At 39.9% G+C, this 141,634-nt stretch overlaps 10 protein-coding genes across 14 annotated transcripts in view; 3 read left to right on the top strand and 7 right to left on the bottom strand.

The window, feature by feature from the left end:
• The window catches only part of loxhd1b (lipoxygenase homology domains 1b), a 24,855-nt gene extending 2,235 nt beyond the window's left edge, over positions 1-22,620 (top strand). Inside the window, exons 4-35 of the mRNA XM_039620535.1 lie at positions 120-280; positions 384-470; positions 694-829; positions 928-1,082; positions 1,193-1,353; positions 1,642-1,718; positions 1,797-1,993; positions 2,707-2,899; positions 4,117-4,277; positions 4,392-4,710; positions 5,799-5,950; positions 8,672-8,805; positions 8,970-9,112; positions 9,214-9,318; positions 9,395-9,523; positions 9,618-9,782; positions 11,633-11,814; positions 11,899-12,015; positions 12,754-12,811; positions 13,392-13,546; positions 13,628-13,837; positions 13,937-14,063; positions 15,667-15,875; positions 16,076-16,261; positions 16,359-16,486; positions 17,013-17,130; positions 18,904-19,081; positions 19,835-20,020; positions 20,951-21,121; positions 21,256-21,388; positions 21,618-21,773; positions 21,852-22,620. Of these exons, the coding sequence (XP_039476469.1) occupies positions 120-280; positions 384-470; positions 694-829; positions 928-1,082; positions 1,193-1,353; positions 1,642-1,718; positions 1,797-1,993; positions 2,707-2,899; positions 4,117-4,277; positions 4,392-4,710; positions 5,799-5,950; positions 8,672-8,805; positions 8,970-9,112; positions 9,214-9,318; positions 9,395-9,523; positions 9,618-9,782; positions 11,633-11,814; positions 11,899-12,015; positions 12,754-12,811; positions 13,392-13,546; positions 13,628-13,837; positions 13,937-14,063; positions 15,667-15,875; positions 16,076-16,261; positions 16,359-16,486; positions 17,013-17,130; positions 18,904-19,081; positions 19,835-20,020; positions 20,951-21,121; positions 21,256-21,388; positions 21,618-21,773; positions 21,852-22,332 (5,270 nt within the window). The 3' untranslated portion in view covers positions 22,333-22,620. The remainder of the gene's footprint in view (positions 1-119; positions 281-383; positions 471-693; positions 830-927; positions 1,083-1,192; positions 1,354-1,641; positions 1,719-1,796; positions 1,994-2,706; positions 2,900-4,116; positions 4,278-4,391; positions 4,711-5,798; positions 5,951-8,671; positions 8,806-8,969; positions 9,113-9,213; positions 9,319-9,394; positions 9,524-9,617; positions 9,783-11,632; positions 11,815-11,898; positions 12,016-12,753; positions 12,812-13,391; positions 13,547-13,627; positions 13,838-13,936; positions 14,064-15,666; positions 15,876-16,075; positions 16,262-16,358; positions 16,487-17,012; positions 17,131-18,903; positions 19,082-19,834; positions 20,021-20,950; positions 21,122-21,255; positions 21,389-21,617; positions 21,774-21,851) is intronic.
• A 2,941-nt stretch (positions 22,621-25,561) lies between these two features.
• Positions 25,562-38,364, bottom strand: rnf165b (ring finger protein 165b). 3 transcript variants are annotated; one of them, XM_039620622.1, is made up of 8 exons: positions 37,835-38,364; positions 33,872-36,874; positions 33,573-33,704; positions 32,765-32,894; positions 32,477-32,581; positions 32,044-32,139; positions 31,421-31,524; positions 25,562-29,295 (listed from the first exon to the last, which is right to left on the bottom strand). In XM_039620622.1, exons 2-8 carry the CDS (start codon positions 34,300-34,302, stop codon positions 29,178-29,180), a joined length of 1,116 nt encoding a protein of 371 aa, XP_039476556.1. In that variant the 5' UTR covers positions 34,303-36,874; positions 37,835-38,364; the 3' UTR covers positions 25,562-29,177. The 3 variants fall into 3 exon arrangements, with proteins under 3 accessions (XP_039476556.1, XP_039476555.1, XP_039476557.1); XM_039620621.1 differs by having other exon boundaries at positions 33,872-36,935; positions 37,835-38,360; XM_039620623.1 differs by having other exon boundaries at positions 33,573-33,701; positions 33,872-36,935; positions 37,835-38,360.
• Positions 38,365-40,312: 1,948 nt separating this feature from the next.
• On the top strand, positions 40,313-44,630 carry LOC116310511 (ATP synthase subunit alpha, mitochondrial-like). The gene is made up of 11 exons (XM_031727331.2): positions 40,313-40,474; positions 40,946-41,021; positions 41,450-41,619; positions 41,824-41,997; positions 42,397-42,563; positions 42,667-42,967; positions 43,088-43,312; positions 43,399-43,506; positions 43,622-43,766; positions 43,849-43,999; positions 44,082-44,630. Exons 1-11 carry the CDS (start codon positions 40,415-40,417, stop codon positions 44,158-44,160), a joined length of 1,656 nt encoding a protein of 551 aa, XP_031583191.1. The 5' UTR covers positions 40,313-40,414; the 3' UTR covers positions 44,161-44,630.
• A 5,060-nt stretch (positions 44,631-49,690) lies between these two features.
• On the bottom strand, positions 49,691-55,482 carry LOC116310510 (phospholipid phosphatase 1). The gene is made up of 6 exons (XM_031727330.2): positions 55,019-55,482; positions 52,030-52,181; positions 51,650-51,930; positions 51,320-51,377; positions 51,041-51,217; positions 49,691-50,761 (listed from the first exon to the last, which is right to left on the bottom strand). The coding sequence occupies exons 1-6, from the start codon at positions 55,074-55,076 to the stop codon at positions 50,636-50,638; spliced, it is 852 nt and encodes a 283-aa protein (XP_031583190.1). The 5' UTR covers positions 55,077-55,482; the 3' UTR covers positions 49,691-50,635.
• A 4,219-nt stretch (positions 55,483-59,701) lies between these two features.
• Positions 59,702-71,217, bottom strand: csgalnact1b (chondroitin sulfate N-acetylgalactosaminyltransferase 1b). Its single transcript, XM_031727296.2, has 10 exons — positions 70,980-71,217; positions 67,834-68,422; positions 67,660-67,760; positions 67,379-67,557; positions 67,015-67,231; positions 65,940-66,041; positions 63,413-63,594; positions 60,884-60,978; positions 60,721-60,802; positions 59,702-60,099 (listed from the first exon to the last, which is right to left on the bottom strand). The coding sequence occupies exons 2-10, from the start codon at positions 68,194-68,196 to the stop codon at positions 59,819-59,821; spliced, it is 1,602 nt and encodes a 533-aa protein (XP_031583156.1). The 5' UTR covers positions 68,197-68,422; positions 70,980-71,217; the 3' UTR covers positions 59,702-59,818.
• A 1,079-nt stretch (positions 71,218-72,296) lies between these two features.
• Positions 72,297-94,109, bottom strand: rnf122 (ring finger protein 122). 2 transcript variants are annotated; one of them, XM_031727328.2, is made up of 6 exons: positions 93,679-94,109; positions 87,166-87,322; positions 76,337-76,382; positions 76,206-76,247; positions 76,008-76,090; positions 72,297-74,247 (listed from the first exon to the last, which is right to left on the bottom strand). In XM_031727328.2, the coding sequence occupies exons 1-6, from the start codon at positions 93,701-93,703 to the stop codon at positions 74,133-74,135; spliced, it is 468 nt and encodes a 155-aa protein (XP_031583188.1). In that variant the 5' UTR covers positions 93,704-94,109; the 3' UTR covers positions 72,297-74,132. The 2 variants fall into 2 exon arrangements, with proteins under 2 accessions (XP_031583188.1, XP_031583189.1); XM_031727329.2 differs by having other exon boundaries at positions 76,008-76,087.
• Positions 94,110-94,662: 553 nt separating this feature from the next.
• On the bottom strand, positions 94,663-102,702 carry LOC116310507 (gamma-glutamyl hydrolase). The gene is made up of 10 exons (XM_031727324.2): positions 102,536-102,702; positions 100,889-102,456; positions 100,631-100,745; positions 100,211-100,261; positions 100,030-100,114; positions 99,457-99,595; positions 98,125-98,231; positions 97,662-97,755; positions 97,437-97,574; positions 94,663-95,159 (listed from the first exon to the last, which is right to left on the bottom strand). The coding sequence occupies exons 2-10, from the start codon at positions 101,004-101,006 to the stop codon at positions 95,041-95,043; spliced, it is 966 nt and encodes a 321-aa protein (XP_031583184.2). The 5' UTR covers positions 101,007-102,456; positions 102,536-102,702; the 3' UTR covers positions 94,663-95,040.
• A 933-nt stretch (positions 102,703-103,635) lies between these two features.
• nmrk1 (nicotinamide riboside kinase 1) lies at positions 103,636-111,019 on the bottom strand. Of its 2 annotated transcripts, none has more exons than XM_039620681.1 (8): positions 110,822-111,019; positions 108,388-108,478; positions 108,259-108,307; positions 105,429-105,597; positions 104,921-104,992; positions 104,688-104,794; positions 104,442-104,525; positions 103,636-104,061 (listed from the first exon to the last, which is right to left on the bottom strand). In XM_039620681.1, the coding sequence occupies exons 2-8, from the start codon at positions 108,475-108,477 to the stop codon at positions 104,051-104,053; spliced, it is 582 nt and encodes a 193-aa protein (XP_039476615.1). In that variant the 5' UTR covers position 108,478; positions 110,822-111,019; the 3' UTR covers positions 103,636-104,050. The 2 variants fall into 2 exon arrangements, with proteins under 2 accessions (XP_039476615.1, XP_031583187.1); XM_031727327.2 differs by having other exon boundaries at positions 110,818-111,018.
• A 371-nt stretch (positions 111,020-111,390) lies between these two features.
• ostf1 (osteoclast stimulating factor 1) lies at positions 111,391-121,772 on the top strand. Its single transcript, XM_031727323.2, has 10 exons — positions 111,391-111,549; positions 114,898-114,944; positions 116,781-116,831; positions 117,120-117,183; positions 117,328-117,381; positions 117,624-117,731; positions 117,952-118,001; positions 118,885-118,963; positions 119,610-119,708; positions 120,709-121,772. Exons 1-10 carry the CDS (start codon positions 111,516-111,518, stop codon positions 120,765-120,767), a joined length of 645 nt encoding a protein of 214 aa, XP_031583183.1. The 5' UTR covers positions 111,391-111,515; the 3' UTR covers positions 120,768-121,772.
• A 724-nt stretch (positions 121,773-122,496) lies between these two features.
• On the bottom strand, positions 122,497-140,161 carry mapkapk5 (MAPK activated protein kinase 5). Its single transcript, XM_031727322.2, has 14 exons — positions 139,212-140,161; positions 137,347-137,420; positions 132,630-132,705; positions 131,771-131,868; positions 131,548-131,656; positions 131,249-131,338; positions 130,707-130,802; positions 130,514-130,594; positions 130,234-130,421; positions 129,271-129,391; positions 128,545-128,675; positions 128,276-128,391; positions 126,888-126,992; positions 122,497-126,595 (listed from the first exon to the last, which is right to left on the bottom strand). The coding sequence occupies exons 1-14, from the start codon at positions 139,245-139,247 to the stop codon at positions 126,501-126,503; spliced, it is 1,416 nt and encodes a 471-aa protein (XP_031583182.1). The 5' UTR covers positions 139,248-140,161; the 3' UTR covers positions 122,497-126,500.
• Positions 140,162-141,634: the final 1,473 nt, after the last annotated feature.

Below are 141,634 nucleotides of genomic sequence, written 5' to 3'. Positions count from 1 at the left end.
CTTAGTCACAGTGACAAACAAATTACGATGATGAAAATGGGACACCCGTAGTTTCTAAGATATGAAAAGCTATGGCAGTCCTAATTTAAGATGATGATTTGAGATGATGATTTCCTCAGAGCATCCGTGGTCGCTGTGGATCTGGACGTCGGACCTGCCCAGCGCAGGAACCGATGCTGATATCTCGTTCCAGGTGTACGGAGAAAAGGGCAAGTCAGACGAGATCAGGCTGGACAACAAAACAGACAATTTTGAACAAGGACAAGTTGACAGATTTATGGTAAGTATCCTATAATTCAGTGCTACACACATTAGTATCAGCATGTCAGACATTGAGGCTGCACACAGTAATAAACAACTTTTACCTTGACTTAAAATCAAAGGTTGAACTTGCTGATTTGGGAAAACTGACCAAACTCCGTATCTGGCATGAAAAGAGGAATCCTTTTGGAGGATGGCATCTAAGCAAGGTGAGAATTTCTCATATCTAGTAATCAGATAAATTATCTCAGCTGTGACATTTCCATACCTATATATTTCTGCTAGTGATTTCATAAAAATCCTAAAATCTCAAACAGACAGTTTTTAGGCATTCTAGCCTGGCAAACACAAGAATGGAGCTAATAAAAAGAATTCAGCGTCCTCAGCTCTAACAGATACAATCAAAAATCAATATCATCTTTATTCATTCAGGCAACATTAATGAAAACATTAACAAAGGAGAAGTATACATTTCCTTGTGAGCGGTGGCTGGACACTAATGAAGATGATAACGAGGTTGTGAGAGAGCTTCCCGCCACCGGAGAGCTTATTGCTGAGCCTCTGCCCTGTGTGTATATCCACATTCACCACGAACAACCCAAATCTTATTAGCTAAACAAGAAGAAGAATGTAAGCGATGATGAATTATGTTATTGTGCTCTGCAGTGATTAAATACAGAGTGACTGTCTGCACGGGGACGGTCGGTGGTAGCGGCACAGATGCTTCTGTTTTTCTAAATCTAATTGGAGACCAAGGGGACACCGGAGATAGGGAGCTGATCAACTGCAAAAACAACGTCAACAAGTTTGAGAAAGGAAGTGTATGTATATTTAGCACTGCACTGTTAAACATAGAGCTCATGAAGAAAGTTTCACTCGTTTAAAAGTCACATGACTGATCTTCATCCAATCTTATTGTGTGTTTTTCTAGTTGGATGAGTTTCTAATTGAGGCGGTGGCCATTGGGCAGATCCGCAGGGTGAGAATTGGACATGATGGCAAAGGTGGAGGCTCTGCCTGGTTTCTTGACAAAGTGATTGTAAGAGAGGAAGGACAAGCTGAGGCAAATGCCGTGGAGTTCCCCTGCAACAGGTGCTCTCATCAGTCACAGTTGTTGGGAAATAAAATCGACACTAACTAGTCACCTTGTTAGGAACACTTCTTTAAAGACAGCCTGCCTCATTTCTTTGTTTTGATGTGCACATAAACTAAAGATCCTGATCCTGAAGATTTTATTTACTGCAGTGCTGGCACATGAATGGATGATTGGATGATTACATGTTCCTAAAAACATGATTTGCAAGTATATACATGACAGTTGTTAAACTGTGTGTGTGTGATGGATGAGATAATAGTTTGTTTACTGAATGTGACGTGCAGATGGCTGGCCCGCAACGAGGATGATGGACAGATTGTCAGAGAATTAGTTCCGTTTGCAGAAGGACAACGTCTTTACAGTAAGTTAAAGGAATCTGACATTTCGGTAACATTTGAATTTCATTGTCATGCTTATATTTGTTCTCTGTGTGTGTCAGATACCAACTATCACATCGCTGTGAAGACAGGTGACATCCCCGGAGGGAGCTCTGACTCTGATGTGTTTGTGAAGCTCTATGGAGAGAAAGGTGACACCAGTAAGATGATGCTGGTGGTCTCTGCCAACGACCTGGGGAACTACTTTGAAACAGGCCGCGTTGACATCTTCACAGTGGAAACCTTTGACATTGGACAGGTTTTTCATGTTTATGCTGATGTAAAGTACTATACATAAGTCTTGAACCACCATTCAATTCTTTATATTTTGCTTCCATGGAGATTGCCTTTTTTTGTAAATTTTTTATGCACCAAAAGGTGATTCCCTTGTTTCAATTGTACAGAGTCTGTTTTTAGCTATATGTACTATATTTTCATATAGGTTTGCACATTTTTCAATGAATCTCTGCACCTATTTTCCAATTTTCCTTGCAAATTATAAAGATTATAAATGAGAGGTGGCTGGAGACTTTTACACACTACTGTAGTACTATGAAAAGCTTTACTAAAGACCTATTCTCACTTATGAAAGACACAAAGCCTTTTGTGATTCATTCTATCTATTATAGGGTAATACAATCAGTATTCTAATAAAAAAAGATCTTAACTGTAGTCTAAATGCATTTGTATCCTTACTGCTAATTACTGTTGCTTAGTTACTGTTACAAACACCTCCTAGAAACAATGTTTGTAGTGTCTGTTTGTGGTCAGTGGCTTAGCAACAATAATTGTCAGTAGTATAATGATTTTTTATTCAATTTTCTCCAAATATGAGAGTATATTTGCTAAAGTAAAATGGAAAAAACACATAACACAGATTCTATTGTTTTGTTTTTTCCTGTGAACTTTAAGAGTTTCTGTGTGAAATGTCTTTAATAAAATGTAATTGGTGTCATTTATTTATGCTTCCAGATCAACCGTCTGTTGATTGGCCACACTAACAAAGGCATGCGTGCGGGCTGGTTCTTGGACAGTGTTCAAATTTTGGTTCCACTTCATGGAAAGAATTACATGTTCCCCAGCCACCGCTGGCTGGACGAAGATGAGGCTGATGGCAAAACAACGGTGGAGCTCTACCCGAGCGAGATCCTGGATGTAGAACAATGTAGGCAACTCATTAAGCACAGGAAGAAAAACAGTAATAAACAGTATTGAAATGAGTGAGTAAGTCAAAAGTCAAAATGGGGAGTCATCTTCACATACCAAGGTTAATAATGGAGCCCTTCAGTGAGGTTACTATGCAGATGATACTAGGGTTATTGTACTCAGCCCTAAAAATATGAGAAATATGGCATCTAACCATCTAACTCACACTGGCATTACTTTGGCCTCCAGTAATATTGTGATGAATCTTGGAGTCATTTTTGACATTTTTGATACTGAAAAACTAGTTCATGAATTTATTACTTCTAGGCTGGACCAGTGCAATTCATTGGTATCAAGATGTTCTGAAATTTACTTAAAAGGTCATCAGTTGATCCAGAATGCCACAGACATATTCCTCCTGTATTATCATTTCTTTATTGGCCACTTTTCAGGTCTAGAACTGAATGTAAAATCCTTCTCCTCACATGCAAAGCCTAGAGAAATCAGGTACCATCATATCTTAAAGATTTCATAGTACCATATTATCCCAATAGAACACTTCACTCTCAGACTGCAGGCTTACTTGTGCTGTCAAGAGTTTCCTAAAGTAGACTGGGCCCAGCACCCAGTTGATATTTGGGTAATAGACACACTCTCTACTTTTAAGACTAAGCTTAAAACTTTCCTTCTCAGCAAAGCTTAGTTGGGGATGAGTGAGGTGAACCTGAACTGCTATGCTGCAGGTCTCAGGGGGCTTCTCATTATGCGCTGAGCATTTATTTTCCACTCTTTTCTCTCTTTTTGTTTTTACACAACACTAGCAGTTACTTAACTCTGCCTCTCTCTCCCAGTGTGTCTTTTGCTGTCTTTTCTTTCAACCAGTCTCATCAAATGGCTGCCCCTTCCTGAGGCTGGTTCTGCTGGAAGTTTCTTCCTGTTAAAAGGGAGTTTTTCCTTCCCACCATCACCAAGTGCGAGCTCATAGGGGGTTGTCTCTTTGTTGGGTTATTTTAAAATGTTTTTTAGACTGTAGGGTTTGGGGCCTGCAATAGAAAGCACCTTGAGATAAAAGTTATTGTGAATTTCCACTATTTAAAAACAACTACACTGAACTGAATTATTATGTAAGGAGTTTTGAATATATGAGCTTACACATCTATAGTGTATGTGTTAACACCATTGCTGCACGAAAAATACTTGTGTTCACTTTCACATTCATCGATCTGCATTTTCTAGTAATAAACTATGAGATAACAGTCGTGACCGGAGATGTGGTGTTTGCTGGCACAAATGCTGTAGTCTTCATCCAAATCTACGGAGACAAGGGGAAAACGGAGGTTATCACACTCGGAAGCAGATCCAACAACTTTGAACGGAATACCACAGAAATATTTAAGGTTTCAAATCTGGATTTTATGATTTCCAAAACTCCAAATGTATTGCAACAATTTAACCTGAATGCAGGATTAACTGTCCAAATGTTGAATCAAAACTTTTCAACTGTTTGACAGATAGAGGCCAAAGATGTCGGAAAGATCTTTAAGATACGCATCGGTCACAATGGCGCCGGCATTGGATCTGGCTGGTTCCTGGAGACAGTGGATGTGAAACATCTCATCATGGCCTTGGTGCCCAAGGAGAAGAAAAAGGAGGACAAGAAAAAGAAGAAGAAAAAGAAGAAAGAGGAAGATGAGGATGAGGAGGGTGGCGAGGAGATGCAAGAAGTGGTGCTGACATATCATTTTCCCTGTTCACGCTGGTTGGCTGGGGGAGAGGAGGACGGCGAGCTGGTGGTGGAGCTGCTGCCTGAAGATGCAGAAGAGATGGAAGGTACTAAATGAACAAGCTTTTAATAAATAAAATTGTTAACTGTTTTATTCAGCACAGTTGAACACAGTTCATGATGATGATGATATATGTGATAGTAATAATCATCATATTAGTAATTCCCGGTAGTTCAATGGCCATGGATTTGCAACATAGTACAAAACAAAACCCTTTTCTCCTTGCATACTCCACAATAAAAATGCACTAAAATCACTCTTTCAAATATACCACCTGCAGCAAAATGGAGCTGCTATTCATGCACGGATAGAGTCAGGCAAAAAGAATAATTCGCACACAGCTTTGTTCGCTGGTCCATGAACCCTCTCTTTAAATTATATCAAAAATGCAACAGCATAAAATGTATTTTTTGAAATTGCATATGTTCTTTAAACACTTCTCTGAGTTTGGAACATATTAAAGTTTCAATGCGTGAGATTTTCATTATAGTTTTTTTTATATTATTAATGACTGGCATCAACTTTTGCAGTCTCACTGACTGTGTGCACTCCTTAGTTACCTCCCTATGTGGAAATCTAGTCATGGAGGTAATCTACCATCTGCACTGAATTCAAATGCCTTTTCACATGAATAATGCATTCAGAGCAAAGGAAGCATACCAGTGCTGGGTGAAATTCATGATTACATTACACTTAATAATATTATTAAGTCAACCAAAACTAAAAGATTCAACATTATGTCTTTAAAGTTAGAGAGAAGAAAAGGTCTGTTTTATTCAAAGAGCACCTCTTCTTCCCATATGCATCCCTTCTCCTCACATAGTTAATTAATAAGACATAGGCTTAAACCAGGTGTATTTTCTATCAGTTTTCCAGTGAGCACCCACCTGTCTGTATTTATCTTTTTGAACAAGACTTCCCGGTACCACTTTATCCCATTTTTAGTCATTTAAGAAATTTCAATTAGCTACAGCTAATAAGCAATAAAGAACTGAAATGTCTTTTTTATTTACGACATCTTTAATGTGTCTTCAGTGTTGTGTTTTAGCCATAATTGGTTCACACATTTACTTGGAGGGCATGTATGACAGGTTAACAAGGTGTTAGTAATTGAACCCTTGTTTTGTCTGGCAGTCAACACCTATGAAGTGTGTGTCTTCACTGGTGACATGATGGGAGCCGGGTCCGACGCCAATGTCTACATTAATATTTATGGAGAGAACGGAGACACGGGAGAGCGCTGCCTGAAGAATTCTGACAACATCAATAAATTTGAGAGAGGGCAGGTAACAAAGGAAATACACAATCACTTCTAAATTTGTGCGATTATAAAAAGAAACAATCTGATAATTTAGATTTAAAGACGTCGCTTGATTATATTTGTGGTTATGCTCTATTGTGGCAAGTTTTACGACTTGATATTCTTAAAAAATTTATCTTAGTAGCTTTCATCACACCTGAACATCTTTATACATTTGCTCAAAAATGTGTAATGCTGAAAATTAACCAGCAGTTAGTTAAAGATTCAACCATGTTCGCGCAACACGAGTCTCCCACTGAGGTGTGGGTGGGAGTATATTCTGGTAGGATTACAAACACTCCTGCAGGCAAGCCGGCTTGGACTCACAGGAGTCCTCTGCGTCATTGAACCCGTCCTACTTTAACTCCATACTTTATCCACACCTGTTAATTAATTATCACAGCTGGCCCTGTAAGAACATAGAGCTCACTTCAGTGGGAAATGGGTCTGTTTCTAAGACACAAGAAAAAAGCCCATTGCCATTCAGTGAGTGGGAATGTTTGGTCTGTGGCTGACAGACATCTACACCTTTTCTCTGTTTAGTTCTGCCTAAAATTGTCTTTTTCGTTAAAGATACTTTAAGAGGCATATATATCATAACAAAATTTAAGAAAGAGAGTTTATTTATGACCAATTAAAGCACCTGAATAAACAGTGTCCCCCTCAGTTCTGCGAGAGAATTGTTCTTCTTTTTTAAAAATAATACTTTTATGTGATACAATGAAAAACAAATACTATATTTTACTCATGAGTGAGTGCCTTAACAGTGAAATAAACTGAATATTTCCTTAACAACCCCACCTCTCTTTCTCTCCCTCCTTCTCACCTTTTCTTCCTTCCTTTTTTGCTTTCTTTTACTTTTTCTTGTCACACTTGGTTTGTTTCGTTTATTGCTAGTACCTTTTTTTTCTTGAGCTATGCCATCACTGGACATGTTGCTTGGGAGACTTCTGCTCTGTTTTCTCGACCCCTTATTACCATTTTTATTAAACGTGCTGCCGTTGCATGACGACCGGAATAACAACAACAGACATCCCTGCAGAAATCAGAGGATAACAAGCAGGGGATGTGGAAGTAGAAGGAAGCTACAAGGGAAAAGAAACAGGCCCAGAAAACAGACACTGTCATGTCTGTGAGATGGCCGGACCACGGAGAGGCTAACAGCTTTTGTGAGAAATGAGGGGCCCTTTGTGAGTGTATTATACTGAGCGTCACAGAGACACATCTTCAGGAATTATTCAAGATCCCGTCACTAACATCAACTGTTTTCAGATGGTTCGGGCAGACAGAAATAAATCCAGGAGTGGCAAGTGGAAGGGACAAGGGAACAAACGAATGGTGCCATCCTTGTAACATTATCATGAAGAAATTTAACTGTAGCTCATATATTCATTCAACTGTTTGCTGTGGAGTATGACCAGCCGTCTTCTCCTTTTTCAACATAATTGGAAAGGTGAAAAAAATGAATTGACTTGCAAATCACTTAGTGTATTTAATTAAAAATGATACAAAAGAAAAGCATAAAAAAGTGTTACTGAATTTTGAAAGCTATAGTATATGCTTGTTGTGAAATTTGAATTGCATTTCAAACAATTGCAAATAGGGGATTCGGGGGAATTTTATCTTCAGTGGATAATATTTTAAAATTTTAAGAATACACAGTATTGGAAATCACTGTATGGACACCGAAGCACTTCTGAAAATTGTTGTCAGTGAACAGCATCCACCAAAGTGGATATTACACTTTGCAACATCTATAAAATATGATCCAGAAACACTGCTGCCTTCTTTAGCCTCAAGCATATTTAAGACGGGGGAAAAAACATCCAGTGTTTGAATTTACCGAAATGTTTAATTCTTTTTGGAAAATATATCTTCCTCCTCTGTAAAAAGGTGAGGGACTGTCTGATTTAATATTAGAGTGCATCTTAAAAGCATGAGTAACTTGCACATGTAGCACTGTTAAGACTGAACAGTACATACAAGTTAGGGAGAAACATATGAAACCCACCAGATGATTCCAAATCATATGCAGCCATACAGATGATGATTTCTCAGGACAATGTCAAATACACACACAGGTACTGCTGTGACGTGAACAACATAACTCCACTGTAAAAACAAAAGTAAAGGAGTCTGTTTGCTAAACTAGCCTGCCTACTTTCAAGACTTTGGGAACATTATAATACATAATGTCCAAACAAAGAGGCCCTCAATTTAAAACCTTTAAGAAGGAGAAAAAGATGCAAGACAGTAGGAAAATATGAATGGAAATGTAACTGACATTTTTTAAACCTGCTGGAATCAAATTCAATTAAAGATAGGGGGTTTAAATGATTTGCAAATCATTGCATTCTTTTCTTCTCTACATTTTACACAGCATCCCAGAAACAGGGACTTTTCATATTATCTTGGTTTTTGCTTACATGCTTCTTCTAATAATGTATTTGTGATTAATGTGATCAAACATACTGCAGCAAATCTGGAGGCATTGCATTCCATTTACATATGTGCCTTTTCTGTCTTTCCCTTGTAAAGTTTCAAAGCTTTCATATATTTCAGTACTGTTTCAAACCAACTTCCCTTCTATCAGTTAACACTCTTGTGAGTCCTGACTCACTTCTGCTCTGGTGTCACTTTGGACTATCAAATAAAAACAGTTAAATTAAAAGTGATTTGTAAAACATCTAGTTGCTGTATTTTGCAGGAGGATGTTTTCATCGTGACAGCCGTTGATTTGGGCCCTTTGAAGAAGCTACGAATCCGTCATGACAACTCTGAGTCTTACTCCTCTTGGTACCTGGATCGTGTTGAAATTGTGGACACAAAAGAGGATACAACGTAGGTGCCACAAACATACAGCCATGTGGGTTTTGCTCAGTTATTCAGCCGGATTCCAGAAAAATCCGACAGCAAACAACGATTAAAGATTTTGTGTGATTAGGAGAGTAAATTAACAACATTTTATCTTGGAGTGTTGAACAGAGGTGTTTCTTCTTCTGTAGATACTACTTCCCTTGTAACCGCTGGCTTGCAGTTGATGAAGACGACGGGCAGATAGCGAGAGAGCTGGTTCCCGTGGATGAGGCCTTCATGAGGAAGGATGATGATGAGGGCACGAGTGGCACTCTGGGCCTCGAGCAGAAATGTAATGAAGCTCCAAAGCTTGTTTACGCCTCAGTGGGATAAGATTAGTGGAAGACCAATATGACAAGTTTCATATACTTATATAATAAATTTATCCTGCAGCTATGTCTACTACATATACTCTTAAGATAAAAACTGGAGAAAAGAAGTATGCTGGAACTGATGCCAACGTCTTCGCTATCCTCTTTGGTGAAAATGATGACACAGGTGCGATAATTCAGCATCATCCCTGCAGGATGGAGGCATCCCTGTTACTGGCTAAATATCTGCATGTCACCCACAGGGATCATCAATCTAAAGGCTTGTAAAAACTACAAGAATAAGTTTGAACAGGGGATGATCAATGAGTTCACTGTGGAGGCCGTGGATCTGGGCGACCTGGTAAAAGTTCGAATTGGGCACGACAACTCAGGTGGGGAAAGAACGTACTGTCCAAAAACAAACAAAGCAGTCATATACATAAGCACTGCACTGTACAAGAAAACGAAACTTTTTTTCTGAATCAGGGGGTTCACCTGGTTGGTTCTTGGACTGGATCGACATTGAAGCCCCTTCACAGGGTCAGAGGATGCGCTTCCCATGTGGCCGTTGGCTGGATAAAGGGGAGGATGATGGTGCAACTGTGAGGGACCTTTATCCTGCTGACTTACAGACTGAATTCTACACACCATGTGAGTGGACAGCAGTGATATAAGGACTCAAATCCATTAGTAAACGTAGAGTAGGCTTATTGAGAAATCGTCCTCTAAAAGTGCTTTATGCAAAATTTCACTCTGATAAAAGAGCGGAAGCATTAGCAGTAAAATGTATTTTAAAGCAGTCTGCCTGAAGAATGGTGCTTGTCAGACCATTAACTCCAACCTGTAATGAATGTTATAAAGCTGCAGTGGTGTCCTGTCTTTTTATTATCGTTCCTCCAATATGAAGGCTTGTTTCTGCCCTTGAAAAAAACATTTTCGACTGGCAGAGCTAAGTCGAAATTTCAGGATATTTTCCCAAAAAAGATTATGACTTCCTCACTCAAACTTTAGACATAATTACTCAGAATTTAAGTTATTTTTCAATTTCAAGTTATTTTCTCATTAGTTTGAGTTAATAAATGCAGATTTTGAGATATCTAACTTTAAATTTTGAGACAACGGCCCGAATATTGACTTATAGAGTATAGTTTGTTTTTATCAATATGTATGCAAACTCAACTTATACATTATGATAGATCCATGTCAGTTAGTTTATACAAATAAGAAGAAAGAAAATAAATAATAGTGGAGTTTATAAAGCGGGCTCAAAGACTATTATTATTTAATCAATGACGATAATTTAATGCCCTTCAATACAAGGGCATTTTTATAAAGCAGGCTCTAAAAGTTAAACCAATTTCAGGATATTATAGTAGCAATTATCTATAGATATAATTTCTATAAATATCTATATCACATTACTTTGTATTTTCATTCAATATCTTACCATTTAGATGTTAACTATTTAGGACAGCAAACGTATGGAAAAATCAAATGATTCCTTCAAGTTTCTACAACAAATTAACACTAAAACAGAAAAATGTCATCAGTGACAATAAACAAATTTTAAGCCAGCAATTATGACTACCAGCTATTACAACTTTGATCACTCTTCACAGATAAATAACCACATATACTGCAGGACTTTCTTCCTAAACTTCTTGCTTTTAATTGCTTATCAATGCTTGTAGTAAGAATGATGGACGTTTATTCCAGTTAGATAAGTTTAGTCTGATATGTTTTCTGTAAGGCATGAAAGCACGTCTGGTATCATAACTGTAAACGTTAGCTGTGAATACTAATATAGCCTTTCTCAAAATGCAAATGTTTCTTATATAAAAGACCAGATTATATGCCAGCCTGTCATCCACCTTCATCCATGACAGCCTGGCATGTTTCCCACCCACACTGTCCTTCAGTGAAGAGCAAAAGGGGTAGCTCTATTTTGAGCGAGGGTCTTACTTCTGAAGCACTAAAACTGAATAACCAACAAGAAATCAAGGTGGGATAGAAACAAAGACTATTATACTCGTTTAATTGTGGTCTCTGAAATTCAAAACGCAAGCTTTTGAATATTAAGTTGAAATATACCCACTCCTACATCATCAGTGTGAGTTAACCATGATAGTGTTTGCTCATCAATAAGTGGTGAAACCGCCAAAGCACCAGAGTTTCAGTCTTTGAGACAATGACATTTTTTTGTAGTGTGTCTAATACATCCACAACAAGATTGCAACACCTTGTTTTCTCTTTTTCATGCAGCTTTTGTGTTTTACAAGTCTGAAAATAGTTGTTTTCTTTGCTGACTCTTGGTTAAAAAAGCAAGGAAATCTGAACACAAGTGGTCAGCTGTACATGGCAAATGTGTAAACGGTGATGGGACTCAGCTGTCTACTTGTCATCTTATGGGTCCAGATGTGTGTTAACACTAGTGTGTGCACGGCTCAAAAAGGGTTCTTCCACCTTACCTGCCAACAAAAAAGCTTTTCCATTTTTTTCAGTTGTGCCTTATGAGATAAAGATATACACCACCGATGTATTTGGAGCGGGAACAGATGCTGACGTGTTTATAGTCTTGTATGGCCGTAAGGGGCTGTGCACTCAGCAGAAGCACCTGTGTGTCAACAAGAGAGAGCGACGCTTGTGCTTTGAGAGGGGAGCTGAGGACATGTTTATTGTGGAGGTAAGTGTAATGTGTGGCTACTGACTGATAGAGCTTTTCAAAAAGTGGCGGCCGGTTTGCGAATGATAAGTTGTCTTTAAACAGCTGGAGGACATTGGTGATGTTATAGAGAAAATCAGGATAGGGCATGACAACAGCGGCACCAATCCTGGATGGCATCTTGACAGAGTGGAGATCAGGCGACAGCTCAGGAAAGGAAAGGTAAGCAAAATCCACATGAGATGACACCTTAATAGCTACAATATATTGCCAAAAGTATTCACTCACTCATCCAAATCATGGATAAGGTGTTCCAATCACTTCCATGGCCACAGGTGTATAAAATCAAGCACCTTGGCTTCTACAAACATTTGTGACACAATGGGTTGCTCTCAGCCGCTCTGTGAAGTCCGGCACTACTAAATATTCCACATTAAACTTTTACTGTTGTTATAACAAAGTGGAAGCGATTGGGAATGACAGCAGCTCAGCCACAAAGTGGTAGGTCACATAAAATCACAGAGCACATACTGAGGCACATAAGGTTCATAAAGACATGGCTGAGCGAGTCTGGTGTGAAAGAATTTGATTGTCCTGTACAGAGTCCTGACAGCACCCTTCTCATCCAACATCACAAATGCTCTTCTGGAAGAGTAGTCAAATATTCTCATAAACACACTCTTAAACCTTGTGGAACGCCTTCCCAGAAGACTTGAAGCTATTATGGATCTTACCCTATGGATTAAGAATGGGATGTCACTCAAATTCATCTGCGTTTGAGCGCAAATGAGTGAATACTTTGGGCAATGCACTGTAAGTGCATCGTTAAGAGATTTCTTGTCTGTGGCCTCATTAAATTATTAACAAATTAATAATTTAACATCTTCTGCAGTTCATTGAGTCTCAGCTAGACAAACATAGCTGGTGCCAAACTGAAGAGTTGTCTGTGCTTAATGGCAGGGTTCGGAGACGACTATATTCCCTTGCGAGCGCTGGCTAGCCAAGTCTGAAGATGATGGTGAGACGGTGAGGGAGCTTGTCCCCTCAGACATCATCACTCAGAAACTCCTCAGGGATGGGACACTGAAAACGACTGAAACTGAGGTGGAAGATGCTTTGGAAAGTAGGTTGAAAGTTATGTCACCGGGGGAATGTAACTACACTTGCTTTCAAGTGCTCTGCTTAAGGAAACATTAGAGGTGCTTATTTTTATTTCAGCTGTTGCAAGGTGAAGATGATGAACTAGCATGGAGCAATATAAACCTTGGTAGATTTTGCTTTTCAGCATCCTAATATGCTCTTCTAGCATGCACTTTTTCAAAGCTGAAGTCAGTTTTGAAAGGGTTAGTAGGGAGAACGGTTTAAAGTCCAATTTTGAGACATTCTTCTTCGTTCAGCTGCTCTCTTTAGGGGTTACCACAGCCGATCTCACACTATCCAAAGCATCCTCTTCTGTCACGCCAACCCTCTGCATGTTGTACAAATTTTTGAGACATTTTGCTGTATAAATAGACACGCTGTGAGACTGGAAACAACAGAGTTGGGAAAAAAAATCTAGGTCTGCATTTACCGACTTCAAAATTTTTCCTCCCTCACAGCTCACACATACACGGTGTCTGTGCGGACAGGCGATATGTACGGAGCAGGGACCGATGCCAACGTTTTCCTCACCATTTATGGAGATTTGGGAGACACAGGAGAGCGGAAACTCGCCAAATCTGAGAATAACAAGAACAAGTTTGAGAGAGGAGAGGTATTAGGGGAGAAGTGTGAATCGTTATGTGATGTTATACAAAAATAAATCTAAATCTGTTCAATTCTTTTTGCCTTTTAGGTGGATAAGTTCAATATTGAGGCCGTGGATTTGGGCCAGGTGTTTAAGATTCGTCTTCGTCACGACAACTCTATGATTGGGGCTGATTGGTACCTGGACCAGGTGGAGGTGCTGGATGTGGAAACAGAAGAGGTATACATGTTCCTGTGTGAGCGCTGGCTATCAACGAAGAAAGAGGACAAACGAATAGACAGGACCTTCTACGTCAAGGTTGTGTTTAAAGAGAGTGTTTTATTATTTTCTTCTTTGTATGTCAGAGTTATTCCAGAAAAGAAAATTGAGAGCTGTGTTTATTTTGTGCCGTTTCAGGGGTATGAGGGTGAAAGAAGCTCCGATCCATATTCCAAGATGATTGCTCAGGCCAAACTGGGAGTGGACAAGAATGCCAACAAGAAGAAAAAGAAGAAAAAGGCAGCAGTGGTCGAAGAGGGTCCAAGTAAGGTCACAAATCTATTTATTGTGTCTCTTTGTGAAGTGAAGTTTCTGGAAGTGGACACAAATATCAGGAAAAAGTACTGAAATTCAACATGATAAAAAACCACAATATCAACAGGAAGAATCAATGCAAACTTATAGAAATTTCATAAATATAGGTAATATCAATCAGGTCATAGTTCACCCTAATATTTACACCAAATTAACCAAATTAAAGAAATAGGTAAACACAGTGGGGGCGTTTGTGCTTGGTGCTGTTGGAGAAGATTAACAGCAGACTGGGAATGAGGGGAAACTGTTTATCTGGCTGCTGGTAAAATATTCACACTAATAAGATTTCATTTTAAAGTGCTTAACTTATCAAAGTTACGCGTCGTACCTGAACTACCACAGCACTCCTAAAACGGAGACTTTTGGAAGTCCTGCTAATGCAGTTCTGACAGGAAAGCAGAGACATTCCCAAAATTGTAATACGCAGACCTCCAATTGCTTCAAAAAATAAGAAAAAAGACAAAAAAGACATCTTGGCTCAGACACCTTTTGTAACCTCATCCTCTATAATCCTCTTTGTACCTCTCTACCAGGGATGGTAAATGAACTGGTACTTATGTAGTGCTTTTCTAGTCTAAGTGAGCACTCAAAGCACTTGATTATTACAACCCACATTCATACACACATTTGAGCTATATTTTGTGCCTCTAAGGACTTTCAAACACACACACACACTCACTTTTAGAAGGATGCATCGGGAGGCGGATTTGAGGTTCAGTATCTTTCCCAAGGACACTTCAACGTGCAGACTGAAGGAGGAGGAGGGATTGAACAACTGACCTTCTGATTAGTAGTGGAACTGCTCTACCTCAGGCAAAATAAATCTCTGGTCTGAAACGTTGCTGTTTCTGTTCTTCTGAACGATACAAGACACAAAACAAGCATCCCTCTGCTCTCTTTTTTTAGCTGCACATGATAGTATGTGTGTGCTAAAGCACTAGAATAACACTGATGTAGCCTTAATAAAAGAAAAGCGTCTACAAACACCTTAAAGGCTCATTAATTAACACAACATGTTTCGTCTAAGAAGAACAGCTGTGTGCTTTTACAGTGTATAGTGATGAAGGATTATTTCTTGGCTATAAGTAATGACTTTGTGACATTTCTGCTCTTTTGCTATCTAATGAGGACACTTGTAACAGATGAAACAAAGCAGATGTAATTTATATTAGCGAGTTTTAAGGTGGTGATGGGGAAATGTGTTACTCTCAGACAAAGACAGATGCCGTTTTGCCCTTTTTTTCCCCAGTCTTCGTGCTATGCTAAGGTAAATGGCTGCTGGCTACAGTTTTAAAAGAGTGCTAACAATCTTCCACCTTAATCTGACTTTCTGTAAGAATACACCTTTCCCAAAATGTCAAACTACTCCTTTAAGATAAACTTTAATATTGTCTCCATCCATATTTGAAAAAGATCAAAAGGTCACACTCAGCCTGGAGCTAGATGATAGTACTAATATTAAAGAAGTAGGAATGGTCTCTGAAGTGGCTGAGACTTCAGACTGAATTTTATATATGAAAAAAAACTTAAAGCAGTTCATCTCTCTCACCCAGTCATCCCTTATCACTTCACCCTGTCCACGGGGATCGAACGTGATGCCAGCACCACAGCGAGGGTTTATGTCATCATCATTGGCCCCAATGACGTCGAGACAGACCGGCTGTGGCTGGACCTGCCAGAGGGAAAGAAATCCTTCACAGCTGGCTCCATGGAGCACTTTGTGTGCTATGGAACTGACGTAGGAGAGATCAAGAGGGTGGAAGTGAGAATCTGGGACTCTTTCTGTAGCTAAATCTGTGAAACTGTCTCCTCTCTGCTGCCTCTTCAGATGCACTGCTGTTAAAATTTTAATAAAACCATTCTAGCTCAGCAATAATTAATTCTAGATGTGCCTAGATCAAACAAAAATCAAGTGATACACTAATTCCCTCTCCATCTCCTCTCCCTTCTCTTCCCTCTCAGCTTGGCCATAACGGTGTCACACCAGAGAGCTGCTGGTTGGTGGATGAGCTGTCGGTTGCCGTGCCAACCAAAGGTATCAAGTACATCTTTCCATGTAAGTGCTGGCTGGCTAAAGACAGGGGAGATGGTCTGACTGCCAGACTGTTCAATGTGCTGGACTCCAGCACGATCAACATTATCCGCAAAGTGAGTCACCGCACCTAAAATACGAAGTGTTGGAAAACATTCAGTTAATGTGTTACATAAAAACTGTGTCTGTATCTCTGTGTACTGTATTTTTTAGGTTGTTTATTCAGTCACGGTTGCCACAGGTGACATTCAGTATGCAGGAACTGATACCAACATTTTCCTGACTGTGTTCGGAGCCAATGGGAGCACAGAGGAAATGCTTCTGCCCAAAAATGAGGATAGGTCAGTTCACAGTGATTACTTATTAATAAAGAAACAGTTGATACTTTCAGTGGAAATACTGGAAATGTAGGATGCCTGAGTTTAAACAAACAAAATGAGCTCCTCAGCACCTTTAAAGCTCAATAATATATGTGTTGCATCTCATTAATGTGACCTAACTATAAAGAAAATTCACTTATTGTGTGGCATTTTGGATCAAAGTAGTGATTTCCTTTATTGGCACTAAGATCGTAATAACAAAGAGTCTGCCATATAAATGCAATAAGCGCCACATGTTTCTGAATAAACACAATATTTTATGTTAATCAATGCTGTTGCCTATGGACAAAATTGGACAGGCTGTTTCACTGTTTATGCCGTTTAACCTAAGATGATCTAACCAGCTGCTGTTTACACCTACAAAGGCATGAAAGTTAAAATGCAATTAAATGTATCTCCAGAAAGGTTAAACTATTTAATTAGCACAGTCATTCCATATCCTGATGTCTTTAAATGCAGCTTAATCCATATATATTGGTTCATTCAGGTTTGAAAGAGGGCAAGAAGACACATTTACCCTGGAGATAGATGACATCGCTCCTCTGAAGAAGATCAGAGTTCGAATAGATGGCACCGGAAGCCGCCCAGACTGGTTTCTTGACAGGGTAATGCAAAGAGTGCCAGATGCAACACGTCTGGTATTAGAATACAAAATGTAAGAAAGAAAGAATGATAAGAAATAATTTGCAATTACGGGAAAGCAGATGCACATTTTGAGGTAGCACAAAACTTTAACATCAGTTTATCATAAATATTATGTTTTACACTCATGTGCTACTTTATAAGGTACAGCTTGCTAGACCACCTTTTACATTCAGAACTGGCTTAATTCTTCATGGCATAGGTTCAACAAGGTGGTGTATACATTCCTCTGAGATGTTGCCCCTTACTGACACGATACCGTCAAACAGTTGCTGCAGATTTGTTGGCCCCACAACCATGATACAAATCCCCCGTTGAGGCAAATCCCAAAGGTGCTCTGTTTTATTGAGATCTGGTGACTGTAGAGGCCATTCGAGAACAGTGAGCTCATTTTCATATTCAAGCAATCAGTTTGAGATTACTTGAGCTTTGTGATATGGTGTGTCATCCTTTTGAAAGCATCAGAAGATGGGTACACCGTGGTCATAAAGGGATGGAAATGATCAATTCTCAGGTAGGCTGTGGCATTTCAATAATGCTCAGTTGGTACTAAGGGGCCCAAAGCATGCCAAGAAAATATCCCTCACATCATTAAACCACCACTAGCAGCCTGAACTGTTGATACAAGCCAGATGGATCCATGTTTTCATGTTGTTTGCAACAAATTCAGACACTACTATTTGAATGTTGCAGCAGAAATCAAGACTCATCAGACCAGACAACATTTTCCAATCTTCTGTTCTGGTCCCATGTGTATTCTAGCCTCAGCTTCCTGCTCTTAGCAAACAGGAGTGGCACTCCTGTGATCTACTGCAGCATTTGACATTTTGTGCTTTCAGAGATGTTTTCTGCATACCTTGGTTGTAAGGTGTGGTTTTTTGAGTTACTGTTGGCTTCCTATCACCTCAAAGCAGTCTTTCTCTGGCATCAAAAGGCATTTTCACTGCACAGAGAACGATCAGATCACTGGATATTTTATCTTTTTCTGACCATCCTCTATAAACCCTAAAGATGGTTATGTGGGAAAATCAACCGTTTCTGAAATACTCAGACCAGCTCATCTGGCACCAACAACCATGCCACATTCAAAGTCACTTAAATAACTTTTCTTCCACATTCTGATGCTCAGTTTCAACTTTAGGAGGTCATCTGGACTATGTCTACACACTTAAAGGCATTGAGTTGCAGCCGTTTGACTTACTAATTAAATATTTGCATTATTAACCGGTTGAACAGATGTACCTAATGAAGTAAGCATGCTTGTACAGTATCTGTGAAATTACATAAACGTTCCTATTCAGGTAATGAAATCAGGTGGAACACTGAACAGTTTTCATAAGTTAGTAAATTTCACTTGCGTGTTTGGTATATCATTGCAGTGGATGGCGCTGTCTCTAAGCTGTAATTAAAACAATAACTCTTGTGATTTTTAAACCACACTCTTTTAATTTGCTAATTTAATAATGAAGCAATTTCTTTTTTCAGCCTTCGCAAATACCATTAATTAATCAGATTCTTTTCCAGTGGAAACAGATGAATGCTAGGTTAACTTTAGTGTATTTGTGGATTGTTTAACATTTTTCAAGCCACAAATATAAATTAATGCATTTATTCCAAAATCACAGTCAATTTCACAGTCAATTTCCTCCTCCTCTGCTGCAATTAAATAGTAGATTTCACATGTGGACATTTGTATAATGTGAATTGTGAGGTCATCATCTGGTTTAAAATGTTAGATCCTGATGAGAAACCTGACCACAGAGGAAGAGTACCTGTTCACCTACGAGAACTGGCTGTCCAAGACCAAAGGGCCCAAGAGGACAAAGGTGTGTGAGCTGGCGGCTGTGGTGGATGACGAGGAGATGGTAGAAAAAACAACTTACATCATCCAAGTCCAGACCAGTGATGTTGCAGGTGGGTCACACAAGGTTTCTAAAGTATAGTCAAGTAATGTCTGGAACTATCAAGAATGTGTGTTTAGTGATTCTAAAAACAGAAAAAAATCACATATATTGAGAAAGTTGACCAGGTTAAAGAAACTGTATCAGTCAATTTTAACTGAATTTGTCTGCTTGGAATAAAGTTTTAAAAAATAAATAAATAATTGGAGATTATGTATCGGAATTTCAGGTTCGGGACCACGCCTCCAAACACGCTCCTTCCGGTTGTCATCTATATAGGTTCCCCCAGTTCTGCAAGCTGTTCATTCTCATTTACGTGCCCCACCCTCCCTACCTCCTTGTTCTCAATTCTTTAACTTCTTCACTCCTCTTTAGTACATCTGCCAGGCCCGGGAGCCATCGCCAGACCCCTTCGAGGCCTTCCCCAAACCGCAGCTCAATTTATCTCCAAGCATTCACCTTTACCTACTAAAATGCTTTCAAACTTAAAATGAGGACGTGGGCCCAGCTAGTGAAATATAAATATTCAAAGTTGGGTTTTTTTGCTAATCTTCCCACAGCCCTCAGTAACTGCGCAAATTTCTTCCCCAAATGAATCAAAATAGTTTACATTTGTTGAGCTTCTGTGAGTATTTTACATATTTTTTAAGTGTTAAATCAGACACTGAGTGCTTAACTTTTACAAGCATGTTTACAATTACTGATGGATTTTCTCATAAGTTAAAGTTTAGTGGAGTTCTGTTCTCTGATCTTTGTAATATTCTAGGTGCTGGCACTGATGCCAACGTGTTTCTGATTGTGTTTGGGGAGTATGGAGACACAGGGACGCTGCCTCTGAAAGAGAGCACCAACAGAAACAAGTTTGAGCGAAAAATGAAGGACGTGTTCAGATTTCCTGACATGCTCAGTCTGGGCGAACTGTCAAAAGTCAGAGTGTGGCATGACAACAAAGGTAAGGAGACAAGGAGAACTACAGTAATAAATAAGCACATAAGAAAGGAAGGAAAGTTTTAGAATTTTGGAGTAATCTGGAGCATTGAGTTTTTGTGTTATCATCACACTACTAGACTGAACAAGTTGTTTGGAAGGGTTGCCAGGAAAAGTTTCTTCCCTCTAAAAAGAAAATAACACCACAACTTAGATTTCAAAAGTTGCATCTGAACATACCACAAGACTTCCGGAACAATGTCCTTTGGGTAGATGTCATCAAAGTGGAGATATTTGGCGATAATGCTTGATGCCACATTTGGTGAAAATCAGATACAACATATCAGCACAAACACCTCATGCCAACTGCCAAGCACGGTGGAGGAGGGGTAATGATTTGGGCTTCATTTGCAGCCACAGGACCTGGCCACCATATACAAGTCAAATGTGACTCTAGAATACTTCTGTCTCACAGCTAAAGCCTGGCCAAAATTAGGTCACACAGCAATGTCGGGCTGCAAATCTCAACAGAATGATTTGCACTGCCCCAGTTAAAAGCTAGGTATATCAACACAATTGAAATGCCACAGCAGGGCCTTAAAAGAGCTGTGCATAAGCAATGAATTGAAGCAAAGTTCTTTTTTTTTGTATTTTCAACTTTTTGACTCAAAAAGCTGACAAGATGTCTTACAAGGATACTTGGAAGATGGAATACCAGAATCTTGCATGGATATTGCAAGAGTGGATGTACAGCACAGTGTTAATGTTAGCTTGTTTACTTCAAATCTATTTTATTTGTAAAGTACCTGTTCACAAAAGTAGTCATCTCAAGGAACTTTATACTATATATACTTTACCTTTTTTTGTTAAACAATGGAACAGGGAAATTTAGATCAGTGGTTGAGATAACAGATGGAATAAATTCACCATTGACTGTTGCTCTTACTGTAAACAGGCCCTGCTCCTGGATGGCACCTGGAGTACATTGATGTGAAAGATGAGGCACTGGACAACACCTTCAGGTTCCCCTGTGACCGCTGGTTGGCAAAAAACGAAGATGATGGGCAGATTATGAGGGAACTGGCTTGTGCCAACAATGATTTTGTAGACCTCAGTGACAAAACAAGTTAGTAATCCTGAGAGTCTGTAGGCATAATCATGGGTTGTGTAATTATCTGAGATGAATCAGTTGCAGTAAATTACAACCATTTGTCACTTGTAAAATAATGCAGCAATTTGTGTCTCTGTGCATGGCCACAGAATATGAAATTGCCACAACAACTGCTAACACAGATGACGCCTCCACAACGGAAAACGTCTGGATCCTGTTGGAAGGAAGGAAAGCCCGTTCCAAGGAGTTTGTTCTGGAGAATAAGAAAAAGAAGTTCTTAAGGTAGGTCTTCAGAGAGTCCAGGGTTCGCGACTCATGGTAAAACCCTCTAATGTGGTCTTACATAATCGCCCTCTTTTACACATTTTTTTCTAACCCCTTTTATCTGGTAGCTTAATTTTCTCTTTACTCTCAGGAGAGATAATCCCATGAGGTGAAACAGAACCTCTCAGGCAGACCACAAAATTTAACAGTTTAATCAGACACAAACTTCTCTTGCACCCTTCCACAGCGGTGCCACTGACACGTTTGAGTTCTCGTCCAAGCACGTGGGGGAAATCGCTAGCATCTGCGTTGGCCACATCACAAAAGACGGCAAGAAGGTGAAGAATGAGGCTTTCTGGCATGTTATGGAGGTGGTGGTGACAGAAAAGGAGCTGGGAAACAAGTGAGTAGACTCTCACACAACATGCATTATGTTATATAAAACTGACGGTGCTGAATCAATGCATCCTCTTCTGGTTAGGTATTTCTTCCACTGTGATGCACAAATCCCCCTGGCAGCCAAAAAAGACCAGTTCCAGACATTCGAGTGCTATAAATCCATCGAGAGCTTTGCGAGCAAAGTCCGCAACCTGGTCCCTGTCAAGTATGAAATCATCGTCATCACCGGGGACGTCAAAGCGGCCGGCACAGACGCAAATGTTTTTATCACCATGTATGGCGTCAATGGTGACTCAGGCAAGCGTCACCTACGGCAGAAGTTTCGCAACCTTTTCGAGCGAGGGCGGACAGACCGCTTCGTTCTGGAGATGCTGGACCTCGGGGAATTGCTGAGGGTCAAAGTGGAGCACGACGGCACCAGCCCCAACAGTGGGTGGTATTTAGAGTGTATTGAGGTGACCAACACAGCCAATTCAGTCACAACAATCTTCCACTGTGGAAAGTGGTTGCACACTGCTAAAGCTGATGGACAAATTCAGCGAGTGCTCTATCCCAGATATTAGAAGAATGCTAGAAAGAAAGAGTGGGTGAGCATTTGCTTCTTTCTGTTTGACTCATTTGTTTTGTTGGGGTTTTTTTACCAATTGTAAGAGAAACATTGCACGGAAAAGTTAGAGTTAATCCATCTGAATATAAATGTATTTCAACTTTTTCAGGATAAAGCCAGTTTTTTGTTTTTGTTTGTTTGTTTGTTTTTGTAAGTTTGTGCCAACTGTTTAGGCTGTCACTCTTCCGAAAAAGCCATTTGCTTCCATCTCGCACAAATAAACAGAACTGAATATTACCCAGCTCACCACAACAAATATTTACCTTCATTTTACTTTTCCTCACGTCTCACTGAAAGATTTCACACCAGTGCCAATCACTTGAGGGATAAAGGCAAAGCTGGAAAATAGTTCAGCAAAAACAAATTCATTTGCTTAAGCATAATACATGGGCACCAACAGGGGTTAAAATATTCAGTATGCATAAATTTAAAAACTATTTTGTAAAATGATGGGTAGTATTACACGGGGATCAGGGAATCAGGGAATCAGGGAAGGCGAATAGCCAATCGTAGCAGCAAAAACAAAGACAACTCAAAAAAACCTCGGAATTCTGTTTAACATGTAAATAAAAAACCGAATGCAATCACATCCAAATCTCATAAACCCATATTTTTTTCACAACACAACATAGAGAATATATCAGATGTTTCAACCGAGACATTTTACTTCATTTTACTTCACGACCATCTGCGCCCCCCAGTCTATGGATCACCTGGAACTTAAAAGGCTGTAAGGCCAGACACCAACAGGTTATTCGGGCGTTGGCATCTTGCATGTGATGGAGCCACTGTAGCGGAGCGTGATCTGAACAGAGGGTGAAAGGGCGGCTCAGGAGGTAAAAATGAAGAGAGTCAACCGCCCACCAGATTACCAAGCACTTCTTTTCAACTGTGCTGTAGCAAGCATGTGATGGCTGCTGTTTTTCACACCTGAGGGTGCACCAGCCCGTCTCCCAAGTGGTACCCCAAATACTGTACCTCCCTCCAACCAACCGCACACTTCTTCTAGCCGTGAGCCCCACCTGCCTCAGGGACTCCAGGACCGCGGCCACCCGCTGCACATGCTCCGTCCAGGTGTCACTGTGGATGATGCCAGTCACAGTGACATCCAGGAAGGCGGCAGCATATGCAGCCTGCGGATGCAGCACCCAGTCCATGAGGCACTGGAAAATGGCTGGAGCTCCAAAGAAGGAAGTGTGACAAATTGGTACAACCCGTAAGGAGTGGAGAAGGCTGCTTTTTCCAGTAGCCCTTGGTTAAATCCAGTGTTGTGAAAAACTGAGCAATGCCTAACCAGTTCAGGAGCTCGTCGACCAGGGACATGGGGTAGGCATCAAACTGTGACACCTCATTCACCTTGCGGTAGTCAGTGCAGAACTGTATAGACCTATCTTTCTTCACCACAAGAACCATGGGGCTATACCACCCACTGTGTGACTCTTCTATTACTCCCAGCTTTAGCATTTCAGCCAATTCCCTCTGAACAATTAGCCTTTTATGTTCAGGAAACCTGCAGGGCCATGAATGCACCATCACGCCCGGGCATATTTCAAAAAGGTGCTCTATGATATTGGTATGGTCGGGCGGATGTTGCAGTGCAGCAACATCCGCTCCCTGAGCCTGTGTGAGATGGTTATCACAATGGATGGAGGCTGGAATGGTGGAATTTGGCGTCTCCAGTCCTAACTCATCTGTCTCCTTCACCAGAGTCACAAGAAAAGCAGTCTGAAGGTGGTAGGTGCCAAATAATTCATACAGCTCTTTTTAGTGTGCAAGACATGAGCAATGTGCCCTGGTCAGTCAGTATCTCTTTCGGGATGCCGAATCAGGAGACGACCTGAAACAGCGCCTGCGCTGCACTCTTAGAAATGGTGCACAGTGCCACTGCTTTGGGATATCGGGTTGCATAATCCACCAGAACTAATACACAGTGATGCTTCATTACATCACAGATCAAATTTTGTTGACCATTAAGTATGGACGAGATACATTGAACGTGACACATGAAACAAAGACAAAAGAAGAACATACAACATTTGCACGGGGATGATGAAATGAACATAATATAGACCAAATTCAAAAGAATGTATTCATAATTTACAATAAATATTTATATAATAAAAACTTTTTTTTAACATACAGATGTTAATAATAGCTGTATGCGTCATGATGTTTGTGCTGTCTTGTTTGGATTGGCCCACCTGTTAAGGAGTAGATAAAGACATAGACACACATAATGTGATCATTAGAGTAACATTTGACAGTGTCCCAGTTATTTCTTTATATGTTGATTGTTTTTTAAAATATGTGCATCACCACATGGGCAATATCTATGATTTTCAGATTTCAGGCAATCTTGGATTGCAAAAGAAATACAAAAAAACAGAACTTCATAAGTCATAAGTAGCTCATCTGGCTTACTGTGACTATTGTCTATAACAATTTACAAGGTATTGTAATCCATGAAATACAGAAAGAATTCGATATAGCAGGTTTCCTTGTCATTCTGGCTATATTGCTAATCGGGATGAAGATCCAGTGAGAACAATAAATGTGACCTTGACCTTGACCGTGAGCGCAATATGGATGAAAACCTACTAGGTGATCAAATCTGACCAATACTCCAGGAGGATTAGTGAATCTTGTCAGCTGGATGGATGGACAGATGACGGACACCTCGCCAAGGCATGACTTTATCGGTCATGCTTGTCTTATTAGTGAAGATACTTTAACAAGTGGGCAATATATTTGTCAAGTAAAAAAAAACCTCCACTTTAATATCGTCCTGATTTTTCTTTTTCTTTTAGCTGCTCCCTTTGGGGGTCGCCACAGCAGCTCGTCTGCCTCCATCTCACCCTATCCCTAGCATCCTCCTTTGTCAAGCCAGACCTCGGCATGTCCTCCTTCACTACATCCACTAGCACACAAAGCCTGTCTGAGGTACTCCCTCTCCTCTGCATTCCTGATTCTACACCTTCCACTGTTTAATAACATCTTGATTGCTTAATTTAAAATCCAATACAGTGGTGTACAGAGGCAAGCTTGGAAAGATTGTGCCATTTTCCAGAATGTGTGGACCCACCATTACAGATCTATCTGCGATATGTTGTCCAACACATGTAACAGCTTACAGTTTTAAATGTAATGTTTTTTCTAAATTCAAATGACTCCAAATGACACACGGATCCGATTAGTTCTCAGCATTTTAGGCAGTTTATTTGAAAAACACATACAAAAAGATCATATACAAGACAATAAATAAAAAAGAGACAGAACAGTTTGGGTTAAGCTATGCAACTTTTTGCATCATCATTAGTAATAAATACAGTACAAAATCCACCCAGAGTGAATCTAAAGATTTTCCACAATATTCACTGATCATGTTATTCTTCATTATGATTTAGCTATTGCTTTCATATTATTGATACATACTTCTACTTTTCTATAAAATACTCAAGATCATAAAACATTGCGCGGTTACAGCAAAACAGCAGTGTGTTGTACAAAGATGGCCACTTCCCTTTTTCACTGGCAGGTTAATAATCAACATTTTTTCAGCAGCAAAGAAACATCTGAAATATTCAAGAAGGTACAGCATCATATTAAACACATCTACAGAGCTACTCCCACATACACATAGGAAAACCTGAGAAGGACATGCATTAAAAAGCTTGTGCTTTAAGTTCTACTGTTCATTCCGGTTCATCAGCTTGAGTTAATACTATGGCTACTGTCCAGTTCGCTCTGGAGTTATGGGGTACACTGTGGAGGGCACGGGGTAAGGCCAGTGAGAGCACGAAATGAAATCATAATAGTAAGACCAGCCAGCTTCATTCCAATCCAATATATGTTATAATAATTTGCAGGATTAGTAGAGTATTAATAAGAAATGCACACCGAAAACGTAGTTAGCTTATTATACCCAGGTGTAAAACATCTATATTGTATAACCACAGTACACCAGAAGTTTGCTCAATAAGATCAATGGCTCAAGTTAGCATGTTAGATATACGTCCCATAATCCCACACAAAGCAACTGCCAGCAACAAATAATACAGCTTGTAATGTGGGTCGTAAAGAGAAGCACTAAATTGAGACCCAGATATGATTTATATTGTGGTCAACTTAAAACGTGAAAAAACTAAAATAAATGTGACTGATTATGACAACAGAAGTGAGCTAAGACAAAAAAAAAAAAAAGGGCTGCACCCCGACATCTGCTTTGCATCAAAGCAGGGATGATGTCTAGAAAGTAAAACATTTATTAAAAAAGAAAAATCGAGAGATGATATGAATGGAATGTAATCCAGATCAACAGCACCATGCTGGCTAGAAAAAATGTGTCGGGGGAAACAACCCCAGTCGATTTTTCAACAAGTTTCTTTTTTTTTCTCTCCTCTGAAAAAAGAAAACACAGACGGCATGCAAAAGCATCCCCACCGACCAATGCATAATGAGGTATTCTTTTTTTAATATTTTGTGTTATTTTAAATAAATATATTGATTAAATTGCAAAGTTATGAGATAGAGACATTAAATATTCCACCACAATAGCTAGCTAGCTACAGTTAGTAATAAATAATGATTGTTAAATACTTAAGGCATCTTTAATCACAGCATTCTATGTGAACTAGCAAACCTCCATTTTCATCCATCTGTAGTTTTTTGGATGGAGGTTTCATACGAAAAGAAAGAAAAAAAAAAACAAACGAAAAAAACAAACGCAACACAAACAGTCAAGTTACCCTCCAATAATACACAAGGAAGCATGAAAATATTTAACTGAACTGGAACACAAACTCTAGGACAAGAAGAACCCACACCACCAAAACAAAAAAGAAAAAAAATCAGGCAACTCCATATTATAGTGCATTTACAAAACACAAGCTACATTAGAACAGCAATAAATATGTTTTTGCAGCATTGCAGCTTTTTCTTCACTATGGTTAAAGTGGACAAGGACTCGGCATATTAGTACCATGTCCAGATTGGCATGTGAGCAAAAGAAAAAGAAGGAAGAAAGAAAAGAGTACAGGTAATAAAAAAGAAAGAACGAAATGGCAGGGAAAAAAAGACAATTAAAACAAAATTAATGTTAAGAACAATTGTTTGGTATTTTTCAAATGGATGGCTTTTTCTCCCTTTCACCCTCCTTCAAGTGAACTACGCCAACATGGTTCATGCATGATATAGAAAAACAGCTTCTATCACTGAACGTATCACAGTTGTTCTAGCAATACCATACACTACGACCATGGGGGGAGAGGGGGTGGGGACAGTCATACACATTCTAGCACATATCACAGGCAAACTAGTTTGTATTGTCCCTGTAACACCAGACACAGTCTTTTTTTTCTTCTTTTTTTGTTTTTAAATCAAACAGTGGGAGCAACTCAGATTGAAATGAAAGGAGCCGATACACAACAGAGGCCATTCACTGGATATAGAAATCACATGTGCTTGTTCGATAGGCAATAAGGTTCTGGTGATAGGTAATACAAATGTCAGGTACTCTGATGGCAAGACTCAGGCACTGCATCCTCAAGCCCATGCCGGCCTCTCATGATCACGAGCGTGACCATAACCATGAGCGAGGCCACAGAGAGGAGTTGCTGTTAGACACGGATCCACCGGCAGCTCTTTGAGTGCTGTTAGGAGCGCAATGCTTAGCTGGGCGATGATCAGTGTCTAACGGCAACTTTGGTCTACTCGGGATGAGTGGGGAAGGGTGCGGGGGAAGGAGTGGGGAAGGGGGTATCAGGTGCATTCTTGTCCTCCTCTATGAATGAGTGGGATCATCAGAGTCATAATATACGGTTCACATGCACAGACACAGTCCCTGTTTCTACTGCTCCACAATATTAACGACACAGCCCAAGCCTGCCATACAGCATGCACATCAGAGGCCTCTGCTCTAGATTATAGAGGCCCGACTACGACACTACACAGATCACTGGAAGCCATGCCTGCAGTTAGCGTTTTTAGCATCAACTCTGATGGCATCTACTAACTGTAAATCCAAAACCATGTTAGACAAGAAAGAGGGATTTTTGGCCTTTTTACATGACTAGCTCTTTCTCTGGTTGCCTACGATTAAACACACTGAATATTCTTACTGTTAGAGCTGTATTCACCCTCTCTGTAGGTTTATTTTTCACAAACATATTTCTCAAAAGGCTTTTGCTTGCTACACAACACTGTTACTCTGTAAATACTTATTCAGTACTATACTCCATTACACCACAAGCGTTCAGCTACAAGAGTTCACACCAAACAACCTCATGCTAATCATTTGATAATGTTCTGTACAGATGTGCTGAGGGCTTGGGCAGAGTGCAGCTTCAAGGATTTTTCACAGGCCTGGGGAGAGGGATGGGGCAAAGGGTTTGGTTATAGTGGCAGAGAAATGGCCTTGATACACCACACTGAGCTGGGGAGGTTGGTCGTCAGAGTACCCTTTCTCTTGGCGGCTGTATGGAGAAATGTACACAATCTGACAGAACTGTGTGAAGCCTCAGCACATCTGTCCATACACGTCCACTCCTACCTTCAACATCCAGCCAAGTCCATTAAACCGAACCTCAGTCCAGGCGCCTATCTGTGCATCAACCCCCCCGTCCCTCGTTGCGTTGTAGGTGAGTGTGCTTTGTTGATCCCTCTGTCACAGCTGTCTCAGAAGGCAGGCTCGTTGAGTGATGCAGAGGGGAAGAGGGGTGTTTGGCAGAGCCTCTCCCCCTGGAGGGAGGGCAATGGAAAATTAACAAGACCAAGATCCAAAGCTGCAGAAGTCAACAGGAGCTATCAACTGTCGGGGGTCAGCTGAGTCTCAATGTCCACTCTGCAGATGGGGCATTTCCTGCTGGTGGCCAACCACTGGTCCACACACGCCTGGTGGAAGAGATGCATGCAGGGTAATCTCCTGAGGAAACAGGAGAGACAAGGTCAGGAGTTTAAAACAAGCATAAAAGCGTCCTTCCAAAATGTCAAGCTGTGTAATAATCCCAGAGGTTTACGGTATAAGTGGCTGATTGATCACCAAATCTAGACAAAAGTCATTTTTCCTGGAAAAAAGAACATTCACAGAAATGTTGATTGCACACCACTGCTTTCTATTTTACAACTACAACATAATTTGACACGTCTTGAGAAGATGTTAAGAGCAATTTCCCTGCAGTGAAAGTTTTTTCACAGTGTGCCAATTACCTGCTTTAAAAGTACAACCTAATCACTGCGAGATTATTTACATACAAAATCTGAATTTCCTAATATTTTCTAATGCATTTTCTTATGCAGCTGAATTAAGTTGTTTTTTTCATGTGTCTACAACAGCTGGAATCAAAGTTCAATTTAATATTTCACTAATTGTTAAAGAAAAAATACCAAAAAACACAGAGCTGCTGCTTCGTCAAGGTGAGAATTTGCTGTTTTTCTTCCCCAATGAGAGAAAGTAACTAAAGCTTTTTGTCAATACAAGCACACCATTTTCTCAAATAACAAAAACCAAACTATAAATGGACATTTGTATGATTTTTTTTTCTCTTTACACCTTTTTTCACACTCTTAGCTTGAATAATATTTAATATTTAACATTTAAAGATGGTTTCCTGCTTGATGTGAACCCAGAAGTGACAACAAGCTTCATCCTTCAGCTCAACTAACAGCTGGATAAAACAACTGTTGTTGCTCTGCTTTGTTACACAAACTTCACGGTCTTTAAGTCTTCCACATGCGTATGATTCATAGGTCTGTCATATCCAGGAATCCATTTGTATCCAGAATAAATCCAGCCATTGGACTATGATTCACGTTTGACATCTGAAAGCAGCTCACATTTGACTTTCATATGTGGGGGGGAAAAGCTTAAAATGAACGTTGTACGTCATAAGGAGGATTTCTGTGTTTGAGGTACAATAATGATATATTTACTGTGGGTGTTCCCTCATATCAAATCACCCGAAATGTATTTTAGGACCACGTGTGCCAAGATTTGCTTGTGTCATAAATAATGGAGGATTTTCAACATAAACCAGAGCAAACGTAACACAATCAAGCTGAGATGTTGGGTGTACGCTTTGTTTGAATAGAATTAAAGTCTGCTACCAAATCACAGCTCCATCCCTCCCTTAAATGCAGAAGATTCTGTTTATTCTTCCCTCCTTTCCGCCTATTCAGTGGGTAAAATAATTTGCTCTGTCACTTCTCTGGCTGAACGCATCACAACACCGGACACACATCAAAAGATTCTGCGAGAAGCTAATGCTGCCCGCGGGGAGGGTTTTTAAGATGAGGTGCTGGGAGAAATCCAGTGATGGGATTTTAAGACATGAAGCTTTTTAACTTAGGTGGCAGAACCAGTTTAGGGTTTAGAAATGCTTAGATCCTGTGTCTTTATATCCAGTTTATGGGAAAGAATTGTGGCTAAGGATAAATTAATAAATTAATCTCTAAGGACTAATCATCAGCAAAAGCATTTACCCTGACAGGCTTGGGAGAAATTGTGGTCACAGGTGGAAAAGCACATATTATGGACAAATGAGACATGTTGCAAGCATTTTCTATCCAATGTAGCCAAGCAAGAAGAAGACCAGCACAGGAGCAGTTTGATATAAATTCTAATTAGAGGGCATGTTGATTAAACAGGCCTCATTTTTTTAGAGGGGTAACTAAACCCAGTTGTCTGTGAAGGTAATGCAATTAGTTTTGTAGGTATTAATATAGTCATGAACCCAAGTTAAGGGACGCATTTAGGTTTAGTTAGGAGAGGAGCAAAGTAATTCCAGTTCCTCCTGAGGGGGACATGAATGTCTAAATTGAAATTCAATGCAATGCATCCAAATCCACAAATCAACCTCAACCTGCTGTTACAGGCAAAGTCACTAATCATCTAACTGAACCACAGTGGTACATTCACTGAATGACAAACAGACTGATAATGCGATACTATTTCAGGATGTGAGAAACAAATACATCCTTCTAGGAAAAAAAGAGCTTTCATGCGCAGCCTACATCAACATCTGCATAACCAACCAAAGAAAAAGCAGTACCTGACATCCTCGCCATCCTCCAGCATCGACAGACATATGGTGCATTTTTCATCGGTGTCAAGCTCCTCATCATCCAGACACATCTTCAGGTCCTGTGGTATTCTCTGCACAGATAACCACACAAGAGCAAACACACTTTAATTACTGAAGTGTGCAGTGTTTATGCCACAGGGGTCTCTGAGTCAGCTCAGGCAGAATAAAAAAACAAAGTCTTTGAATTATACTTCCCAGAAAAAAATAGACATCAAGATGGAAATGACTCAATTACTCCTGCTCACTCAAAATGTACCAAATAATCTTGCATTCTGAGTATTTGGGTCATATTTGGCATAGACGTTTCTTTAAATTCATTCCACGTACATATCTGCAGACAGCTGGATGAGTCATGCAGCGGCTTGAACTGTGAACACTGCAGCCCTGTCTCGCTAATCTGGCAACGGAAATTAGTTTGACCTTTGAACTACAGTGACAGACGTGACCTTCATTCCACATCTTTGATCCTTTCAACCTGCTGCTGCCTTTCGCTATCCCTTTCTTTCGCATCTTCAGTTCTTCCCCTTTACCGTACCACATCAGAAAGGTATATTTAATCCAGCTAGGAGCTAAAGAGTCTCCAGACCTACCTTTTTGTACTTGTGGGGGAAAGTGAATCTCTCAATGGTGGTTTGGACCGCTCCACGATTTACGCTGCCCAGTCTGTCCTCCAGCTGCAGAAGCTCCTATGAAAGAAATCCCAGTTGCCTTTAAAGGAAGGACCTTTCTGTATTTTGCCACTAAAATAACAGAAATAAATATGCACAATAAAAAGATATTAAAGTGTGTAATGTAATCAAATCGGTGCCTTAAGGAACAGAACACCTTGCTCGAAATGAAAACAAATGGCATGAGATTAAAGGCAGCTGGACCATTTAAAGCATCTGGAGCCCTGGGTAATTGGAAATAAGAAAATCAGCTACACGCTCAAGCCTATCCAGAGATTGGTCACAGAGAAAACAATGATAAATTAGTGTAGACTGGTGCGTCTGCTGAGGAGAGCGAGGAAATAGGCGCACAAACCTCATAGCTCTCTCTAACTGCAGATGCGTGGCGGGAGGGGTTGAGACTCTGCAGAGCCAGCAAGTGCAACTGGGGATATGGGTAGTTTCTGATCTCATGGACAACCTAGGAGATGACAGATAAAAGAAGCTAGCGTCAGCTTTGCAGCAGAAATCAGAAAGAACAATAGAGACACGGGTCATCCCCGGTTGCTGGGTGTTGAGATTAATCTCAGAAACCAGGAGAAGAGTCGCCGTGAGTTCATCGAGATGAACATGATTGATCGTATGGAGGCAGAGGGGAGCTCACCACTTGCGTTGAGGCATTGTTTCTAGGGAAGTGGTGCATCCTAGGAGAGGTCAAGTAGTGCTGATAGTGCTGCGGCAGCGGGTGGATGTGATACTGGTGGGGGGGAAGCCCAGCGTCCACACTTAGATCCCTGGACAGAAACGGAAAAAACAAATCAGCCAGTGGAACACTGCGAGGTCTCTGGAACACTGAGTTTCGATAACAGCAGACTTGTGTACTTCTGTAGCTGCTCGATGGGTAAATCTTTTAAACGGTGAGATTGCAATATGATTTTCAAAAAATATCTATATCCCCATACCAGGTCAGATACAACAGATATGATTACATGAAAATTGGTTATAATGCAAGCAAATGTGTGAGAGTTGATATTATAAAAGTAATCAATACACATGGACCAGCAGAAGGTAACTAGACAAATGGCTGTAGCACACATAGCTAAAATTAAGCGATGAGCTACTTAAATAAATACATTAAGAAGAAGTTTGGGAACTTCTTGATTCTTTGGGTCATTATTTTGTGTGTTTTTTTGTCTTTGTAATTTGTACTCTGTGATTTCACTCAAGACTCCCGTTGACAAGAGTGCTACAACAGCAATTTATTTGCTTTCAACTCTTCATTTTGAACTCATTCATTCAGATCTAAAATGTGTATGTAACTGACATTTATCTTAAATGGTCAAAGATGAGCTGGTAAAAAATTTTTTCACATTATGAAATAAGGTGTCTGTTGATGTTTCTTCTTAAAAAAAAAAAAAAGCTTTTTGCATCTGTGGCGCTGCATGTGTCATTGAGAGAGATGCACTGCTTACCAGTCTGTGCCCTCAGCCAGGTAGCGGGGCTGCTGAACCACAGGCTGCGGAGGGACATGGAGGGGGGGAGCAAACTCATAGCCGGGTCGCAGCCTGTGGGGTTGGTGAGGAACTCTCTCTGGGGTCCGTCTACTAAGACAAATAACTAAGCATTTGAAAACATCCTGGAAAATAAGAGTTTATCATTTAAATTTAAAATGTCACTGCACAACTCCAGTAGTTACCAACGAGGTGCTTAGAACCAAATATTTTGTCTTTTCCTCTTTATTTTTTTTTGTATCATAAAGCTGTGTGGATACCTGGAGGGTGGCAGGATGTGTCGGTGCTGGGCCTCGAGGATCTGCTGCTGGAGGAGGTATTGCTGGTGTAATGCCTGAGGTAGGAAGGGAGGGGCGGGGATGTCCTGGAACTGGGGAGCGGGCAAAGGGTTGAGGGGCGAGTGGAGCGGAGGGCCGTGTTGGTGGCTGGGTGGGGCCAGGTGGGGGTTAATGCCTGACTGTGGCTGCCCTGGGTGGGGCATGGGGAAGTCCATGGGCAGCGGGGCCTGAGGACCTAACTGGAAGTGCCGGCAAGAGGTAGCATGGCTGTGCTGCTGCTGCTGTTGTTGCTGTTGCCGGTTGAAATGGGATCCTGTGGAGTATAAGGAGAAGTTGTCAGGTACCTGAGGGGGGAAATTAGTTGGAATTAATAGTAGGTGAAATGTGGTGTCACTGTGTGTGAGATATAGCATGTTAATGAAGCCCTACCTCTTACCTAGGGTGAAAAATACTTCTGTGGGGGTGGGAAAATGATGGTTACCACAAGTACCATGAGAATGAAAACCATTTTTGGTGCTCCACACAAAGCGCAAGCGTTCATTTCTTTAAATGTATTTCCAGCCCCTGGATCGACTCCTCGTCTTCACAGACAAAGGAACTGGATCAGAAGAACTGTACCCCTATACAGACATCGACGCAGCTCAGTTCTTGTAAATTCTGCAGCTGACAGCAGGTCAGTGCACTCAGAGGTAAACCATTATTACCTCACTGCCTGTAAGAAGCATATTAAACTGTTTCCCTGCCAAGTCTCTATCTACACAACTGTAAAGAACAATTTGTTCCATATAAAAAATTAAACTAGACATTAAATTCACATTATAAATGTGCTCTACTGAAATCAGCTGTCTCTCTGCGTTATACACTTCCAGTAAAGCTCTGCTATTCTTCGCCCATATGAACATTCAGGAGCTGACAGGAAATAGCTTGAATGCTTTTTTTAACTCTCTCCAACCACAGCTATTTGGCAACTGCAGCGAACAGACTGCTGTCGAGACTTGACAAGGAGTGGAAAATAAAGACATAGGCTAGCTTGTGCTGTGTTGCAATATGGTTTTAATACCCTGGTTAAGCTTAAGGAGATCTTTTTCTATCATGGCGGGACTGAGAATAATAAAATTTAGCTTTGATCAGATTTTGGGGGGAGGGGATCTCTGCCAAAGGGAGCCACAGTTATGCTCTGCCATGTCTGACTTTTAAACAGTTTCTTATAGAAGTGCAAAAGACAAGACTACTTTGCTCGTAAACACTTGATTTCTTCAAAAAAATAAATAAATAATAATTTATGAAGAAAAAGGCAAAGTCTACATTGCATTTACTCGGAGCACGCTTGAAAATTGCAGGTCGAATTTTAAATACAGGAAAGACCAGCAGTGTGGCTTTCCAGATTTCGCATTTCAGCTTGACAGTTCGTCAGCGTAGCCGAGCAGACAAGATATGACCTTGCTGCCGTGGGTCAAAGGCTCAGAGTCTAGACTGCAAGTAGCACACTGCGTTTTCAAGCGTCTCAGTGAGAACGATCACCATGAATGACAGCAGATAGACTCATTCAGGGCCCTGCAATGAAGTAAGCGTGGAAATCGTCTATCTTTGTCACAGCAGGAGAGGAGGTGGGTAGGTGGGTTGGTGGGGACAGGGGTGGAGGGAGGGGAAGGGGAAGGAGGGGGGGGGAGCAGATAGGGGACAAGGGAGAGGGAGGACAATAAATGGAAATCAGCAAGAAGCACACTGAAGGTTAGGAAAAACACTATATTCTTTATTGAAAAATATTAGTATTTGTGGAATTTGTGTTTTCTTTCTTGTTTGTTTGTAATAATAGTATAAATCCATGCAACAAAAATAAACAACATACACTGAAGGCAAGGCCCACCATGCTCCATATAGGGTTAAAAAGAACAAAAGCGGCATCCAATGAGCAGACGTGTTGGCTACAGCACATGATTTCAGTACAGCAGGGTACATCTTTTCTACAGAAAGATTACATTGGATTTTTCACTAGTCAAATGTAGAAAAAACATAAACAAAAAAATTATGAATCATAAATGTGACCATGCATTGAAAGTACTATTACCAGAACAAAAGGTAAAGAGAAACCACAACCAAACAATAAAGACGTTATTACTAATAGAGGATCTCTTTAGCAGTGCAGGAAAAATAGGCATCCCTGTGAAATGGATAGCATTTTGGTCTTATGTTAGTGGGGTAAATTGAGAAGTGATGAACCACCAGTGAGCATGTTTTCCTACTTAAACGTTTAGAGTTTCAGATGCCTGTAAAAAGGCAAAACAGGCCCTGACAATTCAGTGTGATTCAAAGCTTGAAATTTGCAAAAAGGGAACAAAAGGATTACACAAAAAAATGGAGACAGTTATGGCAGGTTGTTGTGTGGAGGTGCAGTGTACCTTCAGTCATTTCAAGTGACAGCGCCACTGGTTTAAATGTTACGTTTTTAACAGTACAAAATGGCATGCACGTGGTCCCAATTTCCATGCTTTAATTTATTTATTTGGGGGTTTTTTTTCAATCGCAGGTCACTTTAATCATGTACATTGCACCTTGTGTGAAGAGAAGAAAAAGATGAGCCAAATTCTGGTGTTCAACAATGCAGTGCAGTATTTGAGATCATGCAAAATGTATCCACTTTACAGGAATTTACAGCATGTTGTCTATCAAGACTGGATGGGAGGTACACAATGACATTCAACTGATCTAGAAAAGAGCTAAAAATGTTTACTCAGTGCTACAGCAATTTGACAGAAAAAAAGACAAAAAAAGGTGCTCTGTCCTAGGTGTTAGCTATTGTTTTAGTCTGTTTAACATGGAAAGTCTATGGCTGAGTACATCTTGGGAAAGGGGGGGGGGGTGCTTTTTTAATACCAATGTCGTCTTCTGATGGAAAGAGGAAATGAAGAAGGGATTCACAATACAGCTAAATGCAGAGAACAGGCAGAGGCCACGCCACACCACACAGCAGCAGATGATCATTAGCTACACAATGGGGGGGACGACAAAGATCTGATAAATGCAGAATGTAGAGCCAGCCTCCATACTATGAAACAGGGAAATAAGAACAGAAATAAAAGCACAATGAAAATCACTGATGCCACTGTTGTGAAATTAATGTTGCACTGTAGCTTTATAATTGTTAACTGATACCCCACACTCGATTCTTTTTCTTTTTGCAATTCGGCAGCTTCAAACAAACAGCTGCTGAATTGCCAATTAGCAAATGAGAGAAAAGGGCGACGGATACACTGATAGCCCGGAATTAAACGCTCCCCAGTCGACTGGCCACGTATCGATTAGCACACTGGCCAAATGAGAGGGGTAATAATTGTAATAACTACTGAAATCACGGTGGAAAAAACGGCGAGCGTTAGCAGAAGCAGATGATCTTCAAATGACATCATCCGTGCACAGATAAGCTGACTGGCTGGACAGGCTACGTCTATTTTGCGGTATTTTTCTTTACAGCACAAACACGATAGTTTCGAGGAAACCCTTGGATTTTTTCTTAAAACCTCACAAATAAAAATGCACCGCACGTTAATAAAGACGTCTGTTTATGTAGGAATGTGTTTCTTTTTCTTTTTTTTACATGAGGCTTTTTGGCCGCACGTCGCGTGCATGTGCAAGCCTTTGTGAGAAATGTTTCAAGAAATAGTCAGAGCCCAAGAAGCCAGTTAGCTTATCTGTAGCAGCGAAGTTAATTTTTAATTCGCTGTATTTGCACCTAGCAAACTTTATAATTCGGTGCCTTATATTAATCTGCGACGGATGCGAATATAAAGCGTTATCACGTCGGCAAGCAATTTGACCGTTAATTTCATGCTAGCTAACGGGAGCTAACCCAACGGCGGAGCTCGAGCTAGCTAGCCCAACAGCTGCAGTGAATATTAAGATAAACAGGGCACATGTTTTGGATCGATATGAATATTAATACCGTACCTCTGTTTCTTACTGAGCCGAATACAGGAAGAACCAGATATCCGACATGCACTAACACCATCCTGGGATCCTTATTTTATGATTCCGCTGGGTTATTTGGAGATATACAGTGGTAGTAGCCCATGCGGATCTACATTCAGGCGGCTGGTTGTTGCTGGCTGGCTGGCTTGGCTAAACACTACAGGCGAACCAAACCAAACGACTGTCTGACTCGCCTGGTTGTCGTTGACAAAAGCAGACATGTCATTTGTTGTACGGAGCAAAAGAGGGCGATGTTGCAGCGCTACATGCCAAAGCTGCAGCTATCTCTGGGTTAACCTATCCGACCTTGCCAAGTTAATCTTTATAGAAACAATGTAAACACATTAACAGGCTTAAAAAGGCAAACGGCACATTGAAGTAACTTGTAGTCTTGACTTTAAATAATGAAACCCCCACTTAAGGACCACTGTTGTTTAGTAATGTATGCCCGCAGCATTAGCAGACTCACTGGAACATATTTAAAAGAATAGTAGTAGAATAGTAAAAATAAACGCATTAGAGGCAGAGATGTCCTGGCTAGATGCGCTAAGGCCTACATTTCCCATGATTCAACGCAATTGCTCTTTTATTAAGCATTCGCGGACAGTAGGAAATAATCAAAAATATGATTTCCCTCTTTGCAAAAAAAAAAAAAAAAATCACACGAAGGTACCCCCAACTCGGAAAAGCAAGTTACTAGATAAGATAAATAAGTACGTATAAGAATGTTATCGCGTGCACTTAAAATATACTCACTGGCCTATTTGTTTGGTTTTGCTTAGTTCATTGTTAATGTAAATAATCAGCCAATCACATGGCAGCAGCTCAAGCCACTGACCTGCTGAAGTTCAAACAGAGCATCAGAATGGGGGAGAAAGCGAATATAAGTGACTTTGAAAGTGGCGTGGTTGCCGGTGCCAGATGATTTGGTATGAGGATTTCACAAACTGCAGATCTTCTGGGATGCCTTGATGATTTTCGAGGCCAGAGGACTATGGTCTGACTGCTTTGAGATTATAGGAAGGCAACAGTAACTCACATAACCTCTTTTACAACCAAACTTGGAGAATAGAAGTTCTTCTGATGGCTGTTATCAACAGGAGCTTTCATTGTACTCAAATGGTCTCCACATTGACCAGATCTAACTCCAGTAGAACACTTCTGGGATGTGGTAGAACCAAAGACTTCCACCATGGATGTGCATCAGACAAATTTACTATCATGTTGGTATAGAGCAAAATCTCTGAAGAATATTTCCAGCGCTTTGTTGAAACTTTGTCACAAAGAATTAAAGCAGTTCTGAAGGCAAAGCGGGATTCAAACAGTACTAGCAAGGTGTAACTAAAAAAGTAACCAGTGAGAAAAACCTTTTATTGATAGTAACCCCAATAACAACTAAAGTAAAGCATTATCTACTATTATATACTGGGAACTGCTTTTGACTGTTTGTTTAAAGGCATTACATTAAAAGAGAGGATTGTTTTCACATGCATCGAAAATATATATATACATATAAATGCACTTAATTCAGAACAGCAATGTACCAACTTCCGGTCTGTTTTGCTAGTTGTGCCTTGCTGTTGTGCTTTCTCTTGTTTTTTTTTTTATATATCCCTCTTAATTGTCTATATTTCTCCTGTTTGCTATTTATTTCTGCTGTCTACTATTTATATTTTATTTTGCCACAGTTGGTGCGAAGCACCCACAGTTTAGTTGTACATCTTTTTTGCCATTTCCAACGCCTTCTCAACACACTCTCTTCACTCATTAGTATTAGTTTTATTTCCATCCTTAATCACTCTAAACTGCTACAAATCCTTTCCAGCTTTCTCTCTCTGTCCAGCCAATCAAGCCTTTTTCTCCTTCCTCAAATACCAGCCTTAAATGTATAGCTAGCCTCCCAGTACTGCCATTTGCCCCCACAGCAACAGTTTCTTCCCCTACACTCTGATGAACACAGCTAAATAACCCACTGTTCTATCATTTAGGTCATGTGGACATATGCACATTGCACTACTCAATTTTGCAATTATAGTTTATATAGCTTCTTAAGACTTTCTGTAACTTGTTTTCTTACTTTATATCTATTAGACATATACAATATATATTGTATATACTGCCTATGTTTAAAAAAAATAAAACAAAAAAAACATTTATTTTCCTTGTATGCAGAGAGCAAAGTGAACCGGAGTCATATTTCTCATTTGCTTACACAAAGCTGGCCAAGTAAAGATGATTCTGATTGTAGTCTCTTAATTTCTTTGCTTATCACAACTTTTATTTACTGAAAAAAAAAATCAGTCCAGTTTTGTACCGAAAGTTTTTTATTTGTTTGTTTTTATATTCCCCGATTTAAGTTAAGGTGGTTTGCACAAAATAACGTTTTTATTTTGTGCAACGTATAATTTCCGCGTCAGTAGGGGGCACCGATGAGCATTAAAGTGGGAACCAGGACCACAGTCGCAGAAATAGAAGAAGAGTTCATTCAGCCATTACATTCGCTCACAGGCAGGTCGGAGCTGCTAACAGTTGAGGACAGGTCATTAGCAACCCGAGAAAATGCTATCCGTTAGAGTTGCAGCAGCTTTGGCCAGAACCCTGCCTAGAAGGGCTGGATTCGTAAGTACTTTAATCAAGCAAGTTGCATTTATTAAGAATATTGCAGTAAGTTTATTTAATATCCATGCGAGCATTTATGGGCGTGAAGGGTAACCTTAATTCCGCAGGCCGCTAGCTAACCTGTCACCGGCGTATGAATGCGTGCAAATACCCTTCTAATAAGTCCTAGTTAATAATCGATGCTAAAAGTCTTGAAATTGGATGTTTAAACGTGTTTTTTAAAGTTGCCCTTGTGAAGTGACTGACTTCGTCCTGTAGCACTAAATGTAGCACTTAAGCTAATGCTAGCTGTCAGCTAACAGCTCATTCAGCCACGCTTTGAAGGTCAGAAAGCCTGACAGCGCAACTCTTCTCCGCTGCACAAACTTACATTTGCCTCACTACAAGAAGCGCAGTTTTAATCCTTATTTAAATGTCTCTTAACTTTCATTTGCGCTCAACTTTTAATTAAGTGCTTGTTATTGAATCCAGGTGTCAAAGACTATTCCGGCCGCCTGCGTTGGGGTCAACCACCTCCACACACACAGACCATGGCTGCAGAAGACAGGTGAGAAAGTCAAAAACAACAGACCAGAAACTTTATCCTGTACAATGCAGGGCATCTCATAAAGGCGACTTATTAAAATAATTGGTCCTGCTATGCCGGTGAAACTGCTGTGTAATCCCTGTGTGTATGTCTAATAACACCTTATCTTAGAAAAGGCATCATCAGTGTTTGGTGTTTGAGACCCACGTAACTCTTCATTCTAATTATGTCATTTAGAAATTTAATGCATATTTTATTTCTTTGATTTTTGGATAAAAGCACATTGAGGTGACAAAATTAATCCTTTTTGCAGCATAAAACCATGAGGTTTCACATCTGTTTCTCAACTGTTCCTGACTTCTAAGTGTTTCAATAGATTATTGGGGAAAGCTTTTCTAATCATTTTAACATCCAGTTGTATTTATTTTTTGACATTTTGTCTTTCACAGGCACAGCCGAGGTGTCCTCCATCCTGGAGGAGAAGATCCTGGGAGCTGACACCTCTTCAGACCTGGAGGAGACGGGGCGTGTGCTGTCTATTGGTGACGGTATTGCCAGAGTGTACGGACTGAGGAATGTCCAGGCAGAAGAGATGGTGGAATTTTCCTCTGGCCTAAAAGTAAGTGCAAAGGCACAAGGTTTCTCTCCAACCTGCACATCTTTTATATATAAAAATGGGTAAAGAGGAACGGACCATGGATTTGTCTTGTTGAACTGACAATATTGTAAAACTAAAAAATGCTAACAGTTTCAAATCAGTGATGTTATGTTTCCTCAAGAAACCATATTTAAAAACTGCTCACAAGTTGTCCTTATCCTCCAGGGCATGTCTCTGAACTTGGAGCCAGACAACGTTGGTGTTGTGGTGTTCGGTAATGACAAGCTGATCAAGGAGGGTGACATTGTGAAGAGGACCGGTGCCATTGTGGATGTTCCTGTGGGAGAGGAGCTGCTTGGCCGTGTGGTGGATGCTCTGGGAAATGCCATCGATGGGAAGGTAATTAAAAACTTTTTTTAAATAATTTTTTGTTTGGGATTGTGACATTCAAGTTAATTAACTAGGGTCTTTTTAAAGAACTCGTCACCAGGTATCTTCTTGTAGAGCAGCTAGACTACCTATTAATCAGCAAAACTGTGCCAGTTTAAGCTTTCATAAATGACCTTGTCTCTCATTAGTAAGCATCCACATGAGTTATTTGGACCAGTGACGAAATCTTGCCTGTTGTTTTGTGGGGTGTTTTTGTTTTGTTCTGCCTATTGATGACTAGTTCAGTAATTAAATGGCAGTCATCGCAACATGACTTATTTCTATATTTTTATTTCCCACCATTATGATACTTGCAACCATTTTTGATGTTTATGTTTGCCTTAAATTGACTTTCTCTCTCATTCTCAGGGTCCTCTGGGCTCCAAGGTCCGTAGGCGTGTGGGTCTGAAGGCCCCAGGTATCATCCCCCGTATCTCTGTGAGGGAGCCCATGCAGACTGGAATCAAGGCTGTGGACAGTCTGGTGCCCATTGGCAGAGGCCAGCGTGAGCTGATCATTGGTGACAGACAGACTGGGTAATTATCAAAATTCAGAGATGGGTTTTAAGAGTGGTTTGGTCTTGATAGGAGAGCTGTAGATGAGTGGAATATTTTTAAAGTTCAATATTCCACATTCCAGCAAAACTGCCATTGCCATCGACACAATCATCAACCAGAAACGCTTCAATGAGGGAACTGATGAGAAGAAGAAGCTGTACTGCATCTATGTTGCCATTGGACAGAAGAGGTCTACTGTGGCTCAGCTGGTGAAGAGGCTGACTGATGCCGATGCCATGAAGTACACCATCGTGGTCTCTGCCACTGCCTCTGATGCTGCTCCGCTGCAGTACCTGGCTCCATACTCTGGCTGCTCCATGGGAGAGTACTTCAGAGACAACGGCAAGCATGCCCTGATCATCTATGATGATCTGTCCAAACAGGTGAGGATTTGCAGATGAATCTCAAATGATATTCATCACTAAAGTTTAGCATGTTGTGCAGACTTCTATCGGCAAATGTCACTATTATTCTCAAATCGAACGATTTTCTTTCTCCCACAGGCTGTTGCCTACCGTCAGATGTCCCTGTTGCTGCGCCGTCCCCCTGGTCGTGAGGCCTACCCAGGTGACGTGTTCTACCTGCACTCCCGTCTGCTGGAGAGAGCTGCCAAGATGAACGACAACTTCGGTGGTGGCTCCCTCACTGCCCTGCCAGTCATTGAGACTCAGGCCGGTGACGTGTCCGCCTACATCCCCACCAATGTCATTTCCATCACAGACGGACAGGTTTGTTTGAAAACTGTTTGGAGCTGACGTGTATCTGTTCATGTTTCGTATTGCACCTCTGACTTCTCCATGTCCCCCCCCTTTAGATCTTCTTGGAGACTGAGCTGTTCTACAAGGGTATCCGCCCAGCTATCAATGTGGGTCTGTCTGTGTCCAGAGTAGGCTCTGCTGCCCAGACTAGAGCCATGAAGCAGGTAAGATCTGGCTGACCTCCTTTTTAAATGTATTCAAGGCTAAAGAATTGCATATAATTCAGCAGGAGGCTAAAACCTTAGATGCTCTCTCATTTCATATTTTCCTACCTTACAGGTTGCTGGTACCATGAAGCTGGAGTTGGCTCAGTACCGTGAGGTGGCTGCCTTCGCCCAGTTCGGCTCTGACTTGGATGCCGCCACCCAGCAGCTCCTTAACAGGGGTGTCAGACTCACTGAACTGCTGAAGCAGGGCCAGTACTGTGAGTTACTATTATTTTTATTTCCCTAGAAATCCTCAGGGTATTTTACAGTGCTACTAACTGTCTTTAATGGTTCTTCCAGCTCCCATGGCCATTGAGGAGCAGGTAGCAGTCATCTATGCTGGTGTCAGGGGTCACCTGGACAAGATGGAGCCCAGCAAGATCACAAAATTCGAGAAGGCTTTCTTGCAGCACATTTTGAGCCAGCACCAGGACCTGCTTTCCAACATCAAGTAAGAAGAAAAACAAATCTGTATGTTTCAACAATTTGGGTTTTTAAAGGCTCACTCTGACCTCATCTGTTTTTTGTTTCAGGGCTGACGGCAAGATCTCAGAAGCATCAGATGCTAAACTGAAGCAGATTGTACTGAACTTCCTCTCCAGTTTTGAGTAATAGCACTGCGATTGATCTTCAGTGAGCTAACTGTCTGTGTCCCCATTCTGCGTATATATGTGAACACACTGAAGGCCAAAACCTCCATGTACAGATTTGTCCAAATAAAATTTTACAACCCTGCGGTGGTGTAAAACTCTTCTGATTGTTTGGTCAGTTTGGAGTTCAAGTTGGTGCCCTCTGAGCAGTTTTCAGTGTGACGAGAACAAAAGCAAACATGTTTTGAATAAATCTATTTAAATATATCAAAATGGAGAGGGTGATACTGCACATAACAAATTCATGAATGCTGTTTACTGTAAGTAGTTCTTCATAGGAGCATCATATTAAAAGGGGCTGATAAATGAGTATAGATCGACTTAAATGCTTTTCTCTGCTGGTTTCAGAACTTGGAGGGAAATGTAAGCCCAGTTTCTCAACTGGGGAAAAATGCTTAATAAATAAATTCAGTGACGCTGTCATGAATCAGATCCCTGAGTACTGTCTTATGTTTAGAGATTGAAGAGAATATTTATGTCTTGCCTGGCTTAAATCAATACTCGATTCCACAGCTCAATGCATATTTATGCAGTTTTTAAATCTGAATGAATGACTACTTAAAGGAGCTGCAACAACAAAATGTTTCATTGTGTATTGAGTTATTCTTTGAAATGAAAGCTCCTCACAAAAGGCAGTGCCTTCTAGTTATGCTTTTTCATAACAAGCTGTGTCAGTGGGACAAATGAAAAGTGGGAAATCTACATACGTTTCTGTTCATGTCCAGCAGGTGGCCATAAAATCTTAAATACTGCTGCTAACGAGGCTAAGAGGTGGTTTACCAGTAGATCTTAACTGTTGGCATTGTTGACCTGGAGTACAAAAGAATTAGTAGAAATGACATGATCTCTGTTTATGGTGTAAATTAAAACAGAATGCAATGATTTGCATGTCTCATAAACCAAATACAAAAATCTTTAAACAAACACATTTTACTATTTCATGAAAAATTTGCTTTGAATTTGATGACAAACACATCTGAAAAAAATTGGGAAACAAGGCTGAAAAAGTAAGTGGTATCGTGGAAGGACCATTTCGCAACTAATTAGGTTAAACGGTAGCAGGTCAGTACTACCTAGTGATACCCAGTATTACTGGGTATTAAAAAAAGTGCATCTTAGAGAGGCAGAGTGAAGACTTTTACTATCTCATCACTTACAATTACATCATTTAATATCATCAAAGGGTTCTGGGAATATCGAGAAATCTATGTAGGCAATGAACAAGGTCAAAAATCAGTGTTGTCTGTGACCTTCAGGTGCTCAGACAGCACTGCTTTAAAAACAGCCATGATTCTGTCATGGAAATCACTGCACGGGCTCAGGAATCCTTCAAGAACTCAATGTCTGTGAACACAGTTCTCCATGCCATCCACAAATGCAAGTTAAAGATCTTCTGTACAAAGAAGTAGCCATATTTGAACATCCAGAAACACCACCATCTTTTCTGGGGCAAAACCTATTTAAAATGGACTGAGGCAAACTGGAAAACTGGTCAGGTGGATAAAAAATAAAATTCATTTTGGAAAACATAGACGCCACATCTAAACTGAAGCAAAGAGTCACCATCCAACTTATCAACTATCCAAAAACCTGCATCTCTGATGGTATCAGAGTGACCAGATATTCCTATTTATGTGGCTTGTACATACTAAAGAACAACTCAATAAGATATGCAGTTTTTATTGTTAAGTTAGATATAAACACCTCTCAGCGCTGTCCCACACAATTAGTGTTTTCCCCATAATCAGTCTGTTGGGATCTGGTCACACTGGATGGTTTTAGTGTTCATTAGTCCCAGCCTGCATATTTAGAGGGCACAATCGATGCTGAAAACTATGTATAGGTTTAGAGCAATATATGGACCCATCCAGATGATGTCGTTTTATTTGCATCTTTTAGCAGGACAATGCTAAACTGCATACTCTAGCAGCAGGGCTTCACTGTAGAACTGTAGGCAGGCTTAACAGGCTAAACTGGTCTGCCTGCAGACATCAGTTGACAACATGTGATGCACCATGAAACAAAAATATGACAAAGAACCCAGGACTGTTGAGCAGCTAGAATCCTGTGTCACACAGGAGTGGGACAGCTTTCCTCTCCCAAAAGTCCAGCAGCTGCTCTTCTCAGTTTCCAGACATTTCTGGACTGTTGTTAAAAGAAGAGGTGATGCTATGAGGGGTAAACACAGCCCTGTCGCAACTTTTTTGAGAGATGTTGCTGCCATCAAATTCAAAGTGTCCTTATTTTTCCTTTAAAATAGTACATTTTCTCAGTTTAAACTTTTTTTCTAGGTTTCATTGCAAATAAACTATGGGTTTATGATACTTGAAAATCATTGCATTATGTTTTTTAATTACATTTTATACAGTGTACCACCATTTCTGGAAGTGAGTTAGATTTTGTACTGATGGGGAAGTTAAAAAAAAAAAGTGCATACGTGAATACAAACCACCGCATACCATTTCTCATTCATAGATGTCTTTCCTGACACACCACTGCAAGTCCATTGTTGATAAGCTGCATTTTTCTCTTCCTCTCCTGGGTGGCCGTGTTTCTCTTTCACACTTCTCTGTTTGTCTCTCCTTAAACAGGAACAACATTGGACAAAAAGTACATTTTTTGCAGTTAAGAACTTTGTTGTCTTTTGGTTACTACATCAAAAACCAAAGTTTATCACAACTTTGGCTCTCATTATTCCTTCATTCTCTGTAGTTTTTTTTTCTTAGTTTGTTTATTCTTGGGGTTTTTTTCTTATCCACATAAATAAATTCTCCTGAATTTTTTAACTTACATAACATATTTTTTTCACTGACCGCTCTTAAAAAGTTGCCATTTCACATTGTGCTCTGAGTCGCTTGTTCCTCCAACAGCATCACTGCCTGGCAAGATATAGTGAGACATGTGACAAAGAGTGAATGGAGATGCTTCCAATAAGCACTATTGTTGATGTCAGTGTGACAAGAGAGATTAGGGTGACCAGATCTCAACAAACTAAATGTAGGACAAATCCAGTGTTTGTCTGGGACAAAGTTGGACATGTCAACAATGCTGGGCGGTAGACAAGTATATATTATTTGAATGCAACTTTTCCATCACTATTGTAAAGGAAATATAATAAGAATAATAGGAAGCTGAAGTTTGGTCTCATGCAATAGTCTATCTCTGGTGCCAGTCTTTGGGTTTCAGCAGGGATACATCCATTGCTTGGCATACCTTTTTTTGAGCTATATCCAACAATTGTAGCAAGTTTTAGCCGAATATGACACACACATATTTTATCATTACTACATACTGCTGCATCCTTTTATGTGTCATAGTTTCCATCATATTCACCATAATTTGCAAAGCTTGTGACTTTTTGGTAACTTCCCCTGATTGGCATAGCATTAGACAGGCTAACCTTAATTTGATTTTAATAAAAGCTTTCCCTCCACATGCACTGGGAAAATAAAAATGCAGTGCTGTCCCACATAAACTGGTCATCTTAAGAGAAATTTTAGGCAACCAAATCAGTCAAAAGTGAAGCTTTTATTCACCAGATACATATGAACTATCTATATATATTATTATTACTACTACTACTACTCATTATTTTACTTTAGCAGTCCTACATGCCAAAACTGTGAAACACCAAATCATAGTCCACCTAGAAAGCAAAGTGTGTCTCCAGTGTGCACAAAGGAGCAGTGTGCCCCTAAATCAAATTTGCTCTGCGGGGTTAGGAGTTTAGTCAATCGAGCAACAATAGTCAGTTGTCTCTGAATTTTTCATATCATCACATTCCTCAAAACTGCCAACATGTGTATGTTACTGTTTGTGAATATCCAAAATTATGTGGGAATTACGGAGTCTTTAACAGGAATTGAAACTGTATATTTGCACGTGAGGTGATTTTAGACATTCAGGAAGGAGGAAGTTTGTCTCTAAGTGGAAGTTAGAGACTGATCTGTGTACAAAATATAGTTATTAGACTGCATTAACACCCTATGAGACTGATTTGAGGTCAGGTTAGTATGTAGGTTTGTTTATGTCATCTACCCATTCTGCCATACTTGGAAATGAAAGCTAATATAAACTTCTCCAACCAGCAGTGATTATTCTATAACCATGGCTGGCAGAGTTCCATGGCAGTTACAATATAACCAGAGACACTATCAATGATCCTTTTAGAGGAACTTTGGTGTGAGTGACCTTTGGTGTGCTGGATCCACATCTTAGAGATTAAGCAAGTTGACAGAGCTTTGTTCAAATTACTTTATTGGACTATTAGCAGCAGGTTTGTTTTTTATTTAAATTGTTTGTGATAATTTGTAGTCATAGAATTTATATTTTCAGATAACTAAGCTGCTTGGTTGCGCTGGGAGGCTAATGCATCTCAAACCTTCTCATTGAGAGGGGAAGCCAGTGAGGAAAACAAAGCTGTCTATAAGGTAGAGATGCTAAAATGGCTTGTTTAGACAGGGGATAAACACGGGGCAAGGAATAAAGATCAGTTTGAACTGTGAATCCTGCAAAGCTGCTCAGTTAGTTACTTTTGGCTGCTCTCTTGTTTCCCTAACAGAGCACCACAGGAAATGGATCCACATGTTTGATTTGGCACAGATTTTATGTCACAACCCTTTCCTGAAACAGCCCTGCCATCTGGGCTTGGGACTGGTATTAGAATCACACCAGCTCGTGTCTACCTGAGGGTGGGTTTGTGTGTCCAATGGGTCTTGAACTGGAGTTCTTTTGCATGTATGATGAATCTGTTAACCACCACACAGAGTGTGTTAATGCGTTAAAACTCCAATTAGCCACAACTCTTTTGTCTAATTTGATAATTAACCAATAATTAACTAGTCTATAACTAATGGATGGGTGGAACCACATTTTAATTTGTTGTCCACTTTGACCTTACTTCCAGCAGAGACCTCTCCTGCTTTCATCTTCATTTAGAAATGTTTTTAGTTCACCACACAGAATCACAAATGTCCTTATGATGCAAACATACTGTAGTTGCTTTTGCATTGAGACTGCAGATTAAGATAATAGTTTAACAATTTCTTTAACTATTAGCAAGTGCATAAATCAGGTGATTTACCCTATTTAGGGTCAAAAACCAAAATTAAACAACTTTAGTACATCTGAGCTGATATTTGTGTGTTCTACTGCTATTACTGAGTGCTAAAGAACCAGCTAGCATGCAGGTAATTTAATCAGGTTAATGGGATTTCAACTCTAAAGAACATTCTTACCTCAGTCATTTGCAGCCACGGGTGACAAATGTGTAGTGATAGTCTCCCTGTTAGCATGCTTACTGGTGCTTACCCTATATATCCACATATCCATGACATCACTTGGAAAACAAGTATCCTTTGATAAAATCCTCTACATTTGCATACTTGGGGTTTAAAAGGTCACCTACACTGACTAAATGACAAGCCAAGCCAGTGTTTTGTATTAATTACTTTTTTTTTGTGCTTCCAAATCATCATCACTCTGTTCCTTCCCTCTTTTGCAGTCCTTTTATTTTCTCAAGACATGAAATTAGCTACTCTGCAGCAGCAAATTAGTCTACTTTTGTAAAATAAATAAATAAATTCACAAGTCACTAGTTACTTGCATTATATCTACCCTGTATTTTTGAACAGATAAGGCATAAAAGGAATAGCTTATTTTCTTTATATCAAAGTAGCAAAATGACATTTTCTTTATTATTTGTCTCATTTCTTCCCGGTATTGGAAACGGTACTTTTAAAAGCTTAAATGTGGACAGAAACATAAGCAATTTATACAATCTATAAAGAAACAAAAAAAAAATATGTCAATAAACTGTATTTTACATACATTAAATTATATTGGGGAAATTACTTAACAGCAGGTAGCAGCAAAACTCTAAGGCAAAAATAAACATAAGATACGCATAAGATTTCTCAGTTCACTCTATTTTAAGGGCAGTCTTGGTTTTTTCTTATTCACAGGTTTCAGGCCTCTAAACGCCTGCTTGCAGTGCACACACAGACACTCTTTATATTCTGGGCAAAAGGAATTCCATTCATTCATGATGGCAGCATTGGACCAATACGCAAGATTAACCACATTTCCAGAAGCTCACACTGTAAATTAAAACATAAAAATAACTTAAACCCAACATGCTGTGTTTTGTTTTACGGCTGCACAATAAACAGCATTATGTTGGATTTAACTAAAACTCGCCAGGAAGCCATGCTTCTTTTGCGATGCAAGCCTCGTCCTCTGTAGTGCATTTTCTTCCTGTGACCAAAGTTTCATGGCTACACCAGGTAGCAGCTAAAGCCTGCAGGCTGTTGCGATGGCTACTTCACGGTGTTCAAGACATGCACAAAAAAAACGGACAGCAATTTAAAAGAAATTCTGGAGTTCCATAGATTTAAAGGATAGAGGTCCCCACACTGTACTGTCTGTTGGGCCAGTGTTCAGTCAGTGGTGCCATAGTGGTTCCCATTGGAAGGGTTGTCCTGTAAACTGGCGTGTGAGGCTTCTTCCTCCTGCGTCACCACTGGCTCCACTGGCTGTGAAAAGAAGTTGGCGACACAGAAAACCTGCAGGAAACAAGAGAAAGTTAGTACTCTAGTATTGTAACTGTACTAGAAATATTTAAAGAAGAGCCAGGCTTCCACTTATTTCACCTTATCTTATGTGTTTGCTTGTTTAGTTTGTACATTTAACAGTTTTAACCTTAGTGTTTCTGTTGGTGAGCCAAGACATTTTTAAAATCCAAGTCGGGATCCTAAAGATGCCATTTTTTTGGAATTTTTCTAATTTTATAGCAGAGAAAAATTTATATAGAAGAAAAATTGCAATAATAAGATGAAACATACTGTTAGAACAGCCACTATCCCGCCCTGCAGAAGGCCAGCGAGCACATCACTCCAGTGATGTTTGTAATCCGACACCCGAGATAGACCCACATACACTGCTGTAGCAATCAGGAAGAACTGAATGGTGGGACGCAAAAGCCTCGCCCATTGTGACCTCAGCCTGGCTTGAATGTATAGCTACAGTAGCAAAAGAGAGAGCAAATACCAAAAATTTTAGCATTTTTATCTCACATTAACAACGCAATAAATCAGTTTGTATTAAAGACAATATATACTTACAACAAGGAACAGCATGCAGTACATAGAGAAGGATGAATGACCAGAGTAGAAGGACAGTCTACAACAAATAAACAAGAAATTAAAATTTAGAAAAAAAAAAAAAATCAGCCTTTTACGTTTTTGGTTTATAACAAAGTCCTTCTGTCATAATCACTGTCTAAAACTGTCCTGTTGTACACAGTAATTATTATCAATGTGGGTGTATTTCATATCTCACTTGTAAACAGCAAATGCTAAACAGTACAAAAAAAATCTAGGGCAAATCCACTGCAACAATCACACCACATTAAATCAAATATGTTTCATTTGGTTTGTGCTCAGGATCTTTACCTGGCTTCATCCACCATAAATTCATCCCCTCTGCAGGTGAAGTTCACGATGTATCCACCAGCTTTGCAGTTGATACGATCCCACACTGGGTTGCATACAGCCAGGAAGTTTGGCCTCAAACGACCAATGGAGTATTTGGCTATGTCCGTCAGAGACTGGCTGGCAGCAGCTCCAAACACGTAGCTCCCCAGAGCTTTGTAAACACATGAAATATACTTGGTCCCCAAAGACTGGTTCCTGACGCGCGACAGGTAAACAGAAAGGCACTCTCCACATACGATCTGAGGAAGAAGATCAAAAGTGGGGGGAAAAAATAGTCACACATGTTGACCAAAGGCAAAATAAAAAGCTTTGGTTGTAGAAGAATACTCCTGACTTACTACAATCAGTGTGAAGGGGATCATGACTCCTCCCAGCAGCTGGTAGGATATGGTGTCCTCTTTGAGCGGGTACGTGATGGACTCATCGTTACAGAAGAAACCCCGTTTGAAAGGGCTGTGTTTCGGGGTAAGGATAAAAAATGGAAGCCCAACTAAAAATAAAATGGAGCAAATGGATCAATTTCAGGTTTCAGCTCATCTTATGTCATTATTTTTTGCATCATACTGACACAGGGAGTGAAGAGGCAATGCTGCTGTTATACAATGCTTTAAAAAGTGTTATGATTCAGACACAGGAAACATGATCTGTCTAGATCACACAGACAATCTTTCTTCTCGAAGAGACACTTTCAACAGTTCTTCATTGTGAGATTTCCCTTTGTACTGCCCAGAAAAAGGGCATACTATTTCATAATTAACTGCCTGAGGCCTTGAATTACTGCAAAATCATTTTTCAAAAAGTAACCAGGCAAATCTGTGAATATACAGCAGGAAGACAATTTTTATTGGCATGTAAGTCACATGTTTAGCGTTAAACACTGAACCCATGATGTTAATCTGTACAGAGAACACCATAACATATGAAACGTGCTCTGACTTGTGTCGCTTGCGCATTCCCTTCTCCTGTGGTTTCTTTAGACATTACAAAACTGCACCGCCTCTTGGCTAAACTGAAAACAGTAATGCAATACGAGGCGTACTTCCAAACATGAAGACCGATGAGTCATTGGTATTGATGCTTTTAGGCTAAATGACCAAATATAGAGTCACTGAAGCACAAAGTAAATCGATTGCTGAGTTTTGAAATCCTGAATAAACTTGAACTTACCATTCAGGACATATGAGGTATAATCGTGCAGAAATTTTAATTACACAGATCAAACAAGAAAATAAGGAACCAGTTCATTAACCAGTTTGTTCATTTTCTGCCTTCTTTGTTGACACCAGGTTGAAATCTGTTTAAAAGTACAGTACAGTTTAAAAGTGTACTGTTTTGTTTTTGTTTTGGGTAGTTAGTACAAACATCTTAATCTTTGTCAGGGATTTATATCTCAGATTTTCATTTTGAAGAACTTAAGAATTAAATACCTGCTAGTACAAAGAGATACAAACAAGGATAAAGACAAGGAAACAGTTAAGAATTATTTAATGGCAAAAAACGTAGATTTAAGAGCCAGGCTGAGAGCAGTGAGTACATTTAGTCATGTGAAAAGCAACGGTGTCACAAGATTCTTTGTACCCCTGTGACAAAGTAAGTACACCTTATAGATCAAACTTGTAGAGGCTTATAGAACCACTGTTGGCAGCAATAACTTCAGCCAACATTGCTTCAGTTTATTGAAGTGTGCAGGCATTCGTTTATGCACAGCTCTCTTAAAGTCTCGCCACAACATCTTATTCAGGTAGAGATCTGGACTTCGACTGGGCCACTGCAACACCTTGACTCTTTTCTTTTTCAGCCTTTCTGTTGTAGAATTGATGCTGTGCCTGTGATCAGTGTCCTGTTGCATGACAAATGGCCTCGCTCCAAAACACAGACGTGTTTGCTGTCAACTCAATGACTGCAAAATGCCCAGGTCCTAGTGCCATATACTCTCCTGCTCAACCAGTCAGCTATACTGGCATCCCCACCATCATGAACTTTAGAGTTTAACATGCTAAATTAGACCTGGAGAGTCTATGAGTCTAAGCTCTTGGATTTTGGGAGAATTTTCACAGTTTGAACTAAAGGTTAATTTGTCAGAAGCTCCACTCCACTCCAAGACTTGCAATATGTCTACATACAGCTGATTGCTCCAGAGCAGCAGAACGACAAAACTTCTGCTTTTAAAGAGATGCTCAGACTTGCTGATGAGCGATTAATCAAGTGCATTTCACTAGCAGCACATGGCTGCTACATATCATTTTAATTCCGAGGAAGCAGGAAGGGTGTAGTTAGTTTTTCACAGGCCTGCATGTAGTCTAGATATATAAGACTATATATACACACATGCACCTTAGTGAAGTATGAGCATAATACACCATATGTTATTTCAGAGATAAACACTGTACATCTGTTTGTTTGATAGCTGTAAAAAAAAAAAAAAAACAAACAAACAAACTCTGTAATTAGTGCACAGAGTTGTTCAGTCCTACTTTTAAGACAGCATTCAAATGCTGTGTATACAATGATGCATCAGTAATAATGATCCAGTATCATTACTGCTTTGCATGGATGCTTTTACTGCAATGCACCTTAAATGCAGGTATTTCACTCATTTCACGTAAATAAATGGATTTAAATATTTCTTTCAATTATAAGTTCTGTTTAAGAATTAAAAACAAGGTAAAAATCAGAGACTCGGTTTTTCCAGTCTGACTGGTGCCAGCTCCAAAACGAAATAAGCAATGAGATGTACGACTCAGCATTGCACAGTTAACCACAAGACCCTGACTAAGCAGTGAAGCAGGAGTGCCTTGTAATCACAGGGAAGGGCTTGAGTGTCTGCCTGTATCTGTCCTTATCAAACACGGCAACTATCAAACTGAAGTGTGTCCCAGATACAAGGTTCAAGGCTTTTACAGATATCACTAAAACTTCAGTCATTGTCTTTTATTGCATGATTACCTCAGCACTCTCGGATCCCTTTCGCAGACGTGCACCAGCCTCTGTGCAATGATTACATTCCAAACAGTGGGCTAAAAATACGGCTTCGCTCGGGAAACACAAACAGGGTGGGACTTTATCGCCCTTTTTCCATCTTCCTGCCAGGCTACCTAAACATCAAGCCTTCCCATGAGCATTTACATGATACATATCCATGTCATTTGAATAGATTTGCTTTGACATCAACTTTATGTAACGCCTCTCTGACAGATCACTCCTTTAAATTCTGTTTGATGTAAAAACAAACCTTACGAAAACAAACTTTTTTGTTAGTTATTTGTATCCGATGAATAAACAGTTTAAAAGATGTGTTCAGGTTAGGACAGAATCGGATTTACATACCCAGGATAAGACACGCGACATCCAGCGCGATGAGAGGGATTCCCGTGGATTCAAACATGTTGCTCCTTCTTGTTTTTCTTGCTCTTCTTGCTCTGGGGGCTTCTGCCTTTAGATTAAATGGACCGTCCCGACTATCTCGGCTGCTGATCGGCCGTCGGCTGCTTTTTGGAGTGACGAGATGCAGCCTATCTGCTGCACATGTCTCGCTACTCAGTCCAGAAAATTAAAACACACCAGGGTCATTATCCTGGAACTGCCAAGGAGCTTCTAAATCTACCGGGGAGGTAAAATATACTCTGGGAGTTTTTAAAAAAGGAAGAAGAAGACACTTAACTAAAGGCTAAATCTAATCTAAAAACACCACCACACATGTGACGAGCCTCTCACCCTTTGAGCTGCTCACAAACCATCATAACTCAGCGGGATTTTTTCGGCTCATAATACCCTCCTGTCCCCAGATGAAATATTACCGGTGACGCTGTGACACAAGCGCCTCCCTCCAGTTGATTAAAGATGCCTTCACTGACAGCTGGGAAAAAATATGTAATTTCGCTTAATCCGCCATTTAGGCCTACCGATACATTAGAATCGAATTCGGCTATTTTAACGACAATTTAAGTGGATAATTAATCAGCATATAAATAATGTTTGTAATAATGTTTTCTCCCCTGCTGTTTTTAGGAGTTTTGAGGGGCTTGAGACCTAAATCGCAACAAAAACCAATAGAGCTGAAAGTTTGTTTAACCGGTTTTAGGGCTGTTTAATGCAAATTTGAAAAGTTCCAACTGGTGACAGGTTATTTACTTAATTAACAGGACGTCAAAAGAAGTAAAAATATACAGACAGGCCCAAACAGACTAAAGTCCTGTTAAGTTATCCTGTTAAGAAAACACCATGAGGAGTTTAGAATCTCTTTTTGCCCTTGGAAACAGTTTGATTTGAATTTCCGAAAGGTACTTGAAGGCAGCACTGAACGTGGAAGCGGTAATAGGAATCTTAGACCTATCGCGTGCCTGTGCTCTCTGCGCCAGTCATGGGCCGATACAGAGCTGCTCCTCCCTCAGGAGCTGTAATGAGGTTGCAACGCCACTGCTATTAATAGGAGAAAGCTTCCTTAGGCCTAATCGGTCAAACATATTGATCTGATGCAGCAGGGTGTATCCTCCTCTGTGGCGTTTAAGGGTCTGTGAGTAGACTCACCCTACTTCTCCCTTGATTTGGGATCTCAGTAAATCATTTTCCTGGTGAATTTACTGTTTCAGTCCTTAGTTTTTAGTATTCTTTACAGCATGATGTGCATTTCTTAAATTGTGGTCCCAAGACGAGTAAAACTGATCAGATTATGATTTCATGAACCAGCAGATGACCCTGTAATCACAGGGTCACCTGCTGCATCAGGAAGCTTCCTCGGGTTGTGTAGTGTGTAGCAAGCATTTGAAAGAGAACCAAAACACATTTCCTGTTGGATCAAAACATAGGAAATACTTCTTCCTCGAACATACAGCGTTGTACTGTTTGCCTTGCTTGGTGTTTTGGGGTTTTCTTGGAAAACTGCAGGGAGCTTAAGGGATAGTTTTTGGCTCTTCATTTCCCTTACTCAGTTTCAGGAGTTGGGGAGGACCCAGAACCAAAATTGCCACATAAATAGGAACTTCGCAAAGTTAAAATAGGCCTGTTCTGTTAAGTGACTAGAGGAGCGGAAAAAAGACTGCATATGTAACGTTAACATTCATGGGACAGTGGGAAGGAAAAAGCTCCCTTTAACAGCTCTGCTTCCATCAGAACCAGGCTGGGGGGGCAGGACAAAGACGCAATGTGGAAGACAGCCAGTGATTAATAATGACTCATGATTAAACGTAAAGAGGTGCATAAATACATAGTGAGTAAAAAAGGCGACTCCAGAGGAAACACTCAATGCGTCATGGGAATCCCCCAGCAGCCTAGACCTATTGCAGCATAACTAAGGGAGGATTCAGGGTCACCCGATCCAGCCCTAAATATAAGCTTTGTCAAAAAGGACAGTTTGAAGCCTAATCTTAAAAGTAGAGATGATGTCTGTCTCCTGAATCCAAACTAAAAGCTTGATATGGGAAAGGGGTCTGAAAGCGGAAAGCTCTGCCTCAGGCTCTACTTTTAAATACTCTAGGAACCACAAGCAAGCCCGCAGTGTGAGAGCAAAGTGCTGTAATTGGGTGATGCGGTACTATAAGGTCATTAAGATAAGATGGAGCCTGATTATTCAAGATCTGGTATGTGATAAGAAGGATTTTAAATCTTAATATGGATTTAACAGGGAGCCAATGAAGAGAAGCCAGTATAGGAGAAATATGCTCTCTCTTTCTAGTCCCTGTCAGTACTCTTACTGCAGCATTTTGGATTAACTGAAGGCTTTTCAGGGAGTTTTTAGGACATCCTGATAATAATGAATTACAGTCGTCCAGCCTAGAAGTAGTAAATGGATGAACTAGTTTTTCATTGTCATTCTGAAACAGGATTTCTCATTTTGGAGAAATGATACTGCGAAAATGGAAGAAAGCAGTCCTACATATTTGTTTAATATGTGCATTGAAGGACACTTCTGGGTCAAAAACGACTCCAAGATTCCTCACAGTGTTACTGGAATATCAATCTGTGTGGGATCATTTTCATTGTTTGCAGAGTTGTCCCTGTTTCCAGCAGTTTTGAAGTATATTTCTTTGGCAGTTTAATGTAATTTTTAAGTACCATCTGTATTTTGGTGCAAAGACTCACCTGACCGAACAAAATAAATCAGTCTGATTTTCACTACAGAGACCTTTTTTTTAAAGTCACATTCTGCTGAACTGTGCTCAGAACTAAAGCTTGGTAGTGTGAATTACTGCAAGCTGTGAAAAGTATCATTACACCCTAAGCCTTATTACACCTTAACCCTTTAAAAACCCACATATTTCAAACATTACCTGGACTTATTTTGTCATTTTGGCAAATTACAAAAAATTCTTATCTTTCAAGAAACATTAGAATTTTCTGTCTAGTCCAAAGTGATTGAGGAGTTGTGAATGCTTTGTGCCACCGTGATACACACAATATCCCTGTAAAGCATTAAAAATCATTTCCTAATTTCCTGGATGCTCCTTTACCTTAAAGATGAGGTGTTACAACCTCTCGCTTAAAAGTCCACGTGTGCAAGAGGTGCTACAAAAACCTCCACAAAACATTTATTTACAACTACTTTAAAATATCAAAGTAAGTAAACAAAGAAAAGGAAAACAGATAGACATCAGGGTCTCCAACAAGCAAGATCCCCCCACTCTTACTAGGAAGAAAAATACAATGTTTAAGCTCCCTGGTGGGCCACAGAACAGATTCAGTTTCATTTAATTTTATTCATATTTCACAACAGATTTGTTCCTTTTAACAGGAACAAATCACCAGCAGAACCAGGCTCAGGGAGTGGCAGCCATTTCCTGTGACTGGTTGGGGGTGGGAGGGGTGAGACAGGATAAAAGACACACTTTGGAAAAGAGCCGGAGATTAATAACAGCTAATGATTAAATGCAGAGCACTGTGAAAAAGGTAAGTGAAACTGCAGAAAACCCTTATAAACCCTTATAAACCTTTTTCCCCAACATATAGGCAAGTTTGGCTAAACAGAGCAGAACAGGTCTGACAAGTTTCCCATGGTTCAGCTTTTAAGATCACGTGAAGTTCACACTGACCAGCACTATTCCTGCAACCACACAACACAGAATGCTGTTCAGCTGTGGCAATAAGGTGCGGCAAATGAGGACCAGAGAAAGAGCAGATCTGTTTCATGAACAGGCCACAGAGATCAGTGGTTATAGCACCAGGGCCTTTGGATCTGACCGTAAGCACACGGGGCCATTACTGGATATGACAGCAGTCTGCAGTATATATTTCTTTCATAGACTTCGTGGATTCTCATATTTGTTTTGGGGGGTTTTTCTCCCTCAGTCAGGTTAAGTTGCCTATAATTTATCTTAATACTATTTGTGATATATTTCACATTTTGGTTTCCCTGTTTTGCAAAACATTTGATAAAATAAAATGTTTTGATCTGTCAAACCTGTTTAACTAGCGACACTCTTAATTACAGTGATCCCCAAACCCCGTTTTTCCTTTTTTTCTTTCCTTTTACGATGGTTAAGTAAGAAAGATCAGAAAAAAGATCAGAAGAAAGTGGCAAAGCACCTTAAAGTTGTTTGCCAAACTCAAAAAATCGAGAGAGAAAAAAGATGGAGAGAAAAATGAAATATCTCAAACAAAGACACAGTTAATGCTGGCAGTTCCGCTTGTGCTGCAGGGCAGCAGTTTAGGTTACTGGTTGAGCAGGTGCCCATATGCCATAGAGTGGGCTGGGTCTGACCAGCACACATATCCTGCATGTCTTCCCCAGGTCGCTCTCCTGTCTACTCTTTACTGCTGAACTGTCAAATAAAGGCTGAAAAGCCCAAAAATAAATCTTAAGAGAGAATCTATAGAAGTGTTTTATTGGTACTAATAATAATTAAATTTTTGATTTTTTCTTTAAAAAACTCAAATAAAACATGTGATTCCAGTTCTTTATCTCCTTTCAACAAACAGATGCTTTTTGTCATCGCGTTTTTTCCTGAAGAAACTTACAGTAACCACAATGAAAGAAACTTATTACATAAGGAAAAAAACACACAGGAGACAAGCAGATAAGATGTCTCAGTTTTATCAGCACAAAACATAACATGAATCTCATCATGAACTCATCACAAAAACATCCTCTTTATCAGTGAATGATAATGTTTTTATTATATAAACTAACTTCTCTCATAAGGTTCCTTGTTTCATCTGTTTCTGAGCGTGAACCTGAATCTCTTGTTTGAAGAAGAGCTCCCCCAGCTGGCTGTGCGAAGCTTCGCTCATGGCTTTTGTCTGCATACACATCTTGTACTTGTCTGGAGGAAGCTCATCTGCACAGCTCTTCTCGTGCCACAGATGGAAAAGGCTGCGCGTTGGAAAGCGAATCACCATCAGCTTACTGTGAAGGTACTTCCTGTACAGGTGCACGTCCTCCAGGCCCCAACCTTTGATGCTGCGATCAAAACCACCTGACAGGAGATAAAATCCAAGGCTAGATTAAATCAAGAAGTTGCTACTAATTTGTCTTCTACTGCCCATCACTACATGTGTTTTTTAACAGCTAAATCAACCACAATTTAAAGCAGATCTGAAGCTGACTAGTCAACTAACTGGTTAATCAGGTATAGTTCAGTTTTGGTTATTTTAACATAAATGAAAAGCAGTTAAGCTCCTCAGCAGATTATATGTATAAGAAATATCTAACCTAAAATATCTAACCCCTTTTTCTAACATTCTATACAAGTGAACTTGACATTTTCGCTATTTTACTATGTAAAAAACTCTGGTTTGCTATCTTATAATGCTCCACTGCCCGAGGCTTTCTGTATTACTGTGTGCATTCACTTAAAACACAAAAAAATCAAAGTCATTTGGTAGTAAAAAGGGAATAATTATAACTTTAAAATAAATAACTGAAAGATAAGAATTAACACATTAACAAAAACATTTTGCAGGGGTTTCTTGTGAATAAATTTGAGGGATTTTGTTAACCCTTTATATTTGCCTAAAAAAAAGGCTTATCTTAAGTTGAGCAGTAACATTTAACTTTATTGTGTTTCTTCACATGAAATTAATAAATCTGTCTTTACCTATGTTGATGAAATCAGACCTGTACTGGCATGTCATGCCGAACCCAAAGTCACGCCAGAATCCACTCTCCTTCCTTATCACCTGAGGGAAGAGGAGCAGCCAGAAATCACCCCAGGATGATATTTGCTGTAACTGAGCTGTGTGTGTGTTGTATTAACCTACCAGCTGCTGCTGAAGTGAAGGCAGGAGCGTCTGATTTCTGTAGATGATAGATGGGTTGTACTGGCTGAAGAGCACTGGGTAGTACACTCTCTTACCTACAAGAACAGTTTAAACAGACACACTGAATCCTGTGACAGGTTACTTTGAAACATTTAGAGTCATTTAATGTGCATTTTATATAGTATAGAGTATTACAAAAGTAATCTATTTTAAATAGTCTCATATAAATATTACCTTGAACTCAAACAATGAATTTTCTGCACTCTGTATGGAAATAAATAGATGTTTTTTCTTGAAGTGGCTCATAATTTTAAAACTGACCATCTGTAAAGAGATAATTAAGTAATCCTAATTATATAACAATCTTTTCATAATTTGATCTGCTTTAATAATTGTAATATAGTACTAATAGTAATATTACAAATAATATAATATTTCTTAGTAATCTGATTGTGCAGCCTTTTACCATCCATCGCCGAACGTGTCACACTTCTACAAACAAAAAACAGGAAGTGTAAAACACTAATAAAACAATGATTTTAATATTTCACCTAATGATTCAAGCTGTAGCATACACATTTTCTATTTTTAACACTTGGTGACCAGTGGGTCTCTCTCACTCTCTCAGTTTTTTGCTGTAAAAAAAACTTTGGCAGTGAGGGGAGAGATGGATTTTTCTTTACTGGCAGCAACAAAGGATTTCATTGGAGTGAAATAACTAAGAACTGTGTGGTTGGTATGGGAAGCGATAACCAGCAAGCCTGAACAAAGAAATGAAAGAACACCCTTTCCAGAGAATCACACTTCAGTGCTATAATAAGAGACTGCTAACAAACTTCCAGAAATATCAGAAATGCCACAAAGACTGGGACAAAGTCTAAAAAGTTTCATATTTCTCAAAGCAGACATGAGTTCTGCTACCCCCAAAAATGACAGTAATGACTATTCATCAATCATTTATTTACTTAAAGTTAACACCCATATAAGCTGACACTTACTTACACGGTGGATTTTAAAAAAAATGACATTTTGCCAGCAGAGCTTATGAATCTTTAAAGGACAACATTTGTAAATCTTGTCCTTATTAGCCAAATCGATAAAAACCTTTTTTTAATTTCAAACCTATTTACCTTAACCTGTTTATTGCCTCTTCTTCTTTGATAGCTGTGCCCATGTGATTTTTCAGAACAGACAGTGCAGACACCTGTAGCATGCTAGCTCTGGCAGATGCCTGTTCAGTGGAGCTGGGCCATAATTTATGAGGCCAGGGCCGTGCTGCTCGTTGCATAGCAGCAAGAGCAGATGTGACACTGAATCTCCATCAGCTAATAATCACACACCAGGAGGTGTTAAAGATACTGATAGAAATTAGAATTTGATGTTGTTGGCTGACACAGTACAGTAACAATTTATTTTTTGGATTCAGCCACAATAATTTACCTATATTCTGTCCAAAAATGCAAGATATTCTTTTTACCTGCTCAACAGAGCAAATTATTGAAGTGTCACATGGCGCAGGTAAGCTTTTTGGAGACAGAAATTTGCTAACAGTGGCAAAAAGTGTCCCAGTAAGACTAAAAATGAAGCTCATGCATAAGTTCAATAAGGAGGATCCGTAATCACTCATCTGCCGGCTTTCCTGGGCATTAGGCCCCGTGTCTCTGTGTCTTTACTTTAATACCACTTTCCTACACTGTCAGGCTCAATACTGGCATCATTACTCCAGTCCAGTCATCTTCTTGTTCATCTTCTTTGAGTCAATCAGCCTCTACTCTCCCTGGCTTAAATCTGTGCTCACTGCTATCATCCCCACCAGATTCTCATGCAACCCACCTCCTCCCCATCTCCACCTCGCAGACACCTCAGTCAGAGCTCCATCCAAGCCTCACTCTTCATCTTCACCACCACCAGCAGCTAGACTCCAGGAGAGCCTGTGCTAAATCCTAGCACTGCTGGGATTCTGTGAGATGAGGTGAGAGACCTGATTCTTAGATGATGGGTCATTTAAGTCTAATCACCAAATACATTAATTAATTTCTCTGTCTTAGTAGTCAAAGAAGTGTGAAGTTTCAAGGGGAAATTCATTTTTAAATATTAATATGAGTCAGTAAACCTTTTGTCCGATTTGACTTGTGATTCTGTACATGCAGTTTTGTAAGTGGAGCTAAATAAGTGCCCCGAGGCATTTCAAGGTGGCTGTCGGGTGACAGGTCTTCCCGTTTGCATAAAATTCAATGTAACCATTGTAAGTAGCACCTGTGGTTTACCTTATATGAGAAATTACTACTCTGCCCTTGAAAATGTTTACAGTTTATATTGCATGTTGATGACTTTACAGACCAGCTCAAAGGAAAGCGCTCCCCTTCAGCCTGAGATCTAATCAACCACAATATTTAATAACATCCACGGAACTGATTTTATCTGCTCCATCAGCTGTAGTTTCTCATTAAGCTATTTTATTCGTAATTGCAGGAACCACTTGGGGGGGTTAGAACTTATATCAATGATTTACGCAGCCTGAACTCTCACCAGGTTCTGCATTGAGACGACAGGAAGTTAAGAAATGGGCTGTAAAGTGAATGTCAACATCACAGAAGAAGAGCAGAATGTTCTGGCTGCGCCTCCAAGCCCTGGCACCCACGTCTAAGCCCCGGCCGCGAGAAAACTCCTCATTCAGCTGGATCAACGTGAAGCTCCTGAACCGAGTCTCTCTGAGGGGAAAGCCGGAAAAAGAAAACAGGAGGACTTTCATGGATGTTTGATTACACGAGTAGTCTTAATATTTCTGTTTTCATTTTTTAATGTGAGAGTGAAAAGGCTTTCCAAAAACAACCAGCCTGCAGATATATATATGTACAAGCTGTGATGATAACAACACAATAGCCTGCACAACCACAGCATGTGTGTATCCCTGGAGGTGCAGAAGCCTCACAGGACTTTTTGTTTGCCTGCAGCCGTTAAACACTCGTGCCCGAGCACAGACACATTTCTTAAGACTGAAGAGACAACAGGAGGCATTCCCCCCCCCTCTGTCCCCTTCTGGCCACCTGTGCCTCAATTTTATTTCACAACTTAGACATCCACATTATTCACACTCTCATAACACACACACACATATATATATATATATATATAGGGCCTTGAGGGTGACCACGTTAACGGCGTCCAGAGGACGGTCTGTGTATTCAACCCTACCTCTGGCGCCGGTGCCGACCTCTCAATTTTAAATCCATGTAGACATTGAGGGTTCTCGGGAGGGGCCGTGCTAACACCTGCTGCTCTCTGGCAGCAGCACCATGCCCTCCCTTGTTTTAAATGCACTTTAGAACAACACGCAGCAACACTACACATGAGCGGGAGGAGGGAGGTATGGGGTCTTCACACACCCCGTTCTCTACTAGCCATCGGGGCGGGGGGCTGGGAGGAGGTGTTGGCTGTCCGATTGGCCTCCCTGCTGCTGCGGAGCCTGGGGCGGTCTGCTTGCCTCCACCCCGGGGAAAGGGTCACATCTCTTGGGTCTGGTGCCGTTTCCTCTGGGGGGGAGGTACCTGGACCCAGGGCATAGAGTATGTTTGGGGAGTATGATTGTGTGTACATGTCTATGTATGTCTATCCCTACGTTGGGTGAGTGCTGAGTGTTTGTATATGTGTGCATGAGGGTGGGAAAGCATGTTTATGTCTGTGTGTGCCTGTTTGTCTGTGTCTATATGTCAGGTCGGGTCTTAGACTCCACCTCCCTGGGTACTCCCAGGCCCTCCAAGTGTGGAGGCCTATCTCCCCTCACCACACTCCCTGCTGGTAACTGATGCCCTCAGGGGTTGGTGCATTGGTGGTTCTTGGTGTCCGGGCTGGGCGCTCAGGTATGCACCAGCTCACTCCCGGTGGCTACTTGGCGGGGCCTGGTGCCTGTCGCTCGGTCAGGCCTCTTCCGGGCAAAGGGGCCCTCGGGCCTCCGGCCTCGGGCCTGCAACTCGGTTCACTCTGGCACAGCTGGCTGCCGGCAGAGCGGGCGGGCACGCCGGTGCAGCCCCTCTGGCTTCTGCTCCGTGGCTACTGGGTGACCCCTCGTCTGGGGATCTCCTCAGCCCTTCCCAGGAAGGTGGCACGGATGCCCCTCTGGTGGTACTCCTTGGGCTCTCGCACTCTGCGGCCTCTGGATGTCTGGAGCCTGGATCTCCTCCATGCCTGCTTCATGCCCTGGGGACGGGGCTATGGGCCTCCACACCCTCTAGCAGACCGTTACATGGGGAAACCTTTTGTATACAAGCGCGTTGATCCACACAGGTGTGCACACGGGTGTTCACTGTTCGTGACATAAACTACACCTTTCTTAGCTGCTACTTCAAAGCACATTGTGCGCTGTCTGTCCCTGCGTGCTGCACAACAACTTTCAATATTTAGTATTTACTGCTGTTCACACTCAGCTAGATTAACGTGATGGTGTTGTGTTTAGTATGTTGCTTTGTTTTTGTTTGGGGTTTTTGCTTGTCTTCTCTTCTTTTCTCTCAACAGGTGATCCAGGATTTTTTTTTTTTTTCTCTTTGTCTTTGTAAGTGCCCTTTCTCACTGTCCCTTTTCCTTCTGTTTTTCTTTTCCTTCCTCTCTTTCTTTCTCCCTTTCCTATCCCCCGTCATGTCTGTCCCATCTGTAACAACTGAAAATAAAATAAATAATAACAACAAAGTTTGATCAAATGGACCAATACGGCAATGCCATGATGATCCATTTGGCAAAATAAATCCATTTGGTATCCTTGTTGGTCTTCAGACAACAATTCTGACAGCTTAAGAACCAAATGGGACAGGCAAAACAAAAAAAACAAAAAAGAGACAACAGGAGTTTAATATTTTTCTTGCAAGTACACATTATCATGAGGGTCATAAATCTGTAGAATCTCGTCCTCACAATTTCACTATAACTGATTGATGCAAAAATCTCCAACTCCTGCAAATTTAAGCGTTGTAGACAACTCTGGACTTATCTGCAAGCGATCATTATGAGACATGAGATATTAGAAATTAGATGATGAGTGAACTAAGAAATGGCTTGTACCTACCTAGTGGTCTGGTCCAGCACAGCTTTTACCTTGTCTATCTGATCTCGACCAAAGTAGACAACGGTGAGATGAACCCTGCCGTCCTGCTGGATGCATACTTCTCTAAATGAAACAGAGATATGAACAAATGTGGGAAAACTTCAATGAAACAGAGAGCTGAAAATGACCTTTTTTAAAATTAGGGCCCTCTTTAAATCTGTGCATTGTCTCCTTACTAAGAGGCAATGAGTTTTATTGGTTTCCAGATGTATCTCCAGATGTCTGTGCTGGGATCAGATGTACAGCAAAAATCCCCCACTGTGGGTAGCTGTGGGGCTGAGGCCAGGGCAAACCCAGACTTATTCCAGGTTGTCAATGGAAAATTGTACTTAGTAGTCAGTATAAGCTTTTAATGATATAAGTTTGCATATGATAGAATACTGTATGTTGACCTTTTGATGACTTAGACTGTTGTCCACTACAAGACTGTTTTATAAATTCTTTCTCACAGCGATAATAGCTGAACAAGCAGGAAGAGGAGAGCTGGACACTTTTATCTGCGCTCTCTAACAAGAAGAAGGGCTGCGTCCTTCTGAATCTCACAACACACACGCATACATCTGAACCACTCTTATCTTCACTCCCTACGCACTAACATTCCTCTGCCTATGAATAGACGTATTCACTGTTGTATTACTTTTGTATATAAATAAAGACAAGTGCAAGAACAGAGCGCGCATCACAGGGCCCCCACTCTGGTGTGAGCGTTCTGTGACCGCCCTTGTATACAAGTGAAAAACAGCGTCTGTGTGTGTTTCTACCCTTAGACTCTTAGCTGAAGAAGCGTCTTTAGAATAAATCTCTTGACACAGGTGGACCCCAAGTTGGTGTCTAAACACAAGGCCCACAGCAGTTTTGCCCTTTGGGGCCCTTATATGGGTTTTCTATGGCCAAGCCCACTGTGGCCCTGGAACCAGCATGAAATGTGGAGCAACTCCTCACCACATTTCAGAGCAGTACTGGGGTCTTTCCACTGTGGCCCCATGTGGAGTATGTTTACTGGGTGCCTGTTTGTTAACTTACTTCTAAATGTTACCTGAAGTTTTTGATGAATTGTTTGAATGTGTCCACCCTCTTCGACAGAGGTACGATGATGTTGATGATGATGCTTTGCGTGTTCACAATTTCGCTCTTCACTTTCATCACGGGGCCAAAAGGCCTGAAGAGTACAAGCTGCGTGAAGTCCTGTGGACTGTCACCTTTAAACGTCAGCTCGTAAATGCTTCCTCTGTCCCGCTCTGTGCGAGTCAGCCCTGCAATGGAGAAGAAAGCATCACGATATGCATCCTGTTTTATTGGGCCACTATTTTCCTACAATTTCTTAGCTCTCTGCAAACAAATTTATGCAGTGTATGAAGCTGTGTGTACAACATGAATGAATAACCTGAGGTGTTTTTCACCTTGGATAAAGTCTGAAGGGGAGAATGTGTGTTTTCTCCTGATGTTGTCAGTATGATGCTCGGGTCCATTCAGGACATGCAGAGCTGTTTCCACAGTCCCTATCAGCTCATCTCTGCGGTCTTTTCTCACAGGCCTCTCTGCTGGATGTCTGGTCAGCCCTGTTTCCAGCTGGTACACGCTGGATGACAAAACAAAACCCCACTTAACAGCCAACATAAGGTAAGATTTAACAGCTACACAGCGCTCCTGGGGGCTCCTGCTGCTCCGCTGTCCCACTTACCTCTGCAGGGTGAAAGTGTCAAAAGGAATTAGTGCATATTCGCTGGGCAGCTTCACACCTGAGTTCACCTCTGCCTGGTTCAGCTGGGAGCGGAAGAACTCCTGGAGGACATCATGTAGCATTTACTACTACATGTACAATGTCACACAAAATGTATTTATTTTCTTGTCCTACCTTCAGATCAGACTGTGTTGGGGTTTTGTGCAGACTCTCCAAACCCTGAGGTAGGATCCCTTTGATTTTAGCTTTATCCAGAGACTCCTGAAGCTGCTGCGTCCTCTCCTGCAGAGCTTCCTTCAGCTGGGCTATTTGCTTTGTCAGGCTGTTGATATAATGTCTGTGAGAGTCTTCCCTCTCCTGCAGTAAAGCCATGTACCTCTCCTTACTGGTGGCACTTCCAGACCATAGCAAAGACTGATGGCTGCTGTGAGATACAGGTTTGCAGGCCAGGAGATACAGCAGCAGCACGCAACAGCAGAGGGTCAGCACAATGAGGCCAACACGGGCCACCAGGGCCATCAGCCAACGTTTGAACATGGTGGATTGTCTTTTAAGGAAATCCTAAACACTTAAGGCTAAAGATGCACCTACGAAAAGACAAGTGACCCATTGTTCCTAAAGATAAATTAAAACATGTGGCTTTTAGTCCTCCTGTTTTCTTGTGATGTCCCCTTCTTTCATATCCTCAGATAGCATCTTGGCACGTGGTTTGGATGGTCATTTGTTTTCAACAAATCTGTTTGTCTTGAAGTGCTGAAAATCACTAAAATGAAAAATATACCACTTTAAGTTGTTGTTCTCAATCACTTAGGCTATTTAGAGTAACAGGAGGTAGACCTAGAGATGGCAAAGTTGATGTTGAAAATGCTAGGATTTTTACTGGGAGTGATCAGGATCGACAGGATTACAAATGTGCATATCAGAGGATCAGCTCAGGTTGAGCGGTTTGGAGGCAAAGTTAGAGACGCAAGGCTGAGATGGACTGGATATGTGCAGAGGAGGAAAAGGGGATATGTTGGATAAAGGATGTTGAAGACGGAGCTGCCGGGTAGGAGGAAAAAAGGAAGATAACAGAAAAATTTCATAGATGTAGTGAAACAGGACATGCAGAGGCCTGACGTGACAGAGGAAGATGCTATAGACGGGGTTAGATACAGGCAGATGACCTGCTGTGATGACCTCTGATTGGGCCAGTCAAAGAAGAAGAAGAGGTCTGTACATGAACCTTCATTAGTGGTTGTGAACATACAAAGGTTCCAGTTTCTTCCTATAATACAGAAATCTGTCTGTGTGTTTGCTTCTTTGGCCATTAACTCATCTTACTTGATCAGAACTTGAACAGCTAAACTTGGCACACAAGTACATCTTAACCCTCTGACGGTCCTTATCGATATGAAATGTTATGATGCCATCATATTGCCTTGCAACCACCTAGCCATCGGATAAAATTACCTGTTTTTTTACCTTTATGCATCTGCAACAACTCATGAAAACATCTTATCATTTTAATTTAATGGCCAGCACCACAAAAAGGCCAAACAACACTGTAACATGGCCATGTACAGGTTTCATCTACAGCTGCCATCACAGCTCTGTGAAGCAGTGCCAGGAGTTAACTAACATTCAAAGGCCAACATGCTGACTGACGTGTAACACCATATAAAGTACAACTAATGCTAGGGAAGGAGAAAATACTAGTTTTAAGATAAGCTGAAGTTCTTTTTTTTTTTTTTTGCCAGTCCCGTTTGGTTCTTTTGCCATCAGAATTATTGTCTAAAGGCGAAGAAAGATGCCCAACGGATTTACTTTACCAAATGGACCATCCCAGCCTTGCCGTAATGGTCTATTTGATTCACCTTTTATTGTTTATTTTATTTTTTTTTATTTTCACTTGCTAGATACGGGACAGACTTGAATGAGGAAAAGAAAAGGGAGAAAGAAAGAGGGGGGAAAAACAGCGGAGAAGAGGGACGGGGATAAAGGGCAAAAAACAAAAAACAACAAAATAAGCAGACAAAAAATACATATATCAATCACCTGGATCACCTGTTGAGAAAGAAAAAAGAAAACAAGCAGAAGAAAACGAGAGCAATAGAATAAACAACATCACGATGATATATGGGAATATAACAGTAAATACTAAATATTAAACATTATTGTGCAGCACGTAAGATCGACAGCACACAGTGTGCTTTGAGGTAGGAGCCAAAAAGGGTGTAGTTTGTGTGTGTGAAGCTGAAGTTCACCAAAGTTAATGCAGCTGAATACGAAGGCCAACGCCAGCATGAAACATGCAGCAACAGATCCTCGAACAAAGTTGCCATCAGAAAATTGGGAAAAAACAATCCTCCTAATGACCTTTGACATCTAAGGGGATTGTTGAAGGTTGAAGTGTCTTATAAAATAAGATGTATTTTATGTAAATATGATGTATTTTATACCCCTAGCCTAGAGTTGGTTAGAGGTATAAAGAAAATCTGTGCGTGTAAAACATCAAAGCAAACACAGGTCTAAGGAGGCAGATTGTGTACCTCTGGACAAACCTGTGCCAGCAGCAGATAAACTAGACAAAAAACAAGTCGATAGATAAAAAAAAAAATTTTTTTTTTAAAAAAAAGAAAAAGCACCAAAAGAAACTGAGATAAAATCATGAAGGAAAACCTTGATGCTTTTATCTTCAGTGCGAGTTTTTGTTACTCGTCCACAGCACGTGGCCTCGTTTCATTGCTGTTGGACTGCTGGTTAGATTTAGTTTGGTTGCTGTAAAACGCAGAGAAAGAGAAATACTCTGACCTGACTGCCACAACCCCTGAAAGTGGGAAGTGACAGAAACAAGCATTTCTCTGTGTGTTTCTCTCCACCCTATGTGTGTGTGTGTGTGTGTGCTGCCATAATCAGTTTATTCACAGCACAGTTGGCTCTTTATAACTCAGGTAGAAGCTGATTTTATGAAAGACGCTTATGTTTGCACGTCCATCCAGGCGCTATGTGTTAAGATACATGTAGGTATGAGATCATAATATGTTGACCTTTAGAAACTGTGTATAATTAATACAAGTAATTACAATTTAAAAAGTTTACTATCACACTTCCATTTAAAATCAGTATTACAGTCATGCCTTTAATCTCTTTCTCTTAATGCTTCTATAAAAGTCTTTCATCTGTTTCACATAAAGCTTTCATCCACCTTCTGGCAGTAAATAAATCATTACATTTATAACTAACACATTGAAATGTGACCTTAAAGCAAAGTTTTCACTATAAATCTGTATAAATCTGCAATTAAAGACAAAAAAAAAAGATCAAAGAAATGCACTCACCTTCTGCTGAAGGGAAGTTATGATAGGGTGTCCATTGTCCTAAACAGCTTGTCTCCTTTACTTTAAAGATGTGTGGAGACATTAAAACATCTCCCTGCCCTACCAAAAAAAGAGGACTGAAGTGCCTTCACAACTGAACTGAGCACCTCCTCTCTCCGTTCCTCTTTCCTCGTAGTCTCCACCTTTTTCCAGCACCTCCTTCTCTCTTTTTCTCTTCTTCCCTTTCCCCTTTTATTACTTTTCATACTTCTACTTGCCCTACAAGATCTCACACCATCTGCCTTCATCCTTAATTCCCTTTCAGTTCTTCCCAGGCTCCGCTCCACCCTTAAGACTACTTAGAAGGCAAACAGAGTAAAGAATGCCATTCAGAGTTCGATGCTCTGCCACCTGCAAGCTGCTGTGAGGGAAGCAGCTAGGTACCCATCCGGTCCCACCATTAGGATGGGGTCTTGCACATTTAATGAGACACTGTACAGATGGTCCTTGTTTTCATTCAGCTGTCATCTCCTGAGGTCAGACTCCTTAGTGGCTTGAAGTTCGCTGTTTCGTTACTGCTCATGGATTTTCTTTCTAAGTGCAGTTACTTCAATTTGGTATTTAAGTATTGTCTTTTTTCATCAATATTTTAAATAGTGTTTCTGAAATTTCCATTATTGTAATCTAAGTAAAATTAAACTCAGGCACAGAATAGATGGGAATGAGTCTTGTTACATTATCTGATTCACTGCTTTTAATTCATCCTATCCAAACACCTTCTTTAGTCACACTTTTCTGGATTTGGAACTCCTGAAAAAAACTCTTAAACACACTTTTGTTCATACTTTTTTGCATCTTCTTATTCTTTTTGTTTTTGTCCTTCATCGTAAAGCAGTCTCATGGGTGCACACTCATGGAATATCAAGCAAATCATTCCGTATAAACATACGTTGCCTGTTTCAGTGCATACTGCTTAGAATTAACTGAAATTTGCTTTGTACTGAGTTTTGATCATCTTGGAGTCTCGGAGACAGAGTCAAAGTCTAAAAAAGATTCAGGAAAAACTATCTGCATGGCTAGATGTCACTGCAAGCTGGTGAGAAACATAAATTGGTTGTTATTTGTGCTATTTGACGTTTAAAATCCAAAGTCTCACTAAATTATAACAACAATTGTTTGTGAAATGTAAGTCTAATATTAACGAAACAATCAACAATCAAGAGTTTTCTCAAGTTAAAACCAAATAGTGGCTGTAGTGCTGGAAAGAGGAACTCGAACATTACTTGTGTATTTAATTAGTGTATTTAATTGAAAATCTTACATTTTTCCTACTGAAATTCAGCGCAAACACTCTGGTTTCCACCAAGACTCTAAAACCTTTGACAAGTGTTTGACAAGTAAATAAACAACCTTAAAACAATGTACATCACATACACCCGGATACATGATTTCACCTGATGGTGGTGCCATAACCATGATTTTCAAGAAATAAGCAAGAGCCTGCATGACCAGAGAACTGTATTTTTTATTGTTTAACTTATTTACATCTGTTGGATTACAAAATGTGGAATGTGGTCAGAATCAGAGTGAACATTTCTTTTTCTCGTGTGCAGAAAATGAAACATGATCAACTCTTTTTTTGTTTGTTTGTTTGTTGTTTTCTTTTCTTTCTTTTTGGCACATGGCACATTTTAATTACAGTGCAGCTGCCTGCTGTATCTGGACAATGTGCTTTGTGAGTTTTGTGCTCAATTTAGGCAGTGTTTTGCTTTCAAAATCTGTAAATCACAAAATAGACAAAAATAACTTACGGCTGAGGAATGTAAACCACCTGCAATAATGCCACGAAAACGCGGTTTATGAGAGTGAGATTTAGTTGCTTCCCAGGTGAATTCATTGAGGGCTTGCACTGCTGCTCCCTTTATCACCCAGCTCTGATACTTCACAGACTTTTATGAAAGATTCACCACACCTCAAAACACAGCTGTGCTGTAACCAAACCGAAGTCTAACATTTATAAGAACAAAGGCATGGAAACGTGTGTGTGTGCGTGTGTGTGTGTCTGAACTCAAAGTGCAAAACCTAAAAATAAAAAACCCTTTCAACACATTTCAACAAAACTGTTACCGTGAAAGTCAGGATGTGTTCCTTCTATATTAACATGAGAACACAACAGGACAATAAAACATCCCCTTGAACAACAACAACAGAAAACAGCTAGAGCCTGTGGTACTGTAGGGGTTGGCACCAGTATGGATTTTAGACGTTACATCAGAAATAACTGGTTTGTAAGAGAGACTTGATGCAGACGTTTACCACACATGGACGAAAGCTGGAGCTGCATCTCGAAGGCTGTTTTTACAAACGTTCGGCAGTCCTGGACTTTTTTCTATATATAGAGCAGCCAACTGTCTGGAGGATTCACAGCAAACGGGTCGTCTTTCCTTGAATTTTAGCAGCATGACCTCAATTTAATCATAAAAAAAAGTATTTCTTAGTTTTATCAAGCCCTCTGTGTCTTTGCTACAGTGATATTTATTCTCCAGTTTCTTGTTCTTCTGCCTGTTCTTTTCTACTACATCTTAAAAACTGACCTTGAGCTACTGCCGAGGATGCCAAACACAAACTATAATTTTGTCTCAAAAGTTGTCAACTGAAAAAAATTCATGGAGTGCCACATACTGGAATAATTTTTCCAGAGTTTTAAATAACTCAGCCAATATGGATAATATTTAACCCCTGGTAGCACATGACAGGCAGCACTGATACACACTCAGAGGGGATCGGCATCTTCTTGCGAGCACTGCTGCTCATCAACACTCATTTGTCCACTTCAGTGAGAAAAAACTGCCCTCCGTTCAGTGCTGCTGTTAACCTCAGTCGAACCAACAAGAGAGGATGTGAGGGACGTGGAGAAAAGGCATGTAGAACGGGATCGTGAAAGGAGAGTGCTGGAGTGATGTGTGGGCGGCTGAAGATAATCTCTTAGACACCACAAGGTGTTGTGTTGCTATCATGGAGATTGTTGCTAGGCAACAGCATCCTTCAGATCATTTTTGTGCTTTGCCGTGTTTAAACAGCAAAGCGGTCTCCCTCTTCCTGTTGGTCACTAACTCACACCAGCTAGTTCGGCCGGGCGTCGGCGTCCCGACCAGGCTGGTTGAGGCTGAGAGGTTATACCAGTTCATCCAGCAGAGTTCCTATACTGTGGTGCTGCTCAGGCGGGCCGGCTATGGGTTTGTTGCACATGGGGCAGACGCAGCGCACCTCCAGCCACTTTACCAAACACCTGCATAGAGGAACACAGACAGGACAGGAATGAGGAAAAAGAAAGCTGGACTAACTTCAACAAAAATTTCAGCGTTTAACAGCTTAGTCATTTTTTCACATAGTGGCAAGCTTATGACCCATGCATGAGTATGTGAGAGCCCTTTAGAACTCACTTACACCAGCAATCAAAATGCGATGCTGCCTCCATTCATGCGTAAGCAGCATTTACAGAAACTATTTCTAGGCTGGGGGCAGTTAATTCCTGGAGCCTGTGCTGGTTGTCTCACAGTGATGACAAGACTGCAGAAAGTTGGACCGAAAATAGACCTATGCACAGTCTCCCCAATGTGTCGGTTTTACAGTTTACAGAATGGACAAGCAGAATGTGCTTAAGCTTTGATGGTGCTGATATGCAGGTTCTGTTACCTTTGGATGGAACCAGGTTCCCCACAGTTTTCCCAGTGGTAATGGTAATAGATTTTTAAGTATGTTATATCTTACTGAAGCTGTCCTTACTGAGAAAACAGCTAGACTGGTATCCTGTGCAAGCTGTTTCTAGAGTCATGTTTTAAAAGCAAGAAATCTCTTTGGCCATCTGAATTGATCCAACTAAACCTGTATGCAGTAAATGAAGGATGCTTATATAAAAAAAAAAAAACAGAGTTTCAAATAATGGGATCAGAGTATGTACAAAAAATACCTGTCTGCCAAAAGCTCAGGCTTCAGATAGACCTAAAAATCAGCAGATACATGCAGATAGCTCTGGCTGTGAGCACAGCAGCTCCAGTTGCCTGCAGTTCAGACCTTGTGTTTGTGAGCTGGAGCCAATCAGAAAAAGGCTAAATTAAAAGGGGAGGAGCTATGGCTCATTTTAGAGAGGGGGATAACTGAAAGGCTGCACCGAAGCCGATTATTCGGAAACTTGCATGAAGTGTAGAAGTGTTCAAGAATAATAATGATCCTGGGTCCCTTCTAATGGACTTGGTATCCTTGAAACCTAGACAAGTGACATAACCCTGACAAAGCCGTTTTGGTGCCTAAACCTCAACAAACCACAGGAAAAATTAAAAAACAAACAAACAAGCAAACAACAACAACAACAACAACAAAAAACCCACGAGAGGTAAACCCCCACACAGATAAGTGCGTTTGTGCCACCTCTGCAACACCTGTCTCTAATGCAAGTGTCATCTCAGGAATGCTTGACACAAGTGTTTTGAGGCAATAGCAGTAAACCACATAGGGTTGTTTACTTGGAATATTTGACTCACAGAGCTTTTTCAGTTCTATTTTCTGTAAGAGAGTCTTAAGAAACCAAAATGATGTCCTGCTGCCTTTGACTGTAGTTAAACCATGAAGTGGAGAATGTTTAGCGATTTATACCAAAACTACTGTAGCCCAAGGCTGCTAGCCCAGAATATCAAATTGCTCCTCTGATAAGGCCTCTTTGCTTTTAAAGTCTTCTCACAGAACCCAGAAAAAAAAAAAAAAAAACTTCTCACATTAAGAAGCATTTCAATTTTAGACAACTGAAAACATAAGGATATAGCTTTGCCTCCTCTGCAAGGTCTTCAGACCAGCTCTGTCTGATGCGCATGCTGGGATCCTCAGCAGGAACCAAGACATGAATGATTGATGACGAGTACTCCACCAAAAATTTCCATTTAACTTTTGATCAATGGACTTCACATCAGACGTGACCATTTTCACTTTAACAAGCCCTAGCAGGTGCAAACTGGCAAACGAGTGTGAAGAAAGACACCACTGTGCTCTACTCACTTCCTGTGGAAAGCATGTTGGCATGGCAACACTCCCAGCTCGTCTTTCACTTTGAAGTCCTCCAGACACACAGCGCACGTCTGCTGCGTGAGTGACAGACGGAAGGAAGTGGGAGAGGACAGTCGTTAGGTTAAATTATCCTGAGTCAACAGCTTAAAGCTGAACGCAAACAGGTAGAAATGTAAATTTCATTCTTACCCCATGAAGACTCAACTTTTTTGGATCTCCTTTTAAAACTACCTGCAGGAATAACACAAGAAATTTTTAAAGAGATGCTTTTTTTTTAAATTAACAGCTTAAATATCTTAAATTATCAACACCAGTCTTACCTCTCTGTATCCAAACCGCTCACTCTGTGCTTGGTGTCGTAGTTTGCTGTGGATGAGCGGAGAAACACATAAATAAACTTTGGGAATTTGAACAATGTTGCTTTAACCACAGTGTGCATGCATTTCTTGGTTTCTGTCTTAAAATACACCTGCAAGAAAACCTAAATTCTTTTTTAGAGGTAAATTTTTATTTTTAAAATAGATTTTCACGATTCATTGATCAAAATAATCTTCATTTACTTTAAAGTGGACCCTAATTTTCTTCTGATCGGCTCCCCCTCCCAAACAAAAGGTTTGAGAAGCAGTTGGGTGGGCTGCTGTGCTCCGCTAGAGCTGTGAAACTCTGACATCATGCAGATCCAAGATGGGATAGACCCCTTAATGTACTCACTGTAACAATGTATATATTGCAGAAAATAAGGAAACAGATAAAAGCTCCCTCTTCATAAGACTTTTATTAACATCCTTAATTTTTTCAAGAAATATCTAGGGTTTAGCTCCAATGTTACTAAGCAACCACATACCTTAAGGTTAAATTTAGTAGCCTGGGTTCAACTCTGACTTGAGGCTTTGTCTGTTTCCCCAGTTTTCTATGTAATCTTCACTGTACGGTCAAATAACGGCAACTTTCTTTATAATCAAGATTATAAATATCTATATAACCATGAACTAACTGCCAGAAATCCTTAATTTTTCGATAATGGAGTGTTTGTTGAACCTTTAGACAAAATATATATAAAAACATATCTAATTTTAATCTGCATATATGAGTTTTAATTTGTATCACATTTGCTCTATTAGCCATATTTTTGAAATTTAGTCATTAAAAATGTGTCATGCAATTTATATCATTTTTTGAGGGTCAAAAAAAGTCACGCTGATGATGTAGAATTCTCAAAAACCCACAAAAACACATGTATCAAATACAATACGCTTGGCTTTAAAGGGCTAGTGAAGTACTGTCTGCACAAATATATGGTATCATATTGACTGCTCATATTTTCTGTATGCAACTAGAAAAAAATGGACAACGTGCAAATGGTTTTTGAGAAGCATGTCAATGTGAGACAAGGTTGAAAAAGCAAGCTTACTGATGCTTAGACTTATTAGAGACCATTTCATGCTGAAAATAGCTTAATGATCTTTCTGTAATCTCTTCATATTTAACTTATTGCGTAACCTTCTTGTCACAGTCAGTAGCTACAACAGGCGGGCCCTTAATGACACAGTTAGTCACACAGTTATGAGAAGAAGATTGCATAATTATCCCTTGTGCTTCCACTTAAGAGTTTCATGCTCAGAAAGACACTGAATGTCCAAAAGGAACTGTAAGGTACTCTCATGTGAATCCAACATGGGGATTTCTTACATGCAGAACCCAAAGTGAATGCTGATTCATTTTAAATTCATTAAACAGTTTTAAAAAGGCAATTAGCCATGAATGGGTGCTTCTTGATGCATTCTTACTGTTTGTGCCTCGTGCTTTTTATTTGTTCTGCCTGTAGTTTCCTAATCAGTTTCTGTATCGGTAACTGTGGTTTATGTATTTTTCAGTCTTACAGGGATTTCAAATTGTAGCTTATGCTAAAAATACTGAGGTGTGTGGCATCAGTTCATCCATATACTCGCATATATTCCCAGTACTAATAAACTTTAATAAAAAGTTTATCAACCACTTGATTAAAGTAAATACAGTAGACCAAAAATAGAATATTTACACATAAAACTCAATTTTTAACTGACGTTTTGTCATCAGGTTGTTGGTCTCAGATTAAAAAATTGTTTGGACAGTGTTTAAAGATAAATACACACAGGCACATTGTTCACTCACTTAAGTAATCATACAACTACATTCAAAAATGCTAACACACACTTATGCGCACACACATGCACAAACAAGCACAAACAAGCTAATGAGTATGTTGCCTCTTTGAAACACCGCACCACCCCTGAAACCAACAATGGAGAGATCTTTATCACTTGGCGAGCAGTGTCTATTCAAGAGGTTATTTTTGGCCTCTTGTTTTTGAACCAACCGAACGTGGACCAAATGTCTGTCGCTGTCCATAAATTGGGCCTGAAAGTATGTACAGCGACAACATCTGAGAACAAATTAAATGTTTATCTATGATGATATCCTCCTAAGCAGTGATTCAGCGCTTACAGTAAGGAACTGACAATTTTTTCATTGTTAATGAAATTTGGTTGTAGTGTTTAGAACAGTTACTCCTAACATTTTTCCACGTGAACAATGTGAGGATACACGTTTTACTTGTTGAGGTTTCCCATGCTCGAATAATGATGTGAAGTGGGTGAAAGGGGCACCATGACAGAGATTTCTGTGTTTCCCTCTAACCATTGTGCAGCAACATCTGCAAGACTTAAAATTCCTCTCAACAAACGTCAAAGCCTCTCATGCCATGTCCTGCTTTATTGTGTGCTCAAATACCAGACCCGTTACAGTGTTACAAAACACGGTTACATGCTTGCATTGCTACATTGCTACACCTTTGAAATATATGTTTGAAATACTTTTTACAGTGGTACTACCCTGGCTTTTCTAACACAGTTAATTCCAAGCCGATTACTTGGTTAATAAATTGATCTGCTAATCTGCTACAGTTGTATTAAAATAATCACATCGGAAACATTTTCATACCCTCATACTTACAAAAATTTAAAAGTTACTTAGCTTAGTCTTTCATACTGAATATCATTCAGATTTTAAGGATACAGTTTTGGTGAAAAAGGCATGAATGCCGTGGTAATTTTGGACTTCTGATGATTTCAATTTCAAATTTTAATTTATTTTGGATTTTCTCCAATCAATCAAAAGTATACATACAGGCTCAAATATATACATTAATTAATATTTGATTAAATGTTAAATGCTACACTTTTGGTTGCCATGAACAAGCTTCTGACATAATTCTGGCTGGATATTTGAACACTTTTTAAAATGAGTTTATATAAATTGGCTAGTTTCCTTGGCATTCCACTTTGTTCCACCTTTAGAAAATTCCAGTTACCTTGAGGATCTGTCACTATTTCCTGATATGATTTAAACTGAGCAATAAATTGATTAGCCAGAAACAACTTAATCAATAATTCCAACCCTACTACACAGAGACTTTTACGTAAATAAAAAAAAGATGCTATCCATACCAATCAGGTGGAATTCTTCGTTAAAGGGAGTTTGACACAAATCTTTCATTCAAAAAACCCCAGCTAAAAATACTAAAAATACTCAAGGGAGTCTTAAAAGGTCGAGTGAGCACAGGCCGTCTTCTGTGACATAAAGTCCTTTGTCAGTATAACCTGGGGAAAATGAAGAGCCCCTCTTATGTGCAGAATATCAGCGAACATAAAACTCAAACTAACACAACTGAAAAGACCACCACCATAAGCAACTGAGTAGCACAAGGCTCAGTACTTCTACATCAATCCCAGCAGAGTTAAAACTGTAAAGGTCCCGACCAAGCAAGTATTTTCAACCAAGGGTCATCACAGGAAACTTAGAGTCCGTCCTGGTCAATGTTAAGATACTTCGACATGGACTCAAAGATGAAGTATACCTGGAGTGCAACAAAGACAGAAAACAGTTCCAGGCACAAAGAAAGATGAGAAGCTGCCAAATCTGTGAGCTCCACCATGACTCCAAGACTGCACTAAGCCAAGAGTCCATACAGCATGCCCTAAACATAAATACCATGCCTTTGGCCTCCTAAGGCATGGTCATGTCTCAACTCAATAAACAGTCTCTTTCCCCTCCCCCTTCTTAATTAATGGTGTTCCAACCAAAGTTCACCTATCTTGGCTTCGCACGCTCCTCCAACTACAGTCTTGTAATACCCGAAAGTTGGCACCAAGACTGCTGCATACACTGTGGTAATCTGTCTTCACCATGCTCGATGGGGCACAAACGTGGATGCCGTATATTAAAAAAAAAACAAAAAACACTCCCAACATCTTTTGCCTTAAAAAGATGATCTCTTGGGAAGATCAGATCCATCCCCCAGGCTGAGATCCTTTCCAAGACTAATCTGCATGGAAGCAGCAGTGGCCCAAAACCGCATTTGCTAGACAAGCCATGGTAACCACATGACTGACCTACATCTACCCTTCGAAGCCCAGAAAACAAGCTGCCGATAGGAAAAAGAGGTGCTATAGAGAGAGAGACAGAAAGAGAGAGAGCAGATTCCTCAAAAAGGAAAGGAGAATTTAATAATTGCCAATCAACATTCAAACTGGGAAATGTGTGCACAGTAGGTATATCTACTTGCTATCGTAGTAGGCATATAAATAAATGTACATGATCTTTTTATACTGTCCATTATTAGCATGGCTTTTTATCAGTAAAGCAAAACCAGAGAGGTTGAGGTCAGCACTCTCGACTAATGAAGCAGTAGTATCGTGTAACTTTCTGCATGCGTATCAGAAGAGAAAAAAAGTTTTGTAACTCTTATTTTTGGGGCAAAGTCGGAAACCATTTGAAGAGGTTTTCATTTCCATGTATTCCATGAGTAACCTTTTTATATCCTGGAGACCTTTGAAATAAAGGATATGGATCTCTCCCCATTCATTTCAATAGAGGTTAAAAAATAACTACCCCGAGGCTGCCAATGACTTGCTTGACTACACCTAAGGTCTCCTGCACAGGAAATACCAACTATTTTGAACATCTGGCACTCAACAGATCAACCTGGCACACTGAGGCAACTGAAAGACGTGATAAAGGCCCCTTGATTACCCCAGCATCTGGGCTCTTTTGCACCACATGTGAGCAAGCACAGTCGTGGTGCTGAACCCCGCCATCCCCCAGTGCAAGCGTCATCATCTGACACCAAGGACAGCTAGAAAAACTGCTGACTGCATCTCTGTTTTCACAGTAGATGACCTCCAGCATGCCCTTTTCGCTGCTGTAGCATTTCTGAAATAATCATCCTTTTATTTTTGTTAAACTCAATCTGTCCTCAGAGTGTATGCAAGCGAGATGACGTCAGTTTAATGATGACAGACGAGGTTTAAGAAGCTCAGTTTGAGTCTAAACTGTTGTTAGATGCACAGTGTGGATGTAAAAGGCTGCCGTAGATGAGTAACCATTTATATTTCCATGTTTTCAAATTAACTGTCTGTTGCTGTTCTTGTTGTTTCTCTGGGGATTTCTGCAAGATCTCTCCCAGCAAATTAAAGTTTATTTTAGAAAGCCATTCACTTAACAGCTTAATATCTCTCCTCAGTCATTCTATTGTCTGGACAAAAACACATTACCACCTCCCTCATGAGCCTCGTGGATCTTAAAATATCTCTCTGACTAGCTGCTGTGCTGCTGAGTACAAACCCTGTACTGCACTGTAAGACCAGATGGGGACGTAATTAAAGATGTGATATTTTTGGTGTGCCCTTGGTGTGGAACACTTGTGTCTTTTCGGTCTCATACTTTACAGGTACAGCTGTGACGATCCCAACTCTGTGCAAGAAGCGGCGTGTATCTGCTAAAGAAAGCTAAATCTTAGCAAACTTTAACCACTGCATCTTATTAAGGCCTTTTTGTAAATATTTGAATAATTTTAAAAGTGGTGGTCGGACATAGATTTTTAGGTCTCAATCTAATCTTACAGCTGTACATCACAAACACGATGACACACAGGATTAAGAAAAGAGCCTGTCTGAAAGAGATAATAGGAGACCTGCCCCCTAACACAGAGCGCCTTTCATCACTCAGTATTCATGTGATGAATCACCCGGTCTATAAATGAATTCACAATCACACTCCCACCCAAGAGTACCTTCAGCATGTTAATGGAGCCAAAGGAAGTGACTTGCTGGTTATGATCCTTCGGAAAGGGCTTTAAGAGAAACAGGAAGGATCTGAGCTTTTTCAGACAGAGCTGATGCTCAATTTGGTGGTGAAGCCAGGTCACAGAAAACATTTTCACTCAAAGAAGCATGTCTTCAGCATGTGAACATGAGTCAGTCCAAACGGAAACAAATATTTACCACTTACAATTTATCATTGTAGCTGCTGATCTTTTGAGCATATGAAGGACTTAATGGTTGAGGCTCAAAGTTATTCCAGATCTTGAATCCAAAAAGTGAAAGATTAATCTCGCCACAAAGTCCATTTAGAGCTAGGGTTCGCTTTAGGGAGCAAGCACATCAGCGAGAGACGCAGAGGAAAAATGCACGCCTCAAACGCTTTCCATTAGTGTTTGTAATGAATCTGTTTAGAGGATGGTGGTTTATGAATTGTCATTTTCATGCTGCTTTATGGTTGTTTTTTATTTTTTGTTTTTTCTTACCCATTAGTGCATAGTTGTTGTTGTTTTGTTAACATCAGCTATACTTGTCATGGTTAGGACAGCTTGTAATAATGGCCTTCCTTCTTGTTCTGTGGTGCCGCAGTATTACAGTGTGTGTGTGTGTGTGTGTGTGTGTGCCTATCACTATTGTTATTATTTACATAATTATCACTATTGCTACTGATTTTGATATCACTTCCTTTTTTTTGGTGCAAACACTAAGTTTAAAAGAATTACTCAGCGATAGTTCTTCTTTTTAAAAACTACATTAAAAAAATGTATGCATATATTTTAGGTCACTTTATTAGGTACACTTGTTTAACTGCCCCTGAGCACAAATATTGAATCCTTCAACCACATGCATTTAGCCATGTGGATATGGTAAATGGCCTGTATTTGTATGGCGCTTTACTTAGTCCCCAAGGACCCCAAAGCGCTTTACAGTACATTCAGTCATTCACACACACTGGTGATGGCAAGCTACATTGTAGCCACAGCTGCCCTGGGGCGCACTGACAGAGGCGAGGCTGCCGGACACTGGCGCCACCGGGCCCTCTGACCACCACCAGTAGGCAACGGGTGAAGTGTCTTGCCCAAGGACACAACGACTGGGACTGTCCGAGCCAGGCCTCAAACCAGCAATCTTCCGATTACAAGACGAACTGCCAACTCTTGAGCCACGATCGCCCCAGTCGTGGATATGGTCAAGACAACCTGCCGAAGCTCAAACAGAGCATCAAACTTGACTTCAGTGACTTTGAACACGGTTTTGGTTGTTAGTGCCGGTTGGTCCGGTCTGATTATTTCAGAAAACGCTGATCTATGCCCACCTTCTGATGGCTGCTTCCAGTAGGATAACACACCACAAAGTTCAAGTCATCTCAAACGCGTTTCTTTAAAATGATGATGACTTCAAATGAAGCGCAGAGCATCTTTAGGATGTGTTGAAACAGGAGATTCACATCATGGATGTGCAGCTGACAAATGTGAAGCGACTGTGTGACGCTGTCATGTTAATATAGACCAAAATCTCTAAGAAATGTTTCCAGCAACTAGTTCAATACGTGCCACAAAGAATTAAGGCATTCCTGATGGCAAAAGGGTGTATCTTATACGTTTATAAGGTGAGTGGTGAGTGTATATCTCTGTAAAAGAAGAAAAAATTAAGATGAAAAAAAAGGCATCAAACACAATGTGCTTCCTTTTGAACATAACCAAAGAACAGGATTTCTTTGTTACTATTTTCAGGCAGCAGAGGAGGAAATGAGATGCACGCTTGTAGATACAATCTGACATAAATACGCCCTTATTCCCAGCTTTCTGAAATATGTCGCCAGCATTAAACTCAAATGAGCATACTTTTAAAGAAACATTTTCGTCATTTAATAGCTTCTCCTGTGGTGTAGGGGTTTACATATTTGCCTGACAAGCAGAAGATCCCCAGTTTGATTCTGGAAGGATGCACTAACACTTTTGGGGTTGTGTTAAAAGGAGGATCTGGTGTATATAAAAAAGAAAATCTACCAAGTCAAACATGCGGAGGTATCTGCTGTGGGGACCTCCTTGTGTAAAAGGGAGATGCTGAAAGCAGCTTTTAAATGCAATGATTTTTTAGTTATTTCATTGTTTTTATTGGCCTCTTTTTAAAAAATTGTCGTAGTTTGGACATAAGAGTGGATGCAAACACCTTAAAATACTCAAAGAACACTGAGTATATTTCAGAGCCTGTACTTTTTCACTTGACGTTCAGCTTTTACCAGAGACTTTTATAAAACAACAATCTTTTCTTCCACTTAAGTGACAAATGTGTGTACTTTTGCCACCTCTGCTGAATTGCCTTTTGGGATAACAATATTTTGTCTTAAGGAAATTAACTTTAGGTTTGGATTAATTTAGGTGTGTAGTGATGCCATTTATTTCACTAGATTTCCATTATATTTAATTATAAGAATTAAAATGACTGAGGAACAGAGGAGGGATGTTATCTGCACAAATGCGAATCAAGATTCTCGCTGACGTCCATCTTTATTCTGACGTTATTTTCTGTGATTTACTTCCCGAACAGCACATTCGTCCTGCCTGTCTTCCAGACAGAAAATGTCTTAAACTCTCTGGCATTTTGATAACACTGAAATTTGAAAAACATTTCAAATTCATTTAAATGTCCAACAATAGCACACCACATTATGACACATCAAGCAATTTTCCAAAAACAGATGCTTAGTCATCCAGAGAGAGCTCAAGGCGAAAAACAATCCCTACAGCAGGTGCTGACGTTTCCTTTTTGTCCACTGTGGACCTTCATGTATGATGGCTTTATGTTCTCCAACTGTGCGCTATTTAGGCCGTGTTTATTCTGAACACAGTTTCTCCTTTCCTCACTGCTGTCCTCACACATTGTGACGGGAGGCTTCCTGTTGCCTCACATCCCGTCCTCCCATCCTCAACTCATCAGGGAGTTCACAGTCAACAGCAGGATAGGTCACCCTGTTCCTCTTTTTTTTTTTTTAACCTCAGTCCCTCCTACAGTGTGTTTCTTGCCTGCACACACATATAATGTCTCTACATTGGAGATATTTAGGGATTACGATGTTGGTCTCGGAGGCGTAGTTTGGTCTAGGCCGGAATTCAATGCCTACAATCACAGATGCTTAACTTTTCCTGATGATTTATCATGAAGAACCTTTTATGTGTTTATTTGTTTTCCAACTAAAATAAATGCATACAAATAATTTACAGACATTTATATTTCCCATTGCATAGCTTAATAGGGTCAATATGGCCAGTTTATAAATGTATAACTGAATTAGTAGAACTTACAGTTTGGCTGAGCAGATCTGAATATGAAGTCTTTGTTTGTGGGGGGTAATTTATATTACTCGAATTGAGAGTTGGCTGTATTCATTGTTTGGCTGTATTTCAGGAGGGAAAGCAGATCATGTACTAATCGGAAGGTTGGCGGTTCAATTTCTGGCTGCTCCGGTCTGCATGCATGTCCTTGGGCAAGATACTGAAGCCCAAATTGCTCTCCGATTCATCGGAGTGTGAATGTGTGCAATAGAAAGCACTTAGTTAGGAGAAAGTGCTTGTATGAGTGGGTGACTGAGGTATTTTGTGTAAAGCAATTTATCAGAACAAGTCCATTTACTATGAGTCTGATTAAACTATGAAGCATTTTCTGAAACTGTGAGCTAAATTCTTGTAGTCAGGTGTACTTATACCATAAACCCAAAGTTGTTAGCATCTACAATAACCTGAGATCTTCTCAGTAATCAAACCAGATGAATTTGAAGTAAAGGGAAATTTCTCCCTAATATGAAACATAAGTGTTTATTTCGCTTGCCTGTAGTGCTATTTGTTCATCTTGGTTCTTTTTTAATCCATGAATACATTTCACCGTTTATTTGAGAGGCTTCTTCAGTTTAAAAAACAGATGGGAAGTCTTATCTAGCAGGTTTGTCCGCTTCAGTTGGTCCTGATGCTGCACTCCATTTGCCTCGGAAGTCAGACGTCATGAGTTGAGCATGTTCCAATAAAAAACAGGAATTGTCTGGTCCTTAGCAAGGTAGAATTACTCATGCATCACTCGCAATACAGAGCAATGATTTTTGAGAATTTTCTTTTTGCACTTACAAACATCGCGGCGCCACATTCATCAACGCAGCCTGGTCAGTGCTTTGCGTATGACTTCTTTAGGCAGACACAAATACACAACAAGTTTTAGAGGTTTACCAATGTTTGCATGGACAAATTATGCCTGATTCAGACTCCTTTCAAACCTTACGATGTAACCTTCCACATAACCTGACATGCACCTCTAGAGAAATATAACTACTGTTGGATCAACGCAGCCTTCAACAACTGAATGGCAAGCAAGCGTAGGGTTGAAAGCAGTTTCTGGTTATGTCGTCAGTTAGGCCATAGATTTTTCTGCAGAAGTATAAATCAAGCTTTAGATTGTCAAGTTGAGGTTGGTGGGGCTGTTCCAATTTTCCAACTTGAGGGTCGCTCCAGGTTAAAATTGCAACATGAAATAAGAAATTCTGCCTTTAGACTTCAACCATGGGAGTCAGTGACCCGCGCTATTGTTATGTGAGTTGTTAAGTTTTACAAGAGGTATGAATCAGGAGTGGGTCACTATGGTCACAACAGCCATTTAGTGAATTCTTGGTGAGACACTGCCACACTCTGACAAATGAGGACTACCTGGCTCATAGCTGGTGTCACCACCTCCGTTCAATAACTCAGTAATTCGCAGTGGACATAGGTTTTATCCTTACTCCTCTTATTTAATTCTAATCAAGGGAAATCAGATGTCTAACTGGGCAACTCTCACCAAAACAGTTCTGAAAGATAAATAGCACCACAGGCAAGATGAGATATATAACATTTATATAATGTTGTTTTGCTGTGAAACGTTAACATATCTAGAATCTGAAACAAGGAGAAAACAATTTCTACAAACTCTGCCCTAATTTGAAGTGGATTAAGACTTTGGTCTTGCTGTACGATTCTGTTGCCTCTCACCTAATGAAATAACAGCAGAAGATGAGGCTCAGGATGAAGACAAAGATGCCTGTCCCGAAGATCACCATGTAGATGTTGAGAGGTAGGTCCTGGAAGGTGATGGGCGGCATGGTGCACGACTTGTTGGAGTAAACGAGTCCGAGACCACAGAAGCACCCTAAAACAACAACAAAAGCAAATTTACAGGGAGGGTATAGCATGAAACAGCTAAACAATGAAAGCCTGACACTAACACTAACACCCACACACACACACACGAATATACCGCAAAACGAAAACTGAATGCAACCTGTAACCTCATCTCTTTTCTGAGGCTCAGACCTGCATTGTGAACCTCTACGAGAATACACAACCCGAGCCTTTAAACACAACAGGCGGGTGGGGGAAATGGTGTGTTAGACTGCCACTGTGCACATGTGATGCTTTTAATGTACTTTCATATATATGTAACAAAGTTTTTTGTCTGTTAACAAGCAGTTTTCAGACTCTGAGACTCACACACCAAGTTCTTGACAGTAGCATCCATATAATCTACTGATACTTGTGCAAATATAGCACAAATGCAGCACTGAGCATTTTTTGAAGAATACTGCAGCATGAACCAATCCGAAGAGATGGTAACCTACGAAACGTGCCATGCTTTATTTATCCTTCCTACTTTGATGCTGCACCCTGCACACAGTTTTCAGTATTTGATCAGGGGTGCTTATTATTTTTATACCAAAGCCACTGTAGTCTCCGTGGTTGAAATGTTTGAAATAACTGTAAGTAACTGGATAATTTAACTGTTTATTTGCTCATCTGCATCTACCCTAAAGGATTAAACAGTTGGTTAATCGCCAACAGCACCACCCAGCGTAATTGCATATCATATAATTCAAAATCCCCAAACAAATAAGGACTCATTAGCAACTGTGAAGCCTGGTAGTCTGACTGCAGGGCATAGCTGCAGAGGAAGATGTGGCGAAATCTCCACAAATGGAGCGCTATGTAACCAGATCTCTGCTTGACAAGCTGTTTTCAATAATAACATGCAACGGAGCACATAGCTGTGTTCTGTAAAAAAGGAAAAAAAAGACAGAAAATTCTGAGCTGACTCTTAAAGCAGCAGGAAACAGTGACTTATGCTCAAAAACAGGAAATTAAGTTCAAAATTAGCAATTTGTGTAAATAAACTACCGATAATTGACTGATAATACCCTCCAGTATTTGAATTAGGTGGTATCCAGTTTTGCTATCCAAATAGATAAATCAGTCTAAAGTTTGACCTTTATATACATTAATAAAATAATAAACAGGAAATAACCTTAAATCCACACAAGCATGAACTGAGAAGCTGTTTTTAAGTTAGATAAACAGAGAGACAGAGAGCACACTATGTGTTTTGTGCATCTGAGTGAGTAATGAGAAGTCAGCATGTGAGAAGGAGCTTTGGGAGATCAGGGTTATGCTAACCCAGGGAGTGATAGTGAAGTGGAGCTCACGCAGTACTCGTCGCACTCAGGCTTCTCATGTCCAGATTAGAGCAGCAACAAGGCAGAAAGCTGAGAGAGTCTGCAGGTTTTCATTTTCATCAGACGCCGCAGCAGCTGATTCCACTGATTAGCATATTCACCCACAGACAAGGCGCTAAGTGAACTTAGCCTGTGTGCTCTTTCACAGAGACAGTCGTGGCCTTCCAGGGCACACACACGGAAACAAATTTAATGTAAAAACAAACTGCAACAAACTTAGCCTGAAACAAATTTAACACCCACTCTGTCTGCTCTGCTCTGTCTGTGGGTGTTCGTGTGTTATTTGTCTGTGCTTACTAATCCTGTGCTGGACTGACAAGCCCTCCATCATCATAGGAAAGATCGATTTTCAGCACCATATTTTAATTTAATTTAATTTCTAGACTCTATGAGAGGAGCTATGTATGCCTCTGAGGACCGAATAATTGATATTTATCTTTAAGAGGTTTCTCAAGTGGCGTTGTGACCCAACCACAGGTCCCAAGGGAAATGTGTACTCCCAGACTGGTTGGTGAGTGGTTGCCAGAGGTTGTTACAGCAAGCGTTTCCAGACAAGCTGATGCAAACTAAGAGAAAGTGCAGAAATCTGCAAGTGACAAAAACTGTCACAAGGACATTTTTGACAGCCAATTAGGTACTACATGTATTTCCATAACTGGGGCTTTTTTAACTTGACCAAACTGTGTCATGTGGTTAGCAGTATGACTGTAATATTTCAGTACTGGTCCTTGGTACAACCCCTTCCACCTTCCTATTATTTTCTGCCTGTAACAAACAAAATATTTAAGCCATAGAAGAGCTGGGCTTCTGTACCAACAGATGATATTAGCTCTCATTCACATCACATAGAGCCAAGGTTTAAATAAATAAAAAAAACACCCCAAAACTGAGCAATTAGAGCGCCTGAAACCTGAGATTTTCGCTCACAAGGAGCACAACCTTTGAGAGGCTGAGCATTTTTAATTTAAGCATCCACCATTATAAAAATATGTTTATTTAACAGAAATTCAAGAAAAGCAGAATAGGTCAACTTACTGAAGAGATGGATGAACAGATGCAGGAATAGATGAAGATCTTTACCAATTTCATTTCGCAGTGGGTATTATTTTCTTCCAGCACCACTTTTTAATCAATGAGGATATTTCCAGTTACTCCCGCAGCCAAAGTAATAGACTGACATTTCTATCTGACGCCTCTCCCGCCTCACAGTGGAAACAGCAGTATCAGGGGATCAATACTATCCGCCTTTTGGTTCCACTCGTGCTGAACAAGCAGAGCATGTCTATTAATCAAGGATCGTTGATGGCTGCGAATTCAAGTTCCACCACTTCACTCAGCCAGAAGCAATCAATGGCAGATACACTAAGAGTTGAGCCTGATTTTTAACCAAAAAGCCACAAATGCCTGAAAAGAGTCTAAAGAGGACAAAACTTTTGTCAGCCAGCCTTATGATTATTCAAGTGACTGACTGGAGAGAACTCGCATCAGGGTTGGAAACTGTAGCACAGCTGACAGGCGTTGACAAAGATTTTAAAAGATTTAAAAATGTAAGAGGCCAAATAAAACCCACAATATTTTTAATAATGCTCTTTCCTTTTCAAAAAATGGCTTTCACATACAATAATTTTTCATCAAATGTGCCCATGCAACACATGTGCAGTTAACTAATAAGGGTCTATTAAGCTGTATTTGAAACCATTGTACTAAATACCCAACAGTAAGTATCCCTCTCATCGTGTAATGAAATGTGCTATACAGCTACTGTCATTGTCATCCCCCGCTACCAGTTATTAGAGGTAGGCCTTCACTACCAAGCTTGATTTTTGTGAGGTCTGTGCGATCACAGCTAACATCATTATATGAGAAACAACTGGCAAAAAAAGTCAAAGTTACCTTGGTTTAGTAACAGCTGATAGAACAGCAGGTTCGTCCAATCACCTACCAAATATTTTTCCCATATTCTTGCCGGTGATAGCCTTTCATGTCCTATGTCTCCTTACAAAGACATGCAAAGTAATTATACTGATTGCTCACTGGCTTTCACACTTTGTCAAAATTTAGTTTGCTTGTCTTTTTTTCACACTCTCTACTTCCTGTATGACTAGAAAAGGGGTAGAGATGGTGATAGACAGCTCCACTAGTCCTCTGACAAGTAACTACTTGCAAGTGCTTTTGTGCACAAATTGTCCTCTTTAGTCATCTATACGATTCATAATTATAGACTGAATAAAAAAGGGGTGCGACTTGCTGAGTCTGAAAGTGTAACCAACACTGAAGTGTCTTGCTTACGGTCACCAGGGTTTCTCAAGGAAAAACAGGGCTCTGACTGGACTAAACACTGTCCTCTTGAGTTTAAGGCCTCAGTCACTCATTTCAGGTCATGTTGAATAAATCATTAAGTCCTTTTTTTGTACATTTTGGTTGTTCTACAAGTCACTGTGTTCACTTTTCCATCATATTGTTGCCCAGAATAAAACACACTGGAGAAATCCAAATATTCAAACAGTCCTGCTGAAAGCATGTATTACTAATATTTTCCGTTCCACGATTTCAGCTCATTATTGTCACACCTCTATTTAGATGTGACAAAGAGAAATTTCTACTGCATAAAATGTCAGATAACTATGTTTCTCACATTTTGAAATAAAGACACACCCTTTATTTTTAATTGCAGATGTTTACTCTCTCATAATTAAGTTATTTTTTTTACACTACAATTAGGTGGATGGATCAGACTGATGCTACATTCCCTGAATATAACCGAGGACACAGAAAGATGCAAGGCGATCAAATTTACTTCATCGTCTTTACACGTGTCAAACAATCTGCCTCACAAAGATCATCAGCATACAAAGAGACACACACAGTGAGGGAGAACGGTGTAAATGTCAGCTCCTGTATTCATGTCACTGCACAGCTGATGACACAAATCACCTGAGCAGACTCACAATCCAAATCTGGGGCATTTGCATTCAAACCTTTGTGCGTGCTCACCATGTCACATTTCCCTCCTCCACCTTTGTATGCGGGGAGAGCAGACAGCTATATTAAGTGATTTTTTGATTTGGTTGGAGTCTTGCATGACCAGTGACCTATATATCCTCAATCTTATGAGGCGCGCCGTTGCCATGGAGTAGTAGATGCAGAAAGCGGATGAAGGTTAGCTAATGAAAGTTCTCATTTCAGGACAAAGAGAATCTGAGAGATTCTCGAGTTATTCTTCAAAAAGGCAGGAAATTCCCTCTGAGATTTGATCGCGCTGTAAAATACCTCGACTATTGCAGTTTCCCTGACAGCTCCTATGAGATGCCTGCTGGGGTTTTGTCCTATATATGTCGTGTTCAAACAAAACTGCTTTCTGCTGTTGCTGCTGCTGCCTTTGCTAAAGACAGAGCTTCCCATTAAATATTCAGCAGTTCACATAGGGGGGAATCACTCAGGCCTGCCTGCATGGCTGCTGCTGTTTTCAAGAAGAAAGTAGGTTGGGGCACACATCTCACCATCACATGCATGAAAGCACGACATGTGTCACATATAAACAGCAGAATGAATAGGCACGATCACAGAAACACTGACACACACACATAGAGTTGTGGCTGCCTGTTACTGCTTCATTTTTCCAGCAGAATGTTACTCTTTGATACTGTCTGTGTGTGTGTTTGTGTGTGTGTGTGTGTGTGTGTGTGTGTGTGTGTGTGTGTGTGTACTATTTCCCCTATGAATGGCAGGCGAGTTGCTGCACAAAGGGAGTAATTGTTCTTGTCTGAACACCAACAGTCCACTGAGGAGGCTGCTGTAGTTGTGCATTCAAACAGGCAAAGTCAGAGGAAAAAGACCCCCAATCCATCATCTTCACCCAGTCTCACCATGACAAAGAAACACTGAAACACAATTTCACTGGAATGAAGGGTTTCATTTTTGTTTAAGTGTGACTGCTTTTGTTCACACTTTTGGCCTGTTGGAAGATAATCAGCTGAAGCTGTGAAGAGTGTAAGTGAGAGACTGTAGATAGGGTCAGAGCAAACAAGATTACCTAGAGGCAAAACATTATACAAAGAGCACAATGACCGGCCTTGGGTAACTCTCTGGAGTGAGTTTAGGTAAAAATAAAGGTTCCTATTGATCAGGTAGACTCTTAACCTACAAATCGATACAAAAACTGACCAAATTTCTGATTGCCTAATCACCCCTTTGGTGGATAGCGTATTAATTTGAGGATTAAATTTGCATCCTTAGGTAGATTACAACGTTTATGACATGCTGTAATCTATAGGGCTGCAGTTTATGATAACTTTCTTTATTGGTCATTTTCTTTGAGTGTTGCGTCTTTAAAATATCAGTCGTGGCAAAAGACTTACAGCCAAAAAATAATGCATTCAAGCTTCAAATTAATGATTCAAATCTTCACGTTTGAGAAGCTAGAACTGGGTGATATGCACATTGCAGCTTCAAAAAAAGGTTGTTTATTAATATTGCAGTCCTTCTCTATGCAGGGCATCTATAAGGGCATTTTCTAGTATTCACTCTGCACTTCTAACTTTTGCTATTACTACTTTTCTTTTCTGTGGACTTTGACTTATTGGACAGGACGAAGTATAGAGCTGCCTGTGGACAAGAAATCACTTATCACTAATACCACTACTATGCAGCTGTCTGCCTACATTAGTCTATTTAACGAAACTAGATTTTCGTGTGTTTAACATTTATCACGTTTATATGGTGTTTATATGTCATAGCTGTGGCATTATTAGGGACACTTTTAAGAACAAATGAAGCACCGAGCACACAGCTTATGAGAACTCATTTTGTGTGTCTTTGTTAAGATCTTGTCGTTGCACTCGGTGGGGATGTCTAAATTTAGAAAACACTGGCCTGAGTCAGTCTTGTTCTATAATCTCTGTTTCAATCCTACTAAAATAATAGGACGTATTGTTCATTATTATCACAGAGGCTAGCAAACCAAACAAAAACAACAACAACAACAAAAACGACTCCTCACCGTTACACCACTGAAACGGGTGCATCAATGCACCAGATGGAGTCCTTGCCGTCGGGATCCGATTCGTGTTTACCAACAAACCGCAGGCCTCCTCGCAGATGGATGACCGCAGTGAAGTGCACAAGTAGAGCCGGTGACTGCCCGCCAGCTGTGTCAAAGGTGAGCGAGACAATAGCAGCCGTGAAGAGGTCGTGAAAGACGAATAAAAAGGTGGATAAAGGGCGTTTAGTGTTTTTGTATCGGAAGTTGCTGCTGGGTTATGTCACATTGTCCGCTCGTCTCAAAAAGCAGAAATGCTGATGTGAGTGTTTCCCCAGCTTCTCCTCGCTGTCGCTGTTTTGACACTGTTATTATTAAAACACGGCATGACACTGACCCAGCGGCAGCATCTGAGTGAGAAGAGAAACTAGAGCACAGGCTCGATTTCCCTGCTCCCGCCCCCTCTCCGGCAGACTGACGTCCGGGGAGACCAATGGCGAGGCCGGCTGTTCCGCGCTGTGGTGCGACGGGCTGGTGTGTTTCCTGTAGCTCATTAACGTCTGCAGCTTACTGATGCATATATGTTTTACAGCAGGGGGTCTGACTCACTGTAGCTCATGAGCCAATCACCAGTGTGGCATAATAACCTGTATATTAAAGCACACACACATACACACACACACCTCTGAATGTCACATGTCTTTAATAGATTCACAGTGCCCCCCAAAGGTACTAGAACAGCAAGGCTAATGAATTTGTTTTTCTGTGCGCTGAAGATGTTTGAGAGCTTTTATTTCCTGTTTTTTGCATTACACACATAAATGTGTTACCTCCTATGCTGAAGAGCAAAAGAGACAACACAGTTATGATACCCAGGTTTGTCATATGAAATTGATCGCTTAATTATTAAGTAGAACTGGAAGATATTTTTCACTCAGAGGGGAGCTGTTTGTGCAAAACTTATTGGCCTTTAAAAAAAAAACAAAAAAAAAAAAAAACCCCACACACATTAAAAATTTGTTTATTAAATGACCAAGTACAAAAGACGTGGACCCAGTTGTCCTAAAATCTATCCAGATGTTCTACTTCAAACACATTCACATTTACAGGGTTGATAGTCTCACTTCACTTTTACAAACGAGCACATTAATGGGAAAAACAACACATTAAAGTAATATAAGTAATAGTTCTGCGTCGGTAATGCCATAATTGCTAGCAAAAATACTTCCTTAGTGAAATACAAACACACTGAATCAGCACAAAGGTTTAAACAACACTTTTGATTATCTGTGATTAAAACCAGCATACTTTGCGAGCGTCCTACAGACACTAGAGCATATAAACGTTTACATGTGCAGAGATCCATTCAGCTGCAAGAGTAGCTCAGAAGAAGTAGATCTGCTCATATGTTGTGATGTTTGCAACATAGACAGGTGAGTAGTTGTAAATCAGTGATGATTCCTCTTCTGCAGGACTGTCAAAGTGATGTAAACTTCTCCTTGCTAAACAAAGCAGAGCAGACATACATGTGGTTAGGTTACGTTAGAATAAAATGGCTTAAACGGCATATATGAACTTTAATGGTAATATTTGTTATTTGCTGGTTCTGGTCTGTTCTGCTCTTATGTGCTTCATGTACGAATCCTGTGTACATTTCAGCTGTTTATCATGGACTGATGGAGTTTTGAACATTTAGTTTTAGATCTACGGTCATGTCAAAATCCCTTGAAAAACTAAGTATACTTTACCCGTTTAATAGCAATTAATCAAACTCACTTGATAAAATAATCGACAGCAAGTAACGATTTTATAGTCCCCTCCTATACAAGCAGAAATTATGACAGTTTGCAAGTCTGGAGCGTTTAGGTGTGTGTCATAGTTTTCCCAGAATAGGACATCCCAGCAAATTCACTTCAAGTGCAATACTCAGAAATTTAAAGAAACAGAACAAACAAGAGCCAAAACAAGACATCTTGGACTCAGGCTTTAGTAACCATGTTAAATGCTACAATTCATGAGAGTATACTGATGGATACAAATATAGCTTGTATCCATCAGTATACTCTCTTGCCAAGACAAAGCAACACTTTTCCTAAAAAGAACACGGCAGCACAGTTTAGGTTTGCAAAGTTGCATCTGAGCAAACTGCAAGATTTCTGGAACAAAGTTCTTTGGAAAGCCAAGACCAAAGTGGAGATGTTTGGGCATTATGCTCAGTGCCATGTTTGGAGAAAACCAAGCAAATGCAAATGAGCACAAACCCCTCACACCAGCTGCCAAGCACAATGGTGGACGGTAATGATTTGTGCTCTTTTTCCAGCCACAGGACCTGCATGCCTTGCAGTCACCGAGTTAACCATGAACTCCAAATACTAGTGATACTCCATCACTGCATCTCACTGGGTGTTAGCTCGCTCTGCGGTAAGTAGTATCACTTCCCGTTCCTGTTACAGTGCACAGTGGGGCCTGTGTAGCCTTTCTACTTAATTTAATCGAAAGCGTCTAAATTCATAGCGTAATCTTCACGTGCTTGATCCAAAATCGTTCGGACAACAATCCCAAACACAGCAGCAAACCTGCAACAGAATGGCTAAAAAAAGAAAAAGTAAAGAATCAAGGTGTTGCAACGGCCCAAATTCCAGACCTCAACCTTAGTAAAATGCTGTCACGGGAACCTAAAGGAGCCCTGCATAAACAATTGCCTCCAATCCTGAATGAACTGAAGCAATGCTGTAAAGAACAGAGGGCCCAAATTCCTCCACAGTTACGTGACAGGTCGATAAAGTCACACAAAAGGATTACTTAAGCTATTACCACTAAAGGTGGTTCTGCAAGGTACTAGTTTACACAGTACTGCATCGAGTCCTGTGAAAAGTTTTTTTTTTTTTTTTTACATGTCTGCAAGTGAAACTGATCAAAACAGGGAGATAAATAGACCCACAGTTCTGAAAGCAGTTCATGAAAAGACAGCACGCTGTTTTATATAAGGTTTGCATCAGTGATGCTGATTAGTTAAGTTGGTTTCACCAGGAAATAGCGGTCACCACAAAGGAAGCAATACAATAAATAAAAATAAAAGATTAAAAAACACATAGGAAACAGACAGCTACTGGCCACATTAGACAGTCTTCATTGTCTTCAGCACTCAGTTTCACTTCACTACAAAGAAGTTTTTTATTATCACTTATTTTTTCCTCTGTGTTTTTGGTTATGCAAGTGAAATTACTATCGCATCCAATAATTTCATAAATGATTATGTATTTTCAGGATTGGGCACAGGGCTCACTAGAGCACGGCAAGCCCTCTTGCTACGGTCAGTTTCTAATTGTTTGGTCAGACAGTCATACTAGTGGCCTGCTGGAAGTGATTTTGTAGGACTCCAGCAGTGCTCATCCTGTTCCTCGTTTCAAAAAGGAGCAGATACCAGCCCTGGTGATGGGTTAGGACCTTCTATAGCTCTGTCCAACTCCTTCTGATCATTGTACACACTGATGTGTCATCCTGGAGGTGTTGGACTACCTGTGCAACCTATGCAGGGTCCATGTATCACCTTATGCTGCTAGTAGTGACATTGACCCTAGCTGAATGCAAAACTAGTGCATCTGTTGTTGATTTCATGTAACACCAATGCAACTGAAAACTAATTAACAACCCCCTCTGCTACTTAATTGACTAGATTAATATCCCAGTTTCATTGGGTTGATACTCTGATTAAAAAGCGTTCCTTTAATTTTGTTGAGCAGTGTATGTTTTTTGATAATGCATGCTTGTCATGTTACCTTCATTGACAAAAAATTCAGCTAGCTCCGACGATAACTGCACGGCGTGACGGGAGTGAGGGAAATTCGCCTTTCTGTACCACTGAAAACGATTCACCTCCGGGTGCCACTGAACTCCATAGAAAGGATATCTTTTACCTGTAATAACAAAACAATATATCTCTTGGTACAGTGCTGTTTCATGGAAATCCTTCAGCTTCCCAAGTAAAAAATAAACCTTGTAACCTTCGAAAGTTGAGACAAAGTGAGCTCCGTTCTTAGCGATGTTTGTTGACAGGATGGTGAAGAAACTCCGTAGCATCTCATTTTCCTGGAAGTCCTGTGAGAACATTTGTCATATTAGCAGTTATCATTTAAGTGTCTCTATTTTTTATTATTTTAACTCTCCTTCTTGTATGCAATACTCAGAACTGTTTGGATTTATTAGAAGAATTCGCTTTTGGGCTTCATTTCTAGTAATGCTTTGTTTAATGTCCACTGAAGGGCCGACAACTCTTTTCATGGCAAACAAATTCATTCTGAATGCAGATTAAAAGACATATCTGTTAAACCCCTGCTGAGTCGAAGGTTCCTAACTGTGATCATTGGCTGGGATTTTATTTCTCCAAACAATAACTATTCAAAACCTAACAGAGGAATTCAAACTTTCTGTTTGGTGACACTGGTCAGAAGAAGGCTTATGCTGTACCTTTACTGTAATTCCATAGTTGTGAAAATTGCCAGTCAGAGGTTCCTGGGCCAAAGCATTGATGAGCTCATCTGGGAAACTATTGAACATCCGGCTGGACTGCGCCTCTGCACGCAACACAAAAGGGTATTTGATTAAGTCCACTTATAAAATTGAACAAAAATCACTCATGCCTTTCTGAATGGATATATCAGTTTAGGATAAGAGAATCTAGGCAATTTAACTGTTCAGAGATCTTCAGAAATCATAGCTGATATATCTAACCTCACTCTGAAGAAAGGCAAAAATAGAGTTTTGGGGGGAAGAAATGTGAATATTTTTTGATGCATCTCAGTTTGATTATTTTATTTGTTCTCTAATTGACAAGGCTTTGGAGAACAATTTAATAATTTAACAATTTAATGCTTCAAGAGATCCACCATCATCCCTGTGCCCAAGAACAACAAGCCCTCATGCCTGAATAACTACCGGCCAGTTGCACTGACTTCGGTGGTTATTAAGGTGTTCGAGAGGCTGTTGAAAAGCATCATCTCCTCCTCCATCCCAAACACCACAGATCCGCTCCAGTTCGCCTACTGACTCAACAGATCCACGGAGGACGCCATCGCCCATGTCCTGCACATCACCCTTAGCCATGTGCACAAGAAACAGGGTAATGTGAGACTGCTGTTTGTTGATTACAGTTCAGCATTTAACACAATAGTGCCCAGCAGACGGTTCACAAAGCTGAGGGATCTAGGACTCAACAGCCGTCTGTGTGCATGGGTGTTGGACTTCCTCACTGGCAGAACTCAGGTGGTGAGGGTGGGTAGGTGCATCTCCGACAGCATCACCATCAACACAGGAGCGCCACAGGGCTGTGTACTCTCGCCACTGCTCTACTCCCTCTATACTTCAGACGCCAACAATAAACTGTTTCAGCTTCTGCAATCAGGCAGAAGGTTCTACACCATTGAGGTAAGAACAGAGAGGCTCAAGAGGAGCTTCTTAGGGTAAGAGTAAAGTTAGGGTCAAAGAATTACAACTGATTATGTTGGAGGCCTTTTTCCCTTATTTATGAAATATATGCAGAAAGAGCATTTAAAGTTGGGGCCAAAAATCCCCCAGATTTGTAACTTGCCTCTACTGACACCAAGTGTTTTGTTCAGGCACTCTTTTGCAAAAAATTTCTAACCACTGAAAAAAAAAAAAGTTCCAATTTTTGTGTAAATATATATATATATATTAAAACACATTCCTCCTGTTAATTCAAAGAGTAAAAAAATAAAAAATAAAAAAAATAAAATAAAAAAATAACACAGATTCACATAAAGACAGCAACCAAGCACGAACCTGTGGTTAAGTTGAGGGGCAATGCTAAGTTCTCAGCTGGGGTTTTTGTCAGGAGATTTTCACCAGCCACCAGCACAGTGAGTAGCTGCATTCCCATGCATGTGCCCCAAATTGGGAAGTAGTCCCCGGCATCATTAGCCTGAAAGTCACAGGAAGTTGGAAATGTAATTTTTCTGCACCAACATTAGGAAACCAAAACGAAAATTTACACTAACGGACAACATTTTGCAATTTTTTTTTGCAAAATCAACAGTAGCCTAAATGTCCAGCAGATGTAGGGCAAGTGTACGTCATATTAACAACAAACTAGTCTGGATCTTAAACAATGTTCTCAGTGCAGAGATTAACTTCAAACTATTAATAATTGATTGAAGTTAATGTTAATTTTGTAGAGCAGAATTTCAAAATGCCAAGTGTAATTGTTCAAATGTTGTTCAATAAGAAGCTCTTATTTTTCTTTGCTATTAAGCATTGGAAACCTTCAGGACAGGTACAAGATCTTTCCCTAAGAGGAGTTCATTTCTGCACAAACGAGCAGAAAACAATAAACAGAGAATGATGTTCTGTACTAACCGCCAGAGCCAGCCTGTAAAAAATCTTCGCCACCCGGGCAAAGTCTGAAGTCTCCAAATCTGCAGCTCCCCCGATGAAAATCAACCTGAACCGACATCACATGGCAAATAAAACTTAGTGTAATCTATTTGGACACAAATTACAGTTACCAACACAATTAAATTAATATACAGTAGCTCACCCGTTTATCTTCCTGAAAATGTTCTCATATTCAGATGTAGTCAGAGTTAATCTGTGCAGGGAAACAAAAAACAATGAGTGTTTTACTATTTTCCTTTGTTCAGAATACACAATGGTGAGCTCACACAGGGGTCAACTTCTTCTTTTCCCACAAAATGTCAGCAACAATAGAAACATTAGGCGAGTTAACATTCACCTAATGTTGAATGCAGATGCAAAATCACCAAGCTCCAATGACTCAAAATAAATCTGCTCAAAGAGGCGCTCTCTCTGTTTTTATTATGCAGATTTACAGAGACTGTTGTTTTGAGTGAGGTTTAATAGGCATAATGATCTCTAAACACACCCAGTTCTTTCCTTCTCATTGGAGCCAACAGAACAGACTTCTTTAAAAGCTCATCTTTACTCTTAAATGACTCACCTTATAGGCATCACTCTGCTGCCCCCAGACTCAATGTATTTCACATAAGAGGAAGGTATGTAAGTCCTCCCAAATGGTTTCATAATTTCATCTGTAACAACCTGAGTTAAAACACCTGTGGAACAAAAATCACAGCAGCTCTGAACAGTCAACAGTGGCTCAGCTACAGAAATGCAGTGATTCGCTCTGTTTTCTAAAGACAAGTATCTCTCTGAGTGAAATACCAAATATAAAGTCCTGACGGTGTATTTTACTCACCTATCACAGATCTGTCATTCACAGCCTCGTTGCTGAGTTTAGTCGGCATAGCTCTGCTGCAGCAGAAGCAGCAGGCAAAAAACAAGCACAGATAGGTCGAAACTCCTGTGTTAAACATGTTTTTGGTCACCAGCTTAGTTCAGCAGAGTAGTCTTTTTTTTTTACAAAGCTGTCAGAGCTGTGGATAATGAAAGCAGCAGACTTATATAAGGCGTGTTAGAACAGGATATAGTCAGTTCAGGGAAGTGAGGAATGCCCAGATTTACATGTGACAACTCCTGTACCGCACATGCCGGTCAAGCAACATGACTGCTGAGGTAAACAAAGATTTTGCTGACAGCGCGGAGTTTTTGGCAAAAATTTTGATCATTGAGTTCTTTGGAAACTACGTAGCCTCATTGGTTTGTGCTGAGGTTTATAGTAGAGGTCATGTGACCACTATAGCAGCCAGCTGCAGGTTCATGTGTGGATAAAAGCTGCTGTCAGACAAGTCTCTGTTCCAAAGTTAAAGCGTGGTTCCTATTTAAAAGGTTTAAAGGTGTTGCAGGCGTATTTTTCCAATAGTGCTGTTTAAATACAAGTTCCTCATAAGTGACCAAAATAACAATCCCCATGCATGACTGTCGCAACTTTTCTAATGCTTTATGTTAAAAGTGGCAAAAGCAACTGATTTTGTAACCGATACAGTTGATTCACAGATTGTGTAACACATGTGTTTTTTTTAACTTCAACCACTGATGAACACACATTCGTACCTTAAATTATGCAGACAGATGGCTTATGGTTTAGGAAGAGGGTAAAAAAGCAATTGGTGCTCCAAGTGTTTCTAATACAGCCCGCCCAAATTCTTGCAGGCATAAGGAAACGCTGACATGAAGGCTGCTTGTGTAAATGGAAAAATTCAACATTCGGTTTGGGCAAACACACGTTATGCAACAATAAGATGTTATTGTAACCACTGAAGCTTAACATGGATTTAAATACCATACATAATGTTTATGTAAAATGTCACTTAATGCTTTACTTTTATATTTTAAATGACTTACCTGAATCAATAGGAAGGATTTGAGTCACCAAAACAACTGTGCACCATTTGAGCAGCCTTTCCACTCATGGAGTTTTGTTTGCATCCAGGGCTTTCTGCCAAATGGGCAAAAGTACAATCCCAACTCCAAAAAAGGCATAGTTTGGTATATACTGGACTCTGTGAGCAGAGTCAAACAGACGTTTGCACGTCTTCATTGGAAAATGAAAAAGCAGGTTCTTGTGAGTGATTAGTTGCTTAACTGAGTGAACAGGCATGCTACTGGGAGCTCTGTCAGACAGGAGAGTGACTATTAGTGGAGTACCAGGTAAGTGGGAATGAGTATTGCTGTATTTGTAATTGATTGTAGCAGTCTAACATAAAAAGATGGCATGGGGGAGCTCAAGAGGAGTACTTGGTCAACAGGAGGCAGGCGGAGACCTGGTAAGTCATTCCACTTGCAGGTAGTAAAGAAGAAAAAGTGCCTGGAAGTGCTCACAGTCCACAGGAGTGTTTGACTTGGAGTTCAAAGGTTTCCTGGCAGCTAGAGGAGGAGCAGAAAATACAGGTTACACAAGGTAAGTGCAGTAAATTACTCAAAACCAAGGAGGCCTGATGGTCACCATGTTGACAAGGACAGTCTGGCATAGAACTGTGGCACCCAACAGCCTAGCTCTTTATTACACCATAGAAAACAGCTGAGGGAACGACAACATGAGCCAGAAGGCTCCACCCAGGGGCGGATCAGAGGGGAGGTGCTGGCCCAGAAATTCCACCTGAGTCTAAGAACAGAGGTTAACAAATAATTAAAAAGAAAAAATAGAAGTAAACCATGAAAAAAAGTCAGGATGCTATAAAATGTAAATAAAAACTGAACCCACCAAAAAAGTAAATTGAACATCAAGACATTTTTTTTCTAAAAAAAAAGCTTGCCAAGTTATCTTACTGTTACTAAAAGTAATAGTAAGGTATATATGTAAGGTAATACTTTCCTCCTCCTGAGAAGTTCTTTTCTAAGGTCATAGAAGATAAAGAAATTGTCAAACATGATATTGTGTTGCCTGGTAGTCATGTCAAGGAGTCACCCCTGAAGGGAGCAAGCTTGTCAGATTTTGCTCTAGTATCTGTTGTCAAATCTGAAGACTCTTCATATCATTCAAAAGGTCTGAAGGGAAGGTATTCCTCAGGTATTCCTCATCAGTGTCATTCCAAATGTCACCATGGACTTTTTTTTTCAAGATTTGTCACACCAATGACAACTCTCTTTAGTGACAATGGCATAACCAGATCAAAACATGTTTTGGTGTCATTTATTCTTGTCACAGCAAACCTTGCAATCCCAGGGGTCATTTTGATGACATTTGCAGCAGTTGCCCTGCCATATAAGCCACAAGGTACTGGACTCCAAGAGATGGTACCGCTTTTGAATTTGTGTGTTACAGCAAGAGCAGCTTCAGTCCCCACGACCGCCTCATAAGACCTCATATCATTGTCCTCTAAAGAAACCGGCTAATCCGTATTTCTGTTTTGTGTCCTCTGCCTTTAGCAGAACAGAATCTAAATTTAAATACAAACTTAAAAGGCCCTGTTATGCATTTAAAACCTAAACACAAGTCGGTGCTGACCCCTACACAAGAGGAAGGTTAATCTGTCTCCGGTATATTCAGTTCAGTCGTCAGATAATAATGAATTGCGATGAATGATACACAGACATCGGATAACATTTAGTGTTTCTGTTAAGTTGCTTTAATGGATGTACACTTAGCAATTTATTTTACAGAGCATATTAGAAAAAAACAAACTTTTCTCACAGGATGCAGAGATCAAGTAAGAAAATGGAGTTAAAACCAAACTTAAGCTTACACATACTGATACAATTATTGGATTAGTAAACTGCAAGTCCTCAAACATCACATTTATATGTCCCAGAGTGTTTGTCTTTTCAAAATACTGTACATTTATGGTAAAGACATTTGCTTCACTCTCCAGGCAGATAACTTCAGATATTATTCCAGGATATTCGCACAGCTTAATTTGGTCCTTTCAGTCACACATTAGTCTAATTGAGAGTGGTCCTAACATCCATGGGAGCAGTGATCTTCATCTTCAAACGGCAAATAAATAATACTCTGGTCATTTCAGTTTTTCTCTGAAAAGAAAATAGACAAAATGGTATATATTTAAACTCAAATAATAAATATTTATTTATTATTCAAATAGTGAATTGGCACTCCTAGGTTCTCGTGTTTTTGCTGGCTTATACAGAAAGCATTTCATACGATTCTTAATCTTAGAAACGATTTAAAACTAAAATTATTTAACTAATTATTTTAAAATTATTTAACTAAAAAAGTCTGGAAAACTTGTTTTTCAGGATCAGGAACAATCATGCATACCTGACACTGATTTTTGTGATCAGATGATTTTCTTACCGTATACAGTATAATCACAAATAAAACATAGTAATTAGTTTTAAAGTAGATAATATATTTCAAACAAAATAGCAAAAGCAATATTAAGCAGACTTACCTCTGAGTCTTTGTATTTCCTGACAAATATCTTTATACACAGCTGCCAGCAGCTCTTCTTTTGGCTTCAAACCATCCAGAAATACTGGGAAAAAAATAAATGTCGCATTAAAAAAACACATCAGTGTCATTTATTTTATAATTCAGTGATAGTGCAGTTTGTTTGTTTTGTTTTGTTTTATAATATTTTGTTCTAATCATCACACATTAATCTCCTCAACATCCTCAACAGCACATGCATTTTTACCAAATTCCGATGTGTCGCTCTCGATCTCTTCTCGGTTTTTCAGGTACATTGGCCACACGTATCCGTCGAAGTAGCCAGGAGGATCAGGAGGTGTGTACACTCTTAAACTGTTGAAGACAGCACAGAAGGTAGACACAGTTACTTTCTTGTTTTGCATTAAGCGATACAACAGAAAAAAAGTGCTCAGATAATGTCAAGAACTTTATATAAATAGTCAATAATCAAATAAATACCTTCGTCTCCTCTTGCAGGCATCATAAGGTATTTCCATGAAATATTTTTTGTCAAACAATTCATCCAGAGGCCTGGAAGGGTAAAACATAATAAACCAGTAGAAATGGTAAATGGCCTGCATTTGTATAGCGCTTTACTTAGTCCCTAAGGACCCCAAAGCGCTTTACACCACACTATCTCCATCAGATAAACACAATTCACAAATTCTTCAGTATAAATTATTATTTCTATTTATATCTTTCAGTTTTTTTTCTAGAAACAATAATACGTTAATGAATGCTGTATCTTTGCCTAACGTTTGACGCAAGGCTCAATAATTGCCCCAAGTGATTTTTAAAAAAATACGATTTCATAAAAACTGACATAAACAGCAAATTCCAGTATTAATAAACAAAGTATTTAGTTACTTTCCAAAATATAAAGTCCTGTAATTCTTAGGATTTAATTTGCTAAAGTTATAACTGAAACACACATGATGTCCTTTTATATAATTTCTTCTTTGTGTACCTGTAGTTGAAAATGAGGAAGCCTTCCACTATGAGCACGAACACCTCCTTATCGACTGATGGTGGTATAAGCTGGCTCTCCAGGCCTTGCTGTCTGAGGAACAACTCGGGATCTCTTCGCCAGGAGTCAACGTCCCTCATCATCATCTGCATGTGCAGAGCCTCGAGGACTTAAATAGACCAGTGAGCATGATTTTCTTTCACATTTAAAATGAAAAAAATTAAATAACCGAATGAATATTACAGTCAGCAAACTATTGTTTGGATCCTTCTCCTTTATTTTCTGCCATCATGGCATTTTTATATCTTTCAGACTGTTGATTGACAAAACTAGTGATTGTTAAGGTGTCACCTTGATTTCTGGAAAACATTTTTACCATTTCATTTTAATTTGATTGCAATGAATGGAAAAAAAAATCAGTACTACCCCACATTACAATACATTACAATACCCTGCATTTCTTTTTAAAAATGCTTAGAAATGTTATTGTAGTCAACCAACCACATTTCTATATTTTATATACATTTTTATGTAATTTTAAAACATGTGAAGGGCTAAAAATGATGTATTAAAGACTTCTTAATGTCCTTACACTATTTTTCCCAGTTATTGACCTTAATAGTGGTGCATATTAACACTTTCAGACTTTTAGCAAACTGGAGAAGTTTTTAATTGGGAACTCGTATAAAAAAAATACCACAGGTCATATTTTCAGATGGACAGATGAACAACATATTCTCTTGTGATCATAAGTCTGGATATCAAAGATGAACGTAGCCCTGAAATGCAGTGTTGGGACTAACGCGTTATTAAGTAACGCGTTACTGTAACTACGTTATTATTGTGGTAACGAGCACGGTAACTAGTTATTATACCAAAACCAGGAACGCGTTACTCGTTACTGGGATTTAGATAGGCTCGTTACTCGTTACTTCGTGTGGTGGATATCGCGGAGCTTCCACAGATTCAATAACATTAGCAAGTGGTGGAGGCCAGCAGGTGGATGAAGGAAAAGGGAGGCAAGAGGAGAGACCCGAAGCAGCCGCCGGTCCGCGTGTCAGGTGAACTGAACTTCAGGTAAGAAGTTATGACCTGCAGTCTATCTGAGTCAGATATAAACCAAGTTTAGGTGGAGTTTATTTTCGGTATGCTGACATTTTCGCGTACTGCGTGCTAGCTAGCATGACGGAGTTTCTATACAGCTGGGTGGGTGCTATGTTACTGATGTTGAACTTTATTTTGTTCATACGGTTAATTATTAGAGTTGCCAACCGTCCTGTAAAAAACAGAATCGTCTGGTATTCAGAGAAAATATTACGCGTTTCGTACTGAGGTGAAAAGGAACACAGTTTGTCCCGGACTTCAGCTACAATGAAACAGACACAAAGCTGAAGCTGCACAGCTGCCTCTTCTTCTCTCATTCTCTCCTCTCCTGTTTCTACTTCAATCACGAAACTGATCAATGATCAGCTGATCGGCTTTTCTCTCTTGTTTATTTATCGCCCACTTTGCGCCAGAAAGAGGAAACCAGCGGATGTCGCGTTAAACAACAGCACCACGTTTAAGCTTGATCAGCTGTTGTTAGAATTTATTTAATATTAATTTCTAGTATCAGCTGATGTTTGTTGGAGCCACAGCTGTAAAGCTGCTGGTCATGATATCGGTTTGGTTATCTGGTGAGAGGGAAACATGCAGATGAAACCAGGAGATGTCCTTACTGAATCATCAGAGCTGAACAGGTGATGTAGAAACAGGTTTACCTTTTAGGTGACATGAATGAGTTGAAGGGAAGTTATGAACTGTTTCTGAGAGACAAATAACACCAGGATCCTTTTCTAAGTAGCTGACAGCTGGTAACTGTGCAGGGGCGGATCTAGCAAAGTGTTGCCAGGGGCCAGGTAGGGCATTAACAGGGAAAGGGGCACAAGGAAATACTTTTCTTTATTATTCTCATTTAAAATGTCTCTTTAAAAAAAAAAAATAATTATCTGAGTCTTACAACAAACAATTGATAGATTGATACATATATACCATCAGAACAGTGTACATCACTGTCACAACAGTGTTTGTTTTCATTCAAAGGCTTTATGATTTTTCCTATAATGGTGGGCGGTCTCTAGTCAAAATGCCCGGGACGATTTTTTGTCCCAGTCCAGCTCTGTATGCAGCTCATCTGCAGTCTGGTGTTACCTACATCTTCCTATTCAGAAGGCAGAATTTCCAAGTTCTGAGTACAATCAAAAGCACCACGACTGCAGTTTTTGTGTTGGATGTAAAAAGCAGGCTAGAATCATGGCGGCGGTCAACGACGGTCCAGGCGTGGGATTTCTCTCGTGGAAATGTGCGCATTATTTTTTCCTTTCTATTGGTAGGTGGCACAGTGCACTTGTGGAAAGTAAGCAAGCTAGAAGACTGGCAATCTTGCTGGGTATCCAGTTACGGAAGCAACACATTAACAAGAGAATTCTGAGTAAAACCAAAGTTACTTTCCCTAGTAACTAGTTACTTTGAAAGTAACGTGTAACTTGAAGTAACTGAGTTACTTTTTTAGAGAAGTAACTAGTAATGTAACTAAGTTACTAATTTAAAGTAACTTACCCAACACTGCTGAAATGTGAAGCTGAAGGACAAATGCCCTAAAACCTGCAACCTTTCTACTGACCAGTAGGGGGCGGTTTTTCTTGCTGCACAAAGAAGTCTAATTGTATAGAGGTCTATGACAAAAAACAACCTATTTCTAGCTCTTATCACCACAGGTGTTCCCAATAATCAGTCCTAGATAATTCTTATCTAATACATTGTAATACAGTGTAAAGCAAATTGTCCTTACTGTCATATTGCTTGAACCCATTGCTGTCCACCGGCACCTCAGAGTCATCCTAAAGAGAGAAGCATATGTGATGCTTGCACCAAGGCTGGAAAATTAGCAGTATGACTTAAACACAGCCTCACAGTCTACCTTAAAATATGAATCCTGTGCAATGATGCAGCTGTTGGGTATTTGCTCTTGCAGACTTGTGGCAAGTGTAGTTTTTCCTCCATTGGTCATCCTAAAGAAAAAAAGAACACACATTAACTAATGAACATTTTAACAGTAAATCTACAAAAATAGCCTTGATATTTTTTAACGTTCGCCTCTTTCATTTAACTAAACTCTCTCACAGTCAATACAGAAATGTTTATCTGTAAAATCTCCTGCTCAGCCAGTGTTTACTTCCATTACTGAAATTACTGCGACTGAAAAAGAGGTTTCTTGCCATCCATATGTTCATGAATAAATAACTGAAAACGTTTTTTAATTATTCTGATGCTCCTTTTTTTTCTCTCCCTCTGTTTTGTCTCTTTATTGTCTTCCACTTTGTTTTATTTGCCTTTCCCATCTCTTATTCCACCTGCACCTTGTCATCACATATGACAGGTTTCCTGCCCTCTTCCTACTTTCACCTTTGTCTAATCAGCCTTTTGTGTATATACACTCACTGGTCACTTTATTAGGTACACCTCCTTAACTGCTTGTTAATATCTAATCGCCCGATCATATGGGAGCAACTCATTGCATTTATGCATGTGGACATGATCAAGCTTCACAGGCTTGCCTCAAAGTTCATTTCAAGATCTGCCCACTCCTTTGGCAGCAGGTTTTTGACCATAGTCATAGTCAAATCATAACAACATAACAACGCCTCAAGTCGATTTATATTGTAAGGTAAAGACTCTACAATAATAAAGAGAAAAACAATCAGACAACGAAGCACATGGAGACAGCGGGAAGGAAAACCTCCCTTTTAACAGGAAGCAACCTCCAGCAGAACCAGGATCAGGAAGGGGCAGCCATGTCCAACTAGCAGTAACTACTATCACTCCTGGTTGTAATATGCACCAATCAATATGTATCATGGTCACAAATATTTAAAAAACAAATTTAACCCCTTAGTGCCTAGTGTACTATATTTCATACATATGTTTTTTGCGAGTTTTTGAGACTTCTACATCAACATCAGTGCAATTTTCCCCCCTCAAAAAACCTAAATAAATGTCATGGTCCTGGGTTAGTTTCTGGTTGTATATTAGTGACTTCTAGTTCTTAGGCCTTTGTTCAACTCCTCGCTCCGTCTCCCATTGTCTGCTTTTGGGCCCACACTCTCTTCACTCTACACTGTCTGCTACAGCAGACCTGAGAAAAATTGCACAATACATTTTTAAATGACATTTTTAATTATCTAGCAATTATTTCACGGTACAGACTTTAAAGGGTTAAGGTATCCTCATTGCAAATGTTACTCATTATTTTTATTAATGTAAAATTAAAAAAGAATAACTGATTATTATGGTGCTATCAGCATCAGTTAGGCTCTAGCTGGCTCTGTTTATTTTTTATCTGGAAGATGTGTTGTCAGATGCAAAATATGAAATGGTTTAAATTCTTTAAGAAACTTTTTTTTTTTTAAAGTTGTTAAAATAGTACCAGTTGACATGTTTTTATAACACTCTCAGCTATTTGTATATCAGCCTAAAATTTGCATGTAGTTAGGGGTACAGCCACTCCAGCAGTTCCCCCATATCAAACTACACCCATCCGCAGTTTTGGGTGTGGTCTGAGGTTTAACTAGAAAACTTTAAAATGCAGATAAGTAAAGAATTCCTGCATGCTGTTGGTAATAAATAGGTAGTGCAAAGTTCAGTGCCCCTTCTTTCATCCTTCCATCAGCCTATGTACCATTTTCAGAGGAAGGGTTATCTTAAAACTGCACCTTCTACTGTGGACGCAGATATTCAAAACATGGTTCGCAAACTTTTTTTTTGAATATTTAAAATAAGCATTTGCAGACAAGGTTTGCATTGATCATCATTAAACACATAACATTAGAGTAATATTAGGAGAATCAATGCAATTATCTGTTGTATTTAGGTTCAATTTAAGTTAAAAAAAAACAAAACAAAAAAAAACCCAGGGAGATTGGGGCTCACATCTCTAAAGAGTAAACAACTCTTATCAGTGTTTCGACTTCACTGCCATATGCAGTGGCTTACTGACACATGTGCCCTCTGCTGCTCTCTGATACATGCATGCTAAACAGCACTGGTGAGTAATTTAACATTTAATAAACTAATATATTTTGTTCCCTTTCTTATCTGCCTGTACTTTCTACTTATATGAGCAATTGCCAAAAAGGATTTCACAATCTGAAATTATCTTGTGTGATAAATTGTCTGAGGCTAGCTTGTGTTTGACTTTATGCCATTTGTTGTATAAAAATTAAATTAATAAAACTCGAGCATGGAAAATGTCCTCCCAGGCTGTGCCCCAAAATGACCCAAAGAGAAGTAGGCTGTAAAATTGGTGTTTTGCAAAAAGTTCAAAATCGTTTTAGTGTGTTTAATCACTTACCCACCAATTCCTACAATTAGTGTCTTCATTCCAGTTGTCTGCGTCTGCTCGCTGCAAAGCTACCGATTTATAGAACTTGTAATACTAACGTAATTAAGGAGTCACGTGCAAATGTATACACTACGCTTGTAGCTAGTCCTGCAACAGTCCTCCCACATGCTATTCTGCCGGTGGACGCTTATGACTTGCCGTTGGAGCCTCTACGTCACTCAAGACCTGCCCATTGAGGAAAAAATGTTTTGTTTTGTTTTTTATTCATGTTGTTTTCTCTTCTTTAATCATTTATTACATTTTATCCTTATATGTTCGTACTCAAATATTTATTTGCCAAAAAAATTGTTTCAAAGTGTTACAACTTAAATCTAAACATGTACAGTTATGAAATAACAATAAAAAAAAAAAATTTTAAAAATGTAAATATATTTATGCTTAATATATAATCTATCATTATAATCTATAATATAATCTATAATTTGTTTGTTGTGAAACGTTGAAAACTTGAAAAAAGCACTGCATTACATCCAAAAGGTAGCGATCGCGCTAGCCAAAGGTCGGCGCATGCGCTGAATAACTTTTCCGCGTACTGAGCAGAACTTCCTCATTGAGGGTGCTAACAGCAGAGAACTCGACAGTCTTGCGACGGTTGTGACTGAAACAGCACAGCGCGTTTCCTTTCGCTTTATCCGCCAGCCTCACAAATGTCGAAGCCTCCTCCCAAACCAGCCAAGCCAGGTAAGACCAAAACTACGAGGACATGTTGTTTAAACTTAACCCAAACTTGTGACGTGTTTATACGAGGACAACGCACCTTGTTGGCGTTAAACGGTTAATGGGCGGGCGCTCAACACTCCTCCCCGGGCTCGGCTGATTTCTGTTGTTTGTCTGTGAAACCTTGTTTAGCAAATAGAAAGACAGGTCTTAAACTTTAATTGGAAGCCGTGTCGCTTTATCGCTAGCCCTGCCAGGACCGCGTTAGAGTTATTGAAAGCGCTTTCTCGCCATTCAGTACACTGACGGGGCCAGTCAGCTCTTACCAGCAGGCCTCTGTCACTTCCCCATTTCCATCACTCATGCAAAGAGAGCACCGCGAATCAGTGGCTTTGGGTGAATAGGTGATAAGTCTGCGTGGTCAGTGACATCAGCTCTACTTCCTCCTTGCTCAGGTTATTCTGGTAACCTCTTCCCAAACCTTACTCACCAACGTTAGAGCAAGTCATAGCGTTAGCATTTACCTACGCACCGTGTCAGTGCAACAGGTGTACACAAGCAGCCTGTGTAGGAAGGAGAGGCGATATTCAGCTTAATAGGTGTCCTTTGTTCAAAGCAATCACACAAATGTCCTGGTGCATGTGTTTGAGGCTAAAAGTGAAACTGTGTCTTCTCCCTCAATAAACTTGTAATGCTGTGGAGAGTGGTTTTTTTTTATTTTTTATTTCTATTTATTAAACAAGAAAGTACAAACTTTCATCCATCATGGTTGTAAGTACAGCATATGTGCACCTGTGATGAAATTTTAAGGCAGCGCGATGAGAGTGAGGCAGGAAATTGTACTTTAATGCGATAAAAACATCTTTTGATTTATTGTTGTAATCATTTTTGAGCATTTCGTTTGTGCCCATGCTGCACTCTACTGCGCTGGTCTACCCATATTGAAATTGGGTGACTATTAATGTTTTTATATGATTTGTAAAACTTTGGGATGCACAGAAAGACATTTAAATGTCCACAATGTCAAATCAAAGCTTTCTAAAGGAAAAAATCGATTTCTTTACATCCTCTAGCCAATGGTTTCTGCTGTAGTGTTGACTAATTGCACCTAGTACACTAGTCTCATCTTATGAGTCAAATGTGGACGCAGGTAAATTCAGGTGTTTGGAGAAAAAAATTGCCATCTCACAGATGGTGAGAGAAGCATAAAATAACCTTCCTCATGTGTGAAGTTAAAGGTGGTTTATGTCTACAAATATGCCGAGACGGCAAACACAGGCGCATCTCTTTACCTGCATGAAACACAATCTTCTGCTCTCCTCACAGTCCTTGACGAATCAGTCACGACGCCTCACCTAGCTGTAGGTGAGATCGCCTGTCAGTGGCAGGGCGGTGGGGCTTGTGCAGGATAACTGATCCATCCTGCTAAAGCTATTTTATCCAGATTCAGGATTGGTTTTCTGTAACTTTCCCTTTGGTGGATGTGCATGAAATGGCTTTGGGAAAAGAAAAAAAAAAAAACATTGGCAAGTGTTTGTAGCCATGTGTGACCAAATAGCACCTCGAGGTATGCGTTCAGCTTGAACAAGAGCTGGCATGTTTTTAGTTTTTTGTTTTGTTTTGTTTTGTTTGGTTGTTTTTTGCACCCGCTTAGCCACATTTTTACAAGAAGGTTATGATTCTGTTTTTGAAGTATGTGCAGTTTAACAGAGGGAGCCCTGTGCAAACTCTGGTTTAGCAGATAAGAAGTTTAGATTAAGTTGTTAAATTGAGCAGTGAACATGACTGAGGGATCACATAACCACCATGACCAGACATGCTTTTTCAGAAGAGCTGCTGCAATAAAGAAAAATGTGGAAAAAAAAAAAAACCCCCACACAACTGGAATTCATTAAAAAGCCCACACAGTAAGAGATGAAATATATACTGTCATTGCTTTGCTCATGTCAAGGCACAAATTTTCTTCTGTTTATTCATTAGATTTCTTTTTATCTTATTATATGCCGTGGGTTTAAAATGTAGCAAGAATTTAACTGAGTCAGCACAGGCCTTCAGTACGGGTCTGCAAAGCAGACGTGCTTACTGTGTTTGAACAGAGCTGGACTTGTGCGGTGGCTCAGCCCCCGTCATTCTGAGACACCGAGGCAGTGTGTTCACTAAACAGAAATCCTGAGTAACAGCACAGGCAGAGGGGAGTTACAGGGTCCAGCGTTTAGGCCTGTGAAGTAAAGAGATCAGGAAAGATGGACTCACCGGCCTTTGCATTTAAATGTAAGACGGTAAATCAATCAGCTTTTGTTTACACATTCACTTAATGTATATAATATAATAATGTTCTTCTTCTCTCCCCTTTTGCACAGTTTAGGAGCATGTCAGGTTACATTTCACTGCGTGTTGTACTTGTATAACTATGCATGTGACGAATAAAGAATCTTGAATCTTAATTTTGTTGAACACCTTTAATGTGTCATTTCCTCTGTTAGCCAGTTGACACTGTGATAATCTTTCAAGTTCAAACTGAAAGGATTAATAAAATAACCAAATAAAGGCATGATTGAAGATATCAGATATGCACCAATAATGGGGGCGGAAACACATTTTTCACTGGGTATATTATTTAAAGCATATTATTAAAGTCTGTCTCTATATTTAAAACCAAAAACGGGTGTGTCAAAATTTTAAAAGGAAGTCCAAATTACGCTTATCTACCACTCGGATGCAAATCACAGGAAATTCTTTAACTTTGCAGGAGAGCATATTTATCCTGGTTTTGTTAACCAAAACGGGGTCGGTATTTGAGCACTGAGTGCAGCCAGCTCACTAGTCTGTTTAGTAAACTTTGTGTCTATGTTGTAAACAACACAGCAGACTATATATAACCTCATAGTAATGCCCAGAAACGGGCAGCTAGTTGAAATATAAAATGTTTATATCAAGTATTTAAATACGTTTTGAAAGCTTGACCGTGGCTGTTCAAGCTCTTGATGTAGTTTGGCAGTCGACTAAAGCCACAGCATAGTAGCATCTCAGCAGCAGAGCTCAACCTCAAGTTTGAGCCACCAGTGGCCCCGAGTGCAGCTACACGCAACAACCACTGTTGATGCTGTTTTTTGTGCCTGTTGTACGTGCTGAAATGTCTTTTTGTTTACATAATAGATAACGTCTCACTTTTGATTTGTGCACTTGACAAAAGAGAGTAGTTTACCACATTAGAAGCTGCCTTCTGCACTCACTCACCTGCATACTCACCAGACTGAAACTAGCTGGGAGTTCTGCAGGGCTTAACCAGGGGTGGTTTCACCTCACTTTTGTTTGTCACAGAGTGCGGACACATATTTTGTCTAACATCTAGTCTGTTTTTGTCTTCACTAGGCCAAGTCAAGGTTTTCAGAGCTTTGTTCACCTTCGACCCACGGACAGTAAGAGCTTTTTCTTTGTTGAGATTGATTCTTTTTCTTTTTACTTTTATAACTTTATGCTGATCATCGATTAATCTTAGTGTTTCTCACAAGATTAGGTTCTAATTGTGAAAGGCAAGTGGAATGTGTGCTCACAGAGCTCCTTTTGCAGTGCTCGGTCTTTCTTGAATTAATTATTAAATAATACCTTTCATAAGTTTCTCTTCTCCAAACGGTTTGTTTGCTAAACTACTTCATGACAAATACCTGAACGATATATACAGCTGCTTCCTCACTGAGTCTCATACTGCAGATGAACCCGACTTTGCCATCATGAACTGTGGCTGCCTTGTTCTGCTGTGTAGTCTTAGTGAGCTCTGAGTTACAGGTTCTGGTTAGAGTTCTTCTTTGTTTGTTAGGGACATGTCTTGGAAAATTTTTTTCTTTAACAGTGTGATGCAGGAGGGGAAACGGAGTTCAAGAGACAGGGCTGAGATGATTTTGGATATCTACAGAGGAGGAATAGTGGACATCCTGGGCAAAGGATGGATATGAAACTGCTTGGCAGAAGGAAAAGAGGATGACAACAGAGATGTAGTGAAGGAGGGCATAGAGAGGGGGATACTAGGGATGGGGTAATGCCAGATAATCCTTTTAACCCTATGCAAAACCTGATGTGCACCTCCCAGTAAAATGTAACTACACTTTGAGTAAATACAGCCCGCAACGACTTGAATGGTGTGGAAGGCTGTGGTGTAGGGTTAAGAGTGGTTTCCAGTTAGATCGTAGGAGGCAGCTAGAAGAGGATGATGATGACGCAGGGGAATCAAAACAAAGTCCCAAAATCTGAATATATGATCATAAAATCTTAATTATACTTAAATATTAGTACAAAGCTTTAATCATCATATTTATGCAGACTCACTCTTTCTGAATTAATATATTTGGTATCACAGTGATTGTATGTGTTCATTAGTTTAAGGCTGGAGTGGGAGAAGATTTTATTTATATTAATATATCAATACACTCCTCCACTGGTCCTGTCTAGGCTGTCGGCAAAAGCGATATTAACAGTACTTCAAACCAGTGGCTCTGGTGGGTGGGCATCAGGAAGGGCCAGTCACATTTCAGTAGGGAGTACCATCCCACCACTCTGCACACTTCTTACAGCTCAGAGCAAGTGTCTTGAGCAGGAGGACTGCTGTTGCAAGCTGCAGTTCATGATGATGTAGGTGGATTGCATCCATCTTTGTGATAAGATCTCACCAGGGAAGTGGTTAACTGATATCGAGCACCACCACAATAGTAACCTAGACGGGAAGCTAGCAAGTACGTGAAGCTAAATTCGGGAAGGGTGGGGCCAGCTTGTTAGCAATGACTGAACTTTCAAAATAAGAGCGAAGGGCTTGCTCACTGGTAAATTAGCATCAGAAGGTGTCATTTTTTTCAGACTTACTAAGAATAAATAAACAACCTATTAAACCTACCATAAAAGGTAATTCTGTTCATGTGGACATAGCTACGTCCACATGAACAGAACAGAATCAGCTCTTTGGGATTTCCTTACCTGAATGATTGCACATGCATCAAGATACTAAACCTTTCCTCCAAGTAAGCGCTATACATGAGAAACACTTTGGCAGAATAAGTCTAAACCACCGAATTGCAAACTGAGTTACCAGTTGCTTTCATGTGTTTCATTGGTTGGTCTAGATTTGGTTGCAGAAAAAAAAGGGGGGGAGACTGCTTAAAATACAACACAAATCTGACATTAGTGTTGAGGTCAGAAAAGTGTGAATGCCACATCCTGGGTCACTGATGGTTATCAACTTGTAACAGTGTCTTTTTGTTTTCTAGCCAGATGAGTTATATTTTGAAGAAGGAGACATCTTGTACATCTCTGACACAGTAAGTGGAAACCGTAGAAACTACATCATGTAACAGCCATCTTTTATTCCAGGGTTTTGTTTCCCATCAAGTTTTAATTTAACTTAAGTTTTTCTTCCCCTTTCTGTGGAATCATAAACTTGCTGTCTTTGCATTTTTTGCCTTCCTTTTGTGTTATTCTTTTTCCATTTTTTAGACCTCCCCCCACTTCAGTGTTGTATTGAAGCAGATTAATTTACTTATTGCTTCATTTAGTTATTAGTTTATTTTGGTCTTTTCTTTCTTAACAAATATTTCTATATTACTCAGAGTGACACTAACTGGTGGAAAGGGACATGTAGAGGAAGAACAGGATTAATTCCAAGTAACTATGGTGAGTACACATCTCAATTTCACAGTTAAAGGGCAGATATATTAATGAGTACATTACTATGAGGTGTAGCTCGTACAAAAACGATAGTTCTGTCCTGTAAGTTAATTTTCCATAATGCACTGATGCCCTTGTTTTGTTTTTCAGTGGCTGAGCAGGCTGAGTCTATCGACAATCCGATGCATGAGGCAGCCAAACGAGGTAGATGTCAATATTTCTACTAGTCTTTATTTGTTGCTCTTAATTCTTGGTTGAGGTGTGCTTGCATTTAGATACAGGAGGGTTTTTTTAAAATCCTAAGACAGTTCTCTTTTGTCTGTCTGTGTGGCTGTTATGACAGTGTTTCTGTTCCTGCTGAAAACTTGTACCACTGTTTACATTATTAGTAAAGTTCTCCATTTGACTCTGTGTGTTCTTTGTGTACATACTGTTTATTTAAACAGGCAATCTGAGCTGGCTGAGAGAATGTTTGGACAATAAAGTTGGAATAAACGGGCTGGATAAGGCTGGAAACACTGCCCTCTACTGGGGATGCCATGGAGGACATAAAGGTAAGAGTAAAGTAGTTTTTTTGATGTCAGAGATTAAGGATCGGCTACTTATTACATTTCAGAAATCTTAAATGACACACACACATACACAGGGAGCTCTGTTTTCAATGAAAAGTTAAGTACAAGAAAATGGGAACTTGTTTTTTTGCCCTCCATTGTTTCTCCATTACTGTTAGGTAACATTTAACATGAAATCTCTTCTCTTTTATTTCTGTACCAGATGTGGTGGAGCTTTTGCTCACCCAGTCCAATGTGGAGCTCAACCAGCAGGTGAGGCAGGTTTAAAGTCACATTCATAAATCACAATAGTTTTCTCATTTAGTCTACAGAAAAATAATAATAATCTGGATTTCCGCACTAAATGTATTTTGGAAGAAGAGCAGAATGAGTGAGAGAGTAGTGAGAGTGAAAAGTCTTTCACAACCTCGGGATGCTGGACCAGCACAGCTCATTCCTACAAGGTTCATTCACACTGTCCCCTGTCTCACAGCTGATGAAGTAGAGTTTATCTCACAGGGATGGATATCTGTATGAGGTTATTTGTCAGTTTCCTTTGGTGAGAGTAAGACTGCAGGCTGCACTTTTAACATCAGGAATTTGGTCATTCTAATTACTGTTAAAGACTCTCTGAAACTATACCAGCATGCACTGAAGCTAATCTGGAGACTGCTTACTTTGTCGTATGTTTTGCCTGATTGGTTGCATGTTCCATCCAAAGCCATAGTGGTTTATGCCCATTGGTAACACCTCTTAGAGTTAAAAGCTGAGCTAAGATTTGCATTTATATTTATATTTGCATTTATATAGCGATGTCAGGCTAAGTTCTGGAACCTGAAAAGACATTTCAATTTTTAGTTAGTTCTCCTCATTCAGATGGTATAAATGAGGTCTTGCTGCATTTCTAAGCAAACTGTAGTGAGGTTTGGAAGGAGTATCAACAGTTTAATGTGTCTAAGGAAACTGATGTTATTCAACACCCAGTTTATCATGCTAGAAAAACAGAAGAAACTGTTGTGGACAAAAAATTGATCAACAAAAAGTTCAGTGTAATGATGTCTGTTATGATTTCATAAACCTTGTGCAGTTTGGGTGAAAGTAGATGCTTGATGCTTGTCAGGGTGTTTGCCAGTAACAATCATGTTTTGTGTTTCAGAATAAACTCGGAGATACCCCACTGCACGCTGCCGCCTGGAAGGGTTACTCTGACATAGTGGAAATGCTGCTTAACAAGAGTGAGTATACATCCATGCTGCTTTTTTGGGGTTTAAAAGAATAAACTGGTCAGCAGGGTCATCTTTGCTGTTTTGCTAGAACTGCAGGGATGGACAGAAAGAAATCTCCTGAAATATTTTATCAAACTCTGAGATGGGAGCGTGTGGCTTCAGTTTGAGTAGACAATAAGTGACTGTGATCCACACATTAAAACAAAGTTTTTGATGGGAAAAAAGTTTCATCTTTATCAGTTTTCATTGGCTGTTGTATATTCTATGTACAAATTACACGTAAAAAAAAAATGCTGCCAGACATTAAAATATACATAGGTAGTTCAAGACAAGGAAACTGCCGTCAAAGTACTGACATTATAGAAAGATAACTAAAATTACACATCCTGTTGGGCTGATTTAAAAAAAAGTAGACCTTACCACTTGAGGGAGGTAATGTGGTATTACTGAAGAAAACGCCTGCATTTCCTGTTAAATCTACCCCGAGAATCTGGTTTACCCTTACTCATAATTCTTCAGTTTGTATAACAAATAACGTCTTTTTAATCCAAGCAAAGGTGGGTGGCGAGATAGACTTTCAAGTTAAAAGAAAAATTCTAGCTGCAGACCAGTCTGGATGTCAGGTGAAAATTTATGTTACTTATGTTTGTTTCAGATGCGAGATTAGATATCAGGAATAACGAGAACAAGTTGGCTGTGGACATGGCCACGAATGCCCAGTGTGCGTCGCTTATCAAAAGGAGGCAGGGAGGCCGTAAGTAAAGCTGCCGTTACCGAGCAGCCACACAGCATAACCCACACACACTCACACAATCTCACATTCACAGTGTCACAGAAACTATTTCTGATCAGTCAGTGTAAGTTCAGCACCTACCACAAGAGTCACTTGTTGTAGTTACTGAGCTGATCACAGGAAAACTGAACTATAGTGAAGTGAAAAAAGTACACCCTCTTGTAATGACAGTAATAATAACGGGTGAAAGCAGCACATAACATATTACATCATGCCACCATTTATTTAACAAAAATGAAGCCAAAGTTTAAGTGAAATGCTGTATGTGAAAAATGAGGTACATCTTTACTGCTTCTATAGGAATTAGAAGATTCATTGGCAGCAGTGAATGCACTCGATTGAGCATCAGCAAATGTAACCAATCAAGCAAATTATGAAAGCAGACTTTTTGCACCTTGAAGTCATTGAGGTGACCATCAAATTGTCTGAATACCAAAGTGTTCTAAAGTCAGATGTGAAGACTGCTACAGCTTGGCCCAAATATGGTCATGAAACAGGACAATGGTCCAAAACATGGTGGCTAAAAAAACAGGAGAGAATAAAATGTGTTGTAGTGGCACAAACTTAAGAGAGCTGCACATAAATAAATGACCTCACTGAACTGAAGCAATGTTGTGAAGAAGAGCGGGCCAAAATTCCTCCCCAACAATGTGGACTGATAAAGTCCCTCACTTTGAGTCACTGTTTCCAAAGGTCATTCTACAAGCTATCAAATTATGGAGACTATAGTGGCATGGTGTAATATGCAGGGTTTCTGCTCATCCGAGGTTGTGTTTACCTATTTACCAAAAGAAATGGTAGTTAAATGCACTGCACATCAAGAGTATTATGTATTTTTTTTTTTTTCCCCCATTCGTCAGTTGAGGAAAGACATGAAGTGTACAGAGATGATGCAGTTACACATAATATGTAAAAATACTGCAGTATGTGTGTCATTAACTATCCATTTCCTGTGTTGCAGAAACCACCCGCACACACAGCAATGCTGAAGAGTATTTGGACGATGAGGACTCGGACTGAGCTGGCCCCATTAAACCATTGCCTCTGTCTTCCATTGGGTTTGGGGGTCGTGATCCTTGCAGAGTTTTATTACAGGACCTAAAATGGAATTGCTGTGTAACTGTAACTTCATTTTAGTTCAGTTATTTTGTTCAAACACCTCACTCCTCTGCCCTCAGCCTCACTTCAGTCTGAGTCTCAGAGCTTTGAATTAATGTGTTTTACAGTTGACCTGCTTTTTCTACCCCGAGTGGATTTCCACACATGGGGGATTTGTCTTGGAGGATCGATTGTGCACTGTGGGCTGAAGGGCAGAGTATATGTAGTAGCGGAAAAGGGACCTAAACTCTTAGAAACACATTCCAAACATACAGCTTATGTTTAACCTATTAAAGTGCCAATGCAGATTAAAACATTGATCTGGTGTGTTTCTACTTAAGTTTTTCAAGCTCCACTTAAATTGTTGAACTACAAACATGACCAGAAGGAATTGGAAACACATTATCACAACTACACACCTTTATGTACATTAGGAAGACTATTAAACATGTATTTAGCTCTAAGATTTCCCCACGTATATTCTCAACACTTAAATTATGCATGCAACCGATGTGCATAAATGGGCTTAATGTGGCTGGAGTATGTGTAAGCATCTCATCTGGCAGTAAACTCACCTGTTGAACTCTATACTGCTTGTGTTGTTATAACATTTCCACCGCCGTTAAGCGCCTGCTTTCAGTTCACTGTAACTAAAAATAATATTCCTCATGTAAACTAAACATTACTCTGAACTCTTTCAAGCTTTTGATTTCCACCTTGGGAGCATATTTCTGGTTTTATTGCTGCTTTCCAACAGATTGAGGGGGAAAAAGTGCCTTAAATGTAAATTCGTGTTTGCGGTTGTTTTTCTCTTTTTCAGTGTGAACATGTTTGTCTTCAGAGATTATGAATTTCTTAAGAGGACTGTTCAGGATTTCTGTCTGCTCTTTCTTCAGTCTCAAATAAAGATTTTTTTTTTTTAACTTATAATGTACATTGAATGAATATTTTTGAAAGCAAATAGAGAAATGCATCTTGACAGAAGCAGTGGGATTATACACTTACTGACCACTTTATTGGGTACACTTGTTCAGCTTTAACACAGGCATCAAATCCTTCAATCACATGGCAGCAACTCGATGCATGTAGACATGGTCTGCATTCACACTGAGCATCACAATGGGGAAGAAACTCTGAATGTGGCTCAATCATTCAGTTCAGGAAAATGTGGGGGATAATTTATTGGCATATACCCAACTGAGCATTGTTTAAACACTAAAGCCTGCCTAAGTATTATCGTTAATAAATGGTTAAACTTTATGTGTACCTGTCTCCTGATGGTTGCCCAACACAGTCACCAAATCCAGGAGATCTTTGGTATGTAGTTATACGGGAGATTCACATGGATGTGCAGCGCCAGCTGTACAATATGATCATCTGAAAATGGACCAAAATCTCTGAGGGATCTTTCTGGCAATTTATTAGATTAATCACATGACAAATTAGGGCAACTCTGAAGGCAAAAGGGGGTCCAACTAGGTACTAGCAAGGCATACTAACTACTCATCGCCTCTCATACAAACAAATTCCTCTCATTACTAAATGCACATGTAAAAAAACATGTAATAAGGTTGTAAACTCTAATAGTAATAATAATCCAATAAAGAACATGTTCCAAAAATTTTCCACAGACCAAAAAAATAAATTCATAAAAGTTAAAGATTTCCTTTATTACAAAGTCGGCATGTTGATGACATTCCACAAAGGCAAAAAATACAAGAACACAAAAATACAGCAAGTCTTTGATGAGGGATTCATGCTACATGACTGCAGGACCAGAGAAACTAAGAGGACAGGTAGAGCAGAACCAGGACATCGTGTTCTTCCTCAGTTTCCTCCTGATATACTGACATAGTAAGAACTTTGTTTTTCTACATCCATTCAATGCCAAATGCAAAAATAAATAAATAATCAAACAGTTACTGAACATGTTCTCTATACAGCAGAAGAAAGGGAAGCAGCTGCTTTTATTTAATCAAGAGCTGAAAAAGCAAATTCCTCTTTTTTTGAATGAATTGGTTATTTTTGTATTCTTTTAGGACTCGATTATTCTTTGCTGGGACAATTTTTTTTGTTTTTTAGGAAATAGTCCTTTTCCTACTATAAAATTGTAAACTAATTTTATATTGAAAACTGGATGCTACCTATTATTTAATAAAATATTTCTGAAGCTGAGTGGTAAAAGAATGTAGCCTCTTTGAAAAAACCTACCCAGCAGGATGTTTAGTAACACCGAGCAGCAAACAGCATGTAAATGGTGTCTCAGCAGGACTGCGTTTCACTCCTAGGACTATCAATATAAAGATGCATGCCTGACTTTAAAGTAAAAAACTGGTAATAAATACACGGCTCACTGTCAGGTAGCAAAAGATACAAATGATGCTATCTGTGGATTCCACATTATCTGTGGAAGCCATTAAAGAAGCTCTGATTGACCTCCAGAGATACAAAGAAGGTTCTTCATAGTGAACCACACACAGAGGCATACATATATGTATATATTTATAAATTAGTTACACAGGTTCACACAGTCAAATTAAAACAAACCCAAATCATGTCCACTCTTTTCAAGAAGCTTTGTTAATTCTGCAGGATTTAAAGTATCAGTACTTGTAAGACTTAATAAAACACACTTTTCTTCTCTTTTTTTAAAGCAAGGGTGTCAAACTTATGGTTCACAGACCAGAACCAGCCTGCCAATGGATCCAATCAGGCTTGATGCGCAACTTTTCCAAGTGTGAAATTTGCAAAGAAGACATTAATTTTAGGTTTTCACTTTGTTTTGCACCGGTAAGCAAGTCATTCTGAATGAACAATGATGAAAGTGTTATTGTACATCTGAATCATCATTAGTCTGAATGTGGAAAAACAAACGTTTTTCTTAAAGATGTTTCAGTTTGCTCATCATCAGTTTTATAATTAGATCATTAGCAGTAACCGGAATGTACTGAAACTGCTCTTCACAAAAAGAAAGGGGAACAATTAGTCAGAAGCTTCAGCGATGCAGGCGGCCCACTTGAGCTGTAAGTCACTTATGAGCAAAGATGAGTCTGACACCCTTGTTCTGAAAATGCAAAAACCACATTTCCCCATTTTCCGTGACGTTTCTCTCAGACTGCGGTTCAGACCGTTACAGGCGACCAGTTGAGCCTATTGGTTACATAAATGGTCTACATTGTCTACGTTGTAGACTCTACAACACATAAAGCACCCTGAAGGGGAAACTAGGTTTTTAAACGTTTTTTAAAAAAAAAAGCACATATCAGATTCGAGACCTAATTTTTTAATTTTAGAGGCATCTGTGGGCAGAACTTGTTGCTGTGTAAACATACCCAGTGGAGCATTTTACCTAAACAAACTAATCTTTCAGTTGTTAAATTTTGTATTTTTTTTTCCAAAGGACACATTTTTTCTGCTAATATGGTGCTACTTTAATTTCAGTGTTGCCAAATCCATAACCTTCACATTTTCATATAAAAAACAGCAAATTACAGCCAGAAGCTTCCCCCTAATTCCTGTCAATTATTTCCAACTAAGTAAAGGATGGAGATGCCGCCCTTTCAAACAAGGCACATTTGAGTGTGAAACTTGGAATAAGGCCTTTTTAAACACAAGTTGTGGTTATTATTAAGCTTTAAGGGGAACTGAAAAAAGGTGAAAATGATCCCACCTAACGGTCGACGCCACCTAAATTAGAAATACAGACACAAAAAGGAAGACTTGCACTTTTTTTTTTTCGTATCAGTTTTAAACAGTGTGAAAAATATCAGCTTACAACATGACCGCCATCTCCTGTTTGCAAAGAAATATTAAGAAAAGCAGACATTTAGGCTGCAACTATGCTTTTTTTATGATGATGCAATGAGTTTAAAATCTGACCATGTCCAAAAAAAAAAAAAAAAAAAAAAAAAAAGTCAGACAGAGAGCAGAGATACGCCGGACAGCGATGATATATTGCACCAGTGTTTGCAAATTACTCAGAAGAAACACTTCTTTTTAATGAAGATCACATAGTTAATGCAGTAATCTTGACAAGAATTTATGTTCACAGAAAAAGTTCTGTAAAAGACTTCAAAGGAGAATCTCAAGACAGACGAGGTTTTCTGAAACACAAAATAAACATTTCCAGCTGTTCAGCAGACTCAGTGTGGCCTCATTCAAACACCTTAAGAGGAACCCTTTCTTCAAACGCCTCTTTTAAAGGATATTATTGTTAGATATGAGTAGACCACAAGAGTCAAACAGTGTAGTGAAGATTTCACTCTGACCAATCAACCAATGATATGACATTAATCACACCTTAAGGGTAAGGATGTGGGAACATTTCTGGGTATTCAAACCTCTGAAATGAAGTGAAATGAAACAGGGAAGGCCTCTGATAAACAGTAATACTGACACATTAGATACGTACGGTCTCACTATGTACATGCATGGGAAAAAAAAAAAAAAAAGCATGATCACATTATTGCCCCTATTGCACATTCAGTTGAACATCAAGTTATGACACTGAAATCCAGTCCTTCCCCCCTGATCTGCTCTGGTCTAAGACCACACTGGACCAAAAACACCGGGGTTTTTTCTTTTGTGTGTGTGTTTCTTTGAGCTCAAGTAACAACCACTCCTGCTAGGAAAGAGAGTTCAAATATTAACTATGCAGGTCTAAATTCCAGCAGATACAAGTGTGACGTGAGAGCAGCAGAGATTGTGTCAGTTTCACAGATAAACAACTTCAAATAAAACACTGGACTCTCATCAAAACCATCAGAAATCAGAAAAACACATTTTTATTTTTATATATATTTTTTGAAAGGGGGGGGGGATTTTTTTTTAGCTTTGAAACAGTCTGAGAACATCTTAACTAAAGCTCATAAAAAAGGTATTCAGATTTTATTTTCTTGGGTCAAACAATTTCATAACTGATAAATTTAGTTGGAAGAAGGGGACTGTGAAAAAATGAGCAAATCTGCCTCCATTTTTCTGATTTATGACGCTTTCTTTTACCTGCATTTCTGCTTCTCCCCAATCTCTAAACAACAAAAAAGGTCGACGGAAAGACGCACGAGACAACAGAAAACCCAAAGCTTCAGATCATTTCTCTCTAGCGTGAGATTTTAAAAGTGTGTGGAAGAACAAAATCACATTGTAGAGCGCTTCTCTCAACTTTAGGACCCCAAGCTACGAGTAAGGTATAAAATAATGGAATTTTGTTTAAATAAATACATTCCTTAGCAAGGTTAAAATAAAATAACATAAAATAGAATAAAATGAAATAACTGGGATAAAACACATGACATCTTGAATAAGCTGGACAAACAGCTAATAAAAATTTCCTCCCAGAAAATAATTTCTTTCACAGATTTTCATTTTTTTTTGTCTTGCTTTTTTTTTTTTTTTTTTTGCAAAAATGAAAATATAGTTGTTTTTTTTCTCCCCATGTTCTTTGCAAGTATCCATTAAAAAAAAATTTATAGTACCAATGAGTCATCTTTGAAATATATCTACAGCTGTACAATAGCTCTTGCAACAGTTTGACATAAGTCTTGCAAGTAAATTTACGAAAAAAAAAATGTATACATAAAAAAGCCTCTTTACAGATATGAGTTAAAAAGGGTAATAACAAACAATATAAAAAAGAAGATAGAAAGACAGCAGCTGCTAATGAGATTCTTGGAGATTTGTCTTCTCTTCGATGGCCTGTTTCACTATTTCAGCCAACTTCAAGCGGTCGACTTTATCGGAGAAGGCTCGTCCTGCAATGAAAAGCTGCTGGTTAAGGATCTGGTAACTGGTAACAATAAAATTACACTCCTAAATGAGAGCCATGCTTAGTCTTTTTCCCCTAATCTTATAATAACAGAGACAATTAATCTGGTTTCTGTAGATTTTTGTCAATCTGAATAATTAGGGGTGCAGAGATTTCGTTTATACATTCTTTTCTGATCTTTGAAATAAGCTATTCATTCACCATACATAAGCTCACGCCGGAAAAGTGAATGAAAAAACAAAACATGGATGACTTTAGAGAGAGCAAGCAACACTGACCGTCCCAGGTGAGCCCCTGCAGGCCATCCCTCAGCAGCTTACAGTCTCTGTTGAACCTCCAGGCTTCATACATCACCTCATTCAGCTTCTCATCCTCGTTCTCTCCTGCACAAAAAATTGTTTTTACTTCAGAAGCTTTTTTTTTTCTCTCTGAGAGATGTGCAATATTGAGAACAGAAAAAAATTCACAAGCAGACTCCATATAGACTTTAATGTACACTATCCATGGCCACTTTGTTAGGTACACCTATTCAACTCCTTAACGCAAATATCTAATCAGCCAATCACATGGAAGCAAAAAAATTAGTCATAGGCAAGGAAGGTGATTTCGCACACTAACATCTCTAGCGTTTACAGAGAATGGTCCAAAAAAATGCCTTGTTGATGCTAGACGGACAGCTTCGAGCTGACAGGAAGGCAACAGTAACTCAAATAACCACTCGTTACAACCAAGGTATGCAGAACAGCATCTCTGAATACACAACACATCAAACGTTGAAGCAGTTGAGCTACAGCAGCAGAAAACCAAACCTGGAGCCAATCGCATCAGCTGAGAACAGAAAACAGAGGCCGTAAGTCACACAGGCTCGCTAAAATTGAACAATGTAAAGGTGTGGGGTGTGTTTTATTGGCACACTTTAGCTCCCTTAATACCAAGTGAGCATCAGTTTAACATAGCCTACCGCAGTGTTACCCCTCATGATATCCACTGCCTTTACGACCACAGTGTACCCATCTTCCAATGGCTGCTTCCAGCAGCTTAAGGCACCATGTCACAAAGCCCAAACTGATTTCTTAAACATGGCAATTTCTTTATACTCAAAGGGCCTGCACAGTCTCCAGATCTCAGTCCAACAGAGCACCTTTGAGGTGGAACAAGAGATTGTTGCCTGCACATCCATCATGCCAAATCTGCAGCAACTCTTTGATGCCATCACGTCAAAATGCACCAAAATCTCTGAGGAAAGTTTCCAGCACCTTGCTGAAGAATTAATGAAGAATTAAGGCAGTTCTGGAGGAAAAAACAAGGTCCAACAAAATACTAAAAAGGTGTACCTAATAAAGTGGTCAGTGAGTGTCTATAAACTTATACAGCCTGATTAGAATTCCAGCAAGTAGTAGTCATAAATGTTCAAACACCAGTGAGTTTCTCTGCATTTCTGCACAAGTCAAGTTACAACCAATTAAAGGTTTCGGGGAAAAAAGCTTAGCTGATCATCTGTTCCTCCGTACTTTGGCAGTTCCTATGTTTACTTTTCATCACAGACTGCCAAAATGCTTCTTAGTTAAATAGATGTGAAAAACAGATGCCAAACTCAACATGCCAGCACAACTTTTCATACTTCTTCATTAAAATGCTAGTTGTATACCGGCGTGGGTTTACTGACCAGCTTGTGGTAGTATACACTGTGCAATGACATCTCGTAATTTTTCCAGTGCTACGTTGGAGTCTTCCCCTCCGTTTTCTGGGTCGTGAATGAAGAAACTGTCACTGGGCTTGGGGCTGCAACATGGACAGAAAAACATATTTCAGAGCAGATCCTTTTTTTGAAATACAAGGACTTCCAAATAAAAACATCAGACACACACACACACACACACACACACACACACACACACACACAAAGAAAAAAAACAAAAAAAACAGCAACTATACCCTAGAAGTTTCCGCTTCCTGAGGATTGGGTTGTTGACAGAGTTTAGGGGCTTCAGGCTGACGTTCAGATCCTGAATTCTCATGTTGGCCAGCTGCTCTGCGTGGGCCTGCTGGATCCCTGCAACTACCGCCTGAGAAGCAGAAAGAGGACAGTCAAAGCTAGTATCTATATTTCTGCCTAAGGAGGGCTATACGTAGAGTCCAAGCATATGCCCTAAAATGATCCGTGCTCTCCTCGAAAAACAAACTAAACATGGTGTTGACAGAAGGCAGAAACTGAAACTGATCCCCTGTTTCTCCTCATCATGTTACCAACGCTGGTGAAGTCTGTGGAGAGTGAAGAAAACGACGACGGCAACAAACTTCTAACAAAGAGATAACTCTTCAGGCCTTCTCCCCACCGTGACTATACATCAGAAGCTCCCTATTCACTAACAAAAGCTACAAAAAAAACATTAAATATTACTGTGAAGCAGCTCTGGTGCTATTGATTTTTGTGTGTAAAAGAAGAAACATGAGACCTAATTGAAAATAACACAAGCATGCATCATTGAAGAGGTTTGTATCAGCTAACAATCAAAACCTGCAGCACGACTCCTGTTAATCTGAAATGACTATAAATCCAATGTCAGGAAAGACAGAAACTAAGTCTGTTATATTATAATTAAGAAGACTCATTTAGCACAGTTTCCTCTGCCAGTCAGATCACTGACGCAATGCACTCACCTTATCCATCATCATCTGTGCCGAGGGCAGCACGTTGTCAAGGGCCTCGGTGCAGTTAAGCCAAGGATGAGCCAAGACTCCCTCGATTGTCAGCCTCTCCTCTGGCTTCACCTTCAGCAGCCTGCAGGGAGGAAACAAAGAGGCAACAGAAAATACATGTGGCTCAGAAAAAAGTGAATGAGTGAGACTAACAGAGGGATGGGACGAATAAACACAAGGAAGACAGAGGAGAAAAGGAAGGCAATATGGGGTAAACAAGATGACAGAGGAGTTAATGAGTCTGCTGAGGGGTGTACTACAAAATATGGTGGATGAAGTCAGGTTTTCTTTGCATCAACTGGATCGACAAAAACCTAAACCCTAAATCAGAGATAATGGGTACCACAGCAGGGATTGCCAAGTTTAGTTGTTATCAGGCTCTGTGTGCACTCAGAAAGAGGAGGGGGAGGGGCTTGATGGGTCATGTGATTCTTCAGCTTTCTTCAATTAAAGGGAAACAGTCACAAAGGACGATGAAGACCATTTAAAAGAATTTACATGGCAAAATGCAAAACTTGTGCAGAGTGTTATTGGCGTGACTATTTTATTATATAACTATTTAATATATTTTTTTATTTTGGTCATTTATTTATTTATTTTTTTAGATAATTTGGGGGCTTTTTTTGTTTTTATTGTGATAGGAGAGTAGAGAAACAACACGAAGCTGGAAATAAGATCAGATGAAGACAAACCCAGCCCTCTGCCCTCAGAGAGCTAAACTGGTGCCCAAATTTCCATTCATTTCTCATGTTGGAGCTGCTCATCTGAACTCTGATACATACAAACTTAATATTAAAAAAGTGACTGAGGTCTGAAATTGTCTCATAATGAAGGACGTGTGATAATCTATTAGGTTATAGAAAAAAAATCCACGTTATAAATTTCTGTAGGTAGACAAAGCATAGAAATAGGAAGAGGACTTACTTGCGTACAATGTCCTTGGCCATCTCAGAGATCTGGCTCCACTCGTCTTCGGGAAAGTCAAAGCTGCCAGTCATAATCTTCTTCCTCATGTCCTTTGGGATGGTGCGACTGTGATGCTTGGAGTAGAACGGAGGGTAGCCACACAGCATTACGTAGATTATCACACCAAGAGACCACAAGTCACAGCTCTGTAGACAGAAAAGAAACATTTTTAAAAAATTATTCACCAGTGAACCAGGCCTGACGCACCTACAGCAGGAATCCCAGATATGAGTCTTGCCTTGTTATAGGTGTAAGGAGTGGGTGAGGTAGGTATAATTCCAGACTTTTCCTTCTGATGCCTTCTTTGAGCCTCAAGTACCTGTAGAGAAAACAGGGCCAGAATACATCATTAAGATATGATGCATTACTGATGTGTCAGCCGTCAGTGGAATGAGAAAGCAAGTGCATCTTTCTTTCTTTTTTTTTTTAACCTGAGGTGCTACGTAGTAAGGAGTAAACTGAGGGGTCATCAAGTCTCCTTGGTCGATTTTGGCAAAGCCAAAGTCACACAGCTTCACAGGTGCATCCTGCAGAACAGACAGAATCACCGAATAAGAGGTACGAATATGTTTTGAGCAAAGAAACTTTTTATTAGCAACTTCATGTAAGATATTTTCTCCGGGGCTTCACAGAGTTTCACTTGATGGGATTTCTTAGCTGGAACACCTTTGGGACATTACTGAAATTGCTGCCAGAGCAGAATTGATTTCCAAGTCTGTCACAGCCACTGCAGATTTTCTAATTCTACATCATCTTTGCCAAAGTCTGCTAGATATAGTCTGTGAAAAAAAACAAAACCCTTTGATCCACTGTGTCGAAAAGTCTAGCAAAGCTTCTACTCTTTTGCATTTCATTCTGTATTTTGTATGAATAATTAATTAGCTAAAAGTAATGGGCTGTGGCAGCTTTAACGTTACTTTAAAACTGCAGTATTTACATCTGTGTGTGCAACAACGCAGCATCAGGAGCTTACCAGAGAGTTATCTTTGAAGAGAAGGTTCTCTGGCTTCAGGTCACGATGTGCAATATTGAGAGAGTGACAATGCTCCAACGCTTGGCTGATCTACAGGGAGGGAGACAAAACTGAGACACCATCTATAGATTTATTAAAAACAGCCTAGGGTTGAACTGGTGTGTGCCACTTAATCCAAACAGCAGGTAGTAATGACAAGGCGAGGCTGTACGACATGTTACTGCAGCTTTACAGGAAAAGACCGACGATGTCACAAAACACAAGATAATGGTGGGCCACAGTTAGGTCTGTTCACCTACCTGTTTGGTGACCTGACTGGCCATCTTTTCAGTAAAGTGCCTGTGCTGACTGATTCTGTGGAACAGCTCACCACCCTCCATCATTTCCATAACAATCAGGAGCCTCGCTCTGTGAAGAACGATTGGAGGAAACAGTGAAAACCAGGAGATGCAGATATGTTAAATTCTTTCTTTTATGACAAGAGATTCACTGAATCCTACACAAACAGACTGAGCGCCTCACCTTGGGCTGGATTCATGTGGGAATTGAACACTGTTGGCATAAACTTCCAGGATTTGCACTATGTTTGGGTGGTTGGCACACATCATATGGAGACGCACCTGGAGAGAAAACAATCAAAGTGAATTTAGAGTAACTCTCTTAAATAGTTTAAATTTTCCATGTTTAAGCAAGGTGAAAGTCATTGCAACAGAGAACAGCATCATATCATCAGTACAGTCACTCTGATGTGCAGTGTCCGCACTTCCCAGGCAAAAAGAGAAATTTAATGTGAGATCAATGACATCTATTAGTATTCAAATGTTTAAACTACATCAAAGCTGACACAGAAATCATTTTATTACACGTTTCCACCGCTTTACTAGTTTTATTAAGCAGATGAGTCAACTAATGCACATTCATTACCAATGAATGCCAAGAATCGACAAATTCTGTAAATGTAAATGCAAATTAAGCAGCTACAAATACCGAGACTTCTTCCAAATAATGACACCATCAGAAATTATACAGTGTCAGACTCAGGGAAAAAAACAGATTGCAAGACAGACAAAGACAGTACGCCAACACCAAGTCTGTGTAGCTTGTTTTGACTGCACTGCTTAACTGCTGCATAAGCTGCTTGATCAAAACAGGGGGCTGCTGATGACACGGAGAGGCTGCTAAGACAAACTGTTCACTGCAGCGTTCGAGACAAAGGCGCTCATACAAACAAGCTGAAGTACAAGAGAAGCAAGGAAGAAAAAAAAACAAAAACAGGAATTAATAGAGACTGATAACAGGCAGGCAGAACAAAGCATACTGACACAGCCCCAGACAACAAACAGCAGGTATTAATCACAACCATGACAGCGTTTCCTCTAACCTCATTTCTGGCCTTGGGGCGATCAATAAGGATCTTCAGGGCCAGGCGTTCCTGAGTTGACTTCTTCACACAAACTCTGCAAAAGAAGAAAACAAGTATCAACAAACACCTCACGCACCATGATAGGTTTGTCAGATGTGTGCCTGTGCCAAGAATCAGGAATTAAGTATATATAAAGTTGCAGGACTTTTCTCATTTCCTGGTGTTTCTATTAACAGTCAGTTGCTCTGTTTGTCACTCATCTGTATTACGTCATCTGTTCTCAACAACAAAGAGGGGCTAATGTAAGGAAAGATCTGAAGGGATGATCTGTTACAAAGCTTAGTGGCAACATCTGAAAAGGTGTTGTTGTTTTAAGTGCATCAAGAACATAATATATTCAGATTAAAACCTACAAACTGTGCAAACTCTTCAACACATTATTGACAAAACTTTATACCAAATTGGCTTAATTATTTACAGTTTCACCTGAAAACGATTTAAGCCCTGCCAGCTTTTCACGACATCCTGATAAACACACTAAATCATTAAAAGGCGTCTCTCTTATACTTGCACTCAGCTCCTCTACATGAGGTCTCAGGTGAAATCATTAAACCACTATGTCACATAAAACAACCATCCAAGCATTTTACAGCATTCCCATCTAACTATCTGATTAAGAAACAAGATTATCATCAAGTCCAGTCAGATTAAACTGCATTCCCCAAATCCACAACAAATAAAATGCCAGACAGTGTCCTGTCTTTACTTAAAACAGCTGATATCAATGAGGGACAATGTGTAGGCTGACAATGTCTGGACACTTGATGTGTGTGTAGATACTCTTCTTTTTCTTTTAACTTGAGATGCCGTTTCACCCTTAAAAAAGCTTTAAAGTAGATAAATATCATAATTCAACAGTATCTACAGTTTCAGATATACATTTTGTCTGCAGACAGCTAATTATTTGCATGTTATTTAAAATAAATATTCTTCTGTTAATAGACTAATCACTTTAGGACTTATATTTATAATCTGTGGATGTGTAGATACTTTATGGGTTAAGCTTGAATTTATATTTGTGTAGGTTTTCTTATTTTATTAAAAAGACTTTAAGCTGTAAAGGTAGTTTCTTTGTACTAACGCGCTGTTTTAGACTATTACACTCCTACATACCGCCTGGATATGATCTGATGTCGAATTAAATAAGGCCAAACAGAAGCACAGAGAAGACATCAGCTGACTAGCTGGATTTAAAACTTTATTTTGTCAATATCAAAGTTTGTTGTGGGAATGGTGAATCTGGTCTGCATCTTTGTATGTAGAGTAAACCAAAGGAAAAGTCATCTGTGGATGTATATTTTTCATCGTCACAAGGATAAAATGAAGTAAATAACTCCTGGAAATGGGTTTCCTCAATCCACATTTTGAACTGCACACTTATTAAATATGAAACGTGCAGATACATAATTCATTTTTGGAAGAATCTAATAACTCCCTTTCCCTCTCCTCTAATCTACAGGGGCTCAAACATTCACTTTAAACACTTACTTTGAACTCAGATTACACTATTAAAGTATTACTGGGAGAAACATTCAGCTCTGGCCAAAGTTCACTTCACTAGAAACCAATACCTTCCCAAATGAATGACAGAATTAGTCCAGTGGTGGAGGGGAGGGGGGGGGGGGGTACAGTAAGAGACATGAATGTGCTAGGAGACGGAGACAGGTAAGAAGGAAGTAATAAGAGTTCCAAGCAAAAAACTGAGTTAGAAATATAAAACATGAGGTGAGCAAAAGTTGCTCAAAAAATAGCATGAATCATACCAGCATGTTTACATGGTGGGCTGATGAGTCAATATCACCGTTTTCTCATCACTCAAGGCCAAAAATATACACATTGGGTAATAACAGATTGCTCTCGCTTGATCCAGACTAATGATAGCCTCAAAGTGCAGAATGAGCAGAAGAAGTCAGTGGCAGACACTGATATATTACTACTGGCATCTAACTAGAATCAGCAAGACAGACAGACCTGCACTAAAAAGACTGCGTATAGCATAAACAGACTTAAATCTGCTGGCAGAGCTGCTGCCTCTCTGTAACGTTCAGCAGAAACAGAATGAATCTAAAAGTCATTCCTGTGAACAGGGCAAAGCAGTGTTTACTAATCTTTAATATTAAAAGGAGTCATTTATAACAGTGATTGCTACTTATGCATATGTGGTATAAGCTTTCCTGTGATCGATTACTCCCCATTTTACGGTGTGAAGACAATTAGAGGAATATAGAGGGGAAATGGACAACTTAAGCAAACTGCTATGTTTTATAATTGATCCCTTGTGCATCCACAGCTAGACTAAACCCAACAAAGCCAAGGAATTGGAAATAAACTCACTTTCTTCAAGAGGATTAAGATTTTAAGCTGTTAGTTTACACACCACATGGGTAGTAATGCTTTTAACAGTGAGTCTGTGAACTGAATCCCATCGAGTCTGACCATGTGTTGTATTGCACTCGCTTCTCGCACTTCATGTTTCTTGTCCCTCTCAACTGTTCCCATCAATATGGGTGCAACAGGCTTGTGCAACAGGCTTGAAAAAAACCTACCATGCACAAATTATCCCACACGCTGCTGTTTTTTTACAGCATGTTTACACACTTTTAAACTTTCATTCTGCAATGCCAAAAGAACCTGCACAAATGGGCACAAATGCTGAACTCCCAAACTCTGCTTAGGGCCACCGTCCTGTTAAAGGAACTTTCTTTTGGACTGGCTGCCCCTTGCAAACAGATTGTCTTCCAGAGCAGCTGTGTAGAGCTGCTGTGCTCACAGCCAGAGCTGCATGCCTGAAATGACCATATTATCACTGACGCGATAAAGAAGCAAGAGTAGAGACAAAAACATCTGAAACTGAACTGAGTAACTGAGGTTACTTGCACACATACTGACCTCATTATGGCACAATGCCAAGTATTGGATGGAGCAGTGTAAAGCACACCACTACTGGACTCTGGACAAGTCTAGGTTTGGAGAATGCCAGGGGAACATTACCGACCTGACTGCACTATGCCAGGTGTTAAGTTTGGTGGAAGAAGAATAATGTTATGGGGCTATTTTTTCTGGGGTCTACCTGGGCCTCTTAGTTCCACTTTTCTAGTTTTAATGTTTGACTCTGGTATGAAAGAACTTGTCTGCCGTGACACCTTTGGGATAAACTAGAAGCTACAGGCCAGCTAATGGACAGCTTGATTGACGCATGCTTGCATATCTCACTTAGATTCACTTCGCAGGGGAGATGGAGAGGGCTTAGCTTCCCTGCCAATGGAGCTGTCAGGTCAAGATGCCAGGGTAGAATAGCATCATCCTCACCCTCATTATTATCATCTCCGATGATATCCATGATAACATCCTCCTCCTCGTCTTCTCCATGCTTCTCTTAGGAGTTGAAGAATTCCAGGTTCTCGTGCGGGGCTAGGGACTGTTACAAAGAGGGTCAGCAAACCCCATGTCATTGAAGTCATTGATCTGACGTGGTGGTAGTGGAGCCTCTGTGAATGGTCATTCAGAGGTCATTCCCCATAGTGAGATACCTCACTTGGTTTTCAGAGAACTGGGGTTACGCCAGTAACCAAAGGATTCTTCAGGGTCTGATCTGATAAATGCTCTTTTAAATGACTGGGGTGAAAAATTCCCACAGACACATCCCAAAATCTTGCAGGAATCCTTTCCAAAATTGTGGAAGCTATTATAGTCGCAAATGGGGACCAACTTCATATTAATGCCTCATATTAATAGAATACGATGTCAGAAAATCGCCATTAGTGTAATGTTTAGGTCGCCTAATACTTTTTCCTCATATGGTGTACATGAACATAAAAGGAAAACATAAAGAGTCCAGTTTAACTGACTTCCACTGAGGTTTTGAGGGATACGTGCATTGGGTGGGATTCAAGTCCACCATGCTGCAATTACATAGACTGTGTTTGTGCCAACTGAGCCACCTCCAAAAACAACAGAAATCATGCCTGTGCCAAACATTTTAAGCTCCCAGCTGCAATGCTCTTACACACGGGTAGCAGGCCCAGTCAGTTAAAGCAAGTGACAAGCACCTGGTCCTTTCATAATTTTTAATGTGTTAATGTGCCAAGGATAAGGTCAAGCTGTGCATCAGCAAATTTAATGCAAGAGAACCATTAGAAATACATACAGACGAGTTTGTCTAGTCAATAGCTCAGCTAACAAACAAATCTAAATCAGCTCTGACTCTGCAGTGTATTCAGAGACTCAGATGTATACATAGATTTAATCATGCACTGCATGGGAACACAGCAATCTCTGTCACCCTCTTCAGTCACATCACTTTATTTAAGAATACTCTGAATCACAATTATCTATTCTCAGGTCTAAACAAAACTACACTGTAACCTTAGTTGACGCTGACTGCGTTCTAACAGTTGTGTTTAACCCAGGATGTTAAGAGTTCTCCCTGTGGGATTCTGCAGTGCTAATAAATTGCAATAACTCATTTCCATAGACGTCAGAAGCACAGGTAAAAGGTGATTTCTCAATCACAAACAGATATCATGATAATGTTTCCTGGTTGTGTAATACTCCTCACACTGGCCATAGTTCAAGAAAAATAATCCCGTTCCACATTTTGGCACCAACAGACTGCAGCAGAAAAGATAAAATTTCAAGAATAAAGAAAAGGGTTTTTTTTTTTAAAAAGACTTACCTGACAGGGCCACTGATGCCAGCTCCCAGTTTCTGTGTCCAGTTTATGTTGTACTCGTCCAAAATAGATGTCTCCTGTTAAAAAGACAAAATAATACCATATAGTATATCAGAACATTGAAGAAAAGGCAGACCACCGTGGTAGACAGGAATGTTAAAAAAAGACCTAGGCTTAAGTTTATGAATCATCTGTGCCTTTCACAACAGTCAGCACGGGGTATGTCATGCTTTATGATCATTAGCTCAAAAGCAAAGAAAATACTGTATTAAAAAAACAAAACCAGAAAAAAAAAAAAACATTTGATCAATGCCAATACACAGACAGTGATTATACCACTACACGGAATATGATCTTTATTATAATACATACTGTATGTTATATTCATAACATATATTCAAAAGACTACTGCCGATACTAGTTACATTATACTAAATGAAAAGAAACACATTAACCCTACTTTGTTAACACTGGGTGGTGTAATAGCTATACATCCATGGGCTCTAGTTTCACAATACTACCATTCCTTAACACAGATTATAATTATAAAAAAGACAGCTTGGCTGCTATAACACAAATGCACCTGGAAAATCATGCTGCTACTACTGGTGCCAATATAAATTATTTAAAGACCAACCCCAGACAAGTTCAGTAATCAACTAAAAAAAATCAAAATAAAACAAATCAAGTTCTCTTTGACAAACCCCCAAACTTGAGGTCAGAAATTTTTGGCATCAGTCCCTCATTATAACATAATTTTCTGGAACATGTGAACATTGGCTGAATAAAATATAACTGTTGCAACACTTGACAATGTTTTACTACAGCCTGACAACCAGGAAAGTGCTATTTCATGTCAAGGCACTATTAAAGTAATCCAAAAAAAGATATCCTCTTATTTGGTCGAGGTGGAGTATTCGGCCGAAATCTCCCATAGCTGTTTAACTGGGACTAGACTTGCTGACTGTGAAAGCCATAGCATATGATTCACATAATGTTCACACTCATCAAACCCTATGTTTGATGAATGTGAGGTTTAGTGAGTCACTGGTGACTCACTGAACCAAAAGACAGAAGCACTGTCATTCTGGAAAAACACCACTCCATTTAGTTTCACTAAGAGATAAATGCAGTCAACAGAACAACTCTATTGATTTGCAGTGACTTTTCATTCTAAGGGGACCCAAATGATGTCAGCAAACCCCCACTACGTAACAAAGTCAACAGATCTCATCACTTTAAGAGGGAGTCCAGGGTTCTTTAATCACACAACTTGAAGGACGAGTGATCAAAAACTATGCAGATTTGTAACGCTTTAATACATTTTATTTTTTCTGGAGCAAGGAAACGTGCAAGATTATTTCCCAGCATTTGGTTTAATGTGCTAGGAAATTGATAAAACAGAGTCAGGGTTAAGCCGAAAGCTACTCAGCGAACGTGTGCTCGAGTTCTAGAGTACCTCTTGCCCAACCATGAAAGCAGGGGCCAGGACAACTCCAGATCACATTTTACTGTTGACATAGATGCCAGGGCAATGACACACTGAGGGGAGCCAGCCAGGATCAACCCCCAGATCCAGTTTGCAGGGAAATATGGCTGGTTAATGATCATGACCATTGTTAAATAGGTCTAAACTGCAAAGAAATGAATATTATGTTTTTTTAAACATGTTCTACATTTCTGCCATGCATATCACACATAAAACTCATCTGCTGTCAATAAATATGAGTTTATGACTGTCTCATGAAACAACATAAAACTGCCCTCTTCATGTAGTATGCATTGAGCAACAGCTTTAAAAAGATAACAATATTTCCATCACCTGTGTCGACCAGTAACCAAGCAGAAGAAGTGTCATTTTAGGTTACCTTGATGAATTTGTCTGCGTTGTTATCCTCCGACATGGTTTTGTGCTCCGGACAGATGAAGTCTGCCTCCCCAAACTCAGACTGAACACAGTGGAAACGAAGCGGTTGTGTCTTGTCTGACCTTTATAAAGTACCCCGGGCTGCACCAAGGCTTTCTATACTTCTAGTTATAACAGGAAAAGGCCATCGGGGCAAAATGATACTCGGCTACAGATCAACCAAAGCCGAGTGCCGTTCCCTTGGAAAACTGAAGCCCAGCAGCTGGTACGATTTAACGTTAGATCAGACCAGCTTGGCTCACAACCTCGGGGTCCGACTCGCTCTTCCAGTCGTCTCAAATTCACTGTAGTGACCATGTAGAGGGGCAAACTGCGAGCAAGGTGACCAGAAAAGAGAAGTCCAACAGGGACAAGTCCAGCACTTTTGGAGGCGCAGCGAGCAGGGGGACCTTACAGTGGTATTTTTAGCCAGCGCAGTGAGAGCAGTGCTCTGCTAACGCTGCGGAGACACTGAAGACTGGCCAAGCTGCTGTATGCTGCTACATTTCACGGTGAAAGCAGTCGATTACATAACAAAGACAACAGTGAACGATACGGCGGAACGAAGATACTCTCTGAAAATTAGTGATAGTACACTAGGTGACACCTGGGTTGATCTGACAAGAAGAGCACACCGCGTTCTCAGCAGCAGGACAATCTATTATGTCGTCGAGCCTTCTGACACGCTAGCTAACGAGCTAACTGAGTCGCGTCGGTTTTCCTGCTCCAGTCAAAGCCAGTGATGTTAAAATTCTCAGCAGACTGTGATAACTATAAGAACTCGTATGGAACAGCAACAATACATAGCAGATGACAGGAGCTATCGGAGACTGCATTCAGCGGTGGCCAAAAGATATCCGCATCTCTGGACTGTTTTGCTAATCCCATAGGGGTCTTGCCAGAGGAATACACACAACGCCTGTCCGAACAGAACGCCTGATCAAAATTATTGACAACATTTCTAAATTCGGACAATATGTGAGGCTACACGTTTTAATCTATCACACACTACGTAATTTTCGGCGTATAATACATGTATTTGTATTTTGTATTTTTGAAACAACAAATTATTTTTTACAATCAAATACGTTTGAACTGGATACACTGTAATGGGTCCTTATAAGGACCTAGTTTTCAATGCGGACTCAAGTCCCATAAGCAGCATTGCAAACTACCAATTACTTAACAGTGGAAGAAGTTGAACTACAGCAGAAGTTAAGCTCAACTTAAAAATCTACACATTATAGGAAATTATATTATATTTAAAAAGTTAAATGCCAGAAAAAAACAAACAAACAAAAGATCAACCATCACACTTTAATTCATATCAGAATGTGCTAAAATTAATTAATTAAGGTCATTTGTAAGACACCTACCTTCCAAAAAAAACCTATCCCCCCAGGTGGAGGATCCATCAATGCTTTTACTGCATTGGAAATGTGTTTGGGATCATTGTCATGCTAATGGTACTGGATTGATAATTCCATCAATTTCCAGAAGATCCCAAACACCACTGGCTGAAATGCAGTCTCAAACCATAACAGAGCCTCCAGCGGGTTTCACAGGTGGCTGTAGATACTCACTGTTGTACCTTTCTCCTGACCTCCTCTGTACATATTCGTGACAATTTGAACCAAAAATGTCAAATTTAGCCTAATCATTCCACCAGACCTGTTGCCACTTGGTTTCCATCTAGTTCTTGTGTAATTTGATATACATCAGTCTTTTCTCCCTGTTTTTCTTCTTGACAGGCACCCTTTAACTGACAGGCCCTCTGGTGAGGGCTCAGCAGACCAAATGCATCTCTTAAGGACCAGATAAATCTCAGGTGGTCTGTGTCAGATCTTTGCTGCATTTCCCCCCATATTTCTCAAGGACATGATTTTCAGATACTGTTCATCAGATGCAAACAGTTCTTTAAGCCCGTTGCTTTTTCTTTTGTCCTTCCCCTGTCCAGTTTCCTCAGTATGCACACCATACTGAGAGTTGCCACATTTTCAGCTTATCTGTCTTTGGTAATCACCTTCTTTGGCATTTTTCGTAGATTCAACAAAAGAAATGGGGACAAATTATGCATTTTCGTGAAAGGCTGCTAATAACAAAGTCCCCAAAGGTACAATTTAAAATTGGTTCTTTGCTAAGATGGCTGTTTTGTGTCGACACATCACATTGGTCGGTGTTAAGTGAAAAAATACTTAGTGGGAAGAATAAGAGAGCCTGGATAACTATTGCATTCGACCACTTTAAAAATGCTAAGAAAGTCTGGCTTTGGAAGTAAAATATAAAGAAACGAGAAGTGGGTTTGTTTTTCTGAAAGATTCAATGTGGTACTTTTGTACCACATTGAATCTTCAAGAAAAGCTAAACAAACTGTCCGAACAGTTT

This window comes from Oreochromis aureus, linkage group 12 (assembly GCF_013358895.1).
Source record: "Oreochromis aureus strain Israel breed Guangdong linkage group 12, ZZ_aureus, whole genome shotgun sequence".
Classification (NCBI taxonomy): Eukaryota; Metazoa; Chordata; class Actinopteri; order Cichliformes; family Cichlidae; genus Oreochromis; species Oreochromis aureus.
Note: the sequence above shows the minus strand (reverse complement) of the source record. Positions and strands in the feature narration are given on the sequence as shown.

Bases quoted from the DNA above. Each gene is read 5' to 3' on its own strand.
- rnf165b (XM_039620622.1), bottom strand. From the start codon at position 34,302: ATGCTATATCTCACACACAGTGACACCACATTTCACCTACTATTAATT. The intron at 31,525-32,043 runs GTAGGTCTGGAG...TTATCTGTGCAG, and splicing joins TCCCCCACAAGTACAAAAAG to AGAATACCACAGGACCTGAA. The intron at 29,296-31,420 runs GTACTGCTTTTT...CTGTTTCCTCAG, and splicing joins GAGGATGGCGAGGATGTCAG to GAGATTACCCTGCATGCATC.
- rnf122 (XM_031727328.2), bottom strand. From the start codon at position 93,703: ATGCACCCGTTTCAGTGGTGTAACG. The intron at 87,323-93,678 runs GTGAGGAGTCGT...TTGTTGTTTTAG, and splicing joins CCCGTTTCAGTGGTGTAACG to GGTGCTTCTGTGGTCTCGGA. The intron at 76,248-76,336 runs GTAAGACTGGTG...TTATTCCTGCAG, and splicing joins AGCGGTTTGGATACAGAGAG to GTAGTTTTAAAAGGAGATCC.
- ostf1 (XM_031727323.2), top strand. From the start codon at position 111,516: ATGTCGAAGCCTCCTCCCAAACCAGCCAAGCCAG. The intron at 114,945-116,780 runs GTAAGAGCTTTT...TTTGTTTTCTAG, and splicing joins TCACCTTCGACCCACGGACA to CCAGATGAGTTATATTTTGA. The intron at 119,709-120,708 runs GTAAGTAAAGCT...CCTGTGTTGCAG, and splicing joins CAAAAGGAGGCAGGGAGGCC to AAACCACCCGCACACACAGC.
- LOC116310510 (XM_031727330.2), bottom strand. From the start codon at position 55,076: ATGTTTGAATCCACGGGAATCCCTCTCATCGCGCTGGATGTCGCGTGT. The intron at 52,182-55,018 runs GTATGTAAATCC...TTTTATTTTTAG, and splicing joins TGTCGCGTGTCTTATCCTGG to TTGGGCTTCCATTTTTTATC. The intron at 51,378-51,649 runs GTAAAGATCCTG...TATTTGTTGTAG, and splicing joins TTTATGGTGGATGAAGCCAG to ACTGTCCTTCTACTCTGGTC.
- mapkapk5 (XM_031727322.2), bottom strand. From the start codon at position 139,247: ATGTCGGAGGATAACAACGCAGACAAATTCATCAAG. The intron at 131,869-132,629 runs GTTAGAGGAAAC...TTTTCTCTCCAG, and splicing joins GCCCCAAGGCCAGAAATGAG to GTGCGTCTCCATATGATGTG. The intron at 130,595-130,706 runs GTTAAAAAAAAA...TTTTCTCTACAG, and splicing joins CTTACTACGTAGCACCTCAG to GTACTTGAGGCTCAAAGAAG.
- csgalnact1b (XM_031727296.2), bottom strand. From the start codon at position 68,196: ATGTTCAAACGTTGGCTGATGGCCCTGGTGGCCCGTGTTGGCCTCATT. The intron at 67,558-67,659 runs GTAAGTGGGACA...TTTGTCATCCAG, and splicing joins GACACTTTCACCCTGCAGAG to CGTGTACCAGCTGGAAACAG. The intron at 60,803-60,883 runs GTAGGTTAATAC...CTCTTCCCTCAG, and splicing joins CTTCACTTCAGCAGCAGCTG to GTGATAAGGAAGGAGAGTGG.
- LOC116310511 (XM_031727331.2), top strand. From the start codon at position 40,415: ATGCTATCCGTTAGAGTTGCAGCAGCTTTGGCCAGAACCCTGCCTAGA. The intron at 41,620-41,823 runs GTAAGTGCAAAG...CTTATCCTCCAG, and splicing joins AATTTTCCTCTGGCCTAAAA to GGCATGTCTCTGAACTTGGA. The intron at 41,998-42,396 runs GTAATTAAAAAC...TCTCATTCTCAG, and splicing joins GAAATGCCATCGATGGGAAG to GGTCCTCTGGGCTCCAAGGT.
- LOC116310507 (XM_031727324.2), bottom strand. From the start codon at position 101,006: ATGTTTAACACAGGAGTTTCGACCTATCTGTGCTTGTTTTTTGCCTGC. The intron at 100,746-100,888 runs GTGAGTAAAATA...TTTGTTCCACAG, and splicing joins GAATGACAGATCTGTGATAG to GTGTTTTAACTCAGGTTGTT. The intron at 98,232-99,456 runs GTTCGTGCTTGG...TGTTGCGTGCAG, and splicing joins GCCCCTCAACTTAACCACAG to AGGCGCAGTCCAGCCGGATG.
- nmrk1 (XM_031727327.2), bottom strand. From the start codon at position 110,846: ATGAAGACACTAATTGTAGGAATTGGTGG. The intron at 108,479-110,817 runs GTAAGTGATTAA...TTTTTTCTTTAG, and splicing joins CTAATTGTAGGAATTGGTGG to GATGACCAATGGAGGAAAAA. The intron at 104,993-105,428 runs GTACACAAAGAA...TTACCCTTCCAG, and splicing joins TTCCTCATTTTCAACTACAG to GCCTCTGGATGAATTGTTTG.